This window comes from Saccopteryx leptura, chromosome 8, assembly GCF_036850995.1.
Source record: "Saccopteryx leptura isolate mSacLep1 chromosome 8, mSacLep1_pri_phased_curated, whole genome shotgun sequence".
Lineage (NCBI taxonomy): Eukaryota > Metazoa > Chordata > Mammalia > Chiroptera > Emballonuridae > Saccopteryx > Saccopteryx leptura.
The window spans coordinates 8,638,990-8,782,017 of NC_089510.1; the positions used below are offsets into that span (position 1 = coordinate 8,638,990).

Consider the following 143,028-nt stretch of genomic DNA (forward strand, 5'->3'; position numbering starts at 1 on the left):
ATGTGCCTTGACTGGGGGGCTCCACTGAGTCAGTGACCCCTTGCTCAAGCTAGGGACCTTGGGCTCAAGCCGGCGACCTTGGGCTTCAAGCCAGCGACCTTTGGGCTCAAGCCAGTGACCACAGAGTCATGTCTATGATCTCATGTGTAAGCCAGTGACCCCACACTCAAGCTGGTGAGCCTGCGCTCAAGCCAGCGAGTGACCTTGGGGTTTCGAACCTGGGTCCTCAGCATCCCACACCAATACTCAATCCACTGCGCCATCCTCTGGTCAGGCCTTGAGGTGGTACATTTAAAACTCCACAGCTGCTACTATATAACAGGCACTTAAATTTGGATTCCCTTTCTAAATGAAAAGAAAATCTGAAATTTGTGGCAGAAGCACAAATTACATAGTTCCAACCACTTCTAGCTAAGAGGTTTTATGAAGACGCCCAACAATAATTTTTTTTAAAATTTCGAACTCACCAAGCATTTCCCTCCCTGCTTCTAAAACTGGAAACCCAGGAGGTAACGCGCATCCATCTGCGTGTCGCACCTTTCTGAACGTGAATTTACATAGACTCCACACCGGTCGGTCTGTGCAAGCGAGCCTGGCTCTGAGGCAGACAGACCCGCCTCCATGACAAGTGACTCCTGCTGACCTCACACTCACAAAGCTCTCACGAGAACCAGTGAGAAAGAAAAACAGTAGTCCGTTTAATTAAATTGTGCGAAAGTCTGAATTCGATCCATCCATGAATTAAGAACTAAGATCTTGAATATTGATTACTGTTCCCTGTATAAAAACTCCACAACCTGCTCCCAACGCTCTTTCTAATAGAGAATGATGTCCCCTACCCAGGCAGTTTTTATTTTATTTTTGTTTTTAAAGAGTTTACTTATTGATTTGAGAGAGAGAGAGAGAGCGAGAAAGGCAGGGGGAGGGAAGCAGGAAGCAGAGCTGCTTCTCCTACGTGCGTAGACTTGGTAAGTGGGGGCCTCGAACCAGCAACCTCACCGCTCCAGGTTGGCCCTTTCTCCCCCGCACCACCGCAGATCAGGCAGTTATTTTATTTCAAAACAAATGAAATAAGTCCAGGTCTAAACAACAACGACAACAGAATATATTGCTTTCCCACCTCCCTTCTTGCAACTCTGCTTCTGGCTTCTGGTACCTTTCTGGCTGTCTCTATCCCAACCACCCTGTCCTAGGTGGTCGCTCTCCTGCTGCTCACTGTGACTTTCCTGCTTTGGGCAGCACCCTGGGCTTCCAGTACCTTTCCGCTCTGCCTGGTCCTCTTCCTCCTGTGAGCTAACCCTACCCACAGGCGCTGCTCTGCCTGGGACCTCACTCTGAGCCGAGCGAACCCGGGCATCTGTTTTCGCCTGCCTAGAAGTTACACAAAGCATTCTGTATGGAGACCTGAGTTAACTAATATCCTGATTCTAATCTGTTGGGATGATTCGGTGGCCCGTATAGAGTTTGCACCCCAACCCAGCTCTGAATGAAGGGCTCAATAAACTTCTGACTCCACGCTGCTCTGCGTGGAAAGGTAAGGAGGTTACTGCAGTAACCAGCTAAGGAGGAAGACCTGGGTAGCCAGATGAGATTCGGGATTGAGGATTAGAGCAGTTACCTGCTAGCCTGATTGTACCATAAGATAATTTGGGGAGCATTTAAATAATATTGAAGTCCTTGCCCTGTTCCACCTGATTTAATTGATCTGGTATGGGCCTTCAGAAGGGTGGGGGGTTTGGGGTTTTTTTTTGTTTGTTTGTTTAATTGAAAACACAGAATTTCCACAACCATTTTTAAGCATATAAGTGCAGTACTGTTGTGAAACAGATCTCCAGGACCTTTTATCTTGCACAGAATCTGAACCATATACTGGTTAAACAACTCCTCCTGCCCCTCTCCCCAGACCCCGGTGGCTACCTTACCACTTTCTGTCCCTACGAATCTACTTTAGGTATTTTGTTTAAATGGAGTCATACCGTATTTGTCTCCTGTGTCTGGCCTATTTCATTTAGCACACTGTCCTCAAAGTTCAGCCACGTTTTTGCATGTGCCAGTATTAGTTTGAGGCTAAGTAATATTTCGTTGTACGTATATACCACATTTTGTGTATCCATTCATCCTGTGATGAGCATTTGGGCTGCTTCCACTTCTTGGCTATTGTGAACAGTGCTGCTGTGAACATGGGTGTGCAAACATTCTTCACACCCTGCCTTGGATTGTTCTGGATGCGTACCCAGCAGTGGGATTGCTGCATCACATGATAGTTCTATTTTTACTATATTAAGGAACTGCCACACTGTTTCCACAGCAGCTGCACCATTGTGCATTCTCATCAACAAGAGGGTTTCCAAATTCTCCAAGAGGGCAAGTCAACACTTGCTATTTCCTGTTGTTTGTTTTATAATAACCATCCTAATGGGTGTGAGAAATGATGGTGGTCTCCCATTGTGACTTTGATTTGAATTTCCCTCATGGCTAGTGATATTTAGCATCTTTTCATATGTCTGTTGGCCATTGATGTATCATGTTTGAAGAAATATCTATTCAAGTCCTTTAGCCATTTTAAAATCATTTCTATTTGATTTTGTGGTTGTTGAGTTGTAGGAGTTCCTTATATATTCTGGATATTAACCCCTTGTCAGATATATGATTTGCAAATATTTTCTTCCATTCCATAGATTGCTTTTTCATCCTGATGATGGTGTCCTTTGATGCAGAAGTGTTATGTTTGAAGTATTCATATCTCCCTTTGTCTACTTTTGCTTTCCTTGTTTGTGCTTTTGATGTCATAGCCCAGAAGGCAACACCAAATCCATTGTCATTAAGGTTTCTTTTTCCTTATATTTCCTTCTAGGAATTTTATTGTTTCAGTTCTTACATTTAGGTCTTCAATTCATTTGGGGTTGATTTTTGTGTATGGTATAAGATAAGGGTCCAACTTGATTTATTCATTTTGCATATGGACGTCCAATTTTCCCAGCACTGTTTGTTGAAGAGACTTTCCTTTCTCCATTGAGTGGTCTTGGTGCCTTTGCCAAAGATAATATAATATAATATAATATAATATAATATAATATAATATAATATAATATAATATAATATAATCACTAATCTATGTCTGTCTGCCTGCTAATTTCACACTGGATCATTGCAGTTTCGTAATAGCTTTCAGATCAGGAAGTGTGAGTCTTCTAAATTTGGCTTATTTGGTTTGTGCAGAATTGTTTTGGCTATTTGGAATCCCTTGAGATTCCATATACATTTTAAGATGAATTTTTCTATTTCTGAAAAAAAAGTGCTATGGGGTTTTGATAAGAATTACATTAAATCTGTAAATCATTTTGAGTCATATGGACAGCTTCATGATAATAAGTCTTTTCCTTCATGTACACAGACAGGATGTTTGTCCATTTATCTGGGACCCGTCAGAGGTTGCATGTCCCCTGGCCACAGGAATTTCTTCAGTGCTAGTCACGTTGCCCTTTCAGAGCCAATGAGACGGAAGAAAACTTTTCCTCAGATTTCTGAAGGAAAAAGCAAGCGCTATTCCCATGTGATTTGAACCTGAAGGGATGTAGAGACTGAAGCTGTTGTCACCATCGAGACAGGAAACCTGGGAGGGATGTCAACACATTTACAGGCTGAGACAAGAGACGAGTGATCCTGAGCCTGGGTGGCTTCCTTCCAGCCTGACACCGGCACAACGTCTGAGCTATGCAGGGATGTGAACCCAAACAATCCCCTCTATGCCTAAACCATTTCTTAGTTGGCATTTCTGTCATTTGCACCCAAGAGCCTCATAGATTTAGAAAATAATACAACTTTTCAAAGAGTGGGTGACCAAGCAGCCAGACTCAGGCCAGCAGTCCGGGCACGAGCTCTTAGTAACCGCAGTGCTGCCCTTGGGCAGAGCCTCATTCCTGGGGGAGGCCAGTCTGCAACTCAAAAGGCTGGCCCTGCTCGCCGACCTTGCAAGAACTGCTGCAGCCTCCGAGCCCGTGGCTGAGAGATCCTTGGCAGGTTCCTCTCCGTTCCCTCCCCCTCTATCCCTTAGGCTTCCTGCACGAGTTCTCTTCTTCCCGTCAACACTGCTCTCAGGGAAAGATCTAATTAATTCGCTCACTCTGAGATTTGCGTGACTCACATGTTCCCACTTGTTAGAATATCTACATTTCAAAAGGGGACCAAGTTATCCAAATAATGAATACAATTTCTAGTGATGGAATTTTTTAGACACACGAGAGCAGTCATTTAAATAAAATGTTCAGTTGCCTTGGTTCACTGCACCGTCTTTGAAATCTAACTCACTGCAGACACGTGAATCTGTCTCCGCCCACCCAGCTCTGTATTGGTCATAGAACACAGTGACACAGTAGTGCTTTGTTAACAATTATAAAATGTAGCAACTCACAGTCTCTTTTCCTTCTACACAGAAAAGAGCCAACTGACTTCAGAAACATCGAACAAACAAAACCTCATCACCATTACCTGTATTTATCGCACACTTATTGTATGTTCCAGACGCTAGGCTTTGTTGTAAGAACTTGACATTACCCGATCTAATCCTCACCCACACTCTAGGAAGAAACCACACTATAAATGTCATTGCGGCTGAGGAAATGAAGGTGCAGAGAAGATAAGTGATCTGTTCAAAGTGGCACCGGCTACTAAGCTGAAGAAAACTTTAAAGAAGAAGAAAACATTGGAGGCTCCAGGGTGAGACTGGCCTCCAGGGCTCCTCCCAGGCCCCAGAAGTCACAGCTTGGTATCTAATGAAACCAGAAACTGAGAAATTACTATCTCATTTTTTTCTTTTTCCTAAGTTGTCCTCTCATGCCTGGAAGAGCCAGCCCTGTACTCAGGATGGTCCTCATAACCTGAGAGCGAGACTGCTGTGTGTCCCTCCCGACTCCTCAGTTAACTGAAATTACTATTATAAAATCACAGAAGGTGGGTGTGTCCAATGTGCCATTCAAATGAGAGAGGCCCTGGCCAGGTAGTTCAGATGGTTAGAGCGCCGTCCCCGTATGCCAACATTGCGGGTTTGATCCCCAGTCAGGGCACACACAAGAATCAACCAATGAGCGTGACCAGGAGGTGGTGCAGAGGACAGAGCGTCGGACTGGGATGCAGAGGACCCAGGTTCAAAACCCCGAGGTTGCCTGCTTGAGTGTGGGCTCATCCGGCTTGAGCCACTGCTTGAGTTACTGGATTGAGCGTGGGATCATAGACATGACCCCACGGTCACTGGCTTCAGCCCAAAGGTTGCTGGCTTGAAGCCCAAGGTCGCTGGCTTGAGCAAGGGGCCACTCACTCTGCTGTAGCTCCCTGGGCAAGGCACATATGAGAAAGCAATCAACGAACAACTAAGATGCTGCAATGAAGAATTGATGCTTCTCATCTGTCTCCCTTCCTGTCTGTCTGTCCCTATCTGTCCCTCTCTCTGTCTCTATCAAAAAAAAATCAATCAATGAATGCATAAATAAGTGGAACAATAAATCAATGCTTCTGTCTCTCTCTTTCCCTTCTTCTCTCTTTCTCCCTTCCTCTCTCTCTCTCTCTCTCTCTCTCTCTCTCTCTAAAAAATGTCTCCATGGGAGGGGGATAGGGAAAGTGCAGGACCTTTCCAAGGAAGGCCAAGCAGGGAGGAGCGATCGGCAGAGTCCGTGAGACCAGCTGTGCGCAGGCGTCTGGGAAGCTGTAGGGGCCTGTTGCCGGCGGTCAGGGCGGGGAGGTGGACAGACAGGGTCCTGGGGATTTCTTATGCCAGGTTGAGGAATAATTCTTTGGGTGGGTGGGTGCGGGAATGGTGATGGGTGTTGTTGCTCAGATTTGCAATTGGAAACAAATAAAAATCTGTCCAAGTCTTTCGGGAAGTGTTAGAGCTGGGTGGGTGATGCCCAGGGGCCTGCAAGCAGCGAACCGGTCTGGTCCGAAGTGGGGAGCCTCTCAGGAGCCAGGGCGCAGGCCCGGGGCTGCCGGGGCCGGGCTACGAGGCCATGGCCTTAATCAGACAGAGCTCACGAGGCGGCAGGGTGAGTGAGGCGTAAACTCACAGGCTGGGTCACAGATCATGTGCGGGGAGTGAACGAGAAACTCAGGCCGGTCTGCCTCCCCGGCGTCTGAGCTGGGAGGCCGAGTGGGCGGTAGGGTTCCCTGCTTCTCTTCCACCATGCCTGCGGGCTGCCAACGAGGGACAAACACGACTCCCCTATCCATGTCCGTCCCCTCCCCCCGTGCCATCCCCAAGGCACGGCCCCTGAGAATGTCTTCCTGTATTCCTTCAGATGTCTTCCTCAGTTAACTTTTCAAACACAAAGAAAGAGCACTTCTGCGCAAAGACGTATTGCCAAATCCCTGACGTTTCTGCAGAGAGCGTTTGCGGGCAACCGCGCGCAGCACAGTGTTGGGTGAGCCTTTGGGAGGGGAGGCACATCCCTGGGGGTTCATCCTGGGCTATGTCGCAGACTTCGCCCTTGCCACCGCAGTCACTGGCAGGACCCAGAAGTGGCAGTACCAGGTGCAGAAGGAACCCGGCAGTCATGAAATTAATCAACCTGGTCAACGGACAGTTCTCCTACGATAAGGGTAAGCTCACCTCCAAAGTTAAATATAAAATATACAGTGTGTCCGTAAAGTCATGGTGCACTTTTGACCGGTCACAGGAAAGCAACAAAAGACGATAGAAATGTGAAATCTGCACCAAATAAAAGGAAAACTCTCCCAGTTTCATACCTATTCAGTGCAGTTCGATGTGGGCTCATGCATAGATTTTTTAGGGCTCCTTAGGTAGCTATGCCGTATAGCCTCTACAGACTCATCATTGACTGATGGCCTACCAGAACGGGGTTTCTCCACCAAACTGCCAGTTTCCTTCAACTGCTTATCCCACCGAGTAACGTTATTCCTATGTGGTGGCGCTTCGTTATAAACACGCCGATATTCACATTACACTTTGGTCACGGATTCAAATTTAGCGAGCCACAGAACACACTGAACTTTCCTCTGTACTGTCCACATCTCGACGGGCATGGCCGTGGGCTGCTCCGCTGTATACATGGTGTTACGTCATCATCTGCGCATGTGCACATGCTGCCACATCATCCTACAGAAACTGGGAGGGTTTTCCTTTTATTTGGTGCAGATTTCACATTTCTATCATCTTTTGTTGCTTTCCTGTGACCAGTCAAAAGTGCACCATGACTTTATGGACACACTGTATATTCCCTTTGGCATTCAATGCTCTGGACATGCCAACAGGCTTGTTTGCGCGTACATTGGCTTTTAATTGGAAAATTAGCAATGGCAGCTTTTCTTTCTCCTGTGACCTGAGTGGCATTATTTCTACACATTAAAAATAAGGCCAGTGTCATGAGAAGGTGGAGAGATGACTTTGATGGCACATGAAACTCCTGTTGAATGGGGTTTTGTGCTCTTTCCCACACATAGTACATAAAAGTCACTCTCGTTTTCAGAGGAAAACCAAAGTCTACCACTTTTATGCAGCTAAAGGAAATCACTTTGCACGCACTACGTTGTACATGTTTCTATAGGGGACTCATGGGTTGGGAGCTGCCATCAAAGACTAAAATGGAATAAAATAGCCCCATTTAAGAACTCTAAATCATTCTAGAGTTATGTTTCAGAGAGCACCTGTATCCAAGATACATTAGAATAGCAACTACATGTACTAGGATACCAGGCAAGAAAAAATGTAAGTCTTAAATTTGTCAAAAATTTAAGTCTTGCCCTGTCAGTTGGCTCAGTGGTAGAACATCAGCCTGGAATGTGGAAGTCCCGGGTTCGATTACCAGTCAGGGCACACAGGAGAAGCACCCATCTGCTTCTCCACCCCCCCCCCTCCTTCCTCTCTGTCTCTCTCTTCCCCTCCAGCAGCTAAGGCTCCATTGGAGCAAAGTTGGCCCGGGCGCTGAGGACGGCTACATGGCCTCCACCTCAGGCGCTAGAATGGCTCCTGGCTGTGCCACTTCTTCCAAAACATATTAAATGTATATATATATATATATATATAGTGGAGCAGGTTTAGGAAGAAGTATTTCTTGAGTTATATAATAGTATCTATAACTCCGTTAGACCAAATATTGAATTGATTAAAATATCCTATGTTTCTATTCTAAGAAGTTAATCCACGTTTAACTTCTTGCATGAGAAAATATCTGGAGATCTATATGCTGAGTGGTGGCATTTCAATACAGTTCAGTTGTTCTTTTCTTTCTTTTAGGTATAATTTACATGTAGCAGAATTCTCCCTTCTTAGGTATGCAGTTCTAACAATTTCGATAAGGGTAACCCCACCACGATCATCACCCCACCGGGCTCCCTCCTGCCCTTTCATAATCAATACTTCTCTCACAATCATTGGCATAATTTGTGTCCCAACAGTTTGCCTTTGCCACATGTCACGGAAATGAAATGACGCAGCAGGTTTGGGCTTTTCTCACCTGACAAACATTTGCGATTCGCCCGTTCTGGCGCTCACGGCCGTGGTCTGTTCCTCCATGGTCCTGAGAAGCCTCTCCTGGTGGAGATGGCCCACAGCCAGCTGGCCCATTCACAGCTGGTGGACATTTGGGTTGTTTCCACTTTAAGGCAATTATTACTAAAACCACGACACACACGTGTGTGCACAGGGGTTTATGTGGCCGGAAGCTTTCCTTTCCTTTCTCTTTGGTAAATGTCTGGAGTGGTATCACAGGGTCATCCTGAAAGTGTGTCTTTAATTTTTGAGGGAACTGCTGATCTGTGTCCCAAAGTGGCTGTGGCATCTCCAGTCCCCGTAAGACACGTGAGCACTCCAGCTGCTCCAATCCTCACCAGCACTGCGCATTACAGGTTTTTTAAAAACTGTCGTCATTTTAATAGTGGGTTGTGGTATTTCATTGTGACGTTATTTTAACTAATGATATTGAGCATCTTTTCAGGGGCTTATTCACCACCCATCTCTCTTCTTTGATGAAGTGTTTGTTAAAATATTTTGCCCATCTTTTTTTCTTGAGACATATGCTTTCTTGTTGATTTATATGTCATATATATATAGTATATATATACTATATATATTTTTATATATACTATATATTATATACTATTATATATTTATATATTTACTATATATATATTATATATATTTTCTCCCAGTCTGTGGTTCGCTTTTTCATTTTTTATAGTGCCTTTTAAAGAGTAGAAAATTTTTAATTTATCTGTTTTTTGTTTGTTTGTTTGCTTGTTTTTTTGTGACAGAGAGTCAGAGAGAGGGACAGATAGGGACAGAGAGACAGGAAGGGAGAGAGATGAGAAGCATCAATTCTTTGTTGTAGCACCTTAGTTATTCATTGATTGCTTTCTCATGTGTGTCTTGACCAGGGGCTACAGCTGAGCCAGTGACCCCTTGCTTAAGCCGGTGACCTTTGGGCTCAAGCCCTGGTGAGCTTTGCTCAAACCAGATGAGCCTGCGCTCAAGCCCCTGTGACCTGGGGGTTTCGAACCTGGGTCCTCCACGTCCCAGTCCGAGGCTCTATCCACCGCACCTCCGCCTGGTCAGGCCCATTTGTTTTTAATGTTACAATTTATACTCTTTTTCTCTAAGCGATCTTTACCTAATCCAAGGCCACAAAAACTTTTCTCCTAGAAGTTTGACATAATATACATTTCATTAATTTTTGAATCAGGCATGCTTTTTCTTTTTAAATACCTTTGTTAAAATCGTCTTTTTCATAAAAGGTAGTATGTTTCCTGTGTCGGGTACTATGAATAAGCCATCGGCTCGTGCACCCTTCATTCTGAGGGATGTGGAGGCGCGAAGGAAAGCTCAGTTCTCTCGCGGATCCCCGGTTCATTAAATCACACCCGTTCTCGGCAGTGCGTCTGGCTCAGCGCCCAGGCGTTGACACCATCGAAAGACCCAGCGTGCAATGTCTGATCTGGCCTGCTGGTGATTTTCAACACATGGCAAGTCGAAGAGTTGTGTCTCCCAAGTAGGGTGATTCCATCGGCTGCTCCCAGTTCAGCTTGGGTCCCCAGCACTCACAACCTCTTTACCCATCTGTGGCAGTTCATCCTGGGAAGAGCCTTTCAAGCTAAGGCATGTACGGCCCTCTATGTTGCTTGGTCTACAATTTACCTTTATTATTTTTTCAGATAAGTACTATGCACAGAGAATACGCTCAGAGAAATCGGAAAGTTAATAAAGATCTTAACATTCATTTCCATCTGAGTTTCCCGGCAAGGGACTCTTAACCTAGAAATTGTGCCTGGCATTACCCATGTGTAATGACACTGTCTTGGCAACAGGCTTTAAATGTCTGGCTGTACCACCGCACTGCTCCAGGGACTGGCCTATGTTTCACCATCCCAGGAATTGTTTTTCTCAGGTGCCCGAATAGGCACTTCAGTCAGGATCTCATGGATGGACAAAATGTTTATTTTTGCTAATAAACTGGAGGAGGGGGAGAAGGAGGTTTGGTAGAAGGAACACTGTTTGAGAGACTAATGTATGTGTGACCTACCCTAAGTTTGGCCAGAAAGAATCAAATCTGAGTAGGGGCCCACACTGCTAATCGCAATTACAGTCAGAGACATCATGTCTGCGGCAGCGAAGAGGAGGAAGGGAGCCCGGGTTCGGGAGAGGGTGTACAGAGAGCCTGAGCTGCGGAGAGGGCCCAGAGGCGAAGCCGAGACCCTGAGCATCCCACCGACCAGACCTGTCATCAGGTCCTGCTCACCGCCAGAGGCCCATCCCCGGGCGGTGGCCAGCACGTGGCCCACAGTCCACCCGTGACAGGGTCGCCTGTCCGTGCTCCCAAACTCAGCTCGGCCCTCCTCACCCCCCCCCCCCCCCAGTCCCTCTCCAGGAATTCAACCGCAGGAAGTCCAGCCGCCCAAGACGCTGCGGCACCTCTGGGATCAGAGACGGGGGCCCTGGCCGCCGACCGGGGTAGTGACAGCGTGGAAAGGAAGGGCCCGTCCCCGATCCGGGAGGGACCAGGCAAGGCCAGCCTGAGCGCAAGCTCTGCGCAAGGGCAGCAGCGTTCCACACAGACGCCCCGAGCACACCCGTGCTCACGTGGGGCCCACGGCGGCCGCCACCCGTCCCGCACTCCAGTGACATCGCGGTCAGTTTCACCTGGTGCGCTGCGCCCAGAGCAGTGCCGTGGAAAGAGCTGGAACTTGCGCTTCCCAGGAGTTTCCGTTAGAAACAAACAAATCGGTAAAAGGCTAAGAAAACTTTGAAAGCGTAGACCAACACGTGACTTCCAGGGAGGAAGTAAAAAAAAAAAAAAAAAAAAAGGAGCTATCAGCGTGGCAGCCGCGGGGACAAGTCAGGCCGTCTCTGTGGGAGAAGACCGCTTCCAGTCGCGCCTCCTGCAGGCCTGCGGCCAGGGCTTTGCCACGTGTCCTGGCGCCACGGCTATACACTCGGGACAAATACGGATTGATCTATTCTTAATCAAAGCCGGCTAGAAAGGAGGGCGCACACGGTACAAATGTGGCTGCCACCGAGTTTGTGTCCGTGGATATGAAAGAAATTTCTCAGAGGAAGAGTTGAGGGCTGGATCCACACACCAAACGTGTATGTTACATTGTCAAAGTGCTGGTTACAGTCATGACACAAGGTTGGCCGCTGTAGGCTCATGGCTCAGCTCCTTGTGGTGTCACAGGAGCGCCCACCAACCCCCACACTCCCAGCAGTGGTGACATTTTTTTTTTTAGAGAGTCAGAGAGAGGGATAGACAGACAGGAACGGAGAGAGATGAGAAGCATCAATCATTAATTTTTCATTGTGTTACCTTAGTTCATTGATTGCTTTCTCATATGTGCCTTGACCCGTGGGCCTTCAGCAGGCGGAGTAAACCCTTGCTCAATCAAGCCAGCGACCTGGGGTCTCGAACCTGGGTCCTTTGCATCCCAGTTCAACGCTCTATCCACTGTGCCATCGCCTGGTCAGGCCCCAGTGACATTTTTAAACCCAAAGACATCTTGTTGCTTTGGTCCCATTCTTATGGACTCGTAAGATAACCTTGACGCCTTACTTGGTCTCCTACTATGTTTTAGCCGTCTCTGTCCAGAGTCAGCGCTCAAATGGAGGTTTGATGGGAAGCTAAAATGTTGGATGACACAGAGCCTATGTTTCTAAGCAAGTCGCTGATAAAAATTAAAAAAAAAAAAAGTGTATAGGGGAATTAATCTAGAGACCTCTTCAGCTGGCATTGCTCCATAAGTCAACACTTCTTGTTTCTGGAGGTTTGACAAGCTATAAATCCACATAACTGTTCTATAATCCAGCTCTTCACGACAAGCACGTTTTAGGAGATGTGGTGATAGGCCCGAGCGATCCTCCTACCCTTCACAGAGGGGCAGGAGATCTCCTACGCGCCCCGGGGTGTCTGAGAAGAAATACGTTGGTACACAGAGCGCGCTCAGAACAGAGCTGAGGCAGAGTACGTCCCCACGTGGGTTACATTTTTAATAATACCGCTACTGTTGTTCTGATGCACATCGTTGAGGAAACTGTCAGCATTTTAGGTGTCACACACCCACGCAAAGGAAAATGTGTACACAACAATAATAATTGGTAATGACAGCATCAAACCACTTGAATCAAAGTTGGCTGTCGCGACACATGCACCCCAGGTTATAGTGATGAGGAAAATTAGTATCAATTTCCCGAACTAGGAGAGGAATCTGGTCCTTCTGTCACTGTTAACGTAGCTGTCTCAAACAGTGCCTTCCCTCCTCCCATCTTTAGGTTAAAGATCCTCTTCCTCCTCCCTGTAATAGCTCAGACATTCTGCGGAGCTGAGCTTTACAGATCAACGTAGCCTCGGTAGAAGATGCCAACAAGAAACCCAGAAACATCAGAGGGTGTCACCCATCCTGTTTGACAGGCCACTAGTGGCTGTGTCCCTCCACTTCCGGCTCTCGCACTCTAGCTACCCTGATAAAGACGCCCAACGCTAGCATTTACTCTAAATATCCCCACAACTGTCGTCAACCCTGAAAATCCCTGCACTGAAATCGTTCGTCCTTCCTGGTCCAAAATCTGCTGTGGGTTCATCTGCATTCCAAGAGAACTTTGTTTTCTTTTCCTTCCCTTCCCTCCACCCTTTTAATCCTCTCCGCTCAAGCAATTAGCTCTACAAATAATAGCTGCAATCAAGATGGAGCACACGTGGTAATTTTCCCTCTAATAAATCAATCAGTTCTTCCTGTGGAGTGTGTTTTCCCCCCTTACAGTCATTAGAGAATTACAATGCTCCTTGAGGATCACAGCAACTTGAATTCGTCAAGAGATGTCAATCAAACATACCAGATTTTGCTTTAAAGATGAGAGAAAAAAAAGTGATAGATTCACAAAGGGCTCTTGTCTCAGAATAGGAAGCTTGATAAACCCTTGTTGAATCTCTCTTGGAGAGTTCTTAGAATGTCACGATCCCTTCGGAAGAGAATCAAAGTCAGGATTACCGAGGCCAAATCAGACAGAACCCAGATACTAAAAATGAATAATTGGAATAATCAACCACTAGTATCTCTAGCTAATGGGTTAATACAGCCAAGAAGAAAGGAGGAGAAATACTGCAGCAAAAGGGCCAATTTGAATTTCCCAACTGGCTAAGAAATTCTCTTAGGAGGGAAACACAAGGGTCACGTGGTCCATGCTGATCGCTGGGCCGCTCAGAGCGGACTTTGGGGCTGGAGATAACGGGTCCTCCAGAGCCGAGCTCCCTTCCAGGACAGAAGCTCAATTCTTACCTCTTACTCCACCCACGAGTCCAGCTGAGGAAACGGTTCCTCTGGTTAAAATGCTCTGAGAGTCACCTATGCAGCCAAGACCACCTTTTCATAAACGGAGCACAGTGACTGGAGTCAGAAAAGCTAAGGGACTCTTAATTTAGTGATGGACTTGGACGCAGAGCCCGGATCACCTTTTGTCCAAGTGTGCGCGCACCGTGCCAGGCTGTCTCCTCCACGGAGGGCGCACGTCAGGTTAGAGTTCCCGTGTCTTCAGATGGGGGCCTTTATTTGGTTTGTTTGTGTTTGCTTTTGTTTTTGCATTACTCTGAGGAAAAACCAGTGCAGCCCAGTTCGTGTGAGAAGAGGCATAAACTGGAAGCAAAGACGCATTGTACCCTTCCTCTGCAGTCTTTACAGCCGCCCTGGAGAATTCTATCATCCTCCAGAAGCCACCAGGGGCCCGGCGGAGGGGTGAGGGAGGAGGGAAAGGCCTCATTCTATGGCGTTATGTCACCAAATGCATTGCTATTAGGACGGAGGGAAGACTTCAGTAGCACACTTGGTGAAACTCGCTGACATTAATGACTCAAACTCCCAGAGAGACGGCAAGAAAGATGGTGTCATCACTGTCACTCAAGACATTTAAGATGGAATTTCAAAAGAAGGCTGTCAGGCGTGGTGACTGCCAGGTTCTGTTCTATCCCTCCCGGCGGGCGGATCACACACGCTTCTCTGCAGCCTGTGGGCGGTGAATAGGGAAGTTTGAGAAGAAGATGCTCAGAGAGGAGGGAGGTGGGCGTAGGACCCGAGGGGGGGCTGTCTCACCTCCGGGAGACATCACCGGTGACATTCACATGGTGACTGAGGATAAGTCTAGGATCCAGGGCCTGGTCTTTAATGTGGGGTATGCTGAAACCCAAGCCTTATGAGGACATTTCAGCAAGACCACGCTCTTGGTGCTGAACAACATTCAGGAGAGTGTGAGCTCTAAATGACAGAGCAAGTTCATGGGTTCGCCATGAGAATATGCTCTTCTGGTGACTAGACACGCGCTGTCCTTGCTCTCCAGCTCCAGGGCACCTCCGCAGGCTGGTCGGCGATGGCGAGGCCGCCGTGTGCGTGCGGGCAGGAGCCCGGGCTCCAGGCCTTGGCTGCAGGCCACCACCTCCCGGGGCACTCAACACGAATGCCGTAACTGAAACCAAGCGAATCTGGATCTCGGGAAAGAGGACCCGAACATCTCCTCGAGTGTGGTTCCAGTCAGCAGCCCGGTGAGACCCGCCCGGTCCAGGCACAGAGGGCACCCCGGACAGGGGACCCTGTAGGCCTCGTCCTGCCCACACTGGGCCCCACGCTCTTGGATGCGATAGACCCATGAGCTTCTTTGTTGTGTTTTGTGTTTTTTTTTTAAGTTGGGAACAGATATAACTTTGCCAATATTTTTTTTCTTAACTTGACAAGCAAGGATATTAAAAGTAAAATTACCATACTTTGATGAAAGAAATCTTAACACAGAAATCAGGAAGGACTCAATTGCAGGGTAAAAGCTCAACTCACTATGCTGTGTTTATTTCTCTCACGTGTCTACAGAGGAGCGAAAATGTCACTGTAAACGGGGCAGACTTGGGGACGGGTGGGATCTCACTGCTCTCTGCGCCAGTCCCGGCTTCTCTGCCCGGGCAGCTGGACACCCGTTCGGCTAGGTTTCGGTTCATTAAACCATTGACTGTCCTGCGCTAACGATCACCGCACCCCACCCCCACCCCGGCTCATCCCCCCCTTTCCGTGAAAGTGTTAATAATACTGATTCAATTGCTGCCAGGCTTGGAAATGTTCTGTCTCTTCCAAGAGCAGGATATGTTGATAGAATTAGAATTCTCCTTGGACAGTTTCAACTAAGGTTTCTAAAATGAGTGTGGCACAACCCCCCCCCCCAGATAACCGTGGTGCCCCCTTGTTGTTAGTGAACAATGATGACAATGACTCTAAGTCCAGTGGAGAATTCATTGGGAGGCCGCAAACCTGTGATGAGCTGTGCAGTCTGTGTCAGCTTCCGTGAAACGAAGACTTCCTTCAATCAGAAATCGAACCTGGGTCCTCTTCTGATTCTCGTGCACACCCCACGCTTCTGAGGTGGTGGCTGGTGTTTCCCGTCCTCCCCGGAAGGGACACTGGCATCCTTGAATCAGATGTATAGTAGTTGTCTATCTTTAACAAGACCGTCTCTGGCAAGAGAGGACAGCAGTGCCCCATAGTCTGAGTTCAGATCATAAAAGTGCCCCTCAAAGTGCACACCACCCAGAGACTCCTCCACATTGCCGATGGTGTGAAATCTTCATGTATTAATTTCTTCTAAGCTGTGATGCTTCAGGGTAGGTCAAGAGAACAGAAGCTAGCAGTCACATAACATGTGCTTTGGACCAACTGGGGTCATTCTATGTGAAGACGTTTCTGTTCTCTAAGCACCCAAGCTGTCTAGTTAATAGTGGGCTACTCTGTCCTTGTTACTCCCAGTTTAACCCAAGGTGGAGAGCTTGCCATCTCCTCCAGATCATGGGCTGCGTAGAACAGCACATCAGCTTCCGAATTAGGAGACCTGGATTTGAATTTAGCTTCACTACTCCTCTGGGCAAGTGGCTTGACCTCTCTGGGTCTCTGTTTCCTTATCTTCATCATCTTGGCCACCACCACCGTCATCATCTTTGTTATCACTTTATATGATATCAGTGAGAATTAAATAAGATAATTTAGATAAAACACCTAGCCAGTTTCCAGACAAATGAAGTTTTCACTAAAAGCTAAGAACCTTTGCTCTAATAGTCAGAGGCTGGCACAATAATGTGGCATACAATCGATATTCAATAAGTACACCTAACCCCCAGCCCCAAGTACCACATCTGTTTGCAAGAGGAAGAATCTCATTGGAAATGCAGAATTAAAAAGCTGTCACTGAATTCTGAACTCAGTTTTCAGATCTTGGAAATTTAACCAAACTCACTTTGCTATTTAATCTTGCTCATGACTTTTGTCTTTTGTCTCCCTCACGAATTACCTCTGCTGGGACCGTTGCTGTTCTGTGGCAAATTCTTAGAGACCTCTATCTGACTGTAGTCCCTTCTTCCCATGACAATGTCCTGGTCTTCCTTACAGATTCTGCTACTTTTCCGACCCAGAATCACACTCCCTTGCTATTGTCCTGAGCTTCTAAGGCAGTGGTTCTCAAAGTGTGCGCCAGGGCGCACTGGTGCGCCCTATGGTATTCCAGAGAAATATTTGCCTGTTGGGGACCAAAAAACCAACAGGGTTTTTGGAGTTTAGATTTTTGGGGGACAGAGGTGTGGGGAATTGGCTGTAAGCTGACAGTCTGCCCAATTAGGCTGTAAGCTGACAGTCCCCACCTCGCTTGCCTGATTAGGTTGCAAAAGGCTGTTAAGCTGTGGTGCTGGATTGTTTACACTACCCCCCATGTTCCCCGGAAAGACTGAGGCAAGTTTCTTCTATCCTTTGTTTGGTGTAAAGTTAAGATGATATGCATGGTAGGGTTTTCTGCACTCAACACAATTAGGAGTAAAAAGAGAGGAATTCTTCAATGTATTGAAAGGAAATGAGAGTTTGCCTTTCAAATATATGCCCAAACATTGAAGAAATCGCTAGGACACATCAGGCTCATGTTTCTCATAACCATAAGAATGACTGTCGAATTTACTAAATCTTATGAAGAATGTATCTATATATATTAAAAGATAACTTTTTTGTTGTTTTTTTATTTTTTAACCCCTCTTTTTTTACGAATTCTAAAAAGCATAACTCAAAAAATGTAATAACATAAAAGTGTTTTTTAATGTCAGAATAAATTTAATTTTGTTGTTTTTATTTTGTTTAATTACCATAAAAGCATGCTTGGACTTTATATTTTTTCTTTAATAATTTGACTTAATTATTATAACATATTTCTCAGAAATTTGTATACCATGTGCCTACATTTATTTGTAGGATTTTAAATGCACCCCAACTTCAAAAAGTTTGAGAACCGGCCCTGGCCGGTTGGCTCAGTGGTAGAGCGTTGGCCTGGCATGCAGGAGTCCTGGCTTTGATTCCTGGCCAGGACACACAGAGGAAGCACCCATCTGTTTCTCCACCCTTCCTCCTCTCTTTCCTCTCTGTCTCTCTCTTCCCCTCCCGCAGCCAAGGCACCATTGGAGCAAAGTTGGCCCAGGCGCTGAGGATGGCTCTATGGCCTCTGCCTCAGGTGCTAGAATGGCTCTGGTTACAACAGAGCGACGCCCCAGATGGGCAGAGCATCGCCCCCTGGTGGGCATGCTGGGTGGATCCTGGTCGGGCACATGCGGGAGTCTGTCTGACTGCCTCCCCGTTTCCAACTTCAGAAAAATACAAAAAATAAATAAAAATAAAAAATAAAATAAAATAAAGTTTGAGAACCACTGTTTTAAGAGAATCATTTAGAAACCAAAAGCTTTGCACCAGCTCTGCATATTTTTTGTCTGCTAGGAAAAACTTGGATCCAATTCTGCATTGGTTCTAAAGCAAACATCTGGGAGCAAAGGAGTCAGGAGGACAAGCCCAGCAGTTGGTGGAGGGCACTTCCTCTCCAAGCAGGATGCAATTCAGTCTGAGATTTTGTCCTGCTACAGTTAATGTTTTTCAAAGGCAGTTAATGCCAATAAATAGACACAGGTCCTTCCTACCCCTGCCAAGGTTCCTCTTCTACCCTCCTCCCCCCTAAAAGGAAACCCCACAAAAATAAACACATGTCAATATATAAACTTCTCAAATTGCTGAAAATTTACCACAGTAGCCAAGCCTGCTTCTGAAAGTTTGAACTCACCCAATCAGACAAAAGGCTGGGGACAGGGGCGGCATCTATCAAGTTACACCGAGGACTCCATCTGTCATCTTAGACCTTTGTTGCCCAGCGACGCACGAGGAGAGCCTCGAGGCAGTTTGAACGAGTTTTATTTCACAGATTCTTAGTCTAAAGATTTCAAATTAGAGAGAAGTAGAAACAAACAAATAAAAAACAAAGAGAGAGAGAGAGAGAGAGAGAGAGAGAGAGAGAGAAGACAAGCCAGTGTGCTGAGGAAACCACCGTCCTGGCATCCTTCTGACACTGAGCACGGCCGGAACCTCCCGCGGTGATGAGGTCGCCTTCCCAGCCGGTTCCCCCTGCGCCGCTTCTGCAATAAATGCAGTCCAGGGGGCCGTGGTCTCTCCTGAGGCACAAAGGTCTTGTTTCTGAAGCTCGCCCTCCCGAAAGCCACTTCTCATTATGCCAAGCCAGCAGAAGAAAGTCATTTTTTGCACGGCCGGGGTGTTAAGCTTCCTGTGTGCCCTTGGAGTTGTGACAGCCCTGGGGACACCATTGTGGATCAAAGCCACCTTCCTCTGCAAAACAGGGGCTCTGCTAGTCAACGCCTCGGGGCAGGAGCTGGACAAGTTCATGGGTGAGATCCAGTACGGGCTTTTCCACGGAGAGGGCGTGAGACAGTGCGGGCTAGGAACCAGGCCCTTCCGGTTCTCATGTAAGTAGCCACTGCGTTTTGTTGTTGTTGTTGTTTAATACCTCGTGGCAAGAAGTTATTTTTAAGATCCTTGCTCTGTCTATTACAGGACTTTTTAAAAAAATATTTGAACTACCTAGGACTCTTCTGAGAAATCTCTTCACCTTAGTTGGTATTATTTTGTGTTTCTTTTACTTATTAGTTCATCCTTGCTGTTTTTATTATGACACCATATAGTGACTGAGTTGTTCTGGAGTTAAACTTTTTGAAAAGATAAGAAACTAAAATTCTCCTTGAATATTCATACTGACCTAAGAAATTACGGGGCCTTTTCTTTTAAAGGGGGATGGGCTTAGAGAAACAGAAAAGCTGTAAGAGATGATTTTCGTTTTGTACTTGAAAAAAAGGGTCAGTCAGTGCGGTGGGCTCCTGAACCAACCCCCACTGCCTTTCTTACCTTGTTCGTGACTTTGTTTTCCTTGCTTGGGCCTCTACTGGTGATAAGTATTATTTTTTAATCCAATTTGGAATCCCTCGGCCATAGAAATTTGAAACAATTGGCTGTGCTACCGGGAAAGAAATAGTTGCCTATTTAGTATGGAAAGTCAGCGAGCGACGGACCTCCCAGTCAGACGGAGAATGTGAGACACGTCCCATCAGGAGTTTGAGTTTTGTGAAATGGAAGTGTTACCCCCTGTATTTATAACCTGTTTATCTCAAGAAGAGAACTTTTTTCAAAATTACCATGTGAATAGGCAACTCATTAAATGAAAATTAATAAGAAGTTATTTGTTATATCTCTCACAGCATGCATTCAGAAATTATTATTATTTCAAAAGGGCTGGTTTGGAACAATCTTATGAAGACACAGCCAGTAAATTAGTGCATAAATCACTCTTCAGGAAAGGAGGCGACCGGTTAAGGAATTTAAAATGAATTAGTATTTTGTCTGGGTATTTTTTTTTTCTCTCTAGCATAGGTAGATGGCCAAATTAATTGAATTTATTATTAACATGTGCAGTGTCTAATTAAATTTCAGTGCTGGCCTATTTATATTTCTGCAACAGTCCTTATATCTTCATAGCAGTCGTTGGACCCCAGCCTTCAGCTCACATGGCGTGTTCATAGGTGATAGGAATTTTCATAGAGCTCCAGAGATTCCCCAAGGATCCGTCTTCAGCATTTTAAGAAATTATCATACACATTTGACGAAGTGGATACCGACTCTTTTCACTGAATGGTTTTAGTTTATGACGGTAATGGGGCTGTTAGCATTGTTTAGATTTCTTGGGGGGGGTTGCATGGAGAACAAAACAGAATGTTGCATGATTTGCAACTATTACAAAATACAAAGAGGAAAAAAGACAAGTGAAATGATTGAACCGCGAGTCACTTGCTGGCATCTCAAAGCAGGAGAAAGGCGTCGCACAGACAAATTTAGACCAAAGCAGGGAGCATACAATGACTTTGCCGAAGTCTTTGCACTTTCAACAGTGAAGTGTTTCAAATCAGTACTGTTTTCTGAGCCCTGACTAGGCACGAGGCACTGTTTGTCTCATTTAGTCCTCACTCAGCCATGTTCCTCTGCGGTCCCACAGGTGGGTGTGGTGGTGGTGTCCCGTGTGCCCCCATCCCCTGTAAGGGAATCGATCTGCTCAGGCGTCTCTCCCTTTGCTGTCAGTGAGGGCACAGAGCAGGTGGGCTCTGACCAGTGGCCTCCCCAACCTCACAGGTGGGCATTGAATAGAGCCCTCCCTGACCTCACAGGTGGGCATTGAATAGGACCCTCCCTGACCTCACAGGTGGGCTATGACCAGTGGCCTCCCCGACCTCACAGGTGGGCATTGAATAGGACCCTCCCTGACCTCACAGGTGGGCTCTGACCAGTGCCCTCCCTGACCTCACAGGTGGGCTCTGACCAGTGCCCTCGCCGACCTTACAGAATTGCATTATTCTTCATGATACTTAACACCCCCCACTCCTGGCCTAGTGGGACAATTTCACACTTGCTCGTTTGTCCTGTGGTGACAACCCTCTTCATACACCGTCCTAGACATGTTAAAACCACATTTGCTTCCAATGCTGAGTGAAGTCAACTTACAGTATAACTTTTTCTACCTCAGCAGAAGAGTATCTTTTTCAAGGGGGCACAAGAGAAAGTCGGAAAAACAGTAAAATAAACAGATCCAGTGAACTCCCTAAAAAGCATAATGTGCATTTAAATGAAACAGCCCCCTCTGAGTATTCAAACGCTTCCTAATCTATGTGCCTTCAGACCCACTGGGGCTGTTTACATTCCCCCTGCAATATGGCTCCCAGTCCCCACACTCCCATGCACAAGGCCACCGCCACCACCCTGTCCCAGAGGTTCGGAGGTTCCGTTAACAGACCCGGGAGGGAAGGGAGCGCTCTGAAATTCTCTCTGGTAGAAAAGTGAAGCCTTGTCCACATGAAAGAGGAAGCCGCCTCACCCTGGCCTCCCAACAACGGCTTCCTTCCAGCAAAATTCGGAACCACCACAAAACTCCGAGTGGCTGACTCTTCTCTGTGTCTTCAAGTTCAACCGAAAATTTGAGTACACCTCACTTTCCAGAACTTTCCTCACCCTCTGTTCCCTTTAGAAAGTGAGTGAGCAGGCCCTGGCTGGTTGGTTCAGTGGTAGAGCATCAGTTTGGCGTGCAGGAGTCCCGGGTTCAATTCCCGGCCAGGGCACACAGGAGAAGCGCCCATCTGCTTCTCCACCCCTCCCCCTCTCCTTCTTCTCTGTCTCTCTCTTCCCCTCCTGCAGCCGAGGCTCCATTGGAGCAAAGTTGGCCTGGGCGCTGAGGATGGCTCTGTGGCCTCTGCCTCAAGCGCTAGAATGGCTGGTTGTGACAGAGCAGGGGTCCCCAAACTACGGCCCGCGGGCCACATGCGGCCCCCTGAGGCCATTTATCTGGCCCCCGCTGCACTTCCGGAAGCCCCACCTCTTTCATAGGTGGTCAGTGAGAGGAGCCTAGTTCCCATTGAAATACTGGTCAGTTTGTTGATTTAAATTTACTAGTTTGTTATTTTAAATATTGTATTTGTTCCCGTTTTGTTTTTTTACTTTAAAATAAGGTATGTGCAGTGTGCATAGGGATTTGTTCATAGTTTTTTTTTATAGTCCAGCCCTCCAACGGTCTGAGGGACGGTGAACTGGCCCCCTGTGTAAAAAGTTTGGGGACCCCTGCGACAGAGCAACACCCCAGATGGGCAGAGCATCGCCCCCTGGTGGGCGTGCCGGGTGGATCCCCGTCGGGCACATGCGGGAGTCTGTCTGACTGCCTCCATATCCAACTTTAGAAAAATAAAAAAAATAAAATAAAAAAAATAGAAAGTGAGTGAGCAAGCATTCGGGTTTGCAGATGCTTCCCGGTGGAGGAGGGACGGAAAAGCTGAAGCATCCAAGTTGTCAGTAGCTTTGTGGCCAGTCGTGCTCATGCTCTTGTGTCATCAGTTCCTATGAATCTATTTTTCCATTCTGTCGGATTGCCACCTGTGACCTTGTACGCCAGCTTTTCATTTAGCTGAGCACTGGCCAACAGCAGTATCAGGCAAGCGAGGAACACAAGCCACAGTAATTTCAAATGTTCTAGTAGCCATCTTGAGGGGGGAGGAAAAGGAAACAAGTGAATTTAACTTTAACGACGTATTTTTTCCTTAACCGAAGATGTCCAGAATACGGTCCGTTTAACAGGGTTAATATTAAAAGAAAGAATGTGGTATTTTACCTTCTTTTCTCGGCACTAAGTCTTGGAGGTCTGGTGTGCGTGTTGCTCTTAGCATACTCTCAGCTCAGGCCAGCTGCGGTCTGAGGGCTCACGAGCCATCTCTTTGTGGCTGGTTGCTATCCTGCTGGAGCGTGCCAGCTTGGATGGAGATTTGCTCTGAATAAGATGGGCAGTGATGCTGTCCGTATTCAAAAGGAATTTTTGCTTGTTCCTTTACATACAGGGGTAGTCAACCTTTTTATACCTACCGCCCACTTTTGTATCTCTGTTAGTAGTAAAATTTTCTAACCGTCCACCAGTTCAACAGTAATGGTGATTTATAAAGTAGGGAAGTAACTTTACTTTATAAAATTTATAAAGCAGAGTTACAGCAAGTTAAAGCATATAATAATAATTACCGAGTACTTTATGTCGGATTTTCGCTAAGTTTGGCAGAATAAATCTTTATAAAATAACTTACTATAGTTAAATCTATCTTTTTATTTATACTTTGGTTGCTCCGCTACCACCCACCATGAAAGCTGGAACGCCCACTAGTGGGCGGTAGGGACCAGGTTGACGACCACTGCTCTACAACGTTATAGGTGTTATGTTTATGCGCCACGTATGCGTAACTTTTTAAAACCCAGATACCTGGTGTAACAGGAGGGTTGAAGGACAGACCAGAAAAACAGCGAGGCAACATTGTCATTTCTGTTCCTATTCAGCGTTCCCATTGACTACTCCATCTCTTTTCATTATAACCAGAACCTTCCCGGCCTGCATGCACGGTTAGACTGGGGGAACTTCCGCCTCGCTGACTCTGGCTGGTTCCCATTCATTTATGGGTCGGTTGTTCATTTTCTAGAGGTCACCGGCATTCCTCCCTAGCACGCAATTTCATTCATTACAGTGAAGAGCTGTCTTCCGTTCAAGGCAACACAAGCGGTGGGCTTAATTTCTCCTGCTGTGTCACCCGAAACATTTTAATGATGATGTTTAAACTCTAAACACGCCATCAAGATCAAGTCTGCCAGGGCCGAGTCAGTGTGTGGGGGCAGGTTTCTGTTCTGGTGGCTGGAAACACTGCCGAGCGTCACCAAAACATGACACCCAGGAACCCTCTGGTACCAATCATCCCCGGGCAGGCTGACCGGCACTGCCGGGCAGCTCACTGCGCTGGCTGGTAGAAACATCAGGAATCTTTTCTTTTCTGGGGGGGAGGGGAATGGGAGACATACCATCACATCTATCACATATCCCAGCTCGCAACTTCGGTCGTACAGAGTATTTTAATTTGACGATGAAAAATCTGGGGAAAGCTGAGCAGAGGCTCCGCCCCTCACGCGGTCGATAAGCTGCGTTGCGTTACCACGTACGAAGCAGGCGATTCAGACTGCAGAGGGGGGGTTGAAACTATTGTGCTTCCACGGGGCGAGCGGGTGGCTCCCCAAATGTGTTTCAGGGTAGAGAGTCGGGATTCGGGATCTCTGTCACTTTTGGGGTCTCCTGCAAGTGCCCCTGCTGACGCCAACTGCCCGCCAGCCTTCCGCAGGGGACCTCCTGGTCGCCATCCTCACACCTGCCCCCGCCGGCGCCCGGGCGCACCACCCCGAGCGGCAGAGGCCTCCTGCAGTACCTTCATCTGGTCATAGTATCCCCCCCCCCGGCGCCCAGGTGTGCCACCCGGAGCGGCAGAGGCCTCCTGCAGTACCTTCATCTGGTCCTAGTATCCCCCCCCCCCCCCCCGCGCACCACCCGGAGCGGCAGAGGCCTCCTGCAGTACCTTCATCTGGTCATAGTATCCCCCCCCCCCGGCGCACCACCCGGAGCGGCAGAGGCCTCCTGCAGTACCTTCATCTGGTCCTAGTATCCCCCCCCCCCCCCCCCCGCGCACCACCCGGAGCGGCAGAGGCCTCCTGCAGTACCTTCATCTGGTCATAGTATCCCCCCCCCCCGGCGCCCAGGTGTGCCACCCGGAGCGGCAGAGGCCTCCTGCAGTACCTTCATCTGGTCCTAGTATCTCCCCCCCCCCCCCGGCGCACCACCCGGAGCGGCAGAGGCCTCCTGCAGTACCTTCATCTGGTCATAGTATCTCCCCCCCCCCCAGGCGCACCACCCGGAGTGGCAGAGGCCTCCTGCAGTACCTTCATCTGGTCCTAGTATCTCCCCCCCCCCCCCCCCCGGCGCCCAGGTGTGCCACCCGGAGCGGCAGAGGCCTCCTGCAGTACCTTCATCTGGTCATAGTATCCCCCCCCCCCCCCGGCACCCAGGTGTGCCAGCCGGAGCGGCAGAGGCCTCCTGCAGTACCTTCATCTGGTCCTAGTATCTCCCCCCCCCCCCCCGTGCACCGATCTCCCCCCCCCCCCCGTGCACCACCCGGAGCGGCAGAGGCCTCCTGCAGTACCTTCATCTGGTCATAGTATCCCCCCCCCCTCCCGGCGCACCACCCGGAGTGGCAGAGGCCTCCTGCAGTACCTTCATCTGGTCATAGTATCTCCCCCCCCCCCCAGCGGAAGCAGGTGTGGTGGGGGGTGAAGAGGAGTCTGTGGAGTTCACCTGCCCGGTGGGAGGGAGGGGGACAGAGGCGGCTAGCCTCACGCCATCCAGCACGCGTGGACCCTCCTGCCTCTTGGCTCAAGACAAGTCTTACTCACCCCTTAAAAACAGCCCAGCAAATGGCGATTTTGTTCTCCTCTCATTGAGGGGGAAAAAAAGCGGGAGGGGGCGGGATTATGCAAAGAAGGAGAAACCTTCCATTTCTCTCTGCCAAATCATTTTTTCCTCCCGGTCCTTTCCAGACCTTGCCACTCACTCTATTATTTCAAATCACCTTGTATTATAAGTATTTGAGAATGTGCATTTCTCTGCATGGGATCCTGAGTCCCGAGGAGGTGGGGGGGGGGGCAGGCAGGACAGAGCATGGTTATTGTCACAGAGAGGTACTTAGTAACTATCTGGTAAACAGACACCCTCGAGATTAAACAACCTGGGTTCGGGGTTGGTTTCTGCCACTCCCTGCAGATTAGACCTTGTGCCAGTCGTGTCGTGCCAGTTGCATCTATAAAATGGGAAGTAAGACGAGGTGATGTCTAACACTCCTCCAGCTCAAACTCTCTCTGATCTGTACAATGTGGGGCTGGCTTTTCTGGAAAAGGTCCTCCCATCTTTAAAACGGCATGGCCTTTCCCGTCTCAGCCTCATCAAGCCATCCCTCACTGAGAGATTTTTAGCCCATCAGCAGAGCGGGGAGTTCTGTCTCCTGCTAATGCCACCCGCCTGTCCCCAGGTGATCTCCTTTACTCTTTGGTCCTCAAAGCTCATGGTTCTTGAAGTATTCAGAAATAGCTCCAATTTGTCAGGACCTAAATGAATTCCGTTATCAAAGTAAATGCTTCTTTTGTCGCTTGTCATATGCTTTTACTTTTTGCATAGAAAATGGCTGGTTAAAACAGGAGAGAAGGAATGGGCTGCTTTGGAGATCTAGGGAGTGCATTAGTAGGTTCCAGAGAGTGGGAGCAGCCACGGGCCCTCAACGTAGGTGGTCCTGCTAAGAAAGCAAGAAAGGACAGTCCACGGACGGCGAGAGGCTGACTGCCTACGTCCCCCAACTTGTTCTTTCTTTATTTTTCCTAGAAACCCCTCATCTATCCTCACGGAGAAATTCCTCTTTCCTGAATCTGATTTCTTAAACTGATCATGGCAAGAAGTTAGGAGCGACCATTATGTTTAGTGCGGCAGGGTATTCTTTCCCCAAAGGAGGAACTAAGCCAGCAATTGGCCTCGAATTGGTGAGAAATAGGGAGAAAATGCTTCAGAGAAAAGAAACTCCTGGTTCTCCTAGCCTACTCCAGGAAGAGAACGTTTATTTCTCGCTCCTCCCTAACAACTACTTCTGGTGTCCTTACCAGAAAAAAAAGTCGACAGAATCAGCCTTGAGAATTATAATTTTGTATGTGTGTGTGCGTGTGCACATATATGCACACGCACACACACACACACACACACACACATACACACACCTCCCTTCCTTTTAAATTATCCTCCATTTCAGAACACTCAGAAGGCAAATGATAAGATGGTGGTAATATGTCCTTGTGTATCAATAATGACCCTAAAAGTAAATGGTTGGATTTACCAGTCAAAAGGCACTGAGTGGGCCTCGGGCGGTTTGCTCAGTGACTAGAGCATTGGCCCGGTGTGCAGACATCCTGGGTTTGATCCCCAGTCAGGGCACACATGAGAAGCGACCATCAGCTTCTCTTCCCCTCCCCCTTCCCCTTTCTCTTTCGCTCTCGCAGCCAGTGGCTCGGTTCATTCAAGCATCCCGGTCGAGGTGCATGCAGGAGTCTGTCTCTCTATCTCCCTCCTCTCACTTAAAGAAAGGGGGCACAGAATGGCTGGATGGTTAAATTATCCTTCACCCTAACAGCCAGTAACACCGTTGACCTGAGCTTACCTGAGAGAGACCATGGAGGCTGACCCGGCTGTTACTGAAACCGCATGGCAGAACCCACGTGGGATGTTGGAACTAGCGCTGGGGCGTGAACTTTACCTCTTAAAGGATGACTCCAAAATTGTTCTCAGGATGTGCTGCTCTGCTCTCTTCTAATCTCTGAGGGGGACTCCTCTCCCCCAAGGGCTCGCAGACAATCCGGAAGAAAAGCCGCTGATTTCAGCTGCCCATCTGCTGGGCGCCTCAGAGGTGCCAGGCATCTCACACGGATGATCTCCAACCCTCCCATGGAGGTGTTATGATACTGTTCCTCTTAAACCAACGCAAAACCTGTAAACTCAGATCGGAACATTTCTCAAGGTCACAGAGCGAGGGGAAGCAGGCCGGGGATTGAAATTCGGATGCAGATGCTGAACCTTGTTCACCCCTCTGCTGGACTTGGTCTCCTAACTGTATGCAGAAGGAACACAAAGAGATGAAGGAAAACGTAAGAATAGCCTTTGATTTCAACACTTGTTTTTAAAATGATGTTGGGACTTCACAAGAAATTCTCATATATCCGTGTGATGGCATTTGGCCTTAAGACTTGAGTCCATTCGTTGCCTCTTGTTCATGTTTCAGGAGCCCTGATTTCTAAGCCCCATCTTTGACCTTTCTTTGGAAGGTAAGACGGCCAGGCCAGGCCTGTTTAATACTCTGGGTTTCCCAGGTCACACACATTGCTCATCTTTGGGCTTTGTCACCACATTCCCATGCTGCTGACTGTTCGTGTTAAAGGCAGAGATCTCTGATTGCATGTGTGGTTAGCTGACTGCAGATCACTGTCAACGGAAATTGTCATGGCACAATCTTCAAAGTTACTTACTTTGACTATAACAATGATTTCACCACAGCAATTACCAAAATGGCAAGGTCTTTCCTGGGGTGACGTGAACAGCTTCAAAACACAAGCAAGAATGAAAAGCAGATATCTAGCATTTTATTCACTTTCAAAATTTCCAAAAATTTCATGAAGAGCCAGTGGAGAATCAGAGCATAAACTGAAATCTTTTTTTTTTTTTTAAAGAAGAAGCTCATTTTTATCTCTTAAATGTATCAAAAATTTCATAAAGTTAAAGGCATATTTTTAAAAACAAAACACATTCATATTTTTTTTAGGTGAGAAGAAGAGAGATAGTGAGGCAGACTTCCACATGCACACCAACCAGAATCTGTCTGGCAATCCCATCATGGACTGATGCTCAAGTGCTGAGCTATTTTTAGTGCCTGAGGCCGATATGCTCTAACGGAGCTATGCTCAGCACCCAGGGCCACGCTGGAACCAATCAAGCCACTGGCTGAGTGAGGGGAAGAGAGAGAGAAGGGGGAGAGGGGAAGGGGAAGAGAAGCAGATGGTCACTTCTCTTGTGTGCCCTGACCGATGATTGAACCTGAGATGTCCATACGGCGGGCCAACACTCTATGCACTCAGCCACTGGCCAGGGCCACGTTCACATTAAACAATGACAAACCTGCCTTTTATCTAGTCATGCAGCTAAATACCCAGACTGGTTGCAGTATGACACACTTTTTATTACTGGTTTGATAGAACAGACGAATAGTAAACTGCAGCTGGCAGACTAATTTATGCAGCATTCACATTCTCCTCCCTCCCAGCATGGTCTCGCTGTGGCGAAGTCACTCTCGGGATCCATTTCCCCAACATAATCATACCCTGTGGATGCGGAGCAGTTAAATAGGTTCCATTATCAGAGGCACATATATGCCAACGTAGCTGCCGTCCCAAAGCCGCCGCGGGTGAGTAAGACTGGCTGATGGGGCCGCCTCCGAGACCGGCGTGAGCCAGGTGGCTCCACATGAGTGGAGAGGCACACAGGCGGTGCTGAGAGAATTGTGCTTTTTAAATGGTTCTATCATGCCATCAAGTCTCCGCTTTGAAGTGCTGGGCTCCCTGACCACAGCCGCCAGCAGCCGGGCTCGGTACCGGTGTGAGACGGTGGTGATGTTAAAGGGGACAGGGGCATTGAGCACATGTCAGGGAATGTCCTTTGCTGGGTTCCCATAATGACTGGCTGTTGATGGGCTGAAGGCAAAGTCAGATCAAGAGCATTTCTGTAAGAAGAAAGACATTTTCCTTCTTATTCCCTTTCAAGAAAATGAAAAGCTGAGCACCAAGGGGCCAGATGCAACTTTTTCTTTTTATCACACCTTTTATGTGAAGAAGGAGAAGTTGAGAGGGGAAACAGGACCTCTGAGGCGACCCTCGTGGCTTTAATGGTAGACGCTGCGGTTCCTCTGTGAAGGACGCGGCTGCTGCTCCGTGGCTGACACCAGAGTCAGCGGCTGCCCCCCCTCTGGGAGCTTCACAGAGGGCGTATCGCACCGGTGACATCTGGCCAGGTGGAGGCGGAGAGGGTCGGTGAGACCCGAACCGTTGGCTCAGTGGTCCACAACCCCGACTACACTTGCGGTCTCCCAGAGAGCCTGTAAAACGAGAGACGCCAGGGCTGCAGCCCAGACCGACCGAGTCAGGGTCCCTGGGCCGGGGCCCAAGCAGGGCCGTGGTGTGGAGCTCCCAGGCGGCTCAGTGGGCCGCCCAAGGTGGGCACTACTGAGGTGGGTGGTGGTCAAGGTGGGGGGATAGCTGAGGCCCTGAGTCAGAAGCCCTCGCTGTTAGGGATGGGGGGGCACCAGGAGGAGGGCAGGGGGGCAGAAGCAGCATTCAGCACTATTTCCACACGGCTAGGAATGTTCTGGTCAAATTCAAGTTGGGATTCTCGACTTTGACTCTCTTTGCTGCTCACACACCTGGCCTCAGAGGGAATGAGTGATCGGGCTGGTGAGTCTGCAGTTAGAAACTGAGCGTGCTTGGTTCTCAGCCCCGGGCTCCCCTCTTTCCACATCTGCCCGCCAGTGACAGGAGCCTGCTGCCCAGCGGGTCAGGGCGAAGGGGCCCATGCCGCCCTGGGCAAGAGCCCTTGGGCTGTCTAGCCCTGCCTCAGACTGGGCGAGGCTGCCCACTTCAGCAGGACGTGGCAGATGGTGTCAGTCAGGTTCTCCAGCCATTTTATCGAAACCAATGCTAGCATTGTGACCTCCACCTGCCCGTTGCCGGTGGAAGGGGCCCTGCTCCATCCAAAGAGACTCTCAGGGCTCCTCTTGAGCGGTGCGCCAGCAGCCCAAGCGTCAGCTGAGACAGACCATTACAGGGCGGCCCAAGAAACTGCAGGAGGAAAACAGAAACGAGAACAATGTATCAGATGCCAGGGAAAGAGCTTACGGGTATCAAATGATTCATTAACGATAAAGCCAAAGCTCCCTGGTTATTGACAGCCATAGTCACCTGCCTGGTCAGGGAATAAGAAGGAAAAGTCTGAACTATAACGACAGAATGTTCTCCCGAATTCCATCTGATCTAAGGACTCCCATGGGAGGACCTGGGGTCCCAATGCACAGATATGTGCTCTGACCACCCTGTGGGCCACACAGCTCCCACGCACCCACAGTGACCGAGCCTAGGGTTTGAGGACGCCGACATGGCCCCTGCGCTGCGCGCCCATGCCTCCCACTCCTCTCGTGGGAACACAGCTCTCCCGCACCCAACTCTCCTCGTGTTAAAAACTACATACGTATTTAGGCAGTTACTCAACATTTACAAAGGGCTCCCACACCAGTGGTCTCGCCTGTACCTGGCTTGTGAGGCTGTGGTGACGTGGAAGGGGAGTCCGCACTGAGCGTGTGTCACGGGACGTCTTTACCGGATTTTCGTGATGACCGGCTGCCAGTGGGTTGAGGGCAAAGTCAGACCAAGAACTGCAAAGTTCTAGGGCTTATTTCTCTCCCCCTCCACATTTCCAGGTAAGGAGTCTGAGGCTGAGGCAGACAGAGGTCCAGATGAGTAGTGGGTCACAGACCCAGATAAATCTCAAGCTCTTCTAATTCCCAAAGTTACTATGCTTCCCCCCGCCCCATCTGCCATGTGGCTTTCATTCAGCGCCTCACTATGTGTCCGCCTTCCCAACAACCCCTCCAACTGTCTCACCGGCTGTGATGGGAGGTGGTCCCGCCGCCCGATACTCTCAGTCAGTTAATTACAGGTGTTGATGGCCCTTACTAATTCCTGACGTAAGAACCGTGAGATAAAAGACACGACTATGAGAGGGGAGTCAATAGTACGTAAAAGGGTAGACTCATGATAAAATATAACAGAAGAACTCAGCAGATATAAATAAAATAAATCAGGCAACAGAAATGGAAGTCATAAATTCAGAGCTATCAAATATAAATGGATTAATGGCAAGCAATAAAGGAACATGCTTAAAAATTAGTAAAACCAAATCTTATGCTTATTACCTTCCAATGACCTATTGAAAACATCATGACATGACATATAAGACCCAAATCTTTGTATGTTAAAGGGTATATGTGCTTTCACACACACCCCCACCACCAACAACAAAAGATCACTGGGTATCTATTATGTGCCTAAGCGTTTTTCTAGACTGAAGAAGAGATGAAGGGAATTAGAAAGAGTAGTTGCTCACAACTAAAACTCTAGCAGAAGTGTTTTTAAATAACCCACCATTTGTGAAAGCTATACAGGTGCATGTGTCAGAATGGGCTAGGTTATGTTTTAGACACATGCCCAAATGTCACAGAGTTAAATCAACAAAGATTTCTTTTTTGCTCATGGTCTATATCTTCAGTGATCGGCTGTAGGTCCAGTCCAGGACTGTTGAGTTATGGAGACTTCCACACTAGTAACTAAATTCTCTGATCCTGAATAGACACATGTCACTTCCACTCATATTTTGTTGGCCGAGTCATGTCACATGGCCAAACCTAACTTCAGAGGGGCCAGAGGTACAATCTTCCCCTGAGCCCAGGATGGGGAAGAGCTGGAACTACAGACGGTTGAATAGCACTAATTACGGTCACAGTTACTGTGTTTGTTCAGAAAGCCCCACGAGGGGTTCCTCTCTGTCAGGGCCAGGCACAGGGAAGTCAGAGGAAAGCTCTTGTTAGGCGTCACTAGATGGCATGGAAGAAACCGTTCTGAACAAAGGAATGGTGTGAGAAAGGTGCGAGGAGGCTACTGCGTCCAGAGCAGAGAGCGTGGCTGAGAGAAGGACGTGGAGGAATGAGGCCGGAGAGGACGGCAGTGACCAGAAGTGAGGGGCTTGGCTTGTGGTCCTGAGCGGGTCGTTTTATCCTGCAGGCAATGGGAAGCCATCTAGGGATGTTAGGCCAGGTGTCGGGAACCTTTCTGGCTGAGAGAGCCATGAACGCCACATATTTTAAAATGTAATTCTGTGAGAGCCATACAATGATCCGTGTATGTTACGCATTATCCAATAAAAATTTGGTGTTGTCCCGGAGGACAGCTGTGATTGGCTCCAGCCACCGGCAACCATGAACATGAGCACATGAGCGGTAGGAAATGAATAGATTGTAATACATGAGAATGTTTTATATTTTTAAGGTTATTATTTTTTTTTATTAAAGATTTGTCTGCAAGCCAGATGCAGCCATCAAAAGAGCCACATCGGGCTCATGAGCCATAGGTTCCCGACCCCTGTTAGGCAGTATGTGAGGACAGAAGACGACTGAAAGAAGACGGGCAGAGAAGCGAGGAGGCCAGTCAGCAGGCCCCTTCGATATTGGAGGTCCCAAACCCAAGCGTTGTCAGAGGGGTGAGAAGGAGGGGGCCTATTTCCAAAATAGAAGCAAAAATCAGCAGAACTTGGTGACAAGATGGATCCCAGATTTCTGCTAGACAGGTCGCTGTCATGATTCACAAAGATAAGAAATACAGAAGGAGGGAGATTCGAGGGAAGATGAAATTATTCTCGGTCACGTTGAAGGGGGTACCGGTTACGGGCCAGCAACAAGAGGTGTCCGTCGGTGACGCAGATCTGGAGAGCTGGTGAGGGTCTGGGTCGAGCCGGATCAGTGGCAATCAGCAGACTAGACGGGGCAGCGGGAGCCGGAACTGAAGACAGGGTTTCCCAGGAAAGGACACCACACGAGAAAATGGACAGATGTGTTCTAGGGAACGCCCACATGGATGGGGAGAGAAGGGGGGACTCGCAAAGGAGCCTGGGACGGGAGGGTTGGTGGGCCCGGGGAGCACAGCCAGGGGAGCACAGCGGGGGGGGGGGGGGAGCACAGCAGGGGGAGGGAGCACAGCAGGGGCGGGCAGCACAGCCAGGGGAGGACAGCCGGGGGAGCACAGCCGGGGAGGGCACAGCTGGGGAGCACAGCGGGGGGGAGGGAGCACAGCAGGGGGAGGGAGCACAGCAGGGGCGGGCAGCACAGCCAGGGGAGGACAGCCAGGGGAGCACAGCCGGGGGAGGACAGCCGGGGGGAGCACGGGGGGGAGCACAGCGGAGGGAGCACAGCCGGGGGGAACACAGCCGGGGGGAGCACAGCGGGGGGAGCACAGCCGGGGGGAGCACAGCCGGGGGAGCACAGGGGGAGAGCACAACAGGGGGGGCACAGCCGGGGGGAGCACAGCCGGGGGAGGACAGCCGGGGAGCACAGTGGGGGGAGCACAGCCGGGGGAGCACAGCCGGGGGAGCACAGCAGGGGGGGCACAGTCGGGGGGGGGCACAGCCGGGGGGAGCACAGCCGGGGAGCACAGGGGGGAGCACAGCGGGGGGGGGCACAGCCGGGGGGAGCACAGCCGGAGGAGGACAGCCGGGGGAGCACAGCGGGGGGAGGACAGCCGGGGGGAGCACAGCGGGGGGAGCACAGCCAGGGGAGCACGGCGGGGGGAGCACAGCCAGGGGAACCTTCAACAAGCGAGGACTAGCCGGCGGTTCTCGGCACCACAGAGACGTCAGATGAAAACAGTCCTTAGACATTAAGGCCACAGGGGACCCTTTCTAGAGCAGTCCTGATGGCGTGGTGGGGAAGGCAGGTCCTTGTAGCGACTAAGAGGGAATGGGAGGTGAGGACCCAGAGGAAGGCTGAGGTTGGGCGGTAGCTAGATGAACCAGGCTCAGGGTACGTGTGTGTGTGTGTGTGTGTGTGTGTGTGTCTCCAAGCGCGCTCCCACGCACCCCCATGCATGCACAATGGGAGGGTCCTGAGCCTCCAGCATGATTCTGTGTGGCGGGGACAGAGGAGTAGGGAGGGAAAGACTGAAGACCAATCGGAGAGGCAGGTAAGAGATCGAGAAGGCACCCCGTGAGGGTGGAACGGGGTGGGTCTGGGAGGACAGGGAGACGCCCAAGACTTGGACAAGAGAAAAACATGTTTTTCACTAAGAATGGAGAAAAGGTTGGCTATGGACCAAGGAAGAGAAGGCATGGGTGGATGGTGGTGGGGGGCTGAAACGTTGAGAGAATTCCCCTGGTAGGCTAGGGTTTCTCTGTGAAATGGAAGGGTTCAGTTCACTAAAGATGTTTCAGCCTTTTATAGCCGGGCACATAACCCTGAGGGCAAGGGAGGTGGGGCTGCGACAGGGGCTGAGGAGTGGGGGACGTTGGGGTCTCTAACAAGGGACAGACGGTGAAAAGACTGGAACGGGCTTTGCAGAATGAGGAGACCACAGAGCAGAGGCTTGAGGAATCGCACTCTGACCCGGAGAGTGGGGGTGCTGGGGCAGGGGACCCCGCCCAGCAAATGACTGCGGAAGGGTGAGTTCCTACAGAGAGCATCCTGGGAACTGCGTTTTCCTTCTGAGTCGTTGACTTACACCTTCGCCCAGTTTCATAATCACAGACCATGTTAACTTGAGCGTGACAGCCTTTCTCTGCATGTTGAGCGACTGTTGCCATGTCAGTCACCTCTCCCCTCTCCCTCCTGTGACGCGGGCACCTTCTGTCATTACGACAGCAAAGCCAGCGATTAGTTCCATCTAGTTCTCTGTCTCTGGCTGGATATCTTATCCGAAATCTCTGCTTCCCAGCCTTCTGGGAGGATGAATGGAGCTCTGACCCAGGGTTGAAACAGTGGAGTTTAATATGTGTGAAACAAAATATAACTGACGTTCTTGTACACAGATGTATCTACACCCAGAGAGGTTATTCCCGTTCATCATCCACCCCCAGAGTAAGAAAGAAAAAGGTATGCGCTTGAAGCTGCTCACGGAAACATTAGCTGTAATACCAGAATGACAGAGAACAGCAGTCTGTCTCATACCAGTCTGATGGCAAATCCATGCAGTTATCCAAATGGTAGTTGTGAAGACAATATTTATAACATGGAACATGCTTATATTCTGAGCAAAAAGGACAGAATGTGACCTCAAAACTGTGTTTTAGCCCTGGCCAGTTTGCTCAGTGGTAGTGCGTCCCATCCAGCGTGCGTACGTCCCGGTTGATTCCCAGTCAGGGCACACAGGAGAAGCGACCATCTGCTTCTCCACCCCTTCCCCTTCTCCTTCTCTCTCTCTCCCTCTCTTCCCCTCCTGCAGCCATGACTGGATTGGCTCAAGCAAGTTGGCCCCGGGTGCTGAGGATGGTTCCATGAAGCCTCTGCCCCAGGCACTAAAAATAGCTCAGTTGCGAGCGTGGCCCAGATGGGCAGAGCATGGACTCCAGACACAGTTTGCTGGGTGGATCCTGGTCAGGATGCATGCAGGAGTCTGTCTCTCTATCTCCCCTCCTCTCACTTGGAAAAGAAAAAAAAAAAACAAAAAAACACTGTATTTTGACTACAGGGATACAAGAAATAAATTTTAAGATGCATAAAGATTTGAAAAGAACAAAAAAAATTTTAAATCCTACTTTTTATGTTGGTAGAATTAGGGGTCAAGTTTTTATCTTAATTTCCATTTCACCATCATCATGATGTTTGTTAAAAAGGAAAGTGTCTCCATAAACAGTGTGAGCTTTGGACAAACGAGCAGGGATAGGTGAGGGCGCAGGCATCTACCACTGGTCCTCCCACCCTGCTCACAGAAGACTTCTGTCGTGTCCGGGTCTGGGGTGAATTCCCTTCCCCAACCCCAAACCTTGCACCTGTCCTTAAACGGCAACCAGTTTCCATGCAACGTGGTGACAGTCACCCAAGTATGCTGGATGAAAGTTCCAGTCCCGTTGCCAACAAGACCTTTCAACTGCCAAGAAAACCCAAAACAAAACAAGCAAACAAACACACACTCAGACCATCCTGGGTTCTATCACCCTTTCTGGTGACTACTTGATGTTATCTCCGTTATCCCAGATTCTCTCTGAACACGCTCTCAGCCCAGCGTCCATCACCACCAGCCCCCAGAAACATCGGACATCAAGGTCAGCACTGACCGCGTGACTCAAGGGACACACTATGTTCTTAACCAGAACTCCCTATCACACCTACCACTGCCGACCCCTTACTTCCCCTCTGCCCTCGGCTGCTCCCTGGACTGTCTGCTCCTCTCTTTTCCCTCCTCGCCAAGGTGACGCCAATTCCCTTCACTCTGGCCCACTGGCCTCCACCTAGAAACCCGAGACCCGCTAACCACCTCAGACTCCAGGACTGCGATCTACCCCAAGCAAGGCGTATCCACCCCACGTGGGTGTGTCCAGCAGCTCTGTCATGCTTTCTTTTTTTTTTTTTTTTTTTTTTTTTTTTCATTTTTCTGAAGCTGGAAACAGGGAGAGACAGTCAGACAGACTCCCGCATGCGCCCGACCGGGATCCACCCGGCACGCCCACCAGGGGCGACGCTCTGCCCACCAGGGGGCGATGCTCTGCCCATCCTGGGCGTCGCCATGTTGCGACCAGAGCCACTCCAGCGCCTGAGGCAGAGGCCACAGAGCCATCCCCAGCGCCCGGGCCATCTTTGCTCCAATGGAGCCTCGGCTGCGGGAGGGGAAGAGAGAGACAGGGAGGAAAGCGCGGCGGAGGGGTGGAGAAGCAAATGGGCGCTTCTCCTGTGTGCCCTGGCCGGGAATCGAACCCGGGTCCTCCGCACGCTAGGCCGACGCTCTACCGCTGAGCCAACCGGCCAGGGCTTGTCATGCGTTCTTAACAGCAGCAAGCATCCCCCTACGGGGGTGAAAATTGGTTCTTGGAGGAAAAATAAATAACACCTTACTCTTTAAAAAGTGTAGGTATATTTAAAACACAGATATGAAAAAGTGTATATGTATTTAAAACATAGATATAAATATGATATAGAAACTAATATACAATATATCTGTGGTGTTAATATTTTCAGTGGGGAAGAGTAATTAGGAGAAATGCCTACAGAGACTCCTGGAATGGGGAGCAACAATTTTAAAAAATGTTGAGAATTACCGATCTCACGGTGCCAGGTGTCCCCAGGAATACAGCCGTGAGTGAAACAGACCAACACACCTGCCCTCACACCATGGGGGAAACAAAAAATAAACAAGTAAATAAAAAACAGAATTTATCAATGGCAATTCTTGCTGTGTAGAAAAATAAAAGCGAAGAAAGGGGTTTGGGAGCGGGGAGATGACTGGGGAGGGGTTGCAACTTTAGATAAGGTGGTGAAAGAAGGTTCCCTGAGAAAGTGGCATCTAAGTAAGACAGGGAGGTGACCGCACAAGACAGGAGGATATTTAGGGGAATATCCAGGCAGAGGGAACAGTAAGTGCAAAGGCCCTGTGGTAGGAGTATTCTGGGCATGTCTTAAGCACAGTAAGGAGACAGTGGCTGGGGAACATTGAGCAATGAAATGTGTAGCAGAGGAAGGCAGAGGTCTGGCAAAGAGTCTAATCATGTATGGCCTTGCAGGCCATTGTAATGATTCGAGTTACCCTTTGGGTGAGATAGAGTCCACTGGAGGGGTTTGAGCAGGGGATTGGTATGTGGTCAGCAAACTCATTAGTCAATAGAGCCAAATATCAACAGTACAAAGATTGAAATTTCTTTTGAGAGCCAAATTTTTTTAACTTAAATTATATAGGTAGGTACACTCCTTATTGAGGTTGCGCCCACACGTGGTATTTTGTGGAAGAGCCTCACTCAAGGGGCCAAAGAGCCGCATGTGGCTCGCAAGCCGCAGTTTGCCAACCAGGGGCTATAAACCAATTCTTTTTTAAAAGATAGATCCCTCGCCCTGGCCGGTTGGCTCAGCGGTAGAGCGTCGGCCTAGCGTGCGGAGGACCCGGGTTCGATTCCCGGCCAGAGCACACAGGAGAAGCGCCCATTTGCTTCTCCACCCCTCTGCCGCGCTTTCCTCTCTGTCTCTCTCTTCCCCTCCCGCAGCCAAGGCTCCATTGGAGCAAAGATGGCCCGGGCGCTGGGGATGGCTCCTTGGCCTCTGCCTCAGGCGCTAGAGTGGCTCTGGTCGCAATATGGCGACGCCCAGGATGGGCAGAGCATCGCCCCCTGGTGGGCAGAGCGTCGCCCCTGGTGGGCGTGCCAGGTGGATCCCGGTCGGGCGCATGCGGGAGTCTGTCTGACTGTCTCTCCCCGTTTCCAGCTTCAGAAAAAGGAAAAAAAAAAAAAAAAAAGATAGATCCCTCTGGCTGCTGGGTTGACAGTAGGTTGTAGGACGGAGGGGTGGAATCAGGAGATCAGTTAGGGACCTCTTGGAGTCACCCAAGTGAGACATGATGGCGGCTGAGACCAGGGCGGGACGGGGGAGATGCTGAGAAGTGACCAGATTCTGAAGGGAGTGCCAGTCGGTTCTGCTGGGGGCTGCACAGGAACAGTGAGAGTAAGAGAAGAAACTTCCCTCGTGCCCTCTCGTGGTCAGTTTCTTTCCCCACCCAACTCTAGGCAACCGCTGACCTGTTGTCCTCATCACTGCGGTTCTTCCAGAATGTCATATACATAGAATCATACAACATGCAGCCTTTTGAGTTTCCTTCACGGAGCAGAACGCATTTCCACGTCACCCATGCCACTGTGTGCCCCGGTGGTCTGCTCCCTTTCATTACTGAGTGCTGCTTTGTACCATGGATGGGTCACAGCTTATCCAGCTTCTCACCAGCTGCTGAACGCTTAGGCTGTTTCCAGTTTTGGGTGAGTGTGAATAAAGCCCCTTGAAACATCTGCACACAGAGTTTTGCGTAGACATGTGTTTTTAACCCCTTTAGGCAAATATCTAGAAATGGTATTATTGGGTTTTATGTTAAGTTCACATATAGCCTTCTAAGTACTGAAACAACTGGATATCTATATGTGTAAAAAAAAAATTTAACCTTGGCCATATATAAAATATTACTCAAGTGGATCGTATACTTAAATGTAAACTTAAAACTAAAAATCTTCTAGAAAAAAACACACAAGAACAAATTTGTGCCTTTGCATTGGGCAAAGACTTCTTATATTTGATATCTGTATATCAAATTTATATGTCTATTATACATGATACATAAAAGAAAAAAACATTGTTGAATTGGAATTCATAAAAATAAGAACTGTTCTTAAAAAGACACTGATAAGGGAATTTAAAGATGAGCCACAGGCTTGGAGAAAATATTTGTGAGTTGCTTATCTGATCAAGGGCCGAGCACACATAAAGAATTCTCAAAACTCCGTAATAAGAGTAATACAATCCAATGAAAAACGCACAAAAGATAGGAACAGACTCTTCACCAAAAAAGCTACATGGAAGGCAAAGAAACTCACACACACACACACACACACACACACACACACACACAAAAGATGCTCAACAACATTAGCCATTTGGCAAATGCAAATAAAAACTACAATATAATCAATAACATGTCCACTAAGTGGCTACAAGTTTTAACAACCTGCCAAACACTGGCCAGAAAGAGGGGCAATTGGGACTCGTGTCCATTGCTCGTGGGAAGGGGATGGGGTTCAGCCACTTTGAAAGACACTGAGCCGTTTCTTACAAAGTCACGCACACAGGAGCTGAGGGTGGGGGACAGGTTGGCCACAGAGGGAAAACAGGAAGTTTTGGGAAACGTGCAATTGTTCTGTATCTTCCTTGTGGTGGTGGTCACACAGCTGGATAAATATTTTTCAAAACGCACGTAACTACACACCAGAAAAGGAGAATATTTTAGTGCGTTCATTTTACTTTAACCTTAAAAATGAAGAGAAGTAAAAGCCAGGGCCTCCATGATACGGTATGACTTCAGGCAAGATACTTAACTTCTCTGTGCCTTTGTTTTTAAAAATCGATAAATTGAAGACAAAAGAGCACCTTCTGTATATTGCTGTAAGAATTGAACGTCGACTTCTGTAATATATATAAAGTACCTGGAACATAGAAAATGCTAAATAATTATTGGCTGTTATTTTTTTTTCTTCTTACTACTACTTGTGTATTGCTCTTTGAAGAAGTTTGGAGATGAGATAATGGAGAGAAAAGAGGGCGTTGGGGACTTCGGGTGGTTTAAGCATGAAGAGGCTTAGCTACATCGACTCATAGACATGGTGGAAGAAACCAGTGATAAGAGAATGGGAAAGAGGAATTCTGAACACACAGCCCAGCCCTGTGCTACTGATGTGACATCAGCCACTTGTTTTAAGAAATAACTCCGTTTCACCTGTCAACAGCTAATCAAGTAATTTCTGGGGAATTTCTGGAAGCTGGCAGTGACTGGCTGAATTAACGACAGCGCCTTCACAGATCAAAATGCTCAAGTCCTTTTTCTGCGTTGTAATCCTAAACCTTCAAATCCACCTTACACACTATCCAATGTTACTAAAGTGGCCCGTTCCAATATTTATTCAAATGGGTTGCTCTCAGGTTCAACAGAGGAAATGTCATAGCATTGGTTGGAAAATGGAAGGCTGTCACCAGAGTTGTGGTTTGGTTGTTACAGACCCAGGGATTTTTCATTAAAAAAAAAAAAAAAAAGAAAAGAAACAAACAAAAGAAAAGAAAAAGAAATCTGAGCCCTGGCCGGGTGGCTCAGTTGATTTGAGTGTTGTCAAAGTTGTGGCTTCTATCCTGGTCAGGGTACACACATGAATCAACCAGTGAAAGCATAAGTAAGTGGAATAACAAATCAATGTTTCTCTCTCTCTCTCTCTCTCTCTCTCTCTCTCTCTCTCTCTCCCTTCTTCTCACTATAAGATCAATCAATTGGGGGGAAAAAAAACTAAAAAAAAAGAGACCTGATAAAATGTAAATGAATGACTTTAACCTGCTGGGTGACTTCCTCACCACCGTGGGAATTCTAAGAGATATCATAAGAATTAGAATTCTGCACATCACTTATTATAGATGCTGGCTTTCCTTTCCAGGAGGCATGCCAGTGCAACTTCTTTCTGCATTTGTTTCGATGTGGTAACAACCCCCAGTTTTCAGAAAAACGTCCCCTAGCTACCCTGCGGGAGATGGAAGGCCCGCCACTTCTTCTGCAGGGGCAGAGAGAAAAGGAGGCGGGCTTTTGGTCACTGCGAGTAAAAACCAAGTCGACAGTTGACTGGGTGAAGAATAGGCACTTGGATTGGTTGAGCTGTCCCAGCAGCTGGAAGCTCCAGAGCGCAGGCAGCTGCATGTAGCACCAGACTCACCGGTTCCCTCCGCCCCCCAGGACATGGCCCCGTGGACACTGCAGTCACCCACAGCCCGCGCCCAGCTCCTGGGAGCTGTGACACCCACGTTGCCACCACCACACCTTCCACACAGAGCTGAGGATGCTTTTTGTTCTCTCTTTCTCTCCTCTCTCTATTCATCCACATCGTTTTCCCCCCACCAAGGAGCATTTAGTGAGCATCTACTACATTCCAGCCATGTTTCCAATACAGTAGCCACTAGCCACATGTGGTACTGAGCACTAACATGTGGCTAGTGCAACTGAGAAATTAAGTCATTTTTAATTGATAAGGACTTTTATTTATTTTTTATTTTTTTATTTTTTTTATTTTCTGAAGCTGGAAACGGGGAGAGACAGTCAGACAGACTCCCGCATGCGCCCGACCGGGATCCACCCAGCACGCCCACCAGGGGCGAAGCTCTGCCCACCAGGGGGCGATGCTCTGCCCCTCCGGGGCATCGCTCTGCCGAGACCAGAGCCACTCTAGTGCCTGGGGCAGAGGCCAAGGAGCCATCCCCAGCGCCCGGGCCATCTTTGCTCCAATGGAGCCTTGGCTGTGGGAGGAGAAGAGAGAGACAGAGAGGAAGGAGGGGGGGTGGAGAAGCAAATGGGCGCTTCTCCTATGTGCCCTGGCCGGGAATCGAACCTGGGTCCCCTGCACGCCAGGCCAACGCTCTACCGCTGAGCCAACCGGCCAGGGCCTTGATAAGGACTTTTAAAAACACAACCACCATGCCGTTAAAATAAGCAAGAAAAATCAATAGTTCTGTAATATCAGCATCTCATTTCCCCTGGTTATCTCAAAAATGTCTTTTATAAATGGTTTGATCAAGTCACAAACAATATCCAAACATTGCATTTGGTGAATATGCCCTAAAATTCTTTTAATCTGGAACAGTCATAGGAATAATTTATGTCTTCATTGATTCTCTGAATTATTTTCAAAATGTATTTTTGTATTCATTAAGTACATAATGTTTGCAGGGTGGTAAAGAAAAGGAAAGTTTTTTCCCCAAGCCCTGGCTGGTGGCGCAGTGGCTAGAGGGCCCCCAGAGTGCCGTCCCAGCTTGACTCCCGAGGTCGCCAGTTCGAGCCTTTCGGTCAGCGCACGTATGAGAAGCAGTCAGTGGAACAACGAATTGAAGCTTTTCTCTCTCCCTCTTACTGCCTCTCTCTCAAAAGGAAAAATAATTTTTTCCCAAATAGTGCTAAAAGCTATATATTGAAATATCTCTCTGTTTCCCTGCCCAGAAGCAGGGTTACCAGGTTCACATATAACCTTCTAGAAAGAGTCTCTACTTACCCCAACCATCCCTGTCCCTGAGGCTGATGCAGCCTGGGGGTTAAAAGTGAGGACGTGGCCTGACCTGTGGTGGCGCAGTGGATAAAGCGTCGACCTGGAAGGGCTGAGGTCGCCGGTTCGAAACCCTGGGCTTGCCTGGTCAAGGCACATATGGGAGTTGATGCTTCCTGCTACCCCCCCCTTCTCTCTCTCTCTCTCCTTTCTAAAATGAATAAAAAATAAAAAATAAAAAAAAATAAAAGTGAGGACGTGTGTCCAAATCCCTAGCCCAACACTGGGTATATTCTCTGAAGAAGGATAAACCTTGGGCATGTTACATCACCTTTGAGTATCAGCTGATCCTCTGAGAAGTGGGACAAATAATAGTACCTATCTTATGGGGTTGTTGAGAGAATGAAATCAGATAAGTGAAGTAAGTGTTATCAAGTCATTGTCATTATATATATTCCCTTTGGCTTGTCCCTAAATGATAGAATGATGTACGGTTCTCTTGATCTCTTTGGTTTGTTTCTTCATCTAACATCACATGTTGATGAGAATCCCACACCTGTTCTTATAGGTTCACGTCATGGCGTGGACTCCCCGCCTTATATTCCGTTGTACAGATGCTATGCTGAACCCCAGTGAATAGCATCACCATTTATTTGGTTGCTCGGGCCAAACGTCTAGGCGTCACCCTTGATTCCAGCCTTTCAACAAGTCCTGTCCTCTCTCCAAAGTATGTTCCGAACACGACAGCCCCTCACCACTTCTACCCCCACTCCCGCAGGCCGGGCCGAGTCTCTGGCCGCCGGATGTGACCCTCCCCCCTCCCCACCGGAACTCCCTGTCCCGTGACGCCCCCCTTCCCACCGGAACTCCCTGTCCCGTGACGCCCCCCTCCCCACCGGAACTCCCTGTCCCGTGACGCCCCCCTCCCCACCGGAACTCCCTGTCCCGTGACCCCCCCTCCCCACCGGAACTCCCTGTCCCGTGACGCCCCCCTCCCCACCGGAACTCCCTGTCCCGTGACGCCCCCCTCCCCACCGGAACTCCCTGTCCCGTGACCCCCCCTCCCCACCGGAACTCCCTGTCCCGTGACCCCCCCACACACCGGAACTCCCTGTCCCGTGACCCCCCCCCTCCCCACCGGAACTCCCTGTCCCGTGACCCCCCCACACACCGGAACTCCCTGTCCCGTGACGCCCCCACACACCGGAACTCCCTGTCCCGTGACGCCCCCCCTCCCCACCGGAACTCCCTGTCCCGTGACGCCCCCCCTCCCCACCGGAACACCCTGTCCCGTGACGCCCCCCTCCCCACCGGAACTCCCTGTCCCGTGACGCCCCCCTCCCCACCGGAACTCCCTGTCCCGTGACGCCCCCCTCCCCACCGGAACTCCCTGTCCCGTGACCCCCCCTCCCCACCGGAACTCCCTGTCCCGTGACGCCCCCCTCCCCACCGGAACTCCCTGTCCCGTGACGCCCCCCTCCCCACCCGAACTCCCTGTCCCGTGACGCCCCCCTCCCCACCCGAACTCCCTGTCCCGTGACGCCCCCCTCCCCACCCGAACTCCCTGTCCCGTGACCCCCCCCTCCCCACCGGAACTCCGTCCCGTGACCCCCCCTCCCCACCGGAACTCCCTGTCCCGTGACCCCCCCCTCCCCACCGGAACTCCCTGTCCCGTGACCCCCCCCCCTCCCCACCGGAACTCCCTGTCCCGTGACCCCCCACCTCCCCACCGGAACTCCCTGTCCCGTGACCCCCCACCTCCCCACCGGAACTCCCTGTCCCGTGACCCCCCCTCCACCGGAACTCCCTGTCCCGTGACGCCCCCCTCCCCACCGGAACTCCCTGTCCCGTGACGCCCCCCTCCCCACCGGAACTCCCTGTCCCGTGACGCCCCCCTCCCCACCGGAACTCCCTGTCCCGTGACCCCCCCCTCCACCGGAACTCCCTGTCCCGTGACCCCCCCCTCCCCACCGGAACTCCCACCGGAACTCCCTGTCCCGTGACCCCCCCACACCGGAACTCCCTGTCCCGTGACCCCCCCCCACCGGAACTTTCTGTCCCGTGACCCCCCCTCCCCACCGGAACTCCCTGTCCCCCCCTCCCCACCGGAACTCCCTGTCCCGTGACCCCCCCTCCCCACCAGAACTCCCTGTCCCGTGACCCTCCCCTCCCCACCGGAACTCCCTGTCCCGTGACCCTCCCCTCCCCACCGGAACTCCCTGTCCCGTGACCCTCTCCTCCCCACCGGAACTCCCTGTCCCGTGACCCCCCCCCCACCGGAACTCCCTGTCCCCTTACACTACTCCGCAACCAGGGCAGTATTCTTACATCATTCAGGGGCTGTGTCAGTCTCCTTCACTTAAAACCCTCCAGCGGCTTTCTCAGGAATTTAGAACTAAAAGCCGCCTCCTTCCCACAGTCACCAGGCCAGGATCCAGGATCCAGTGGGGGCGGCAAGCTGAGCTCGGAACGGCCATCTCCCTGCCGCCGCCCCCCACCCCTGGGCTCACTGCCACTCAGCCCAGCTGTGACCTGGCCGGGGTGCTCCTCTCCCGATCTCTACACAGCCGCTACACGGCCGCTTCCCCTCGGCATTCAGGTGTGCCTCCCCCTTCACTCCCCCATCACTCCCCGTCCCGTGACCCCATCCTGGCTCTCCACACGTCACCACCCTTGTCAAGGGTCTTATTGTCACTACCGTGTGCCAGCCCCCGAGGCTCAGGGGCTTAAAACAAAAGTCTATTCGTCCGGCTGGACAGTTCCTGATTGAGCCTCTCCTACAGTTACAGTTAAATAGCAGCTGGGGTTGACGTCATCTGGAGACTCCGCTGGGCGGGATGTCCAGTTCTCTTCCCTCCCATGTCCTCCCATGTCCGGTGCTCCTCCAGGCGGCCCCTCCCCCCAGCAGAGGCCCCTGGACTTCCTGCAGGGCACCTCTAGCCTCCAAAAGTAAAGAAGTGGAAACTGCCCTGGGCCGAATAGCTCAGCAGGTTAGAGCATTGTCCCAAAGCACAGAGGTTGCCGGTTCAATTCCAGGTCAGGGCACATGCAGGAACAGACTGATGTTCCTGTCTCTCTCTCTCTCTCTTTCTCTCACCCTCCCTCTCTCTAATATCAATAAAATAAGGGGAAACTGCTGGTCCTCTCATAGGCTAGGCCTGCAACTGGCACGGTGTACCCTGCGGCCATATTCAGGTGGTCAGAGAGTCATAAACCAGCCCGGGCGCAAGGGGCTCGAGGAGTGAATTCTACCTCTTGAAGGGGAAGTTACGCACGTGTCAAAGCAGGAAAGGAATTAATAGTGGCTTTTAATGGTGGCCGTCTTTGGAAATAAGTTCTCACATTTGTTTGTTTACTTGTTAATTGTCTATTCCCATTAGGTTATAAGCTCCACAGACAGCAAAGACTTTGTCTGTCTCGTTCGATGGTTCTATTTCCATCCAGCACCTAGAAGAAAGCCTGGCGCATAGTAGGGGCTCAGTGAATCAATTCAACACTTGATAAATGTTTGGGAAACTGAAACAGACTGAAAGAAACCTCCGCAGATCGGCTCTGTCCGGTTTGCTGCTGTTAACCGTGCCAATGCCTCAGCAGATAAGAGAAGCGCGAAACGGACGGAGCATTGCATTTCCTCTGCAGACAAGAATGCCTTACCCTGAGCAGAAAGCCTAGAAATAGACTTGGCGTGTTTTCCAGATGGAAAATATTTCTTGTATCTCCAGAAATTATTTTCCCACAGCTTGTGCTACATTAAAATATTGGAGTCGGCTGCAAATGTCCTATTCTTTAGCGTGGGGTAGGGGTTAGAAACAATTATTTATTTATTTATTTATTTGTAGCAAAGGAAATATAAAATCCTCCTGCTCTTTGAACCCTCCCAGAATCCCCAAACTGAAAATGTCATTATAAATTAAGATAGATTTTAAAAAAGATGATGACAGAGAAATAGCATTAAAAGTTTCGGTCATCACCTGACCAGGCGGTGGCGCAGTCGATAGAGTGTCGAACTGGGATGCGGAAGACCCAGGTTTGAGACCCTGAGGTCTCCAGCTTGAGCCCAGCTTATCTGGTTTGAGCAAAAGCTCACCAGCTTGAGCCCAAGGTCGCTGGCTGAGGAAGGGGTTACTCGGTCTGCTGAAGGCCCGTGGTCAAGGCACATATGAGAAAGCAATCAATGAACAACTAAGGTGTTGTAATGCGCAACAAAAAACTAATGACTGATGCTTCTCATCTCTCCGTTCCTGTCTGTCTGTCCCTGTCTATCCCTCTCTCTGACTCTCTCTCTGTCTCTGTAAAAAAAAAAAAAGAAAAAAAAAGAGAGAGAAAGAAAAAAAATGTTTGGTCATCAAACTTATGTACAGTTTTTGGTAATAAAGCCAGCACTTGTTTATTTAAGTAATTACATACAACCAAAGCAGAAAATAAAATTCCCTCAAATCTCTCCTTTGCTTGTTTTGACTGGTGAGTTCTATAAAATAACCCCGCGTTTAAATCTTTTTATAAGCCCCTTGCAAATTAGTGAGCATGTGTTCATCTGAAGGATTTGAGTGACTTTTGAAGTTAACAATACAGGGATTTAACGTTTTAAATTACACTTCCAGACAAGGGCTAATTAAATTTCTTCTAATCTTCGTTTCCTCTCCAGTCTTCCCGGATTTGCTCAAAGCCATCCCGGTGAGCATCCACGTCAACGTCATTCTCTTCTCCATGATCCTCATCGTCTTGACCATGGTGGGGACAGCCTTCTTCATGTACAACGCTTTCGGCAAGCCCTTTGAGACTCTGCACGGTCCACTCGGGCTGTATCTCCTGAGCTTCATCTCAGGTAGGAACAAGATTCTGCCCCCAAGGACAAATGCGTTTTTCAGTGCCAGGAGACGGGTCTTCTCAGGCAGAGAGTTGCTGCAGATATCCATACCGTATTCCTCCATACAGAAAACGCTGCCATGGATAAGACGCACCTTAATTTGGGGGCCCAAAATTTTCAAAAAAAAAAAAAAATGAATTACATAAAGTGATTGAACTCAAGTTTTATTCGTCATAAAATTCGTACAATTCCTCATCCCTGTCAAAACTCCCATCCATGAGCTTGTCCTCATTTGTGTCTGATGACGAATCACTGTCTTCGACAACGAGCACAAAAACAAGTGCAAAAAAGCGAGAAATGCAAGTAAAACAATCTACAACCGCTGTATAAGACTCACCCAGTGTTTAGACCCCAAATTTTTCGAAAAGTGGTGCGTCTTATCCATGGGGAAATACGGTCAACATTCACCGTAGCATTATATAGGATAGAAAACATAGAGAAAATAGAATTATCCCACCGTAGGGATTTCAATAAGTATATTTATAACAGCAGTCTAGGTGCATAAATTATGAGGCTGACATTAAATTATGTTTGTGAATGAGACGGCGTCCAGAGGATAAATGCCCGTGTGGAGCTCGCCGGAAGGTCCCGGTGAGGCGTGGGTGTCGCCTCTACCTCCCCCCACCCCCACACCAGACCGAAGGGGCGGCGTGCTGTCTTGGTGAAGGTCCCGGTGAGGCGTGGGTGTCGCCTCTACCTCCCCCCACCCCCACACCACACCGAAGGGGCGGCGTGCTGTCTTGGTGAAGGGCATTGACTCAGCCGGGCCAGCGGGGACACAGAGTCCATGCTGTGTGAACAGAGGGAATGCGTGTTCAGCAGGGGTCTTGAAGTGGGGTCCCTAGCCCTGCAGCACGGGCATCGCTGGGAACTTGGCAGAAAAGCAAGTTCTTAGCTGCCCCCCCCCCCACCGTCCTCCCAGACCGACTGAATCAGACACCTGGGTGGGGCTGGCCACGGGGGCTCTGACCCGCTCCAGGTGACTTGGACCAGGCTCCTGTTGCAGAGACAGGGTACCAGGGACTGGGTTCAATGGGTGCTGGAGAATGGGAGAGACAGAAAGGAACCCCTGAGCGGACTCAGAAATTGTTGGTTCAGAAAACAGCTACCATCCCCCGGGGCCAGTGGTGGGATTCAAATAATTTAACGACTGGTTTTTTGCCCTAATGACTGTTTTAGGTATATAAAAAAACAATACACTGAAAGGTAGTTTATCATTTCATGTATTTAATACTTAAATAAGAACAATAAAAGGGGTATAGAAAACCAGATTATGTTATAAGAGTTTTAAAATATTAATAAAAAATATTAAATAATATCTGACAAAAAAAACAATACCAGTTGTCACCCCCTGGTTGTTTGGCACTTTTTCTTTTTATGTCATATGTTTGTTTACTGAAGCAACAAACATGAGGGAATTAAAATGCAGTATTCCATCAAAGGTATAATGCGTTTTATGAAATGAATAAGTAAATATTACAAGCATAGTTCCGTTAAATTTTTTTCACCTATGGACGGAATGAACATGACTATAGGTGCTTAGAATACACTATTGCACAGATGAATGTTTAAAAAGAATAGGGAGCCTGACCAGGCGGTGGCACAGTGGATAGAGCTTTGGACTGGTAGGCGGAGGAACCAGGTTCGAAACCCTGAGGTTACCAGCTTGAGTGTGGGCTCATCTGGTTTGAGCAAGGCTCACCAGCTTGAGCCCAAGGTCGCTGGCTTGAGCAAGGGTCACTCGGTCTGCTGTAGACCCCCAGTCAAGACACATATGAGAGAGCAATCAATGAACAACTAAGGTGCCACAATGAAGAATTGATTCTTCTCATCTCTCTCCCTTCCTGTCTGTCCTTCTCTCTGTCACTGACACACACACACACACACACACACACACACACACACACACAAAAGTAAGGAATGTCAATTTGTGATTTGCACATTGGGCAGCTGCCCAGGCACCCACCTTAGAGAGAACCCTGATGACAAGTGCCATTTTAACAACCGGTTCACCAAACTCAACAAAATATTAGGTATTGGTTCTGCCGAACCAGTGCTCATTGGCTAAATCCCATCACTGCCTGGGGCTCAGAGGACCAAGGGGAGAGTCTGGAGTTACCAGAACCTAGAGGCTTACGGGAAAGCCCAGGGCACTAAGTCTTGGACCACGAAGGAGATGGCACTGTCACGGGACACCATGAGGTGGCCCTGGGTGTACAAAGGTCTGGGGAACTCCCAACTGCACAGCCAGGACAAGCGCCATTCCTGCAGCCATTCCTGCAGCCACTCCTGCAGCCAGCAGGAGGCGCTGACTCTCCTCTCCTGCCCTGCCCCCCACCCCCACGCAGAGCCTGGCTGCAAGCAGGTGACAAGGCCACACTAGGGTGGCGGGGGGCAGGGCAGCCTGTGAGTCCCAACCCCGCATCACAAAGCAGAGAGAAGAGCTGGTTTGAAGCCAAGACACAACAGCTTATTAACTGGCGCAGACACGCCGCACTAGCTTCTGAATAAAATTCAGAACCACCGCTCATTTGAAAGACAAATTACTTGACAGTTCTAATGGACGGACGACCAAATGAACAGTATTTGCAAAACAAGATGACTCCGGGAAGGTGAGCGTTTAATCCACGTCCCAGATCTTAGCTTGGCCTTTGGCCAAGTCTACTGCAAAGGAAACGTGAGCGCAGGACGTATGTGGGAGCACGCAGACCCTGTTGCTGACACTCTTAACCTTGAACGTGCTGCAGAAGCAGGTGCTCAGTAAAGGCCTGTGGGTGAGGGAGGGGAGAGAGCGGGAGAGAGGAAGGAGCCATCAGCAGACCTGCCTTGCAGAGGGCAAGGACCTAGTGTTTCCAGGTCATTGGGTTTTTATTTTTCTTTAAGCCCCAAATCCTTATTTGTAAATACCACAATTTTCAATAGCTTTTTAGAAACAAGAATAAGGGTCAGATGGACTCACAGTTCGTAATCTTTGGGAATAAACCGTCACTCCTGAGTCACAGAGTCCCTCATTCTCCTTCAATCTCCCGACCACCCCCCAAAGCCCCTGGAGGTCTGGAAAGGTTCACCGAGAGCCGCAGTATTCCTGGAGTCCCCCAGCTCTAAACCCCAAGTGTGCAAGGGTGGGGGTTTACAGCCCTTACCCCAGACACTCCGACCGCGAGCCAGTCCGTTCCACACGCGGAGGCCAGAGCCCACGTGAGGGGTCCTTCAGGTCCAGGGCGAGTCACATTTCACTAGAGAACCCCCTTCCAGGGGGTGGGCAGCTCTGTTCCACCTCCTGCCCACCTGGCCGCCCTTCCAGGCAGCAAAGACGCTTCCTCCTTGATCTCCTTCCCCTTCTTCTCCTGCTTCCCTTCTAGATGTCCCCCTTCCTTGTGCTGCGGTCATCGCAGGGCCATTTCTTCAGCTGTCGCGTCCTGAGCCATGAAGACAGGGAGAAGGGAAGGGAGGAGAGGGCCTGCCGCATTCCAGCGGGACCTTCTGTACCGCCCGCCCCGGGTAGCAGTGCTACGAGCACCTCCTTCTCTCTCCTGCTGTGCTGCAGCCGGACCCTGCACACGGAGGAGGGACAGGAAAGGGGACCCGCCTGGGTCAGGCCACCCGGTTCCAGGCCCTGCTCTCCAGTGTGCTCTCCTACGGCCCTCCTGGACCAGATGCCCCCTCCATGGCTCCCAGCCTTCGGCGTGGCTCAGCGGCTGCCTCCGCGTTCTCCGTGGAGCATCTCTGACCGCTCTCCCTGCTCCGCGAAGCCCGTGCAAGTCAGAGTGCTCCCTCTCGTCCTGTCAGTCAGGAACTGGGTCTGAGAAACCGTGCCCCTGGTGAGGAGTGTAGTAGTGTCCGAACTGTCTCCTGCAGTTCCTCAGTTCATTCGGGGCGGCGGTCTCTCCCTGGGCTCTACTTTAGAAGCACCTGCAGAGCTCTTCAAAAATACCGATGCCAGGCCCCGTGACATCCTGATTTAGTTGGTGTCTCTGAGGTGGAGCCTAAGTGTTGTATTTTCTTTTCTTTTCTTTTCTTTTTTTGTATTTTTCTGAGTGAGAAGTGGGGAGGCAGAGAGACAGACTCCTGCATGTGCCTGACTAGGATCCACCCGGCATGCCCACCAGGGGGCGATGCTCTGCCCATCTGGGGCATCGCTCTGTTGCAACCAGAGCCATTCTAGCGCCTGAGGCAGAGGCCACAGAGCCATCCTCAGTGCCAGGGCCAACTTTGCTCCAATGGAGCCTTGGTTGCGGGAGGGGAAGAGAGAGACAGAGAGGAAGGAGAGGGAGAGGGGTGGAGAAGCAGATGGGCGCTTCTCCTGTGTGCCCTGGGCGGGAATTAAATCCAGGACTTCTACACACTGGGCTGATGCTCTACCGCTGAGCCAGCCAGCCAGGGCCGCGTTGCTATTTTCTTACCCCCTCTTCGGTCCTGCTAACATGTGACGAGCGTTAGGGACCACTGAAACAGGTGCACACACTCCAATTACCCAGCAAACCCTGAGTGAGTGCTAAGTGCCCACCCTTGTAACAGGCACGGTGAGCCCACGGTGAGTCAGGCACACGCTCTGCCTCCACGGAGCCCGCGTTATAGCGGGAGGGTCAGGCAAAAGCGTGCACAGATAAAGATCCAATACTCACGCTCTGCCTCCACGGAGCCCGCGTTATAGCGGGAGGGCCAGGCAAAAGCGTGCACAGATAAAGATCCAATAATCACGATTCGGGAGATAGACAGGCTGCTGTGACAGGACCTGGGGGTGGGGATAGGGGCTTTGATACAGTGGTCAGCACAGCCCCCTCCAATAGCTGTTCTACAGACACAAAGGGGCTGAGGACCCTCAGAGAACTTCTCAAGTTCAGGAGCAAGTGCCCAGGAGGTTGCCTTGCTGTGGGGCCGGAAGGGAGGCCCGAGTGGCCAGGGGGTGGGCAGGGACCAGAAAATGGGAGCGAAATTAGTGCAGAGAGATCAGTGGAGGCCAGTTAATGTCGGACCCCCAAAGCCTCGGTAAGTCTTTTAGAACTGATTCTAATTGCAATGAGAAGCTTGTGGAAGACTATGGAAGATGTCAGATGGCTGATTCGCCTTCTAGGAAATGTCTGGTGAAAGACCAGGCTGCTCCCTCGCAGACGGAGAGGGATGAATGGACTCTAAGAACATTTGAGAGTAGAGCCACATCGTTCTGCAGGTCAGTTATGCAATGAGTAGACAGTGGTGGCATTAACCAAGATAAATAATACAGGAGAGGAGCAGCTGAGAGCCTAGGGCACTAAAGAAATGGGGAGCGGAGCTCAGCGCTGGAAACCAGGCGTTTTGTCTGGGGCGTGTCCCGTGTGAGATCCCATGAGGTGTGCAAGGGTGCTCTCGTCCCGTGTGAGATCCCGTGAGGTGTGCAAGGGGGCTCTCGTCCCGTGTGAGATCCCGTGAGGTGTGCAAGGGGCTGTCGTCCCGTGTGAGATCCCGTGAGGTGTGCAAGGGGCTCTCGTCCCGTGTGAGATCCCGTGAGGTGTGCAAGGGGCTCTCGTCCCGTGTGAGATCCCGTGAGGTGTGCAAGGGGGCTGTCGTCCCGTGTGAGATCCCGTGAGGTGTGCAAGGGGGCTGTCGTCCCGTGTGAGATCCCGTGAGGTGTGCAAGGGGGCTGTCGTCCCGTGTGAGATCCCGTGAGGTGTGCAAGGGGGCTGTCGTCCCGTGTGAGATCCCGTGAGGTGTGCAAGGGGGCTGTCGTCCCATGTGAGATCCCGTGAGGTGTGCAAGGGGGCTGTCGTCCCGAGTGAGATCCCGTGAGGTGTGCAAGGGGGCTGTCGTCCCGTGGAGATCCCGTGAGGTGTGCAAGGGGGCTGTCGTCCCGTGTGAGATCCCGTGAGGTGTGCAAGGGGGCTGTCGTCCCGTGGAGATCCCGTGAGGTGTGCAAGGGGGCTGTCGTCCCGTGTGAGATCCCGTGAGGTGTGCAAGGGGCTGTCCTGTGTGAGATCCCGTGAGGTGTGCAAGGGGACTGTCGTCCCGTGTGAGATCCCGTGAGGTGTGCAAGGGGGCTGTCGTCCCGTGTGAGATCCCGTGAGGTGTGCAAGGGGCTGTCCTGTGTGAGATCCCGTGAGGTGTGCAAGGGGGCTGTCGTCCCGAGTGAGATCCCGTGAGGTGTGCAAGTGGAGCAGTCAAGTAGACGGTCGGAAATAGCATCTGGAGCTCTGAGAAGGGGTCTAGATGAAAAATATAGTTAGGAGCTGTCAGGCGATTGATATTATTTAAAGCAATGACAATGAATGAGATCATCTACAGAGAAAATGTAGTTAGAAAAAAACTGGCCGAGGACCAGTCCCTAAGGAACAGCATCAGTTCCTGTTGGGTTGAGGAGAAGGGGCCCCCGGGGGACACTGACTGGGTGTGTGTGTGTGTGTGTCCCGAGAAGGAGGTAGGGAACCGGGAGACCGCGGGGTCCCAGGGGCTGCAGGAGGGGATGTTCTCGCAGTCCTGGTCCACGGGGAGCCTGTGAAAGAGTGAAAAGAGAGTGAACGGGAGAGGAGGGAAGGTGGCAGGGAGAGGGAACAGGGGGAGAGGGTGAAACACTTCCCGTGAGGCTCAGAGTACAGGAGGGGAAAGAGAGAGACCATACAAACCAAGGAGGTGAAGAAAGGGAGGGAGCCGGAAAAAGAGAAAGAGAGAGAGAGAGAGAGCTGAGTATAGACGTAACTGGACCCAAAGTTTCCCCCTGGAGCACTGATGGGTGAGTGCACGCCTTTACAATGTGCCAGCCTGAGCTTCCCGACAGGTGGCCGAGTCCCAGATCCCAGATCGGCATAGAAGAGAGAGCAGGCTCGGCGGAAGTCTCGCCACAAATCAAGGGCAGCCCATCCTAGAGAGCTCAGGGAATAGTCTCCGAGGACAACGTGACATGTATCGACTCCAGCGAGCCTTTTGGAGGTGGATGCAAAACTCTAAGCTATGGACCCCGTGCAGACTGCGTTCACACGCCCTCTCCCTTACAAGAGCATCACGCTACGAGTTATGACAAGCAAGGCAAACAAACAGACCAACTGCCTTTCTTTAAAACGGGGGGGGGGGGGGGGTGCTGCCAATATGGGTCTAATTAATTATGATAGTTACAATTCGATCGGGCACGTAAGTAAGTCACAGTCACACAGGAAACGTGAAGGCCGAGAAAGAGAGGGCGGACACAAACAGAAGAATGCTAACGTTGTGCGTCGGTGTTGGTATTGGTAACGTCCCGGCCTCTGCCCTGTGTCCAGGACACGCCCTTCTGCAACTGCCTGCATCTCGTCTCATGTCAGTTCTCGTGGAGGAGCTGTTGTTTACAGTCTGGGAAAAAGAAACCGACAGCCCAGCGTCAGCACCAGGGAGCCTGAGAAAGGAGAAGACCAGGGTAGGAAAAGCCACCGATAAAAACATCCTGCCAGTTCCTCAGCATAGACTTCAGAAAGGAGGAGGCAGAAGGAAAACAAAGCAGACAGCCCGTGATGGCCAAGGGCAAGGAACTGTTGCTTAGCTAGGCAGGCAGCACTGAAGAGCGGAGCGACGTCACAGGGTTTCGCTCCACGTCACTCACATCGCGGGTGCGAGACAAGGGCCGTTTCGCTCACTTTGCAGAGGGCTCAGCCAGGACCTGGTACAAGGAGATGCCGGACTTTGTTCTATCACAACTGCAGAGACTCCTTCCCTACTCCGAATGTGTGCGTCTATCTTCCTTTCTGGTTTACTTAGAGTCAAAGCCCAAGTCCTTGCTGTGACCTTCAGAGCACCACTTGATGTGCCCACCCCAGAAATGTATGTGCGCGGACACACACACACACACACACACACACACATACACACACAACGGCTCACCTCCTACGCCTCTCTGCCCGGCTCTCTTCCTCTCTCCAGTCTCACCCCCTGGTTCCTTCACACTCGCTGTTCCCTCGGCCTGAAATGCTCTTCTCCTCAAGTGTTTACCATATTGCCCCATGTAGAAGACACACCCCTTTCCAAAAACTTTGGGGTCTAAAAACTGGATGCATCTTACACAGTGGTTGTGGCATTTCCAATGCCATAGATGGAACTGAGGACGAGGCAGTCTGTGAAGACAGGGATTCGTCATCAGACAGATGAGGACAAGCTCATGGATGGGAGTTTTGACAGTGGCGAGGAGTTGTATGAATTTTACGATGAATAAAACTTGAGTTCAATGACTGTATGTAATACATTTTTTCCCCAATTTTGATTCCCAAAATGAAGGTGCATCTTATACAAGGGAGCGTCTTACACATGGGGAAATACGGTACCTCCTCACTGCCTGACTTCCTTCAGGAGGCATTAAAATGTCATCTTCTCTCTGGGGCTTCCCAGTCCCGCCTCCTCCCCTGCGTAGCACGTGCCGACAGAGGAAAGAACGTAGGCACCCATCTTGCTGTTGCGTCTTCTCCTCTGACCCCACCAAGAGCTCCGCGAGACAGGGATTCCCGTCTGCCTTGTTCAGTGCCCAGAACAGTGCAGGCACCCGATAAACACTTGTTGAGTAAATGGATACAATAGGAGAACAGCCCTGCATATCTCCTGATAACAAATGACATTCTCCTTTTCTGAAAAATCAATTCCCGTGAGAAAACAACTGTGTTTGTTAGACCATTTCCTCTTCGCACAAATCACCCTTCTCGCCAACAGCTCGTCTGCGAGGCTCGAGTGCGCTGGGGGCCCTCAGCTCTCCGTGACAGAAGAGGAAGAGGCCAGGCGGAGCCCAGCTGGCGCTAAGCCTGCACCCACACCTGTCAGCGGAAACGCACGACCATCTTGCTCTCCACGATGACCGCTGGACCTGCTCTTAGGTCTTAGTTTGCTTAACTTGACCTTCTGCCCACTTTCTAGATGGTCGGCATTGGTCTCTAAATGCTGTGGAAGCCGGGATCACGTCCATTCGGGGGAGAGATCCTTGCTGGGATCTCACCTTCAGCACCTGCTTTCTACTGAGATTGTGTCATTTCACAGAATACTAGCACCAACACCTGCAAAGTCGTGGCTTTCCCAAACCCCGCCGACCATCTCTCAAGCCTCCTTAAAGAAGGAAACTTTCAATTTATCATCCTGGAGAGGAAACGGAATGCCTCTGGCGTGTGTCATCTGCAAGAGCGATTAAAGATGACGTGTTAGCTTTCTGGAAATGCCGGCCATTACTTAAAATGGAATTGAAATTCTAATTTATTATTTCTCCAAATACAGTCTCAGCGATCATGGGAGAATGTGTCATAGATTTTCACCTTTGAGAACACTTCTCTACCAAAACTCATGGTGCCCTGGACGCCCTCAGATCCTGCAGGATGTGCCCACCCAAACACAGCAGTCACCCTCGGGGCCGGCCAGCAATGAGGAAGCAGCTTTCCTCCGGACTGCGACCTTTGTTCCCTGTCCTGTAAGGGCCGGAGGAGAGAGGAGCCCAATCCTAGACAGCCGCCAGAGGGAGGCGTGCACGTGCCCTGTTAGCACATCACAAAAGTTTGGTAATTGACTAATAATTCATGATGTGACAGCCTTATAACTCAGCAATCCTATTCCGTCATAAATTAACTCAGTCCTCAAAGTCATTAAAAGGGGGGGAATAACCCACTGCAGCATGAGCCAGATGGTGGGGAAATCAAACGAATGAAGGAAAAATGGCCGCTCTCTGAGTAAACCACTAGGCAGCACAACTTGGGTCCCGTGCCTGGTTATATTCCAGATTCCAGCTGGAGCACGGCTTGGCAGGCTTTCCAAAGTCCAGTACACTCTAACCTTTTTCTTTTTTCTTTCTTTTTTTTTTAGCGAGAGAGAGACAGGGACAAACAGACAGGAGTTTAAGAGAGATGAGCAGTATCGACTCTCAGTTGCAGCTCCTTAGTTGTTCCTTGACTGCTTTCTCATATGTGCCTTGACCCAGAGACTCTAGCCAAGTCAGTGGCCGCTTGCTCAGGCTAGTGACCTTGGGCTTCAAGCCAGCGACCATGGGGTCGTGTCTGTGATCCCACCCTCAAGGTGGTGACCTTGGGATTTCGAACCTGGATCCACAGCATCTCAGGCCAGTGCTTTATCCGCTGCGCCACCATCTGGTCAGACACTCTAACCTTTCTTGTCAACCTGAGCAGTGCTGGTCAGATGGACAGACACGTAAGGAATCTGTCCAGACGCCCCAGCTGAGTGTGAGCTTTCAGCATACGTGGAAAACTGGGAGAAGGAAGAGGCAAGCACGCACACTTGACCCCAACATTTGTAAGGCCTTGGGCAAGAGTCTGAATGGAAGCTCACACACCCCGTGTCTAAACATGTTAAAACCACAAGCTAATAAACTATTCACTGACACGTGGTCTAGCCTCCTGCCTTCACAAGCATCTCTCCGAAAGCCAGATTCAAATGCAAAAATTCTTGAGCCCTGGAAATTCTACCCGGGGATGTGGTGATGGGAGGCGAGCTGGACCCTGTCTGTCCTCTTTCCTTCCCATCCTGGTTCCGCCCACTTCGTAAAGGGCCTTCAGCATAAAGTGTGTGAATACTCCGCTGCATAGCCGAGCTCTGACCAGGCTCCCAAACAACTGTGCCTGGCACGACTTCAGGCCTCGGGGTAACAGCGCCACAGGGACTGGCCCAGGGAACATACTCACGCACCCATGGAGCCCTAGGAAGTGCTCAGGCCGTTTGGGGAAGGAATTCTTGGGTCCCAGGAGTGTATCTAGAATGTGAGTTGGGCTCCAGTCCCGTTGACTTCAGGGATTCCTTACATGGGGGAGGGCTCTCCAGGAGAAAGGGGGGGCAGGACCCTCTACATGGGGGGCCCAGAGCAGGACCGCCCGCTGGAGTCCCAGAGCCATACTGGACACGGGCTAAGCCCCGTTCTCACCACCGTTCACACCCCTTACTCGCCTCTCCCGTGTCCCTAGCAGTCGGGCCACCAAAAGAAACACTCCATGTGCACCTGTCGGTCCACGAATCACACGGAGGCATCCCCGGTCTGGCCGCTCTTTTGGAGCCGTCGACAGAGAACAGCCAACGTGTTCTAAGTTCTCTGCTCTCCCGTCTCCCTTCACATCAGAGGCTTGGGCTGGGTTTCTCTGCTCAGACTCGGAAATGACAGAGTGGACCACAAGGCCAAGCCCAGAACCCGGAGCGGAACCTCGGACCATCCTCTCCCCTCCTGGACCACTGAACGTCTGAGCCGTGGCACAAGGCTGTGAGTCTAAGACGCCCCGAGAAACTTTTACTTGAGGAATTTGAAATGCAGCCTCCCCAGGCCGCTGTCTCCTCAGCAAAGCAGCACCTTTAAATATTTAACCACTTGAAAAGGAAACCGAGCTTGAATTTTTCCTCTCAAGCAAGAAAGGAAATACAGTGTTTCTCTTGTCTGAAATTCACCATTCTTCTCAGACAAAGAAAAGTAGCATGGTAAACGCCAGGGTATTTTTTCCTCCTACCATTTTCAAATAAAAGATAAAGAGAAAACAGCGTGGCAGCCTTTTTGTTGGATCTCACCATAAAGGAAGAATGCAGGGTTGCCGGGGGGAGGCTCTGGGGCGAAGCTCAGAATGCAGAAATAAGCAGACCGATTTTACAAAGGAATGTTCTAAACAACCCGCCGCTCTGAGGCTAGCGGGGAGCGAAGGTTCAAGAAAATGATATCATTATTACCGGGGGGCTGGGTGTATGAAGGTGGTGATTAAGTTCATGGGGGCAGTCCTAGGCAGAATTCTAATAAAGAAACGGGGATTTCCCCTCTTCTGCTCACCTCCAGCCTTACCCTGCACGACCCAGTCTGTCCTGGTACCCCAACCCAGACCCCCAACCCAGACCCCCAACCCAAACCCCCAACCCAAGCGGGGCCTCTGGAGAGGGGATGGGGGCCGTCGTTTGCACTGTCGCTGCCCGCGTCTGGCGTGCTCTCTCCGCACAGCCCAGCTGCCCTGCGCTTGGCTAGCTTCCCACAGCTGCTCCTCAGGAAACTTCCTTCCATGTCGGGTCCTCCCCTCTCGGGTGTGGCCCTCGTCTGTGTCTCCTCACCGTTCCACGCACTCCACTTGGTTTCCTCCTGGTTTTCTCCGTGTTCCCTGCCTGACTATCTACACTGTTCGAGCAGAAACCGGATGCACTGCCTTTTGTGGTTAAATCGCCACCACGATCCTCCTGCTTGGCATGTAATAAGCCTGGTTGCATACATGAATGAGTGAATTCATGAATGGGAACTTAAGCCACCATGTTGCTGCTCCCAGGGTATTTGAATGAACTATTGATACTTAAGTGTAACTGAAGAACCGAAAGCACTGACCCCTCCCAAAGGAGTCACAGACCTAACGCGAGAGTATTTGGAGGAGCAAGGTGCTGGAATGCCTTCTTTTCGGTTGCCAACCAGATGTGGTCAGGGTGTGTGCGTGCATGTGCGCGCGTGTGTGTGTGTGTGTGTGCGCGCGCGCGGTGGGGTAAGGAATTGCGGGAAAACTTGTGAGAAGACAGTAAGATGTAAAAACCACAGGGACAACTGCCAAATTAGTAAGCATTTATGCATGTCAACTCTAATATCCAACACTGATCATCTATCATCTCTATGATCCATGTTTTATAGATGAGGAAATTGAGATCTGGTGATTAAAACTGCTTAATTTCACAGGTGATGAAGCCAGATTGGTTTGACCTGCAGCAGAGCACCATCTCAGCAGGGCTCCTATGAACTGGCACCCTTCTGTGGTGGCCTGGCGGGCCACGGACACGGGCTGCAGAAACCCCGGGAGTCCCAGCCACCCACTGGGCTCCCCACCCTGCTCCCCTCCCCCCTGCTGCTGTCCCTGGGCCATCCGCCCACCTGGGGTCCCCCTTCTCCACCCTAAGCAGGGGAGCTCGGCGGCACCAGTCAGCAGGGATGCCCCGTCAAGCAGGGGTCTCGCCCAGATGGCAGCAGCACCGGGGAAGGTTAGATTAGGCTGCCAACAAGTGGACAATGAGAGAGAAATAATAACAGTGGATTACACAAAGCAGACGTTTCATTTTCTCTCACAGACAAACCCAGAGGCAGAACAAGCCCAGGGTGAGCTGGTGGCTCCGGGGTCCCGGGATCCAGACCTCTCCTTTCTTGTTTGTCCACAGGAGGTGGCTTCCATTTCTGAGCCCACCTGGAGCCCCAGCCTCTGCTGCCCCAGTCCAGCGACAGGAGGGAAGGGCCCCGATACACGGACTCAGCGGCCCCTCCAGCCCAGGCACCCGCAGCCAGAACACGGGGTCTTTATCCCAGGCAGCCACGGCCCCCAGGGGAAATCCCGAGCGCAGTCACAAACAAGGAGAACAGATAGTCTCCGCCCTAACGCCTCCCCCAGGGCCCCCTCTGCTCAGGGGCTCCTCTGCGCAGCTGTGGCCAGGTGGGAGCTGGGGGCGGAGTCAGCATCCCTCCGGAGGCAGTCCCAGGGCCTGCACAGGGGGCATCCGACCACCGACCACCTGCATTTATCCCGCGCAGCCTGGGAAGTCTTTTGAGGAATTTGTTTCCTTGAAGCCTCACCGTAGCCGTGGTGGCTTCGTAGCCTGATTTCTCCATTGCAGTTTTATTTTTTAAGCCGCAAATGGATGACTTTATTTATTTATTTTTATTTAGAAATTAAATGTAACGGGGAGACGTTGATCAATAAGAAGAGTACATATGTTTCAGGTGAACATCTCCTGATTGCGTTGTGTGCCCATCACCCAAGTCAACTCATTTCCCGTCCCAGTGTATTCATCTCCCCCCCCCCCCCATGTGCTTTAAGGCTCCGGCAACTCTGCCTTCTCGGCACACACAGAGCCATCTCCCCATCTCTGTGAGATCAGCTTGACCCGCTGGCCCGCCAGTCTTGTCACTCAAAGCCACCAGCAGACACTGCCACCGCTTGGGTGGGGCACCAGGCTCAGGGTTACTAATTTGAAATGATATACTTTTGCAGCAAAATGCAAGTGAGGATAAACCCCGGGAGAGGCTTTTTTCGGGAACTATGGAGCCCAACGCATTCTCTGTTCCTTCTGTTGCAGGCTCCTGTGGGTGTCTTGTCATGATTCTGTTCGCCTCGGAAGTGAAAATTCACCACCTCTCAGAAAAGATTGCGAATTACAAAGAAGGGACCTATGCCTACAAAACGCAAAGTGAGAGGTACAACACCTCGTTCTGGGTCGTTTTCCTTTGCTTTTTCGTTCACTTTCTGAACGGGCTCCTTATACGACTTGCTGGGTTCCAGTTTCCCTTCGCAAAATCGAAAGACACAGAGACGACGAACGTGGCTGCGGATCTCATGTACTGACAGGCCAGCGCTGCTGGCGTCCTGGCACCCCAGGCAGTGAGTGGGCTCGCTGTGCTCACTTGGATGCAGTGTAATCTGGTCCATCCTTTCAGATGCTCCAGCGAAAGCACCCAAACCCGCGGTGGTAACGTTTACAAGCCGTGCACAAAGGGCGCAGGCTGGGAAGGAAGGGGTGCAGAAGGACGGCTCTGGAAGGTTGCGTGGGCTGCTTGGCCGGAAGCTGCTTCACCCGGGTTGTCAAGGCGGTGGACCGGAACGGATAAATTGTTACTCCATACACATATCAACCTGCAAAAGGCATGCCCCATGGAAGAATCAGAAGGCAGGGGGGAATATATTTTAATAGAAACAAATACTATTTCTGACATAGCCACACATTTGTTTCAATAGACACCAGAAAACAGAGTTGGAATTGCTTTCTTAAAATGGTAGTGCATTAACTGAGCTTTTTCTTTAAAGCTCAATGAAAGTACAGTCTTACGATCCACGCCTGCGGATTAAGATGTGCAAACCTCTAAAAGTAAACAAGAACAAGGAAACAAAGCTAAGGGTATCGTCCCTCCTGTGGCTATGACCCCACGACAGTCACACGGTCCTTACCAGGGAGACAACTGCTAGGACCAATGAGGAATTGTGAAAAAATATTTTTTCCTAGTAAACTTGATACAAAATGACTCATTGGGGCTGTTGTTTCTAACTTTAGGGTCTCGAGCACTAATCTCCAATTATGAAAATTGTATCACTAGCTGGGATTATGGTGGTAGCACTGCGTCACCTTGGCTTTTGGCCTGGCTGTCACGAAGCATGACCCAGGTGGTTCTTTTGCCCCTGGACTGCCCATGACGTTGACCTGCAGCTGACTGAAGACCACAGCGAGCCAGGGGCTAACCCTTCCTCTCTCCTCATCCGGCTGTCCTCAAGATAACACCCAGGAAGAGGCAGAGAATGGCCCAGAACACGTCACCAGGCCGCACGCCAGGGTACGCCAGGGCTGCTCAGGACTTAGCTCCCACTCAAGGGTCTGGAAAGTGTTTGTTGAATAAAAACAACAACAACAAAAACAAACAAACAAACAAATGCCACTTATACCCTTTTGGAAAAAACTGACAAGAAACGAACAGCCGGGATATAACTTGCTCCGGTGGTTACAGCCCACAGGCTGACCTGAGACCACACCCTCAGGTCCCAGGTGCTCGGCCCCCTTCTGTCCTTGCGGAAATACACCCGGAGGATTTCCAGAAGCTGGGAAAGCGCAGGAAAGCACAGGGACAGCTACCCTGTGGGTCACGGGCCTGCGACCCCAAAGGCCAGTGACCCACACTCTCATTTGATCTCCCTCCCTCCCTCCTCAGAGGTCTGAAAAACTTCTAACACCAAGCTGTCTTTTAGGGAAGCAAGCCTCTGGTTGCACTCTGTTTCGTACAAAGAGAAATCTTCCAGCAGCAGCTGAAAAGCCAACGAGAACCTAACAGTCTTCTCCCCCAGGGAAGTGGAGGCGGGTCCTGGGCGCACACAATAATAAGGGGAGAGACGATCGGCAGGCCCTCAGAGGAGTCCACTAAGTGGTCTTCCCTCTTCTCTCAGGGCGGAATGTGTGGTCTAAAAGCAGCCCCTGCTAGAGGGGTCTAGCTGGGAAGCCCCTCCGTGGCTCTCTCCGTGGGGATCAGAGGCTGTGTCGGACCCCCCCTTCCAGTACTCCCACGTTCCCACGGGGACACGGGTCCCCCCTTGCTGGCTCTGGGGCCGCAAACACAAGGCCACGGTCAGGCAGGGGCTCTGGTCCAGGTGGTGGGCAGGCACCATTCGTGCTCAGAACCTCAGCACTTTTTAGGCGACAGGGAAGAGTGGCGGAAGCATGAAGGCCCCCTGCGCAGGCCCGGCCGTGACCTTGGCAGGACCCATTCCCGGGACGGGACTGGGACTGGGACCGGGACCGGGACCAGGAGCAGTGGAAGCCCCGGGACCAGTGCACCAACCAGGACAGGCTGCAATGACAAGGAGGGCACTTCGCAGATTCCAAAGGTCTTTCACTTGGGACATTTTAGCGACTCTCACACGGTGCATGAGATTGGTCCCAGGCTCACGCATTACACGCCCTGGGGCGCCTCCTGGCCTCCCCGTCTGCGCATGCTCAGGGGGAGAGGCAGCAGGGGAGGAGAGGGGTCACACTGGCCGCATGCGGGTGCAGCGGCTTCCAGCCTGCCCCTAGAAAGGGTGTTGGCCCAACCATCTACCTGTTAAAAACCCTGAACAAGAACCAAGGGAGAGACTGCAGGTGGGGTGCGGAGCAGCAGGGAGATTTACCCTCTCACTCAGTTTCTCTCAGCCTCTCCCCTTCCAGTGAGACCCAGTGTAGGTTAAAAATACGGTGGTTGTTATAGCAGCGCTGCTTGGAGACCAGTACCAGGCCGGCCGCCCTGGTCCTCTAACTGCCTCGCTGTCCCTGATCGCTTCTCTTTCGATATTCGGAGCCTGTGCTATTTGGGAGCTCAGCGTTGGATCTGGTGTGCCGTCCCTTCTCAACCCCCTTCACTGCGGTGGCTGCTCAAGGCTCAGGCAGATAAGCCCCCTCCTCCGAGTGACAAGGGACAGAGGGGACCTAACAGGCAGAAAGCAAGACCGGCCAGGTCTGGGGCCCTAGATTCTGGGTTAAAACTCCCCTCTCAGAGAAGAGCCCTCTTGCTCAGCAAAATGCCAATGCAAACTCAATAAACCTGGACTTTGATGTATAGACTTTGCAACACCCCCCTCCCACCCATGCCCATGCGCATTTATGTAACTAGACACACTTACACTGTCACAACCCAGAGGCCGCTGGGCTACGTGACAAGTCCAGAGAAGCCGGAAGCTGACTGGACAACCCAAGGCAGAAGTCTCCAGAGAAGGTCCCCTGCAGGGCCTGGAGGACAGTATCCACAGTATCAGACCCGGGCTGGGGGTGCCCCGGGGGCAAACAGGCGTGGTGTTGTGCGAGCCACCTCACAGTTAAAGGCAAGCGTCTTAAAGGAGTCTTTCTCTGCTCAAATCTGGGTCTGGATTTTGACCCACTCCAAAGTGAACAGAGCACGCAGCGAGGCAGCCGTGTCAGTCACTAGGCAAGAGCCCACTCCTGTCCCTGCTGGCCGTGACTCTGAATCTGGTGGGGAGTGTGCCCTGTCTCCTCCAGTCTGCTTGGTAAGGGGCACACGGAGGGGGTGGGCTGGGCCCCTCACGCAACGCAAGCCCATGCCCTCCCAGAGCCAGGGGTCTCAGTGCACCCAGCTGCTCCCCTGTCCCGGCAGGGCCCGCGGGGTCCTATCTGCCATGCCCTTATTTAGGCAAAAAAGTACTCTCCCTACCTTAGAGGTGTGGGTTCCCGGATGCCACAGCTCACCAGTTGGCAGTGATATTACTCTCCTTCCATTTAACCCAGTAGAATAAAGAGTGTGTCGTAACTCAGGGAAGGACAGTGTCTGGTGCCCATCCCAGGCCAGAGACCCCTTCTCTTTTACTTGTTGCCATTTAAGTGTTCCCTTCATCCCCCTTGGCTGTCACCCTTTCCCCACTGGCTCTCTGTGGCCGACAGTCCTGTGTGCTCCCTATCACATTCTTCTTAGGCACACGGCTAAACTACATTTCCCAGCCTCCTTTGCAGCTGGGTCTGTGAGTGAGTCAGGACTGCTGAAATGGAGACTTGAAGGGACCCATGCCACTTCCAGGCCTGGCCCTGAGGAATCCCAAGCAACCCTTCCATCCTCTTATCCCCTGGCCCTGCAGCCCGGGAGACTGTGTGGTTCAGATGGCGAGGCTACAAAACAGAGGCAGGCATTGTGACCCGTACTGGAGTGTGACAAGAGCAATAAATGAACTTACTGTGAAGCCACCATGTTTGGGGGCCAGTTGCTACCGCAGCTTAGCCTCCCATAGCCCACCCCAAGGTCCTTTTCTCGGGGATAGCTCTTCTGCTTCGTCCCAGCCAGTGCCACATACAACACTTGACCTCTCAAGGTGTCACCTGAGGCCAGGTGTGCCCTCCCCCACTGACACTGAGCTGCTGTCCTTGAAGCTGTGGCCCTCTGGCCACATTGCCTGTTGTCACCTGCTGAAATGAAGACCAGAGACTGAACTTCCTGCATAAATCTCTAGAGTAAATAAACCGCTTCCCGGTGCTGGTATCCTTCAGGATTCTTTTCAAATGGCAGTCAATAAACCCCTTTTCATTCATTCAGAAAGGTTTCCTCCTGTATCTGACCTGCAGTGGACTAGCTGAGTGTAAGGCGCTGACGGTTTCAGGGAGGAAAGGAAAAGAGTGAAGGATTTTTTTTTTACTTGATCTTTGCTTAAGAGTAGAGAAGATTAGCCTTTAAGAATCCCCTTTCTTATATTTTTTATAGTTCAGTTTATTATTAAAGCCAGCATTTTTACAGTTTGCCAGTAAAAAAATAATAATAATCAGATGAGATTCCTTAATGACATAAATTGCCCCTCAAAAATCAACAATTATTTTAGAGTCTCAGTGTCCACAAAATGCTGTTAAGAACTCTGTACTTGGCCCTGGCCGGTTGGCTCAGCGGTAGAGTGTCGGCCTGGCGTGCGGGGGACCCGGGTTCGATTCCCGGCCAGGGCACATAGGAGAAGCACCCATTTGCTTCTCCACCCCCCCTCCTTCCTCTCTGTCTCTCTCTTCCCCTCCCGCAGCCGAGGCTCCATTGGAGCGGAGATGGCCCTGGCGCTGGGGATGGCTCCTTGGCCTCTGCCCCAGGCGCCAGAGTGGCTCTGGTCGCAGCAGAGCGACGCCCCGGAGGGGCAGAGCATCGCCCCCTGGTGGGCAGAGCGTCGCCCCTGGTGGGCATGCCGGGTGGATCCTGGTCGGGCGCATGCGGGAGTCTGTCTGACTGTCTCTCCCCGTTTCTAGCTTCAGAAAAATACAAAAAAAAAAAAAAAAAGAACTCTGTACTTAATTAAATGCTGCCAAGGAAAGTTCTGGAATGCATCTAAAAGAGCCAGGAGGGAGGCTTCCATCATTACCCGGGTTTGGGGGTGTCGCCCAGGGGGGATGCTTAATCAAGCAGCTCTTTTCCCTTCCACACCACCACTTTTCTTCACTTCCTGCCTCCTGAGAGGATTTTCCACAGTCCTGGGTCGGATTAGGCTTGAGCAAGGGTCCTGGGGCAGCACAGGGAATATAGTTAATACTATTGTAATAACTGTATGGTGACAGACGGTTACTAGACTCACCATATGGATCACGTTGTGAGGTATATAAATGTCGAATCACTGCATTGTACCCCTGAAACTAATGCAGTATTATATATATGTCCACTATACATTAAAAGGGGAGGGGCCTGGACCAGGTAGCTCAGCTGCTTAGAGCGTTTGCCAGATACGCCAAGGCTGTGGCCAAGCTGCGGGCTGGATAAGTCCTGGAGCCCAAAGTAGTGCCCTCCCGCAGGTTAATGGACAAAACCTACTCCCTGCTGTCAGCTTGGGCTTCACCCGGATGACAACGAGGACAGCTGGCCACCGACTCCAGCAGAGACCCTAGGTTTAACCCGGGAGTGCCTCTTCTGTCCCTCCTAGCCACCCCCACTCCTAGGATGTTCTTGCTAGCTTAGAGCCGAAAGCAAGTTTATTCTCCAAAAGTGCATCTGACTCTAATTTACACCCAAACTAATGACTATTGAATTTAACATCCCTTTTTAAATTCACCTTTGTCACCGCTGTTCCCCTGAGCTTATGTGTAGCTAGCTGCCTGGCCTGGGCAAAGACCCCTGGAGTGCCCGGGAAGAGGTGGGCGGAGCCCCTGGGAAGAGGTAGGCGGAGCCCCAGGGCAGGACAGCACGTGCAGACGCGGACTACCGTCTCATAACATCTCATCACACACATTACCACTAGCCTGGAAAACCCCTGCTTCAGAGTGTCTTTTTACTCTGCCACAAACTTCCCGGGTGCTCCCCTACACAAAATATGCTTGTTATGCCCTTTTAAAAAATACACAAATACATAAAAATGTAAAATACATTCGTCACATCAATTAGCCCTCTAAAGAAAAGAAAAGCTTCCTGTTTTACTTAATAACTTGGCCCCGAGAGCATTTCCTATAAGGAACAAAAACTCCCTTGAGACGTCTTAAGCAAGGAGCAAGAGCAGGGGGTTGGGGGAGAGAGGGAAGAGAAATTAGGAGAGAGGAGAGGGGAGTCAGCGTGTCAAAGCGCAGTCTCTGTCCAGATGGGCTCTCCTTGGCCAAGTGCCACCCGACTCCTCCCAGCTGCAGTGGGGAGGGGGGCAGAGTCATGGCTGCAGGGAGGGGCTGGGTACCAGGATGAATGTGTGCTTGGCAGGGGCGGGCGGGGGGAGTTCTTACAGAAGATGTGAGTTTGGTAGGTACCCCCCCAAAACTGCCCATTATGGGAGGGTTTAAAAGTTGTTCTGTGCCCTCTATATTAATCTGTACTTCTTAGGAGTCTTTTGGTCTGATTTCTAGCCTTATAACGACTGACCAAATTTCTGTCACAATTTCTAACCCATTTTATTGTTTTCTAAAATTAGAGAACAGAATACACTGAGACACATTGAGAGAAAGACATGGAACCCGAGGTTTACTTTTTCTGGGGTGTGTTTCATTCCCGGGCAGCCCAGTTGACTGAATAGTACTTCCCTTCTCTTTTTTTTTTCAAGTCCCCCTAGATGATTTCTACTAAAGACGAAAGGCAGTTTTATTTCTATCCTTATTCACCCTGTTCTAACACGACGGAATGTTCCCCTCCTTCCCTGGTCTCCCCTCAGCCAGGTCGCAGCATACTGACGGCCAGACCCCAAGGGACGGAAGACGCTGGTGGAGTCAAACGCCCTGAGCTGAAACGGTTCTGATCGTACTTTCCAAACACACATTTCTATGCAAGACGCTGACATCCAGCCTTCTTATCTCCCTCCCGCCTTGCTTCCAGCTGTTCTGTGCATCACCTGAAGTTCTTTATCTCAGGAGACACATGCCAGATCAATAGCCACACCTGTGCCGCGTTTCATGCCTTTGCTGAATGCAGCGTCAGGGACTGACTCACCGTGGGCATCCTTGCCCCTAGTTACTTCCTGGCAACAGGATGTGAACTCCCGCAGTCTCGGGCCATGGGATTCAAGGCAACAGATCTCTGGGACTCATCTGGGGGTGTCTGGCTTGTGATGTAGTCCTAACAGCACACCCACAGCGTGTTTTATTTTTGGAAGATTCTTAGAGAAATGTGTTTCTGGTCTTAGTGTGAGAATGTGTTGTTCTTCCAAAGAACTGTTGTTGTTTCTGTTTGTTTCAATGGGTGGGACCGTCACTCTGGGTACTTCAGTCGCTGGAAAGCCTGGCGCCACATCTGCGGCTCACTTGCTCAAAGGTCTAGGGTTGTCACGGCACAGGTGATATCCTAGTCACTAGCCCTATTCCCGGCTTGGCTTTGGGTTCCGCTGCTCTCCAGAATCCTAAACACCTATTTACTATCTCTTCTACTCCTATTTTAGAATCCTTCTTATGAATGTACACTACTTTAATAAGTTGCTTTAGGTTTTCTAGAACAAGGTGGAATATAAATTTTACAAATCCAAGACTTTCTGTACCCTAGGACTGTAAGGGTATTGATGTAAGAAATGGGTTTTATAAGAGTTTACTTGAGCCAAACTGATCTCAAATGCTCCAGAGAATAACAGGTTTTCAGCTTCTTTTAGGTATTTGAAGGAGGGGAGGGAGGTGAGGGAGATTGGAGAGAGCAAGGCAAATACTGGGTTACAGGATAGTTAGCAAGATTATGTGCTCTCGTGAGGGTGCATATCCCCTTCAGGGGATACTACTTCTGATAGCTCAGAGGTGTGTTATAACCTACACGCACAAAAGCAATGGACAGGGCTTGCTTAAAAACTTTCGTTAAGAAGTTATAGGCCTGGGCCTGGCCAGGTGGTGTCGCAGTGGGTAGAGCGTCGGACTGGGATGCAGAGGACCCAGGTTCAAAACCCCAAGGTCACTGGCTTGAGCGTGGGCTCATCTGGTTTGAGCAAAGCTCACCAGCTTTGGTCGCTGGCTTGAGCAAGGGGTCACTCACTCTGCTGGAGCTCCCTGATCAAAGCACATGTGAGAAAGCAAATAATGAACAACTAAAGTGCCATAATGAAGAATCGATGCTCTCTCTCTCCCTTCCTGCCTGTCTGTCCCTATCTGTCTGTCCCTCTGTCTCTGTCACAAAAAAAAAAGAAAAAAAAAGAAGTTACAGGCCTGGACATGACTACCCACCACGACCTGTCCAGTTAGGAATTTATTTATTTATAAGAAATCTATTTTTTTTTAGATTTTATTTATTCATTTTTAGAAAGAAAGGAGAGAGAGAGAGAGAAGGGGGAGGAGCAGGAAGCATCAACTCCCATATGTGTCTTGACCAGGCAAGCCCAGGGTTTTGAACCGGTGACCTCAGCATTCCAGGTTGATGCTTCATCCACTGCACCACCACAGGTCAGCAGTTAGGAATTTATGATCAGATCATCCTGTGAGGGTACTTTTCCTTACAAACTCTTTTTTCTTTTTATTCACAAGCTCATAAGGAGAGATGTAAAAATATAGCCTGATTCTCAAAATGCTTTTCCTTTAAATCAGTTTTGTTTTGTCCGCTGAGGTATCCCCAGTCCCTAGAACAATGCCTGACACAGGCTAAGCATTCAGTAAATATTTGCTTAGCTCAGTGGTGAGCATGGCCCCAGATGGACAGAACACTGACCCCGGATGGGGGTTGCCAGATGGATCCCGGTCAGGGCGCATGCAGGAGTCTGTCTCTCTGATCTCCCCTCCTCTCACTTGGAAAAGAAGAAAAAAAGAAAATAAATAAATGTTTGCTGAATGTTTATGGCCAATTCTCAACCCTTCTTTCTGTCCCAGAGACCTGACTGCTTCTAATCTTTGCTGAAGTCCCTAAACTCTTCCTACCATCCTGCGCATAGCCTGCTCCTTGATTTCCCACCTGACCATGCCCTAACGGGGCTTTCTCTCCCCCCTTGGACGGGGTGGCTGTTCTGAGACCCGAGGTCTGCGTGCAGCCAGACCCAGCTCCCCAGTGCTCTGCCAGGAACCGCCCCCCGCGCTCAGGGGCTGGTGCTGACGCTGGTCTAATGAGGGAAGCACATGACTTACCAGGTATGAAAGTGCCACCGTGCCCCTCGGGGAAGACACGTGCAGGGCGTGGCCCCTGCGCTCAGAACTCCCGTCAGGTTCCCAACGTCCCAGCAACGACACCGCCACTGAGACGCAGGTGTTTTTCCAGCAAGTGAGTCCAGCCTGAATCAGCTTGCGGACGTGGGAAAGAGACTGAGTTCTTCCTCTCACCAGTTTTATGATGTTGGGATATCACCGAACTTTTCATGATTTGGTTTACTTTATCTGGAACTAATCTACATGTCCCCAGACTTCCCCAGAAGATGAACATAAATCACGATCATTTTCTTTCATTTCCCAATTTGGATAGCTCTAAGCAGAAGGCCCTCCGCTGGCCCTGAGGCTGCTGTGAGGGAAGCAAGGACGGCTCTCCCACGGCAACGGGCTCTCCCACGGCAACGGGATCGCTCCCCAGGGCGCCCTGCAGCCCTAAGCTTCCGAATGCACCGAGGTCTGTGACAGAGGGCGGGCAGGATGGAGAAGAGCCCCTCCCCAACTCCACTGCACACCCGCTCGTCTGTGACCCCGACTAGCCTTCTTTGTGTCTGGCTTATCACAGATCTCCTAAGAAAGCTCAAAAACAGACCAGCAGGCTGAGCGTGACACAAAAGCCACGTGCTTGCATGCTCTTCTGTCACAAGTCCCTCTCCCCTCCCCTCCCCTTCTCCCTCTTCCCCTCCTCTCGTCTCCTTCCCATTTTTCTTCTCCTCCTCTCCTCTCCTCTCCCCTCCCTGTCCTCTCTTCCCCCTTCCCCTCTCCTCCCCTCTTCTCTTCCTTCTCCTCTTCCCTCTCCTCCCCTCCCTCTCCTCTCCCCTCCCTGTCCTCTCTTCCCCCTCCCCCTCTCCTCCTCTCTTCTCTTCCCTCTCCTCCCCTCTTCTCTTCCTTCTCCTCTTCCCTCTCCTCCCCTCTTCTCTTCCTTCTCCTCTTCCTTCCCCTCCCCTCCCTCTCCTCTCCCCTCCCTGTCCTCTCTTCCCCCTTCCCCTCTCCTCCCCTCTTCTCTTCCTTCTCCTCCCCTCCCCTCCCTCTCCCCTCCCCTCCCCTCCCTCTCCCCTCCCCTCCCTCTCCCCTCCCCTCCCCTTCCTCTCCTCTCCTCTCCTCTCTAGCTACCCAGCCACAGAATTTCGTTCTCCAACCCAAAAGGTGAAGCCTCATGCTTATCCGCTCCTGTCAGTGTCCTGCGGATGCACCCAGAAAGGTCTCAGCCCACACTCTGTAGATCCGAGATCTAATCCACAGCTGGGCTATCCACTGTGTGAAAAAGGTTCATCCAGAAGAACTCTACAACCTGCCATGGCTAAAACGGCCTCTGATAAAGAAATGCAGCACTTCCTCAGGGGCACGGCTCCCCCAGGCAGCAGAGCACCCCTGGGGGCCCCTCCACAGGGCATGCAGGGTGCGCAGAGGCCAGTGGGCCCACCAGCACCTGGCCGCCCCATGCCACGCACATCTGGGTCTGCACATCTGGGTCTGCTCCGTGCAGGACCTGCCAGGCAGACCAAGGAGACAAGAAGGTGGACAGTCAGTATTTTAAGCTCTTGTTATTCTTTACTCGTGTAATAGTTGAGCTTTCCTCTTTCCTTTTATTCATCCTCCTTTATATTAGTACTACTTTCCATTATTATTATTATTATTATTATTATTATTTTTGGGGGGGAGAGGCAGGGACAATCAGATAGGAAGGGAGAGAGATGAGAAGCATCAACTTGTAGTTGTGGCACCTTAGTTGTTCATTGATTGCTTTCTCGTATGTTCCTTGACTGGGGGGGTCCAGCTGAGCCAGTGACCCCTTGCTCAAGCCATCAACCATGGGGTCATGTCTGTGATCCCACGCTCAAGCTGGCGACCTCAGGGTTTCGAACCTGGGTCTTCAGCATCTAGGGTAGACATCCTATCAGCTGCACCACCACCTGTTGAGGCCCATTATTTTTTTAAGCAGTGAAAGGTTTACATTTTCTTAAATGGCTCACTTTGGAAATGGAAAGTTTTTGTATAAGAAACCTTGGGGGCTTTCCAAATACACTCCATGCTCAGAAAATTCAAAACTCGATCTTCAGCATCTTGTGAGTTGCAAATACTCCAGACCCAAGTGCAATCAATCACCGCCTTCAGCTGTGGACTCACCCGGCACCCGTCAGAGGTAGGGAGGGCACTGTTGGCTCCGCCAGCCAACAGAGCCAGAGGAAGGCCTGTGCCAGGTGGCCAGGGAGAGGTGCTCAGTGTCCCGGGGAAGCCAATCCTGGAGGCTGCATGGAGGAAGCAATCACTGATCCTGGGGAGGGCCTGTGTCCTGGGAGTTTCTCCAGCAGATCAGACATGGGAAATGGCCAAGCTAGATTCACAGGACAGCAAAACACCGTGCCAGGGCCTGTGGAGGCGGGAGAGGTACAGAGATTGGTCCCCCAACAGGGACATTTTACAGAAACTCCCCCAGGGGATGCCGGGTCCCACTCGGGTTGCAGACAGATGCAGAAATGGTCACGAGACAAAAGGGTCAGGAGCTGGTCGTGGAGCAATAGCGGCTTTGCCGTGCTCCGAGTGGAGTCGGTTCTGCACTGAGCTCTCCCCCTGCTGCAATAGTTTGAATAAAATCTCTCTTGCCGTTTTTAACAAGTATCTGGGGAGATGTTTCTTCTCTCTTACACCACAGACAAGCCACCTACCCCCATGTATAAGACGCTCCCATGGATAAGATGCACCTTTAATTTGGGGGCCCGAAATTTGAAAAAAAAAATGTATTACATAAAGTTATTGAACTCAGTGTTATTCACCGTAAAATTCATACAACTCCTTATCTGCGCGAAAAAGCAGGAAATGCAAGTAAAAAAAAAATCTACAACCACTGTATAAGACGCACCCAGTTTTTCGAAAAGGGTGCATCTTCTACATGGGGAACTACAGTAAATGCCGTGAAGTGAGTGAGAAGAGAGACGGCCTGTAGGACTAGAGCCTCAGGTGGGACTCATAGCAGGAGGTCTGGGTGGCTGGGAGGTGCCTCAAGGGGCAAGGGGAAACCAGCCAGCTCAACGGGGGGGAGTCAGGTCTCCGGTCTCAAAACCCCGAGGGCTAAGCCTGCCGTGACTGCACGGTGTGCCGTGGGTCTGCACAAACGAGGTTGCCACCTTCACAGTCCGTGTGAGGAAGAGTCAGAGAGAGCGAAGAGCTCTTCCCTTTGTCCAGAAAGTTCACCTCCTCGTTTCTTTTTCTGACACATAAAATCATTTTATTAGAAAAAGTGTTTTGTTATGTAATTAAGAATTAAGGAGCCCTGGCCGGTTGGCTCAGCGGTAGAGCGTCGGCCTGGCGTGCGGGGGACCCAGGTTCGATTCCCGTCCAGGGCACATAGGAGAAGCACCCATTTGCTTCTCCACCCCCTCCCCCTCCTTCCTCTCTGTCTCTCTCTTCCCCTCCCGCAGCCAAGGCTCCATTGGAGCAAAGATGGCCCGGGCACTGGGGATGGCTCCTTGGCCTCTGCCCCAGGTGCTAGAGTGGCTCTGGTCGTGGCAGAGCGATGCCCCGGAGGGGCAGAGCATCGCCCCCTGGTGGGCAGAGTGTCACCCCTGGTGGGCGTGCCGGGTGGATCCCGGTCGGGCGCATGCGGGAGTCTGTCTGACTGTCTCTCCCCGTTTCCAGCTTCAAAAAAATACAAAAAAAAAGAATTAAGGATGGTCCTGGCCAGGTGGCTCAGCGAATAGAGCATCAACCTGGAGTGCCAGAGGTCACACGTTTGACCCCTGGTCAGGGCACCTATGAGAAGCAATCAATGAGTGCACAACTAAATGGAACAACTAAGTGAAACAACAAGTTGATGTTTCTCTCTTTCTCTCCCTTTCCCTCCTCTCTTCCTCTCTCTCTCTCTGTCTCTGTCTCTCTCTCAAGTCAATGGGAAAAAATAAAGACTTGAGATGTACATGGTTGCCCTGGGAAGAGTGTACATCTATAAATCATATTTTTTACAGTGTCAATGATTGCTGTTGGAAACTTTTCTGATGGCCGATTTTAATTGGAAAAGAACACAGAAAGAGGAGGAAACCACCATTTACCTTCTTCTCGGAGGAGGTGAAAGGGCAGAGGTTTATAACACAAGGGCACCAAATGTTTAACCTTGCCAAATTTACCTGTAATACAATTACTTAGTGGAGATTCTTATAAGGAAGAGAAACTAAAAAATTGGAGCAAAGAAAAGGAATTTACTGAAGGACGAAGGTATCGCGCAGAATACAAGGGCTGACTGGTCTCCAGGACTCAGGAAAGACTCCAGGTCCCAGCGGTGCAGATGGTTTCTATAGAGGTCAGCCCATAAAAGGGTTCTATATATTATCATCATGGACCTTCGAGTCCAAACTCATATTCCCAGGATAAACAATCAAGCCTGCTGGAGACTAGATTCTGTGCCTGAATCAACCAGCTGTGACTGGGATGAGGTCGTGCGCAGACAAGTGTGCCCTCTGAGAGAGGGCGAGGGAAGTGCAATACACAGGGCTCCCTTCACACGCGTCTTCCCAGCAGGAAGCTTTACCCTTGATAAAGCCCAAGCACATTCCTAAGGCTCTTCACATCCTCTGTTACCAGGAAAGTAAGCTGAGTAGGGACTCTTTCCTATGATGCAATGATGCCTTCTTCCAGCTGAGGAAGACAAGGCTGACAAAGCTAAGCTGACTTACCCAAGATCACAGAGAGACAAAGTACAGGAGGAGGTGCTTAAGCCCGTGTCTCCTGAGCTACAAAATCAAATATGCGAGCGTAGAAGTAGGAGAGATGAGTGACTACATGTGTTGGCATTTATAAATAATAGATCAGAACCATCAGAACTGAAGAAATGTGGCCACTTTTGCTTTTCAATTAATCTACTTACAAGAAGGCAGGGGAAAGGGGAGGAGGGGCCAGAATACAGATGGAGAAGAAAGAAAAGCAAGAAATAAACTCAGATCAAGAGGGAGACTCCCGGAATCAGCACAGAAACATACCTTTAAGGCGTTCCTGACAGAAGCTATTCGCTGTCCCTCAATAGCTCTTCTCCCCTTACAATGTAGTAAAAGCATTCTTAGCAAAATGAACGGCTGCTCTGGTAAGGGCTACATTTCCAACTATCCTTCCAACTTGTGGCCACATGATTCTGGCCTATGGGATGTGACCAGAAGAGACATGTGCAAAATCTGTGTCACACTCTTTTTTGTGTGTGTGTGTGACAGAGACAGAGAGAGGGACAGATAGGGACAGACAGACAGGAAGGGAGAGAGATGAAAAGCATCAATTCTTCGTTGTGGCACCTTAGTTGTTCATTGGTTGTTTTTCTCATATGTGCCCTAACCGGGGGCTACAGCAGACTGAGTGACCCCTCGCTCAAGCCAGCAACCTTGGGCTCAAGCTGGTGAGCCTTGCTCAAACTAGATGAGTTCTCACTCAAGTTAGCAACCTCAGGTTTCGAACATGGGTCCTCCGCGTCCCAGTTCAACGCTCTATCCACTACACCACCACCTGGTCAGGCTGTGTCATACTCTTAAATGGCATGTCATTTACCCTTTTCCTCTTCCAACACTCTGGAATGCAGAGTTAATCATAGGAGGTAAAGCAACCATGTTGGACCACGAGAAGCAAACCAAGTATGAGGAAGGAAGAGCCAAAGAATGGAAGAATCCTGGGTTCCTGATAATCGAGAAGCTACCAATCAATCACTGCCAACCCAGACGTATTTTCAAGTTCAAGAACTATCTTATAACAGTTATATTGAGGAAATAATAAGATGTTCTGCATCATGCACAGTATCCCAGGAGGCACTTGGTAAATGCTAATGTTTCCACGATTGATATACAAGCTAAAAATCCAAAAGAAAAATTTGGTGTATTTGGCAAGGGAATCAGTAGTAATGCCTATGTCTTCCCTATTTGTTTACTTTAAAATTTTAAATGATTCTATATCAATAGTAAAATGAGTACTAAAGTGTATGTCATCGGGGAACTGAGACAGCAGCAGAGTAGGTAGAAATTACACTCAACTCCTCCCAGGACCAAACTGTAACTATAGCTAAAGCAGAGAGCTATCAACCTGAATAACCAGCTGAGGACGAGCTGGAGAGAAGAATTACAACCAAGGTTTCACGGAAGAAGGAGCATGGAGACTGGTAGGAACAGCTGAGACTCAGAAAGGGCTGGGTTTTGCTCCCCCAGGCGGCGGCAGCAGCTGAGACCCTGGAGGGATCTCAGCTGCAGAGCTTCCCCCTGAGAAGTGTAGGGTGTGGATCCCCAGTCGGGCTCCCCAGCTCAGAGCACCAGAGCCAGGAAGAGGTTTTATAACATCTGGCTGCGAATATCAGCAGGGATTCTGTACAGCAGAGAGTCTGCTAAAGACACAGGCATTCACTTAAAGAGCCAATACACAAAACCTCATTCACAGCCAATCTCCCTGGGCTGCAGAGAAGGGAGGGCACAGCAGACTAGATTCAGGAGAGACTGAGGTGGGCGGGTCTGGGGAGAGAGCTGAAGGGACAGGGGCCAGGATCCCTGCGCTGAGCTTCTCTCCCACACCACAGACACTGTCTTTCCTGGGTGAAGCACTGCTCTCCTTGTGGCATCAGCCTGTGGAATGCAGCAGTGCCCCCCTCTGCCCTCCCTCCTGTCCCACCTTGTGGAGTTTCTGCTCTGCTGAGAATCAGCTGGGTAGGCTGGGGTTTAGAGATAAGGGCAGACTCAGGGGGTGTCAGAGACTGAGTTTTGTGGCTTTGGGGCAGGAGCTATTCCCCCCACCTTCCTGCAAACCTAACTGGTGCCTCCCACTCACAAGGGGAAACCCGCTAGCTCTACTCTTCAGGCCCCCATGGCCCCGCCCTCCTGACTTCTAGTGGCTCTGCCCTGCCCAGGTCGGGGAAGAATTGGGGACAGACCGAGTTGTGTGGCTTTGAGGGAAAAGCCACTCCCCCCACATTCTCCCAGACCAAACCAGCAACTCCTCCTCATTGAAAATTCACTAACCCACCCTCCCAAATCCCCATAGCCCCACACTGCTGAGATCAGGCTAAAGGCAACAGCTATGACAGACTGAGTTGAGTGGCTCTAGGATGGGGGCCATTTTCCCCTCGCACCCCTAGCCAGAGCAGAGCCTTCCCTTCACACGGCCAAATCTTACATTGTTTGGGCCTGATAAACTCTGCTGGCCTTACCCGGATGGCTCCCTGAGACCCGACCCCACAACAGATGTGTGCAAGCACCCAGTAGGTAGCTGCTAGACTTGGTATATATGCCAGGACATTTGCTGACCAGCTTCAGACCCAACACTGACACTGCATTTGAACTTGTATCAATCTAGTGAACACCACCTGCTCCGACCTGGTGACTCACTGAAAACCTACCTCATGAAACATGAGTACCACCAGAGGCTCTTTCAGTGCCTCAATCTAATGAGCAGCTGGCAGGTACAAGGCTATCATTTAAAATTGAAGGACAAATAAAGAGTTTTTCAGGCAAGAAATATTTAAAGGAGTTCCTTACCACCAAACCAGTATTACAAGAAATGTTAAAGGGTCTTCTTGAAGAAGAAGGAGGAGGAGAAGGAGAAAGAGGTAGAGAAAGAGAAAGAGGAAGAGGAGGAGAATAGAGGAACATAGTTAAAAGAATAAAATGGCAGTAAATACCTATCAGTAATCACTTTAAATTTAAATGGCTGAAATGCTCCAATCAAAAGACATAGGGTAGTGGAATGGATAAGAAAACGAGACCCATATATATGCTGACTACCAAAGACCCACCTCAAAATAAAAGTTACACACAAATTAAAAATAAAAGAATGAGAGAAGATACTCTATGCAAACAAAAATTTTTAAATGTTGGGGTAGTAATACTTAGACAAATAGACTTTAAAATAAAGGCTTTAAAGGACAAAGAAGGATACTCCATAATGTTAATGGGAGCAAACCAACCATGAGATATAACCCTTGTAAACATTTCGGCACCCAAAATAAGAGCATCTAAATATATAAAGTAAATATTAATGGACATAAATGGAGAGATAAAAAGTAATACAGTCACAGTAGGGGATTCTAACACCACATTAATGACAATGGAAAGATCTTCAAGACAGAAAATCAACAAGGAAACAGTGGCCTTTAAAGACACACTGGATCAGATGGATTTTGTTGATATCTTCAGAGCATTTCAAATCAAAGCAGCAGCACATACATTTTTTTTTCTAAGTGCACATGGTACATTTTTTAGAATAGGCCATGTATTAGGACAAAAAAAAAAGTCTCAATAAATTTAAGAAGACTGAAATTATATCAAGTATCTTCTCTGACCTTAATGGTATGAAACTAAAAGTTAATCATAATAGAAAAACTGAACACGTTCAAACTCATGAAGGCTATATAACATGTTACTAAACAATGGGTGAGTTAACAATGAGATCAAAGAAGAAATCAAGAAATACCTTGAAACAAACAAAAATGAGAACACAACAACCCCAAATCTACAGGACACAGCAAAAACAGTCCTAAGAGGGAAACTGATAGCATTGCAGGCCTACCTCAAGAAACAAGAAAAATCTCAAACATTGATCTTTATACCTAAGGGAACTAGAAAAAGAACAAAGCCCAAAGTGAGTAGAAGAAATAATAGAGATCATAGCAGAAATAAATAAAATAGAGTAAAAAATACAAAAATTAATAAAAACAAGAGCTGGTTCTTTGAAAAAATAAACATTGATAAACCATTAACCAGACTCAGCAAGAAAAGAGAGAAAAAATCTGAATAAATAAAATCAGAAATGAAAGAGAAGTTAGAACTGACACCACAGAAATACAAAAAATTGTAAGAAAATTTTATGAACAACTATATGCCAATAAATCGGACAATCTGGAAGAAATGGATAAATTCGTAGAAACATATAATATTCCAAAAATGAATCAGGAAGAATCAGAAAATCTAAATACAGCAATTACAACTAATGAAGTTAAAGCAGTAATATAAAAAATCACAACAAAACAAAGTCCTAGACTAGATTGGCTTTACAAGTAAATTTTATCAAACATTCAAAGAAGTAACACCTATTCTTTTCAAACTACTCTAAAAACTTCAAGAGGAGGGAAGACTTCCAAGCTCATTTGATGAGATCAGCAATCATTATCATAATTCCAAAACCAGATAAAGACACTACAAAGAAAGAAAATTATAAGCCAATATCTCAGATGAATATAGATAGATGCTAAAATACTCAATAAGATATTAGCAAACCAGATCCATGATTTGCTTCTACCACTTTTATTCAACATAGTACTAGAAGTACTAGCCACAGCAATCAGACAAGAAGAAGAAATAAAAGGCATCCAAATTGGAAAGGAAGTAAAATGTGATATTATTTGTAGATGACATGATACTATATAGAGAAAACCCTAAAAAATCTACCAAAAAAAAAAAAACCCCTACTAGAACTGATAAATGAATTCAGTATAGTCATAAGATACAAAATAAATATCCAGAAATCAGTTCCATTTTAATACACCAATAATGAACTATCAAAAAACAAACCTAAAAAAATCCCATTTATACTTATATCAAAAATTAAAATAAAATACCTAGGAATAAATTTGACCAATGATGTAAAAGATTCATACTCAAAAAATTAAGAAAGACTTGAAAATTAAATAAGACACTGAAGAAAGAAACTGAAGAAGATACCAGATACCTATGTTCACGGATGGGAAGAAGTAACACCATTAAAATGTCCCTATTCTGCCTCAGAGAAAGGTTTTTCATTACAGTACAAATAATACCTGTTTTGTTGTTCTGTCTGAATTTCCACATGTCTGAAGACAAATTTTTTTATATCTACTTATGGCCATTTTGTACAATTTTGAAATAAAATTAAACCAATCCAAAAAGATGTCCATACTGCCAAACCAACTTATATGATATATCCAATACAGTTCCGCCTGTCACCAAAAAAAGCTGGGGCCTGGAACAATTCTGCCTCTCCCTGGCTGGTAGTTTGTGGGGTTTTGACTTCATGCAGGAAAGGTTTCACAACATCTGAGTCCAGGTGACTTTGAGAGTACATGTATTAAAGCTGGGGACAGTGGAACAAAGCAAGGGCTTCGGGTAGAAGCAGCCACAGGAGTGAGCCTGAGCACTGTAGCATCCACTGGGTACGAGAACAAACGGAGACTTTCAGGAGTTAAGATGTTACTTTATTGGCCAGTTTAACCTGCGCAGGGGCAATCTCCCGAGATGTCCGGAGACACCGTGCCCACATGGAGCTGCAAATGGGAGTCGCACCTGGAGCTTACAGCCAGGCCCTTTTATATCCTAAGTGAGCAAGCATAGTACAGAAGCAGATGTGGCAGTTTAGCTATTGGCTAGGGAGGTCACACGCAGCATAGCAACAGGGGCCAGCATAGCAACAGGGGCCGGCATAGCAACAGGGGCCGGTTTTAGCTTAGTGGCGAATTTCAAACCTAAACTTCTGATAAGGGTCTCTGACCTTTTTTGTTCCCAGCCTCACAGGAGCCATATCAGCACTTACTGTTCCTTCAATAGTTACACTCTTTGGCAGCCCCAGTACTCCCTGAATCTAACAAGCAGTGCTCTGCTGTGGCTCCCTAGAAACATTACAGGAAAGAAGTGAGCCAAGGTGGGGCTGCTTTTAGTTCACTGGCCAGTCAGAGAAAAAAGCGGCCTTGAAGACAGGTACAGGGGGCAAGCCCCACTGCTGCCTGCTGCCTGCTGCTCCCCTGGTTGCAAGTCTCCAAGGAAAGCTCAGAGCTCAGGAGAGAAAAATAAAGATGCAGCCCTGAGAGGGAAGGAAGGCGGCAGCACGCTCCAGAGAGCCCACGCCACGGCCTTTGTCTTACGGGTTTCACCTCTCCTCTGCCTCGGGAACCTTAGGGGAGGTCTTAGGGAAGAGCTGCAGCAGAGGATCATCAGCTTTCCAGGTGTGATCTGTAATATGTGGATGCACTACAATGAGCGTCTAGAGGAGTCTGGGATCATTTCTCTGGTCAGCTTCCCTGCTTTACTTTTATCTTGGGTCTATCTGGCTCTAACTGGGTTTATGCTATTTGTCCCCCTGACTTCATCCGCCCTTCGGTCTATCTGGCACAAATGGAACTAATTGGGTCTGTTACTTTTCTCCCTGACCAGGGTGGTTTAAGCTACTTATTCCCTGGTCATGGAGGAGAGATGTAAACTGCTTGCTCTCAAGTGTCCTTGGTTAGGGAAGATTAGGTCCTGCAATCCACTGACTGGCTGTACACTGGTTACATTGTTTGGCCTTGTTTAATTACTTTGTCTCAGTTTCCCCATTCCATCTGCCAAGGAATTTTCCGGGCTTCTTACTGTCCTACCTCACTATCAAGACACCAATGGCTTAATTCCCAGAACTAGAACAAATAGTCCAAAAACGTATGTGGAACCACAAAAGACTCCAGCTAGCCACAACAATCTTGAGAAATAAGAACAAAGTTGGAAGAATCATGCTACTTGATATCAAATTACACTACCGGGCCATAGTAAGCTAAAAAGCATAAAAACAGATACATAGATCAATGGACCAGAATAGAGACCCCCAGAAATAAACCCATGCCTATATGGTCAATTACTATTTGATAAAGCAGGCAAGAGCATACAATAGAGTAAAACAGTCTATTCAATAAATGGTGTTGAGAAAATTGTAAGATACACATGCAAAAAAAAGAAAGAAATTAGGTCACCTTCTTATTCCACGCACAAGAATCAGTTCAAAATGGATTAAAGCAGGGGTAGTCAACCTTTTTATACCTACCGCCCACTTTTGTATCTCTGTTAGTAGTAAAATTTTCTAACCCCCCACTGGTTCCACAGTAATGGTGATTTATAAAGTAGGGAAGTAACTTTACTTTATAAAATTTATAAAGCAGAGTTACAGCAAGTTAAAGCATATAATAATAATTACTTACCAAGTACTTTATGTCATATTTTCGCTAAGTTTGGCTGAATAAATGTTTATAAAACAACTTACTATAGTTAAATCTATCTTTTTATTTATACTTTGGTTGCTCCGCTACCGCCCACCATGAAAGCTGGAACGTCCACTAGTTGGCAGTAGGGACCAGGTTGACTACCACTGGATTAAAGAGTTAAATGTTTCACTCGAAACCATAAATATCTTAGAAGAAATATAGGCAGTAAAATCTCAGACATTTCTCATAGCAATATATTTTTTCTGATATATCTTCTCGAGCAAGGGAAACAAAATAAAAAAATAAACTAATGGGACATCAAATTTAACAAGGTTGCACAGCAAAGGAAACAATCAATAAAATGAAAAGACAATCCACTGAATGGGAGAATGAAATACATTCCCCAATAATACATCTGATAATGGGTTAATACCCAAAATTTATAAAGAACTTATGTAGCTCAACACAAAAACAAAAACAATCTAATTAAAAAATGGGCAAAGGACCTGAATAGATACTTCTCCAAAGAGGACATACAGATGGCCAATGAACATAAGAAAAGATCTAATCATCAGAGAAATGCAAATTAAAATCACAATGAGATAATACCTCACACCTGTCAGAATGGCTATCATCAGTAAATTCACAAACAACAACTACTGGTGGGGATGTGGAGAAAAGGGAACCCTCGTGCACTGTTGGTGGGAATGCAGACTGGTGCAGCCACTGTGGAAAACAGTATGGAGTTTCCTCAAAAAATTAAAAATGAAACTGTCTTATGACCCAGCGATTTCACTAGTGGGAATATATCTGAAGAAACTCAGAACAGCAATTTGAAAGAATACATGTACCCTACGTTGTTTACAGATATAGAAGCAGCCTAAGTGTCCATCAGTAGATGAGTGAATACAAAAGCTGTGGTCCAGCCCTGGCCGGTTGGCTCAGCGGTAGAGCGTCGGCCTGGCGTACGGGGGACCCGGGTTCAATTCCCAGCCAGGGCACATAGGAGAAGCGCCCATTTGCTTCTCCACCTCCCCCTTCCTCTCTGTCTCTCTCTTCCCCTCCCGCAGCCAAGGCTCCATGGGAGCAAAGATGACCCGGGCGCTGAGGATGGCTCCTTGGCCTCTGCCCCAGGTGCTAGAGTGGCTCTGGTCGCGGCAGAGCGACGCCCCGGAGGGGCAGAGCATCGCCCCCCGGTGGGCAGAGCGTCGCCCCTGGTGGGCGTGCCTGGTGGATCCCGGTCGGGCACATGCGGGAGTCTGTCTGACTGTCTCTCCCCGTTTCCAGCTTCAGAAAAAAAAATACAAAAAAAAACAAAAAAACAACAACAAAAGCTGTGGTCCATTTACACAGTGGAATATCACACAGTCATAAAAAAGAAGGAAATCTTACTTTTTGTGACAGCATGAGTGGACCCGCAGAGTATAGTGCTAAGTGAAATAAGCCAGTCAGAGAAAGACAAGTACCATATAATCTCATTTATATATGGAATCTAATGAACAAAATAAACTGACAAACAAAATAGAAACAGACTCACAGAGACAGAGAACAGCCTGACAGCCGTCGGATCGGAGCGGGGTAGAGGGCTGGGTGAAAAGGTGAAGGGATTAAGCAAAAAACCAAAAAACAAAAAACTCAAAAATGTATAAACATAGACAACAGTATGGTGATGAGCAGAAGAAAGGGAGTGGGGGAGGCAGAGGAGAGAGAGGAGGAACAACGGTGAGAAAAGGAGACCTGAGGTGTCCACTTGGGGTGGTGAACACACAATACAGTGTATGGATGGCAGCTATAGAATTGTACCCCAAAAACCTATGTAATTTTATTAACCAATGTCACCCCAATAAACGCACTTAAAAAATAATACATTTGTAAAGCTATCCAAGAAAGAAACAGTATAATAAAATTGCAGGTATTTTCTAAAAATTAAAAACAATAATACTAAAACAACAAAACAACAATAATAATAACTTATATGTCATCAACTGAAATTGTTAAATGCTTAGAATTTTAACACAAGTATTCCTCTTCAAGGAATTTATTTTCTTCTCATAGGGAAACTTTTTTCCAGATAGTTCTGTTATAAATCCAGCTACAACGACTGTAATTATATACTTCTGGCTCTTGTGTGAGGTGTTTTTCATAGACCAAACATTTTTTAAAATACAAAATTTTAATTACTGCTTGTGAACATTCAATATTTTAAGCTCTTTATTATTAAAAAAGAATTCAAACACACACACAATGAGAGAACATAATATAACGGGCCCCCGCGCACCGCACCTCTGGCAGATCTGTGGGCGACGCTGCCTTCTCGGCACGGCCGCGAGCGCTTCCAACCCTCCCGCATAGGGGGTTTCCAGGCATATCCCCCACATTACATCACTTCATCTGGAAATAGTGTGTATACATCTCAGGATAAGGACTCTTTTAAAAACAATCTCCTCATAGCCTTATAACACCCAATAAAGTCAATAATTATTTATTACCAGACATACAGTGTTTAATTTCCCTTCGTTATCTCATAATTTTTCTTCTTTTTTTAAATTTATTCATTTTAAAGAGGAGAGAGAGGGAGGGAGAGAGAGAGAGAGAGAGGAGGGGGGGGAGAAAGACAGGGGGGAGGAGCTGGAAGCATCAAGTCCCATATGTGCCTTGACCAGGCAAGCCCAGGGTTTCGAACCGGTGACCTCAGCATTTCCAGGTCGACGCTTTATCCACTGCGCCACCACAGGTCAGCCCATCTCATAATTTTTATTTTTATTTTTGCAGGATCCAAATAAATTGCATGCCTTGCAATCAGGTGATGTGTCTCTTTTAATGTACATATGACTAGACTTTGATGGGAAAGACCAAGGAACTTCCGGCTTGTGGGAGCCCTGCTGCTTGGAGTCTCGGTGACATCCTCACACTGCATCTCTCAGCTAGACCTGCAAGGGCTTCAGCCCAGGACCGCTGCTGGCCCCTGTGTTCAGGGCAAGTTCATCACCTTGGTCCTCAGGCCTGGGCCAACCCAGAGTAAGGGCTGGCCCAGAGTCCGGCATCCAATCCCATCTTGGGCCAAAGCATTTCTAGTCCTTTTCGGGACAGCCTTCAGCTAGGATAGCAACAGGACTCCCGGGGAGGGCCGGGTTTCCCCGAGAAGGAGCCCAGCCTGGTTCACGAAAGCCTGGAAGTTCTTCCCCAGGTTGAGAAGGCCGTGCTGAGAACGCGTGAGCTTGTAAAATGGTGTTTCAGAGACCTAAGAGAACACCTAGGACCATGGTCAGCAAACTTTCTCTGCAAAGGGCCCGAGAGCAACCATTGCAGGCTCGGCAGGCTGCGTGGCCTCTGTCGTATTTCTTCAATTCTGCGGTTGTGTGAGAGCAGCCACAGGCAGGACCTACAAGAGTGCGACTGTGTTTGAGGAAAACTTGACTTGAGGGTTCAAACCTGAACTTCACATAATTTTCATGAAATATATGTATTACTATATATCTTATAATTATACATTGTTATATTATACTATGAAAGAGTGTAATCATTTGTGTCATGAAATATTCTTCTTCTTCTAATTTGTTTTCCACCATTTAAAAAAAGTGAAAACTGTGAATGGCTTGCTGGCCAGATGTAAACAGACGGCAGATCAGATTCGTTGGCCTGTGGGCCAAAATGTTCCCAATCCCTGGTCTAGCCCAACCTTCTCAATACCTTTTACGGAGAATTAAACTGAGGACCAGAGAGGTGATTTAATTCACCCACAGCCACACAGCAAGCTGATGACAGTGGCCAAGTTAGAGCCCAAGTCTTTGTCCCTTGAAATGCATGAAAGAGTGGACTATGCAAGAAGCAGTATACTCAAGGATCACGCGAACGGCCAAGGACAGAAAACCAGAGTTTCTACTCAATGCCATACGGATACATAGTGACAACAGAGAACCTGACTGCAGTGCCCGTTTCCTAGTAACCATAGCCTCTCTGATGAAAGATGGCTCCAACTTTGTTATTTATATCTTATTTCCCCATAGGGAGGGTGAGGGATTTGTTTATATCTGGTTACAAGAGCCAGGGAAACCCAGATCTACCATCTTAGGATAGACACAAACCGTATAGCCACAGCTGCCGGGAGACAAGAGAAGGCAAGGATTGCTGCCGTGCACAGTGCTGTCCCTGTCACCAACAACAAGGGTCACACACAGCCATCGCTGACTGTGTGACATCAATAAATAACAGACGGCGTGAGGGGAGCCAGGCGGGAAGGGAAGCATTCCTATTTATACTTTCCGGGGGCAGTCATCACGAAAACCTCTCTGCACCTTGTTCGTTCCTGGGAGCATCTGTTGATGCTGCCTGCCTTTGGGCTTGGTTAGCACTGCTTTGCCTCGGGTTCCTAGAATTAGGTCCCTGGGTCTGATGGGCGCCCTTGGTTCCACAGAAAATGGGTGATCCGAAGTCCAGGGAGAGAGCACAAAGCAATGCACAAAACCACAAGCAGCCCACCAGTGGACGGGGGTTCGTGGGCCCGAGTCAGAGATTCCATGGGGAATTGTGTAGAATTGACAAATTCGGCCAAAATCAGAGAACGTGAACCCTGAAGGGGCTATCTGAGGTTTATCTACTGTTATCCAACATCTCCCCCCTCCTTTTTTTTTGTATTTCCAGATGCTCAGAGAGGGTAAATGACTTCCATAAGATCACACGGCAGATTTGCTGAGCCCACGGCTCATTACTCACTGCCCCGTGACCTTCCTGTTGTCTGAACAGCCTGGGAAACAAGGCAGAGGCTTCCTCCAGGTGGGCAGAGGCGGAGCACCAGCCTGACGATGGGGGCGGGGCCTCACCTCCGGGCAGAGGCGGAGCACCAGCCTGACGACAGGGGCGGGGCCTCACCTCCGGGCAGAGGCGGAGCACCAGCCTGACGACAGGGGCGGGGCCTCACCTCCAGGCAGAGGCGGAGCACCAGCCTGACGATGGGGGCGGGGCCTCACCTCCGGGCAGAGGCGGAGCACCAGCCTGATGACAGGGGCGGGGCCTCACCTCCTTCCGTCCACAAATGCAAGCGGACAACTCTGTGTCACCGCACAGTCACCCGACATAGTTGGAAAGTGACATCTGTGAAAAGAATGAGGGAGATAAGCTCCAAAACCACCACCACTCCATCTGTGTGCTGCTTTTCCATCACTAAGGACCTCACAGCATCCCCGAGTTTTGTAATGACTGTGAGAGTTGGTAACCAAGCAGGAGTTGTTGTCCCTGCTTTGAAGAGAAACGGCAAAAAAGTCATCAACCCCTGCCATGTGCCACTGTCCTAAATGCTTCTGAAGTAATGAATCCTCATAGTGACCCAACAAGCTGGTTCAAATGGTTTCCTTATTTAACAAGAGTAGAAACTGAGGCACAGAGCGGTTAAATGATTGGCCCACGATCACTGACAATGTGCAGATATGGTGGACACACCCTAGGATGACCCCCCAGCAGGTCACGCTTCTGTGGAATACACTTCCCTGACATGGTGGTGGGACCTGTACTTATCAGCAGGATATGGGAGAAAGAAGGGCAGTTCATAATGATAAAGAGGTCAATTCTCCAAGAAGACATAACAATTCTTAGTGTGTATGCACCTAGCAACAGAGTATCAAATTTTGTGAGGCAAAAATTGATAGAATTGCAAGGAAAAAGAGATGAATCCACTATCATAGCTGGAGACTTTAATACCCTTGTATCAGAAATGGGCAGATCTAGCAGGTAGAAAATCAGTAAGGACATCATTGAACTCAACAACATTGTCAACGAATGGAATATAATTGACATCTATAGATTGCTTTATCCAACAACAGCAGAATACACATTGTTCTCAAGCTCACATGGAATGTGTACCAAGATAGAGCACATTTGGGCCATAAAACACATCTAACATAGTATAAAATGTCAGGTTGGGGCCCACATTTTTGGCCATACAACACACCTACCTGGTTGACTGGTTGACCTCTGAGAGTTGTTATGAAACTTAACAAATTTAAAAGAATAGAAATCATACAACATCTGCTTTTAGATTATAATGAAATTAAACTGGAAATCAATAACAGAAAGATAACTGGAAAATCTCAAAGCCTGTGGAGATTAAACAACATGCCTCTAAATTACATTACACATGGATCAAGCCCTGGCCGGTTGGCTCAGTGGAGAGTGTCGGCCTGGCATGCAGAAGTCCCGGGTTCGATTCCCGGCCAGGGCACACAGGAGAAGCACCCATCTGCTTCTCTACCCCTCCCCCTCTCCTTCCTCTCTGTCTCTCTCTTCCCCTCCTGCAGCGAGGCTCCATTGGAGCAAAGATGGCCCGGGCGCTGGGGATGGCTCCTTGGCCTCTGCCCCAGGCACTAGAGTGGCTCTGGTCGCAACAGAGCGACGCCCCGGAGGGGCAGAGCATCGCCCCCTGGTGGGCAGAGCATCGCCCCCTGGTGGGCGTGCCAGGTGGATCCCAGTCGGGTGCGTGCGGGAGTCTGTCTGACTGTCTCTCCCCGTTTCCAGCTTCAGAAAAATACAAAAAAAAAAAAAAAAAATTACATTACACACGGATCAAGAAGAAATCTCAGGATAAATTTTAAAATACTTTGAACTAAATAAAAATGAAACACCACTTATCAAAATTTGTGAAATACAACAAAAATAGTGCTCAGAGGGGAAATTTATAAGCATTAAATGTATAGATTAGTAAAGAAAGATCTAAAATTAATAAATCAAGTTTCTACCTTAGGAAACTAAAGAAAAATAAAAGAGAAAACTAAACCCAAAATAAGGTGAAGAAAATAAATAATAAAAATCAGAGCAGAAATTAATGAAACTAAAAACAGAAAATCAATAAAAACAAAAGGTGGTTTTTGAAAAGATCCATAAAATCAATGAGCCTTTAGCCAGGCTAAGAAGAGAGAGAGAGAGAGAGAGAAAGAGAATGCAAATGACTAATATTAGAAATGAAAGCCTGACCAGGCAGTGGCCTAGTGGATAGAGCATCGGCCTGGGATGCAGAGGACCCAGGTTTGAAACCTCGAGATGGCCAACTTGAGTGCAGGGTAGCTATCTTGAGTGTGGAATCATAAACATGACCTCATGCTCACTGGCTTGAACCCAAAGGTCACTGGCTTGAAGCCCAAGGTCACTGGCTTGAGCAAGGGGTCACTGGCTCAGCTGTAGCCCCCAGGTCAAGGTATATATGAGAAAGTAATCAATGAACAACTAAGGTGTCACAATGAAGAATTGATGCTTCTCATCCCTCTCCCTTCCTGTTTGTTCCTGGCTGTCCCTTTCTGTCTCTCTCACTTAAAAAAAAAAACAAAATGGAAGAGGGGACATCATTACAGATCTCATGGACATTAACAGGATCATAAAGGACTACTCTGAATAACTCTCTGCTCACAAATTTGATAACCTGAATGAAACTGACCAAGGCCTTGAAAGGCACAATCTGCCAAAAAAACACAGAGAGGCCATCTTAACACAGCCAACAACACAGTGAGGCCAAGGTGGTATCCCATCACCTCGAGTACGGTACATTATATGGCAAAGGTGGTATCCCATCACCTTGAGGATGGTACATTATATGGCAAAGGTGAAGGAATTTTGCAGATGTAATTAAGACCCCTGATCAGTTTGACTTTTAGCTAATCAAAAGGGAGATGACCCCAGTTGGACCTGACCTAATTAAGTGAGTTCTTTGTAAGAGATTATAGGCTTCCCCCAAGATCAGAGACCTGAAGCATCAGAGACTCCCTTTTTTCCGCTGTTCTTCAAGAAACAAGTTCTAAAGTCACAAGGAAAGAAATTCTGCCAACAACTCTGTGAGCTTAGCAGAGGACCCTGAGCCTAGATAAGAACTCAAGGCCTGATCAACGCTTGGATTGCAGGCTTGAGAGACCCTGAGCAGACGACCAGCTAAACCATGCCTAGACTCCTGACTCATGGAACCTGTGAAGTAATAAATAAGTTTTGTGTCAAGCGGCTCATCTGCAGTAATTTGTTAGGCAGCAGTAGATAACTTATATAGTAGAGGAGCAAAGATTCCCAGCCAAACAATCCGACCCCAGGACATGTGTTTTAAATGCTGGTTCTTGGGTTCTTTCTGATCCCAAATGAGAGGTCCCCCACAAAACACCCGCCAAACAATTTTTTAATTCTCCCATCAACTAGGTGTCTTACAATCAAATACATTTCTTGACTGCCTAGAGTTAGACTCCCCAGGTTTAAGAGCTCAGCTCATTTTAATAGCAAGTATCAAGTCACCTGTACTTCTGACCAACCAGCTATAAATTGGGGGTTCCTACACCCCCTTCCTCAGATTCAGTAATTTACTAGAATGGCTCAGGAAGTCACCTCGCTTATGCATGCCAGTTTGTGACAAAGGATAAAAATAAACAGCCCAATGAGGAGGGATAGAGGGAGCGTGAGGCCCAGAGGGGTCCCAAGTACATGAGCCTATGTCCTCAACGGAGCTGGGGTGTGCCATCCTCCTGGTACACGGATGCATTCAGCAACTGGGAAGCTTCCCAAGTCCCATGGTTCGGAGGTTTTACGTAGGTTGCATAACATAGACATGATTGATTAAATCCCTGGCCATTGATGACTGGCTCAACCTCCAGTCCATTTCCCCTCCTCAGAGACTGGGGTCTGGGACCGAAATTTTCAGGGTTATCATCAGGGCTTGGTGTTCCTGGTGGCCAGCCCTGTCTGAAGCCATTGAGGGGCCCAGTCAAGCCTCATTAGAACCAAAGACAGTCTCATCACCCTTGTCACTCAGGAAATTCTAAGGGTTTTAGGAGTTCTATGACAGGTACTGTGGACAGTGACCAAATATGTATTTTTCCATCATACTATTCAGATGAGGACTGGGACTCACACCAGCGACTAAGTGACCAGCCAAAGGCTACCTGGCCGGGACTGGGGGGCTGGCTCGGGACCAGTGGCCCGGTCTGCTCCCTTTAGGACTTTTGACTTCTAGCTCTATCCCGGCCCTGAGCTGCTACCCCTAAGGTACATAAAGGCAGGAAAAAAATAAAACTTGTAAGAGAGAATATTTAACATGTAAGAGACAAGAAAACATTGGTTAATGGTTAGGCATTTTCACATAAGGCATATTCATTATGATTCTATGAGCTAAGTCAAAGGAGATAAGAAAAGTCAAGCTCAGAGAGATGAACATCTCCAAGGTCACAGTCATGACAAGGCTATTGGATTTGACCCTGGGCCTGACACCCTCTCTCTCCACACCAAAGAACAGAAGGAGAATACAGCAAAACCATCTTCAAGTTTCCAGTGGACTGGTAGAATTCTTTTAACAAGGACTATAATCAAGAAATTTCCATCTCCACAGGTCTTAAAACTAAAGAAAATGAATGATAATTAAAGCATAAAGGATTTGATTTAATCCTAAGGAAGAGTTTTGCAGGGGTAAGGTTAATTAAACACCAACAAGATTTTTTTTTTTTTAATCAAAGTCTCCAAAATTTCGCTTCCAGATTTCTGTTTATGAAGCATCATATGAAAACAGCAAGAAAAAAGGTTGGGGATGATTTTGCAAACTGGTTAAAATGCTTGTAAGCACTAGGTTTTCAAATTTCAGTGTAAGACTAAATTGAGTCAATGTCTATAAAGACCAGTCATAGCTTTCTGGAAAACTATAGCAAATGTTAACAACATTAAGTTTTTGCATACTAATTTCCAAGTTTGAAATAAATCCTGGCTTTCCTCATGAAATCAGTGGTATTATTTTTCCAAATCATCAACAAAGAAAGCAAACAGATCCAGGCGCAGAGCCCTGCATGTACACAGCACATTTCCTTTCCAGGGGAATGATCTCCACACCACCACCCCCAGCCCCACAGCTCAGCTGCAAAACTCTCTTCCTCCGCTGGCCGGCTGAGTACTTGCTCTTTCTGCTGCTGCGTCAGGCCCATTGCTACCTGAGACCCCATATTCAGCCCCAGTCCGTTGATGCACCTGGCGTAGTCTTGGGACAGAAGTTTTAGGTGATTTCATATGCCATGGAGTGGAGGCAAGGGCATTACAGGTATTGAAGAGGGCAGCTCCAGGTCCTAGATATTTCTGTACCCCTCCCCTGCCCTATTCCTCAAGACCTGGCCCAGGATCCACATCCTCTCTCCTCTCCCCCACCCCCCTTCTTACAGCCAAAATGCCCAACAAAGCGGTGGTTTCCCCTGATGTGGAAGAGTTACCTGCTTAACCCTTGGTGTATTCCAGAGGTCAGCCTTTCCATCTGTAGAACCTGATCAACATCTAACTGAAAAGAGAGAGAAAGCAGGGAAGTGAAGACAGCATTTTTCTTTTTTTTTAGGAAGATTGAGACAGACAGACAGGAATGGAGAGATGAGAAGTATCAACTCATAGTTACGGCGCTTTAGTTGTTCATTGATTGCTTTCTCATATGTGCCCTGACTAGGGGACTCCAGCTACCCCAGTGACCCCTTGCTCAAGCCAGTGGCCGTGGGCTCAAGCCAGTGACCATGGAGTCATGTTCATGATCCCATTCTCAAGCCAGCGACCCTGCACTCAAGTTAGTGAACCCGCACTCAAGGTGGCAAGCTCAGGGTTTGGAACCTGGGTCCTCAGCATGCCAGGTTGACGGTCTATCCACTGCAGCACCACCAGTCAGGCAGCATTTTTCTTTTAAATTAAAAAAAGCGGGACCATGAATTCTAACTAAGGAATAAAAGGAATAAGAGGGGTTGGGAGAGGGATGTTCAAAAGCAATGATGAAATTTGACCATATGTAGCAAAAGTCTTTATTTTTATTTATTTATTTTTATTTATTCATTTTTTAGAGAAGAGAAACAGAGAGAGAGATGGGGGGGGGGGAGCAGGAAGCATCAACTCCCATATGTGTTTTGACCGAGCAAGCCTAGGGTTTCGAACCAGCGACCTCAGCGTTCCAGGTCAACGCTTGATCCACTGCGCCACCACAGGTCAGACCTCAAAAGTCTTTAAAATGACCATAGTCTTTGATTCAGGCATTCCATTTCTGGGGATTAAACAATGGGAAGATAAATAAGGAATAAGTGAACTACCATTCTCATGGATTAGAAGTCTTGACATGGTAAAGGTCTGAAATTATCCCCATTTCACAGATGAATACACTGAGGCATAAAGAGGTTAAATAACATGTCCAAGGCCATAAAGCTAGTACGAGGTGAAACCATGCTTCAGAACTAAGCAATCTGGACCCAGAAGCCACGCTGTTTACCTCCCTGCTCCCCGCCTGTCCTCTGTGACCCCAGAGCGTTGACCCCTCTGTGCGCGTCTCTGTCCTTCTCAGGAAGAGCAGGAACCGCATCTTATACACCGTGGCATCTCCAAGTGTCCGGTACACGGGAAATACTCAAAATATGTTTCTTAACCAAAACTATTTTTTAAACCAATAGGATGGTTTATCAGTAAGTTGCCTAATCACTGGAATTTATAATTCCACCTCCACAGAAATCTCTGTAAATCAGGACACAGACATAGCCCCAAATATACATATTTAATAATGATTCTTAAGAAAAATAGATTTCTTAGCTACTCCCCTTTCTTGGTTTTGTTTTGGCTCATTAAATAATTTAAATGGGAGGTCCAGAATTTTATTTTTTTATTTTTATTCATTGACTTTAGAAAGAGGAAGAGAGAGAGAAAGGGAGAGACAGAGAACACTGATCTCTTTATCCGGGCACTCACCAGTTGACTCCCATACGCCCCCTGACCCACAACCTTAATGCATCAGGACAATACTCCAACCAGCTGAGCTACCCAAACAGGGCCAGAATTCATTTATTTATTTTTAATGTTTATTTTATTGATTTGAGAGAGAGAGGAAGGGAGAGAGAGAAAGAGAGCGAGAGATAGGTAGATCCGTTACTGTATGTGCCCTGAACGGGAATCGAACTGGCAACTTCTGCGTTTTGGGAGGGCAATCTACCCACCTGGATGCCAGGGCTCAGAATTTGTTTTTTAATATAGTTCTAAATAAGAAATTCAAAGACATTTCTAACCATTATATTATTTCAGAGAAAGAATCAAGTAATTTCTTTTTTTTCCACACTGGGGGGGTCCAATAAATATTAAATACTGATACTACCATTAAAACTATAAAATTATAAAGATGAAAACAATAAATGTTGTTTTTTACAAAAAAAAGAGGGGATAGATGGTTAAAGGAGGGAGATTAGAAGGGGTTTTTTTGTTTGTTTTTTATGTTGACAATAATAATATTAAATCTGGTATAAGTTTATGGAACCTGTGAAATGCTTAAACAACCACCAAAAATTAATTTTAAAAAACTGGAGATTTTCCCTGGCTGGTTGGCTCAGCAGTAGAGTGTCAGCCCAACATGTAGATGTCCCAGGTTCAATTCCTGGTCAGGGCACACAGGAGAGGTGCCTATCTCCTTATCCACCCCTCTTCCTTCTCTCTCTCTTTCTCTCTCTCTTCCCCTCCTGCAGCCAAGACTTAATTGGAGCCAGTTGGTCCCGGGCACTAAGAAGAGCTTGGTTGCTGAGCAATGGAGCAATGACCTAGATGGGCAAAGGATCGCCCCCTAGGGGGCTTGCTGGATGCATGTGGGAGTCTGTCTCTGCCTCCCTTCCTCTCACTGAAAAACAAAACAAAACAAAAAACCTAGAGGTTTAAGAAACTGGAAACCCAAGCAAAATTGTTGACACCCAAATTCACCTTTGGTTTGTGTAGTGACTTGTGTTTCAAGGTCTGACCACTCCAGTCATCATAAATCCAAAGAGCGTCTTTGCTGTGACATCTTAACATTTCCAGGAACTTACAAAACTTGTGATCAGTAACGTTTATAGAGAAAATGACCTCCTGTTGAAGAGGTGCAATTTTAGTATTCAACCAAGACACTGACCGGTAACCAGTGTGTTTTTGATGGACACCATTGTGTTACTCAGGGTCCTCATAGAAACAGACTCCATAAGATAAGAGAGAGAGAAAGGTTTTTAAGAAGCCGGCCCCATGACTGTGTGGCCAGCAATTCTGAAATACACAGGCAGGCTGGCCATCTAGAGACCCAGGAAAAAGAAGGTGCTGCAGCCCAAGTCTGAAAGCTGTCTGGAGGCCTACTTCCTTCTGCCTCCCGGGACCTCAGTCTTCCCTTACGGCCTTCAGCTGACTGGCTGAGGCTCGGGGTCAGCCGCACAATACAGAATAACCCTCTTTATTCAAAACCAACTATTTAAAGATTAATAACATGCAAAAAATACCTCCACAGCAACACCTAGACTGGTGCTTGACCAAAACCTGGGAACTACAGCCTAGCAAGTTGACACAGAAAATTAACTATCACAACACTCAATATTCCTTTTTTTAATTAATTAATTAATTAATTTGTTTGTGTGTGTGTGTGTGTGTGAGAGAGAGAGAGAGAGAGAGAGAGAGAGAGAGAGAAACATTGATTTGTTGTCCCAATAATTTATGTATTCATTGGTTGAATCTTATATGGGCCCCGACCGGGGATCGAACCTGCAACCTTGGCGTATCAGGGCAATGCTTTAACCAACTGAGCTACCTGGCCAAGCCCCATCAATATCCTTTATCATCCTAGTTATTACAGCTAACCTTCATTCAGCCAATTTGCTTCTCCCTGAAACAAATCAAGCAGTCCCCCTTCACACCGTGTGTGAGGTTTCTGTGTACTAAAATCCACATCAAATATCTGTCGGCCTGTGTTTTCCTCGGCCTGCATATGACTCGGTTGTAGTTGGTAGAGCTTTTCGACATCAATAGAATGGCTTTTACCCGCTTTGGCCGAGCACTTCCTGTTCACAAACAAAAAGCCTTGGGCACTATCATGTTCCATCAGCATGCATCTCTCAGCAGTGAAAGTATCCCAGTTGCTTTGATGCAGGGAAGTCATTGCGATCCTTTTGTTTACAAATCTGTGTCTTGGATTAAACATTCATGGCAACTATACAGTGAACAAAAACACACAGAAGTATTCGACCTCTAATGAAAGTTTAATCGTGATCTGATAGCAGAGGCTTCCAGAGTGCCCGGGACAGCAAGCGTGTGGCGTGAGCTTCTTCCTGGTCAAAAGTCGGGGCGGCACTGTTCCACCTGTCCGCCTGGCTGCCTGTTCCCAGGTCCCCGCACAGCTCCACGGACGGACCTCTCTCCCATCTTCACCACCTCCTGCTTCCAGCTCCTCAGAGTGGCCATGGAGGTCTCAGACCAAGCACAAAGCTCCCAAGGGCTGGATTTGGAGGAGATAACTGGGAAAATTTCATTTCTTGACAGATGGAGGAAAATCTTTAGTTATGTCAGGTAAGATGTGGTCGTTTTCTCACTTTTCTAGAACCAGAGAGACTTTAGGTATTTCAGTGATCAGTGTTTATGCTTGCTATATGAGAAGTCTCCGTGATAGATCTACATTTGAAAGGCATAACTATTTGCAGAAAAAGACATCCTTAGCAAGGTTGGGGTTGAGGAGCTTTACGGATGGGAGGGTTGGATCGAGTCCTTTTCTTGATGTTTTTCTCTTTCGTTTTTAGGTTGGGGGCCAATAATACAACTCCTCAGGTAATTATTTTTTCTCAAAGCCTATGTGTTTTCCTCTAGTTGCTTCTTCAAACAACCGTGTGATCAGCAAAATATTCTATGCACATAATGTCACTAAGGCACCCGGCACTTACTGTGTGAAGACCTAAAAGTAGAGAGCCTGGTGAAGATCTTTTCTTGTGCTTTCTTTTTTCATAAACATCTCTTCCTATGTTTATGGGCGACTTTTCATCATTATAAGCACCATATGGTTATTATTTTAGAAAAAAAGAAAAGTAATATTAGAACCTGGAGTTCCTGCACTTGTGAAATAACGCTCTCTTCTGACAGCAAAGTGCTTCAGTGTCCCTGAAGAGAAGTAGTTTGGAAAATACTTATCTTTATTCAGCTTCTGAGAAATTGTTTTCCTTCACCCTTTTCAAAGGAGAGAGAGATGACTGAGTTCTGGGTGTTAAAAGGCATTTTCAAAATCTGTTTTACAATAGAAGATGAAAAATGTCTGTACCTCGTGTCCCCCGGAAAGGTTAGAAGATAACAGACTTTGTATCTCAGACACTCATCCAATCATTGAACTAACACGGCACAGAAATATTAAGGTGATTTTCAGCAGCGTATGATTTGATCAAACAGTTGAATTATTAATGCTTTCACCATAACATGAAAGCACCGGGCCCCGAGTAACCTGTGATCAAAAGCCTTCTTTGTGCTATTCTCTTAACTGTCGTCTAAATTAGAATCGGGGAGCTAGTGATTCTACTTCAGTCCTGGAGATATTCAATCAATAAATAAACAAATACCGAGTTATGCCTTACCCAGGTAGAGGAGACCCACCTGCGTAAAGGTAAAAGACCTTTTTCCATTTGATTTACAAAACGCGTCTGATCCGATCAGCGGCCTGCGACTTGGAACCTGTGTTTCCGAGATAAGAAAGCGTGTCGGCCTCTAGGATCCCAGAAACACTAACAAGGCCGTTGCCTTCACGCGGCAGCTCCCCACAGGGCAGACGGGTTTCACGGCGTGAGTGGGGAGGCGACGTAACTGGCAGGAGAGGTGACGCTAACTAATATCTCAACGCCACATCGTCAGTCAAGAAACAGAGGAACAGGCTTATTTTTCTTTACAGATGCGGGGGTGGGAGGTGAATTTTTTAAAGAAGGAAATCTCACTCACTCACGGGGGACTAGGAACCAGAGAGAGTGAAAAGGAAGGCACCTGACTTCATGCGATGGCCGGTTAACAACATCGAGAAAAATCCCTCTCCTGGACTGCGAAGGTTTAGTCATTGTTTATAAAATGCTGTCCTCTCAAAACAAGACTCAGTGACATTTACATTCTTCTCTAAACATGATTTCCCGTCAAGGTCTTGATAGCATTAATTATGTTTCCATAGTTACTTCGTGTCACATGAAACTTAGGAGAGAAACCCCTTACACAGATGCTGGGGTTCTTCTGTCTCTTTTCTTGCCATGTCTCACAATTTTCAGACATCTGGGAAAAGGGAGACAGTAGTTTCTGGGGGGAAAAAATGTCCGAGAGGGAGAAAGAAAAATGGGGGAAGGTCATCACAGCTCTGTTTGCTTTGTTTTTTGGTGGTGGCATTTTACACAGACTCGCCAAGACCGCCACGTGTCTGCTGGTGAACATGAAGATGGACCAGGGATACCTCAGCCCAGAGGACAAGGACACTGGCCACCCAGTAGCCTTTGTTCCGTTCCCAGCCCCTCCACCATCCCTTCAAAATCGGGAGGCGTCCCCATCTCCCCGGCAGTGGCCACGGTGAGTACGGCTTGTCAATTAAACATGAGACGAAATGTAATCTTCCTCAAACAACAGGGCTGGAGAATCCTATCTGCTGCCATGTGAGAGGATTATCGAAGGTAAGACTACACACGGAGGTTCTTGGTAAAAGGAGAATATAATTAAAATGACTTATTTATAGTATTTTTTCAAGGACACGGGTGATGTTATGGTCTTCGCCTCCTCCCCAACTCTGAATTTCTCTTGATTCGCTTCCTCGATTTGACGGTTAAATTGGCAGGAGAAAGGGACTTAAAGCCAAATAATTCACTATCGAAGGGAGGGTAGGTCAGCGGTCAAGTGCTGCGAACGTGTAAGACCATGTGGATGGTGAGACGGACCCGTCCCAGTATGGTCAGGAGGGAGGGGGGGAGGGGCCTCTGCCAGGCCCGGCCCCGGGCCAGGAGCTGGTCTCAGGAAGTAGGGTTTTCTGGGGCCGCCAACTACTATGCAGATTTGAAAAGAACCCGATATTTGGGGATCCAGGTGAATCTGGAAGCTTCTGGCCCTGAGGACCATTTGCTCAATTCAAAACTTGGCCAGGGCAGGAGTGAGGGACTGGGACGGACTCTCAGCGAGGAGGCAGAACGACAGCATCTCACTGGATGGCACAGTCCCGGGTGGCAGGCAAGGCCTCGGCTGACGTCCAAAGGACCAGCTGTCATGGTCGAAGCCACGTGCTGGGAACCTGGGGAGCCTAGTCAGGGGAGGAGCCAGGGGAATAGGACCCACCAGGGTCAGAGGTGCCTCCCACTCACAGCAGCCCTCCACATTCTAAAGCCACAGGCAGAGACCGCTCTGCGGCCCTGAGAGCAGGGAGCAGAGGGCACCTCTTCCAGAGCTCCAGCGGTCCTGCCCCTGGGCCCGGGTGCAGGGACCTAGGATGAGCCTGGCGATCCTGCCCCTGAGCCCGATGCCAGGACCCGGGGTGAGCACTGGCTGCCCTGCCCCTGAGCCTAGGTGCAGAGACCCGGGGTGAGCACTGACTGCCCTGCCCCTGAGCCTAGGTGCAGAGACCCGGGGTGAGCACTGACTGCCCTGCCCCTGGGCCCAGGTGCCAGGACCCGGGGTGAGCACTGGCTGCCCTGCCCCTGAGCCCAGGTGCCAGGACCCGGGGTGAGCACTGACTGCCCTGCCCCTGAGCCCAGGTGCTAGGACCCGGGGTGAGCACTGGCTGCCCTGCCCCTGAGCCCAGGTGCCAGGACCCGGGGTGAGCACTGGCTGCCCTGCCCCTGGGCCCAGGTGCAGAGACCCGGGGTGAGCACTGGCTGCCCTGCCCCTGAGCCCAGGTGCAGAGACCCGGGGTGAGCACTGGCTGCCCTGCCCCTGGGCCCAGGTGCAGAGACCCGGGGTGAGCACTGGCTGCCCTGCCCCTGGGCCCAGGTGCCAGGACCCGGGGTGAGCACTGGCTGCCCTGCCCCTGAGCCCAGGTGCAGAGACCCGGGGTGAGCACTGGCTGCCCTGCCCCTGGGCCCAGGCTCAGGGACTCGAGATGAGCCCAGTGGCCCTGTCCCTGAGCCCGGGTGCAGAGATCTGGGTGAGCCCAGTGGACCTGCCCCTGAGCCCAGGTGCAGAGATCCGGGTGAGCCTGGCCGTCCCTTAAGTGCCTCCGAGGAAACATCAGATCTAAGGACCCCGTCTCCCCACATCATCAGAGACAGGGGCCCCAGCCCCCACTGCTTTTAATCACACATTGTCCCCTGGGCTTCACAGAGCCCCTCTCCACTGTCACCCCAGCAGTACCAGGGCACTGGGAGGCCCACTTGCTCCTTCTCGTCAAACATCTTTGTGCCCCAATCCACCATCCCTCTTGTGCTCAAACGCCCGATGTCACGAGAGGACCGGTCAGCGCAGCTCTCGCGAGACGGTCCGCTCTGCTCAGGGGCCTCGTGGTCCCTGGATGGCGCCTGAACTTGCTGTGTGTTAGACACCTAGTGAAGCCCCCCCTTTGGGTGAGGAAGACAGGTCACATGTCATCCTGCTAGTGTCCAGCCTCGGCGGTCACGCTGCCACACTGCGAGGGAGGAACAATCTGTGTTTTACCGGACAAGCTAATGTTTGTCATGAACAACCTCTAATACAAACGTAGGGAGCTTCAGCCTCCGAAATAAACTTCTATGGAAAATGTCCCTTTAAAATTTATATCTATATATCTGTATGTAGATACGTATACATCTGGAATAGGCTGCTTTGTGTGTGAAAAAGGGAGAAAACTATGATTGTCTAACCGGTATTTGCCTGTATGCACACACAGAAATTGCAGAAGACTTTGTCACGGATAACGGTGGGGGAAGGGTGGGGACAGGAGGGGGGGTGGGAGGGAGTCTTTCTCAGCTACCGTTTTGTGCTCCAGATTTTGAACCCTTCGGATGTATGACCCATTATTAAAAACAAAAAACAAAAACACATACAAATCTTTAAAATGGGGGAGGGGGAGAGGAGAAGCATTCACAGATGTTTCCAAAGTCTTCCAGTCTCTCCCCGTGTCGTTAGAGAGGCTGGGGCGTCTGGGCCTGAATTCCTCACTTCTCTACCAACACAAACGGGATACAGTGGAGACCTCCTTCCCCACCCCACCCCCAGCCCCCCACCCCGCCACCCTTGTGACTTTTCCCGGGTCATCCTCTCCCTTTGGGAAGGGCTGGAAGACCAAAGAATTGGACCACTGTAGCCTGAAACGGAGCTGATGGGAATACTCAGAAAGTCCCAGAAGTAGAGAAAAATTGATTTTCCTGAAAATAAATAAATAAATAAATCTGGACATGCTCCTGTCATGTGGGCCAGAGGCCAGTGCATCCTTTAAATAGCGGTCGCCTTGATTAAACACAGCTCGGGACTCTGGGACCTGAAGATGATGAGCCTTGGGCTTCTGAACGTGTGTGTCGCAGAAGGCGGTTTGGAAGCGTGGCCGAGTCTAATCGACATTTGGGCAGTGCAGTTGCCCGGTAAATACCCACTGAAATATTCTTACTTATCTATTGACTTGAGAGAGAGGTAGAAAGAGGTAGAGAGAGAGAAGCAGCAGTTTGTTCTTGCACTTATTGATGCATTCATTGGTTGACTCTAGTATGTGCCCTGGGGATCGAACCCGCAACCTTGGCGTAGCAGGGCGATGCTCTAACCCACTGAGCTACCCAGCCTGGGTTTCTGACACCACCTAAGAATGCACTTTGTTGTCATCCTGCCATTTTCTCCCCGCTCTGTCTGAAGTAGAGATGCGTGGCATTTCCTGGCACCGCACGCCCTCTCCGCTGAGAATCGGCTGCGAGAGCAGGGGTGGGTGCAGCGCCCTCCGCACCCTTGCTTCCCGGGCTCTCCTGCTCCTCGCCTGTTTGTGGCCCTATTTCCAATAGCACAGCCTCCTTCCTCCCCCGCAGCGTGACATGCTGTGGTGTGTGTGCCGGCCCAGGGGAGACCGTGGACCAGGGGAACACCTGCCTCAGGGCCCCTCCACCAGCCTCGTCGCTGCCCGCCCTCCCGTGGGCATCTCCCACCCCCCCTCCACGCCGGGCCCTTCCCCAGGACCCAGCCTGGAACGGGCTCCTGTCGCCTCCCTTCTCAGCAGCCAGCAGACGAAGCCCTGGTGTCTTTGCCACGCCACCCAGCAGGATCACACTGAAAATGCAACACTGAGAGGTCATACATTTTGAGGGAGACCCATATAAAAATGTAATAGAGGATAACAGGCAAAGAGGTGGCTTTCTGGGAGCAGGGAGCACATCCTGGCGCCCCAGCCGAAGGTCTGGCCGGTAGATGGGCCTCGGGAGATGTCTACTGAATTTATTAATTTGCTGCTCTGGACAATCCCCTGGCGAGGCATCTCAGTCCAGGGTGGTGACTGTCCTTCGTGCGCCCCTTTATGTACTGGCTCACCTTCTCCATCCTGCTTTCCGCGCAGGACGGGCTGTAGTGCCTCCATCAGCAGCGGTCCCCACCCCCCACCCCGCCGCCCCACCCTGTCTGACTTCCTGTCGGGCTGGGCCAATGGGGCATGGAGGGAGACAGAAGGGGCACAGCGGGATGGACCCCTCCCCCAGCTGCAGTCCTCCCCCCAGCGGCAGTCCTCCCCCCAGCGGCAGTCCTCCCCCCAGCTGCGGTCCTCCCCCAGCTGCGGTCCTCCCCCAGCTGCGGTCCTCCCCCCAGCTGCAGTCCTCCCCCCTCCTCCCAGCTGCGGCCCTCCCCCAGCTGCGGCCCTCCCCCCAGCTGCGGTCCTCCCCCCAGCTGCGGCCCTCCCCCAGCTGCGGTCCTCCCCCAGCTGCGGTCCTCCCCCAGCTGCGGCCCTCCCCCCAGCTGCGGCCCTCCCCCCAGCTGCGGCCCTCCCCCAGCTGCGGCCCTCCCCCAGCTGCGGTCCTCCCCCCAGCTGCGGCCCTCCCCCAGCTGCGGCCCTCCCCCAGCTGCGGCCCTCCCCCAGCTGCGGCCCTCCCCCCAGCTGCGGTCCTCCCCCAGCTGCGGTCCTCCCCCACCTGCGGTCCTCCCCCCAGCTGCGGTCCTCCCCCCAGCTGCGGTCCTCCCCCAGCTGCGGCCCTCCCCCAGCTGCAGTCCTCCCCCAGCTGCAGTCCTCCCCCAGCTGCGGTCCTCCCCCCAGCTGCGGTCCTCCCCCCAGCTGCGGCCCTCCCCCAGCTGCGGTCCTCCCCCCAGCTGCGGTCCTCCCCCAGCGGCGGTCCTCCCCCAGCTGCGGTCCTCCCCCCAGCTGCGGTCCTCCCCCAGCTGCAGTCCTCCCCCCTATTCCCAGCTGCAGTCCTCCCCCAGCTGCAGTCCTCCCCCAGCTGCAGTCCTCCCCCAGGGCTCCCTCTCCTGGTTCAAGTAACCAGTCCTCTGCCCTGTCAGGCCCAGGAGATAATACGACTCCTTACGGTCGCCAGCCCTGGGACTGCATCAGCCTTTGTGGTTTCCCCACCGGTGGCCCACATCTTTACAAATAGTTTCTGTATTAAACTCTCCTCAAGTTAACTGTCCTGACTGGACAGCGTGGCCACCGGCTGGGACCCTGCCTGGTGCGTGCGGGAAGCCCCGCCTTTGGGTCCTGGCGCTGCCATTTACTATGTGACCTTGGGCGTCCCACTGAACTGCTCGGGGCCTCAAGTCCTTTACTGTCACCGAAAAGGGTTGAATTAGATTTTTTAAAAATTATTCAACAAACGCTTCTTGTGAGCTCCTGTGTACTAGGCACTACCCCAGACGCTGACGGATCTCAGGTGAACACAGTCCAGCCAAGAGCCCCGCACTGCATTCGAAGGGCGAGGACAGCGTTGTCTTCTTAGCACTCGTGTCTCTAAGAATTTCTGATTCTATGATGGTCCAGTAATTTTTAAGGCAAGAAAAGATTTGTCTGACCTGTGGTGGCGCAGTGGATAGAGCGCCGACCTGGAATGCTGAGGTCACCGATTCGAAGCCCTGGGTTTGCTGGGTCAAGACACATATGGGAGTTGAGGTTTCTTGCTCCCTCCCCCTTATTTCTCTCTCTCTCTTTCTCTCTCTCTCTCTCTCTCCCCCCCCTCTCTAAAATGAATAAATAAAGTTTTTTTTTTAAAAAAGCAAGAAAAGATTTAGGAAAGGAGTTTCAAGGAGAATTATTCTAGGTCACGGTGGGTGGTGGGTGTGAGGTCGAAGAGGACTGAACCGGGCCAGCTTGTCACAGGGAAACTCTAAGCCTAGGGACAAGGGACAAAGCAGTCCAGGTAAGGAAATTAAACCCGTTGAGAGGAATGATTCAGGAAGTGTGTGTGTGTGAATCATCACCATCATCATCATCACCACAGCAACCAGGAAAAAGATTTTCATTACGATTCCTAGAAAACAAAGAGAAAAACTAAACTGGGCTTGATTGCATTACATAATAATGACCGTTACAGTCATTTATTAGGACCATTTACCGTGGGTGGGTGGTTTCCAGGCAGCACAACAACTTATGCAGATCACTGACTATGTGTCAGGTTAACTGGGTCATCCAGTTATACTTGACAGGAAAGTAGGCGGGTAAGATGAGTCCCCTCTGCTGTCACTCTAACCAGTGGGGTCTGGCCTGAGAGGCCTGCAGCCCCTCTGTCCTACGCCTCCCCAAGGTGCATCTGGGCAGTGACACTCCCTAAGTCGGAGGTGGCAGCTGGCACCAGAAATAGGAGATGGGATGATGGTTTGGCTTGCAGAATTTTTCTAATTGAATTTGCATCCTAAGCCTTCTTCGTCTCAACAGTCTTAACCTCTCAGCTCATGCACGGCTTCCCCTCCCTCAGTCCTGCCAGTCTCTGGTCTCTTCCCATCTGCGTTAGGACTTCCTTCCTGCAGGCACCAGACGGCCCAGGGCAGACAGGCTGTGTTTCACCAGGTGACAACACTCTGCGCTGACTCAGCACTTACCTGTCCAAAGCCCCTCCCTACCTCTTCTTTCAAGGACAGCCGTGATGTGGGCCGAGCAGGGGTTCTCCTCGTTTCGGGACAAGCAGATAAAGTCTTACAGAGGTCAGCAACCTGTGCAAGCTCATGGTTGGGAAGGGGCATCCCTGGGGCTCCTCTATGCTGGCCGGTCTTTCTTCTGTGCTATGGAGCTTTGACGTCAGGGAAACGCTCTCTGTCATTTTCGACCCTCTGCTGGGGATGGGCTGGGTTGGTGACGCAGCAGGGGTCTCTTTGGCCACGGTACGTACTGCGTCTGTGTCTAAGAGTAGCCTCTGATCTGCTGTGACCCCGAGACACAGGACAGATCATTCTTCCTTAGGTGCAGTTCTGGGCCCTGGCTCCCACTGGAACACGCCTGCCTCTACTTCTCTGCGGAGACAACCCCTCTCTTTGGAGGGTGGGAGCAGAGAGGCCCGGGAGTAATGGGTGGTTCCCGCCAGGAAACCAGAGCGTGGTCTGACAGAGGTGGAGCAGTCCGGGTGCTTGCTTCTCCTGCCTCTGTCCTTCTTAGGGACCCCGGGGCCAGCTCCATCCCAGCTGGGGAGAGGTCCCAGGCCCTGGGCCAGTTGGGCTCCATGTTCCTTGTCCAATGCCCTGACTGCCAGGGTCAGCTAGCTCCAAAGCACATTCCTGTCTTACTTTTCACTTACTTCCTGCCCTGTGGCCGCAGAACCCCCCCCCACACACACACACACACACGCGTGCGCATGCACACACATGCACGCACACACGGAGTTCTGGGCCCCGGCCCTGGACACCCTGACTGCCGTGTGCATGTCTGCCGCGCTCTGGATGGCCGCCGTCCCCTCCTCGCAGGCAGCAGGGTCTCGGCCGGAGCGCCGGGCCGTCCTTAAGGACCATCCCGAACACCCCGAGTTATCTCCCGGGACAGTCAGCCCCCTCTCCCTCCCGAATACCCCGAGTTATCTCCCGGGACAGTCAGCCCCCTCTCCCTCCCGAATACCCCGAGTTATCTCCCGGGACAGTCAGCCCCCTCTCCCTCCCGAATACCCCGAGTTATCTCCCGGGACAGTCAGCCCCCTCTCCCTCCCCAATACCCCGAGTTATCTCCCGGGACAGTCAGCCCCCTCTCCCTCCCAATACCCCGAGTTATCTCCCGGGACAGTCAGCCCCCTCTCCCTCCCGAATACCCCGAGTTATCTCCCGGGACAGTCAGCCCCCTCTCCCTCCCGAACACCCTGAGTTATCTCCCGGGACAGTCAGCCCCCTCTCCCTCCCGAATACCCCGAGTTATCTCCCGGGACAGTCAGCCCCCTCTCCCTCCCGAATACCCCGAGTTATCTCCCGGGACAGTCAGCCCCCTCTCCCTCCCGAATACCCCGAGTTATCTCCCGGGACAGTCAGCCCCCTCTCCCTCCCAATACCCCGAGTTATCTCCCGGGACAGTCAGCCCCCTCTCCCTCCCAATACCCCGAGTTATCTCCCGGGACAGTCAGCCCCCTCTCCCTCCCGAATACCCCGAGTTATCTCCCGGGACAGTCAGCCCCCTCTCCCTCCCGAATACCCCGAGTTATCTCCCGGGACAGTCAGCCCCCTCTCCCTCCCAATACCCCGAGTTATCTCCCGGGACAGTCAGCCCCCTCTCCCTCCCAATACCCCGAGTTATCTCCCGGGACAGTCAGCCCCCTCTCCCTCCGGCAGGCAGGCAGGCGAGGACAGCGTGCGTTCACACCCCTCGAACGCTTTTTACCTCCTTTTCTAATCAGAGGGAGTGCGAGCCCCGAGAGAGATTTCACAGGCAACGGTTTCTAGCCGTAATGCAACAACATCGTTTTATTTCCTTCGTATCCTTTCTATTGTGCATGGCTAGTCATTTTGATTCTCGTCTAAGGAGGTGATATCAAGTATCCCCTTTAAATAAGTGTTTTCTAAGTTATAAAGAATGGCCCAAACTGATGAAAAATATTAATTAAATAATGACCGGCGCACTGAAATGACAGCGGTCACAGGACGGCACCTGCAGGAGCACAGCTGGGGCGGGGGGGGGGGGGGGCAGGGCAGCGGCGTTAGAACGAGCACACATCCCAGCTGTGCTTCCAGCAGCTGGGCGACGTCTGGCAAATGTTTCTCTGTAAAAGGGGGACACTAATGTACCTCCCTCAAAGGGTTAAATTAACATAATGAGTGTAGAGCACTTAGCCCAGTGCCTGATGCATAGGAAATGCTCAATAAATGCTGGATGCCATTTGCCAGCCAAGCTTACATGCCACCTCTTCCATGAAGCCTTCCTGAGGAAGTTCTCTCTCCTTCCTTTGTTCTTTCATGGTAATTTGTACTTGACTTATGGAACTTCACACCTCCTGTCTTGTACACTGTTATGGGGTGTTAGACCTTCCCCACCTCTCTCCCCCACACAGGACCCGGCACTTGCTAAAGCAGGGGTCGGGAACCTTTTTGGCTGAGAGAGCCATGAACACCACATAGTTTAAAACGTAATTCCGTGAGAGCCATACAACGACCCGTGTACGTTACACATTATCCAATAAAAATTTGGTGTTGTCCCGGAGGACAGCTGTGATTGGCTCCAGCCACCCACAACCATGAACATGAGTGGTAGGAAATGAATGGATTGTAATACATGAGAATGTTTTCTATTTTTAATGTTATTTTTTTTTTTTATTAAAGATTTGTCTGCGAGCCAGATGCAGCCATCAAAAGAGCCACATCTGGCTCATGAGCCATAGGTTCCCAACCCCTGTGCTAAATGGTTAGTGGATCTCTGATTATAAGTGATTCCCTCTTTTTTTTATTTTTTTATTTCATGTGTTTGGTTTATAAAGGTTTGTTTCCATTTTTCTGGGAAGCTCTAAAAGACAGTTTCCAATCTCAATATACCATAGAGTATTCTGGAAAACTTGAAAGGTTCTGGGGCAAGAGAACAGAGAATGCTTGTTTAATATCATCTAAACCACAATGGCACTCCGGTTACCAACACCGAGTCCCACCTATTCCCTTTTACTCTGGCGTGAGACACAAATACAGGGACAGAGGCCTCAGGACAGAGCAGCGGCCTGTCACGCGTTACACGGCGGTAAAGGAGGGCTGTCCAGCAACGGAGGGTGAGACAGACCCAAGGGACACAAATCAGACAGGGACACAGAGGTACTGGGGTGACACACTGAGCCTTCAGGGTAGAATAGCCTAAGCGAACTTGATGGAGTCTCTTGCACAGGACTTTACAATTAGTGAAATGAAGCAATACGTCACCCTGACTGGAGGAAGGGGAGCCCCCCCCCCCAGGATTCCACCACCTTACTGAAGACAGACGGATGAGGCATGTGTCTCGTAAGAACTACCTTCGTTTAAACAAACCCTCCCCCCCCCCACCAGAAGCTGCGGCAGAGCCTCTTTGGAAACACGGCCCGCGCCTTCAGCGACGACTGGGAAAAGGCCTGTTTCAGGTTCCATGCTCCGCATTCTGACCTGGCCTTTGCTTTGGAAGTGGGAAAGGTAAATAGCAGGTGACAATTTTCTTTTTAAATCCCAACTCCCTATTCCTCATTTGGGTTTCCTTTTTCCTTCCCGCCTCATCCAGGCGAATGCACGGTTTTATTACAGTCCCTTGTGGAAACACGCTGACACTTTAAAACTGAACCGGAAATGGTAACAGACTGTCTAACAGTATGCTCTCCGGGTTGTAACCAAGACTCCCACTCCTTTCTCTCCTCTCTCCCACTTCCTCAATTCCTAGTTTCCCCGGCTCTTTCCCAAGTCCTGAGTGTCCCCGAGGATTCAGAGGCAGGAGGCAATCTAGCAGCTTCTTTCTGGCTTGTTTAAAACCTCAATAATTCATGTCATTGATCACCAGTCACACAGAATGTCAAGAGTCAGCTGTCTATTTCCTTACCTCCGACTCATGGAAAAGTTCGACATGACATGTAGCAGGGGGCCTCGTGCAGGAGGGCATATGTCCCCAGGTGCCAGTGCACGGGGCTGGCTCCACACAGAGAGGCTGGTCACTGCGGAGTCGAGCCTGGAGGGACGGCGGGCCGGTGGTACATACACCGTCTCTTGCTAAGCCTAGGGGATCTATATCCCAGCAGGGAAAAGGCTGCAGAGAACAGACCACGACATCGTGTACAAGAGCTGTCCAGTCGTAAAGCCCTGCAGCCGGCCTCCCTGATTCATCTTCCCCCCTCCAGGGCGGCGTCCGGAGCATCCAGATGGCGGTCCAAGGGTCCATCCTCAAACACCTGCTGTTCACGAGGGAGGACAGGGACTGCAGCTCCCGCAGGTGAGGGGCCGAGGGAGGGCAGGGACCGCAGGTGAGGGGCCGAGGGAGGATAGGGACCACAGGTGAGGGGCTGAGGGAGGGCAGGGGCCGCAGGTGAGGGGCCGAGGGAGGGCAGGGGCCGCAGGTGAGGGGCCGAGGGAGGATAGGGACCGCAGGTGAGAGACCGAGGGAGGGCAGGGGCCGCAGGTGAGGGGCCGAGGGAGGGCAGGGGCCGCAGGTGAGGGGCCGAGGGAGGGCAGGGACCGCAGGTGAGGGGCCGAGGGAGGGCAGGGACCGCAGGTGAGGGGCCGAGGGAGGGCAGGGACCGCAGGTGAGGGGCCGAGGGAGGGCAGGGGCCGCAGGTGAGGGGCCGAGGGAGGGCAGGGGCCGCAGCTCCCACAGGTGAGGGGCCGAGGGAGGGCAGGGGCCGCAGGTGAGGGGCCGAGGGAGGGCAGGGACCGCAGGTGAGGGGCCGAGGGAGGGCAGGGGCCGCAGCTCCCACAGGTGAGGGGCCGAGGGAGGGCAGGGGCCGCAGCTCCCACAGGTGAGGGGCCGAGGGAGGGCAGGGGCCGCAGGTGAGGGGCCGAGGGAGGGCAGGGACCGCAGGTGAGGGGCCGAGGGAGGGCAGGGGCCGCAGGTGAGGGGCCGAGGGAGGGCAGGGGCCGCAGGTGAGAGGCCGAGGGAGGGCAGGGACCGCAGCTCCCGCAGGTGAGGGGCCGAGGGAGGGCAGGGGCCGCAGGTGAGGGGCCGAGGGAGGGCAGGGGCCGCAGGTGAGGGGCCGAGGGAGGGCAGGGACCGCAGGTGAGAGGCCGAGGGAGGGCAGGGGCCGCAGGTGAGGGGCCGAGGGAGGGCAGGGGCCGCAGGTGAGGGGCCGAGGGAGGGCAGGGGCCGCAGCTCCCGCAGGTGAGGGGCCGAGGGAGGGCAGGGGCCGCAGGTGAGGGGCCGAGGGAGGGCAGGGGCCGCAGGTGAGGGGCCGAGGGAGGGCAGGGACCGCAGCTCCCGCAGGTGAGGGGCCGAGGGAGGGCAGGGACCGCAGGTGAGGGGCCGAGGGAGGGCAGGGACCGCAGGTGAGGGGCCGAGGGAGGGCAGGGGCCGCAGGTGAGGGGCCGAGGGAGGGCAGGGGCCGCAGCTCCCACAGGTGAGGGGCCGAGGGAGGGCAGGGGCCGCAGGTGAGGGGCCGAGGGAGGGCAGGGACCGCAGCTCCCGCAGGTGAGGGGCCGAGGGAGGGCAGGGACCGCAGCTCCCGCAGGTGAGGGGCCGAGGGAGGGCAGGGACCGCAGGTGAGGGGCCGAGGGAGGGCAGGGACCGCAGGTGAGAGGCTGAGGGAGGGCAGGGGCCGCAGGTGAGGGGCCGAGGGAGGGCAGGGGCCGCAGGTGAGGGGCCGAGGGAGGGCAGGTGAGGGGCCGAGGGAGGGCAGGGGCCGCAGGTGAGGGGCCGAGGGAGGGCAGGTGAGGGGCCGAGGGAGGGCAGGGGCCGCAGGTGAGGGGCCGAGGGAGGGCAGGTGAGGGGCCGAGGGAGGGCAGGGGCCGCAGGTGAGGGGCCGAGGGAGGGCAGGTGAGAGGCCGAGGGAGGGCAGGTGAGGGGCCGAGGGAGGGCAGGGGCCGCAGGTGAGGGGCCGAGGGAGGGCAGGGGCCGCAGGTGAGGGGCCGAGGGAGGGCAGGTGAGAGGCCGAGGGAGGGCAGGTGAGAGGCCGAGGGAGGGCAGGTGAGGGGCCGAGGGAGGGCAGGGACCGCAGGTGAGGGGCCGAGGGAGGGCAGGGGCCGCAGCTCCCGCAGGTGAGGGGCCGAGGGAGGGCAGGGGCCGCAGCTTCCGCAGGTGAGGGGCGGCTGCAGCAGCGCTCGGAAGGGTTCCTCATTCCACAACAAGCTCTATGTGCTCAGTCATCACAGCAGGAAACCCCCCGGGGCCCCCCTAGAAAGACAGAAACGGGGCTGGTTGTCCCCGAAGGGCTGCATTTCGTGACTGGGGACAGCTCTCCCAGAGCCACTCTCGAAGCCCAGCTGCAGAGGCACGGTGACGGTTTCTGTGCTCTACAGCAGCGGTCCCCAACCCCCCGGGTGCAGACCGGTAGGTACCGGTCCATGGGCCATTTGGTACTGGTCCGCAGAGAAAGAATAAATAACTTACATTATTTCCATTTTATTTATATTTAAGTCTGAACGATGTTTTTTGTTTTTTTTTAAATGACCAGATTCCCTCTGTTACATCCGTCTAAGACTCACTCTTGATGCTTGTCTCGGTCACGTGATACATTTATCCGTCCCACCCTAAAGGCCGGCCCGTGAAAATATTTTCTGACATTAAACCGGTCCATGGCCCAAAAAAGGTTGGGGACCACTGCTCTACGGCAAACCACCCTGTCAGGTGCAGCAAAGCCCCGGGTCTCAGGTGGGCGCACTGGACAATCTTCGATGGGAAGCCTCCACCTGGCCGTGCCAGGGGGAAGCACTGGGTCGACGAACACCCTGATAAGTGGAGAATCAATCTTTCTATTTAACCAGGCTACCAAAGCACCGAGTTTGGTAGTTGCCTCTTTCAAAAAATCAGTTCAGATTGCTTTACTCTTAGAATGTAACAAACCCCTATCATTTGCAAAAACTCTATGCTTGATATTAGAGAAAACAAAGAAGTCAAAAGACATCCTCAGCCCTGGGTGTCACTGTCCCAGCTCGGCGAAGGGGGCAGGGACTTTGTACCTCCCACCCCCCTCAGGCATGGGCCGGGGCCATCCTTCAGGAGGGGGCGTAAGTCCCAGGCGCTGCTGGACCAGGTGGCTCCAGCTCTTCAGAGATCACTGGAAAGCAGGAGCCAGTCACAGCAGTACCGGAAAGAACCGGGGGACGTGCCCATCAGCTAAGGAAAAGGGGTCCCCGGGAATCCAGGCGGAATGCACAATACCAGCTGCACGGCTGCCAAGCAATGAACCCGGTCCCGGCAAGTGGCAAACATGAACTGCATGGTAGCCAGCAACTGCCCCCATAGCCCAGCTCCATGAAGCCTTCCGGAACCTTCCTCGTCACCGCTCTCTCCCTTCTCTCCTCTCATCACGCCTCCTTCTATTCTCACCTGCTTCCTACTCGGGTTTGGGCGGACTAGGCTCCTTGTTACTCTGTTCTATATCGCCACAGGACTAAGTGGGCTCTGACTACAGCCGAGATCCTCAACCAAACTCTGTCTTCTGTTTCTTCATCAGGACAACAGTCACCCATGTAAAACTCGGAGGAAACAGGCCGAGTACAGGTCTACCACCTAAAGATGGGCTCCCATTTCCTGGGAGGTTTGACAGCCTCAGGGTCATTGCTCACTGGAGTGTAATGGCTAAGAGTAGGGGCCAGGAGCCAGACCGCCTGCATTCAGATTGCTGCTCTACACCTTTAAAGACGATTGAGCAGGCCTGACCAGGCGGTGGCGCAGTGGATAGAGCACTGACCTGGGACACTGAGAACCCAGGTTCAAAACCCCGAGGTCTCTGGCTTGAGAGAGGGCTCATCTCACTTGAGTGTGGGGTCGCTGCTTGAGCATGGGATCATAGATGTGACCCCACAGTCACTGGCTTGAACCCAAGGTCACTGGCTTGAACAAGGGGCACTGGCTCAGCTGGAGCCCTGGTCATGGCACGTATGAGAAGCAATCAATGAACAACTAAAGTAACACAACTACGAGCTGATGCTTCTCATCTCTCTCCCTTTCTGTCTGTCTGTCTGTCTCTCTCTTTCTCAGAAAAGAAGAAAAGAAAAAAAAGATGAATGACAAGGGGCAAATGATTCGACCCCTTTGTCTGCCTTTCCTCCTATAAAACGGGAGTAGGGATAGAACGCACCTCACAGGTTGCTGTGAGGATTACATGAAGCCGTGTGTGGAGTGTGGGAACCATGCCGGGCACTTGAGTGCCGGCAGGGGGGGGTGTAAGCTCTGGGTCAGTGAGGGCAGTCTGCAGGTGGCCCCGGGACGTACAGGACGTGATCAGGCTGAGAGGACAGGCGTGGCAGGCCCAGGGTGCCTGAGCAAAGGCGCGGAGGTAGAATGTGGGAAGTATGTTCAGGGGGCTGATCCAGCTGCTGGGGCGGAGGTTTGCACACTGGGAATCAGGGAGATGAAACTGGAAGAGCTGCTCTTGGAAAGGGCAGTGTTGCTGGTTAAAGAGCTGAGATCAGTCCTGGCTGGCGTTCCGGAAAGAGGACAGGTGTGGGACTCGACGGGGTGATAGCACCCAGGGTGGGACCGGCCGAGATCACCAAGGGAAACAGCCCGCCACTGTGGGTGCCAGTCCAGTGACAGCAGGGAGGACAGGACTTCTGGAGCGTTCTCACAATGTAGGCTGGTGAAGGAGCCAAATGGACCGAGCCTGTAGTCAGAAGGGATCGCAGAAGCAGAGGCCCCGGCCCTCGGCTGGGGGACTGGCCATCCCAAGGTCTCCCCCCCGCCACACCCCTGCGTTGCAGTTTATGTGCGATCAGCAAGCAGGAGCAGGAGCGAGCCCTGGCTGACGCGCTCGCTGGTCTCCTGTGGGCAGCAGGAGAGGCTCACAAGGCCACCATCTGTCTTGTCACTGAGGACACTTCCATCGCCTCGAGTCCTGACTACGCTGGGGACAACTTCACTGAACGGGTGAGTGCAACCCCCACCGTCTGGCCAGGGAAAGGGCCGACGGAGCCTGACTGAGAACCAGACCCTCCCTGGAGGTGCAGCTGGAGCCTACAACGCCCGGTAAGGGTCCGATGTGGCCAGGGTCACCGTCCCAAGAGGCAAGGGCCAATGGTTGCAAGTGATGCCAGCAGCAAAAGTAAAGAATCCTGCTATGGATTCCTCCTTCCAGAATTCACCACAATCAAGAATAGCCCATACCAGCCTGACCAGGCGGTGGCGCAGTGGATAGAGCATCGGACTGGGATGTGGAGGACCCAGGTTCGAGACCTCGAGGTTGCCAGCTTGAGCGTGGGCTCATCTGGTTTGAGCAAGGCTCACCAGCTTGAGCTCAAGGTCGCTGGCTCGAGCAAGGGGTTACTCAGTCTGCTGTAGCCACCCCCCATGTCAAGGCACATATAAGAAATCAATCAACAAACAACTAATGAAGAATTGATGTTTCTCATCTCTCTCCCTTCCTGTCTGTCTGTCCCTATCTGTCCCTCTCTCTGACTCTCTCTGTCTCTGCCACACAAAAAAATAAACAAAAAGAGAACTGAGGGGTGTAGAAGTCAGACCAGTGGCCATCCAGTGTTACCAGGTATGTTTTACATGACCTTGTGTAAGACGATACGCCAGTTTCCAGCAATGTGATTTCTCAATGAAACAAAAAAAAATCTCCCTCGAGGTATTAACAGTGAGTCGACATCTCAGAGCTGTAACGTTCATCTCCCTTTTCATTTCTATCTTTTATGCCCGATTTATAGCTCCGGCTATTTGAAGTGTTAGAGAGAGAAGCCACTGAGAAATTCATCTATGATCATTTACAATGTGTAAGTGTTTAAGTATGGAGGTAATTCTTTTATGTTGAACTGATCTTACAGGAGTCATTTTTCTTCTTTTACAAAGGGTATTTTTAATGATGCTTGTTAAGAGAACCAGGTCATCTTGAGGGCGAAGGAAGGCCGGAAGGAGAGAAAGGAAGCCGTCTGCCCCGCCCAGTAACCTAGAAAGAGGCAGATTGCGCACAGGCCCCTCAAAAATGCTTCTTTCTCCTTGGCTAATCAAACCCAGAAAATAGCACTATAGAGGGCATATACCAAGATTTCTTTATTTTAAATTTTTATTGATTGATTGATTTGAGGGGGGGGGGGGGAGAAGAGGGAGAGAGAGAAGGAACGGGAGAGAGAAACATTGCTTTGCTCTCTTACTTATTTATGCCTTCAGTGGTTGATTCCTGCATTGTCCTGACCTGGGGGATCAAACCTGCAACCTTGTTGTATCAGGTTGACGCTCTAACCAACTGAGCTACCCAGCCAGGGCAGTCAAGATTTCTTTTGGGGGAAGAATGAATGTTAAAGCAGGCTTGCCTCATCCAACGAATGAAACACCAAAATGGTAGATAACTAAGGCTCCCGTCTAAATTGTCGAAATGAGCACTCACATCGACTCTTAAGGAAATCACTTCCGGTCTAAAAAAGGCGGACCAGTGTCCCCTCTTCTGTCAGCACCTTCCCCACAGTGCCCTCCCCTGGGTGATTCTGCCCCACCCCCTGGGTGGCAAGGGGACAAAGTGAAAGACAACCATGGTTGAAAATGGAAGGTTTTTGTTTTTGTTTTTTCAAAGATTCCTCCACAGAGAAAGAAATGAAAGTTGATTTTTTTTGAAGACCAGGGGCCCCACAGTGTGAAAGCAGAGGTCCGTGGGCAGGGTCGCCATGAAGCCACACAGCTTCAGATTGGACCGAAAGGGCAGCCGGAACCCATGAAACTCACTGCGCCGTTCCTTCCGGAGGCCGCAGAAGCAGAAAGCTTGGGCGTGGATCCTCAGCCCCACTCACCGTCTAAGACCTTGATTCCACTGGTCCCCTGGGGCCGACCCCTCCCACTGTCTGTGTGCCAGGCAGAAGAATGGTCCACCCAACGAGGTCCACACCCCAGCCCCTGGAACCCGTGAGTGTTAAATGACACGGCCAAGGGGGGCCAAGGTGGCTGATCAGCTGACCTGAACATAGGGAGGGTGTCCTGGATGACCCCGCTGGGCCCAGGGTCATCACAGGGTCCTTACACATGGAGGAGAAAGAAAGGCCAAAGAGAGGGGAGGAGAGGTGTAATGTGAGAGGGGTGCTGCCACTGTTGCCAGCGGCCGCCGTGAGGACAGAAGATCACGGACCGGGAATGTGGGCGGGGCCTCTGACCGCTGGAAAGGGGAGAAGTGGTGTAATGTGAGAGGGGTGCTGCCACTGTTGCCAGCGGCCCGCGGTGAGGACAGAAGATCACGGACCGGGAATGTGGGCGGGGCCACTGACCGCTGGAAAGGGGAGGAAACAGTCTCCCCTCACGCCTACAGAAGGACCACCAGCCCCGCTAACATCAGATCCTAGCCCCGTAAGCCCCATTTCAGACTTCTGACCACCAGACCTGTAGATAATAAGGCTGTATTGTTTACGCCGCTAAATTTCTGCTCCTTTGTGATAGCAACGAGATACAAAATGCATCGAACTCCCATGATAGATTTTAAATAGCTGACATGAAATGTTAAGCTGGCAGCCTGCTTAGAGGCTTTTCCTTGTGGGCAGGAGAGGTCTAATGGGGTTACACAGAGAGAAAGAGGGGAGCCATGTCAGAAATAAATGGCCCTTCCAGCTGCAAGAGGCAAGCCCTTTCTTCCCTGTCTTCCATCTCTGCAACTCAGACCTAGGAGAGTCTGAGCCAATCGGAAGGACCCCCCACCTCTGCAAGGGGTTCCCTGGAGCTGAGAAGCAGAGGGTCAGAGCTGAAGCTACACATAGGCTATCCCCTCCAAGGCTAAGAGTGGAGTTGCAATAAGTCGTGAAGGCCCTAAGCGGGAGCAGACGGCACAGCACAGCACCGGTGGGCGTGGCACCGGGCTGCCCACGGCCAGAGCCACGCAGGGGCGCGGTCAGCACCGTTTCCCTAGCTAGCCAGGCGGAGCTTGATGCAGACGTATGCTGAAGATCACTCCCTGACCAGGGGCTGCTCCTGTGATCCACCCCATTCAGACCTTTACCAAACCCCGGGCACTATCAAAATGCACCCGTTCTACGTCCCACCTTAAAGCACAGAGCTGAAGCTAGCGGTCGGAGGGCTACCTGTGAGCAGCAGACCGACTGTTATAGGTTGAATTGCATCCCCCACCACCACCACCAAAAAATAGAAGATATGTTTAAGTCCTAAGTCCCAGTACCCGTGAGTGTGCTCTGATTTGGAAATAGGGTCTTTGCCGATGCTAGCCAGTTAGGATAAGATCATGCTGGATTTGGGTGGGCTCTAATCCAATGACTGGTGTTTTTATAAGAAGAAGGAAATCTGGGCACAGACCCGGACATGCAGGGAGAACTCTGTGATAATGGGCGTAGAGAATGGAGTGACGCATCTCCCCAACAAGGGGCTCCAGGGATGGTCAGCAGCCACCAGAACGTCAGGGAAGGGGGCGTGGCCCCGCTCTCACACCTTGATTTAGGGCATCTGGCCTCCAGAACCATGACAGAATAAATCTGTCTATAAATAAATATTGTCATAAGTCACTCAAATGTCTGGAGATTGGTTATCATAGTCGTCAGAAAGGAATACACCTGTATCTGCTGACATTAACCCCATAGGGTTATATTTTTAAAAATATGAGTCAGTAATAGTCAAAAACAATTAGGAAATTCCACAACAAAACCTAGAGCCTGACCTGTGGGGGCACAGCAGGTAAAGCGTTGACCTGGAACGCTGAGGTCGCCAGTTCGAAACCCTGGGCTTGCCTGGTCAAGGCACATATGGGAGTTGATGCTCCTCCTCCCCCCTCTAAAATGAATAATAAAAAAATAAAATTTAAAAACCTAAATTTTAATTCTCCCTCCCCCCAAAAAAAAGTAATTTCAGAAAGTCTGGCTGCACTGGACGTATAACTTGGCCCATCCTCAATTAGCCAACAAGTCCATTCGACAAATTGGGATAGACGTTACCAGACAGGTGGAAAGGACTTTGCAGACGTGATTAAGTTTCAGATTTTGAGATGCGGGATGGCCCTGCTTATCCTGGTGGGCTCGATTAATCATAGGGTTTTATAAGGAAAACGAGATGGCAGGAGAGTCAGAGAAAGAGGCGTGACCCGGCGCAGAGACAGAAGAGGCCATGGCATGTGGGGTCACAAGCCACGGAACAGGACGGCTCCCAGAAACTGGAAAAGGGAACGGAAATCGAGTCTCCCAGAAAGCCTGCAGATGGGACACAGGCTTGCTGGGCATTTGAACTGAGTCCAGTGATGATCCGTGATGGTTTAAGGCCCCAAGTGCGTGCTCATCTGCTGCGGCTGCGATTGGGAGCTCCCATGCCAACGCTGTCCATGGCCCCAGCCCCGCCAGCCCCCTGCCAGCTGGCAGCACACCCGTGCGGGTCCTCTATGGCTCCCAGGCACCGGAACTTGTCGGGCACTGGTTCCTATGGCACAGAAGTGCGTTCTCCTGTTGGGTCACAGAGAGCAAAGGGGACAAATGCCTCTCTATAGGGAAAAGCACGGGCCTTAGCCAATGCCTGAGAGCCCTGAATGCCGGCCGGTCAATACAGACTTGACCCAGGAGGCTGAGGGCCCCTGTGCAGAAGGCTCTGTGGGGACACGCAGCCTGACCAGGAAAGAGACAGAGAGCTGCCTCGCGGAAGAAGTGGGACCGTGGACCTAGCGCGTGCTGAGCGCCAAGGTAGGTCACTTCGCTTTCGCCACAAACCCTGGGGAAGAGGCATTTTTATCTGCAGTTGCAGGTGAGGAGGTTGAAACTCAAAGACTTGGGTAACTAGGAGTTCGTTCATAGGGAAACTGGTTCTGAACCGAGGTCTGCATAAACCCGAGCTAGTTCTACAAAGCCCGTCCGCTCCCCCCTGAGGTTAATGGGGCAACCAGGAGGGGTGCCCTCCGGAGAATGGAAAGACACGCTGAATCTCGCCCCGCTGTGCAGAGAACACAGAAGTGCTGGGAAGAAAGAGAGGTTGAAAACCAAGAGAGTGAGGGAGCCCTTGGCGGGCAGGACGCCAGGGGAAGGCACCTGAGAGTGCAGACGGACCCGGGACGCAGGGACAGCTCCGGCGGTCCTTCGAGCAGCTCAGAAAGAACACTCTCTGGCTGCCAGCCCTTGAACTCGTGGCTGCAGGTACACGTCGCTGCCCTGCTTGTTGGAAACGTGCTTTTCTTTTGTTTTCCCAACAGTTCAGTGGAGAAGGAAGCCGTGGTGTCATCCTGTTTCTCTACAGCCTGATCTTCTCTAGAACATTTGAAAGGTAAGTTCTACACATACTTTCTGACCAGGTGGTGCTGCAGTGGATAGAGCATCAGCTTGGGACAGTGAGGTCCCAGGTTGAAACCCCAAGGTCGCGGGCACGAGCGCGGGCTCATCTGGCTTGAGTGCAGGGTCACTGCCTTGAGTGTGGGATCATAGACATGAACCCCAAGGTCGCTGGCTTGAGCAAGGGGTCACTAGCTTGGCTGGAGCCCCCTGGTCAAGGCACATATGAGAAAGCAGTCAACAAACAACTCAAGTGCTGCAAATATGAGTTGATGCTTCTCATCTCTCTCCCTTCCTGTCTTTCTCTGTCTCACTAAAAGTAAACATTTTACAAATGTTTGCACTGTTTCTTCCTATAGCTCTGGGGGTCACATAAACCATGTAGTCTGTCGTTGGAAAATATTTTCATGCCCTATTGGAAACATGAGTGCAATATTTTTCTAGTGGTCACTCTTCTGTTGGTATGTCGTTTTCTGTTGTCAGTTGGCCACAAGGATGGGTAAGTAGACATCGTCAGGAGAGTCTGAATCTGCTGTTCTGGTTCAGCAGTTGTAAATGTTGGCAGATGACAGAGCTTATTTGTATATTTTCATATAAAACATTTTATTATTCCTATGCACAATAAAATAGATTCAGAAGTACTTATTTTGCCTGTATGATATGCAAAGCTCTGTTCTTGACACTGTGGAAAATAGCTACAAATAAACGAAGCTAGGCCCCTGACCTGGGGCAGGTTCTAGTCTCAGAAAGACAAGAGGGACACAGAGCGACTGGGCAAGTCCCCGCCGGTGCCTGATGTGCCGGACGAGGTGTAAAGACAGTGAATCTAGTGGGCTCCCCAGGAGGAAGGGCCCCTGGGAGAGGGGCAGGGAGCCCCCAGAAGGGAAGAACTCCCGGCCCTGGAGCAGCGTTCCCGGAACTTGTCCTCTGTAGTTTTGTCATCGCCGCCATATTGTTGTGGTCCGTGTTATCATTTCCTTAAATTTTCTTTACATCAACACAACATTTAAATATCAACTTCTTCAGAAATGTCAATAGCCTTTAAATCATGTATTTGTGTCCCTGACTGGGTGGCTCAGTGGATGAAGCATTTTCCTGGTGCACCAAGGTCGTGGGTCCCATCCCTGGTCAGGGCACATATGAGAAGCAATCAATGAGTGCACGAGTTGATGCTATTCTCTCTCACTTCCTTCTTTTCTCTCTCTCTCTCTTAATCAAAGGGGAAGATTGTTTAATCATATATTTGCTGTGCTAAAGAAAATATATATTGAACACATCACTATAAAAAAAAGTTTAAATGCTCACATCTATCCTATCCAAAATCATGCCATACTTTGAGAAGCTCTGCCTTGAATTATCCCTGATCTAGCCAAGGCAGCCGCCATACCTGACCCAAGTCTTCAGGCCTTATTCGCAGAAGAACTTGACCTCTAGTCAAGAAGTTGTGAATGGATTTTTTCACGAACACATACAGCTCTCAGACCTGCACTTAGCACCTCCCTCTGGATGACAGCAGGTGTCACCTTCCCCCTTGACTTGAACACTGTCCCGGGTAGAAACCCAACCCCTGGTCCCTGATGAAACAGTAGAGGCTGCCCTCTATAGCCGAGAAATGGACTTAAACCCCAAGCTGGCGTTGTCCATTGGAACTGTCTGTTCCGTTCTGCCAGCACTGTCTGGAGTGGTCATGTGTCACCACCCTAAGCCAAGTGTCCCTTGTCTCAGAGCGGCACCAGAGCACACACACAGGGACCCAAACATGTGAGGTCTGTGGCTCCTCCCTTCCCCTTCACCACTGTCACTGGCTGCTCCCACCTGCACCCACAGCTTCTCCTGTGCGGCCCCAGGCCCAGCAGCTCTTCCTGTGGGAGGTGGGACCAGGCGAGGTACACAGGAGGGACAGTGAACAGCTGAGCCCAAGTGACTGCTGCTTTGTGTCAGCCTCCCTGACCAAATGCTGATGGCCTTTCCCGTTCTGCAGGCTTCAGAAGGACCTCGATGTCTCCACCATCCACCTGTTACAGCCACATGCTGGAGGCTTCCTATGCAGCCAGGTAGGTTGGAAGACTTGGGCTTCCTGTGGTAGAATCTGAATTAGGCTTTTTTTTTTTCCCCACTGAAAGTGCATAGCGATCAAGTTATCGTTGAAAAACTATATATGATGCTACCCTGAGTTTATCATCAGATTCTATCTTCCAACTTCCATTACAGTCCTTTCTCATTTATCTCTGAGAGCCCTACATCCCTGAGGTTCTAGGAACATTAGAAGATATCTTGCCAAGACCCACCAGGAATCCCTGGTAACTGAAGGAAAAGTACAATAAAAACATCACAGTGTCATGCTTCTTAAATCTTAACTATGGAAACCAAAGTTTAAGAGAAAAGTAAAAGGGAGGGTGAGCAGTAGGATCCAACTGGGCACATGGGAAGATAAGGGGTATGGCTCAAGAAAAAAGTCAACAAACTTGTTTCAACCCCACCAAATGTTCATGGCATATATTTTTCCAGGTTTACATACCGGGATTTCATTATTTTCAGTGAAAATGGTCATTTAAAAATTATTATTTAAAGAAAAAAAAGGCCCTGGCTGGTTGGCTCAGTGGTAGAGAGTTCATCCTGGCGTGTGAATGTCCTGGGTTCAATTCACGGTCAGGGAACACAGGAGAAGTGACCATCTGTTTCTCCACCCAGATCCCCCCTCTTTTTCTCTTCTCCTCCCACAGCCATGGCTCCATTAGTTCTAGCAAGTTGGCCCTGGGTGCTGAGGATGGCCTCAGGCACTAAAAATAGCTAGGTTGTGGAGCAACCAGCAGTGGCCACTAGGTGGGCAGAGCATTGAAAGATAGGGAGCTTGCTGGGTGGATTCAGGTGGGGGTGCATGTGGAAGTTTGTATGTCTCTCCTCTTCTCACTTAAAAAAAAAAAAAAAATTGAGTCTTTATATCATCACTACCTAAAATATTTGTAAAATATGTCATCTAGGCAGTTGTGAACATGATTTTAACTGGAAGAGCAAGTCCAAATGTTTTCAATGACTATCAAAATGGAAAGTCTCAAGAAATACTACACAGCGTCCTGACCCGCAGTGACATCGGCTATTTGCAGTGGGGTAAGCGCGCCTCCGAGGGTGAGAGTCTTTCACAGGTGAGTGTGTCCCGGTTCTCAACTGCACAGGCGTGTGAATATGGTGACATCTGTTAAGTCTCTATACTAACGCAGTTACTCCTTTCCTGCATACCTTCCACCTACCACACATGCGTCTGAAACTTTCAGGTCTAAACAGAAGTATCCAACTTGCTTCATATTATTCTATTTTATGTATATAGAGGTATACAAATAATACAAGTAAAATGAAAGGCATTTTTTAAAAAACAAACCGGAAATACACAGATAAAAGGAAAGTCCCCTCGCGAACACACGCAGCTGCCCGCCCCCTCTCAGAAATCAGTGCGCGGTGGGTAGCGGATGGATACCCTACCCATACTTTATTTATGCAAACAAATGCACACGTTCTATCTACCGCTCAGAGCCTGAAAAACACCACGGGGGGAGGGGGGGAGGAGAGGGGTCCACCTGTTCTTTTTGTTTTTGTTTTTGTTTTTTCGATTACAGTTGCCATTCACTATCATTTCATAGTCGTGTGGGGCGCACAGCACAGGGGGAGGCACCCGCTTGTGAAAGTCCTGTCTCAGCTTCCCAGCTCGGGGACCATGGCCTCCCACACCCAGTCCGCAGACGGTGCCGCTGGAGAGCACAGGGGATAATGAAGTGAGATGAGACACCACAAAAGCAAAGAGGAGAGAGAGCAAATAGACCCACCCCCAAACCACAAGTCAAAGATGCTTTTGTGCTATTTTCGCAAAAAAACAAAAACAAAAACGTTTCATCCTGAAACCCAGGGAAGACAAGGTGGAGTCTGTGAAAAGCAACTAAGTCTCTGGAGTGTTCCTGAAAGGAGCTGGGATGTAATCCGATGTGACAAGGACAAACACCCCCGGGGCCTCGCCATGCCCAGCCTCTCCTAACCATCAGCACAGCGAGGCCCCTGCGCCCAGCCTGCCCTCCGCTCTCCCTGTGCGTCTCACAATCCCCTTCCTGTGGGCGGGCTTCACACGACACTGCCCTTGTACACCTACAGCGGCATCCATCTGTCCTCCTCCTGGTCGCTCCAGCTACGCGTCACGTCGTATGAAATCAGCCTCTCACAAGACACCCACACCACCATGCGTCCGGCGACATCACGCCAGTGGTGTGCAGCTACCGCACAATTAGTAGTATACTCTGTGTACGGACGTGTTTGGAAAGTTTGCTTGTTATTCCTCAAGTTTGAAATCTAGGTCCATCATAGAAAAACATGAGAATGACAGCTAAGATAAAAGTAAAAAAAGATGAACCCAATCTCATTACTCGGGTCAGGTAAAATGCTTCCTTCTCTTTTTCTAATATAATGTTCTCCAGTCTTTGCTTCTAAAACCCGCTTTTCTCATTTAACACAAATATCTTTGTATGTCACTGAATACACGTCCTTCACCACAGTGAAAGGGTGCAGAGCTCCATCCACTGTATGCATGGGAAGGTCTGTATTTGAACATGCCCCGCACAGGGAATGTGCCCTTGTTGTTATGATAAAGTTCCTAATCACTTGCTCCAGATATTTCGGAATTCATCTTACAACCTGTTATACATATAATGACTAGGAAAACCAAGCCAGAGTAGGGGAGTTTTAGACTTCACTTTACATCCTTTCCTTCTCTTGCAACTACACAAGGTCCCTTGATGTCCACGGTCATGCACTCGGTGTCTATCAGAGCCCAGCGGCATGCCGAGACGCAGTTTGGAGAAAAATGGCAGGATGCGCAGAGCAGGCAAGCTTCAAGGCGTGGCAGCACAAAACCCACAGTAGGAATTTTAGTGCTCTAATATTACCACGTTCTTATACTGTACTATTGCGCTATATTCTCACTATAAACTGCAAACATTTAAAACAGTGTTGCTCACAGTTCAGTCATTTGGGTAGGTAACTCGTAAGCTTTGCCACAGCGCCACCCCACCTCTGCAATTATCTGCTTATTAGTTTTCTTTAAATCAACTCGCTTTAAAAACGCAAATCTAACCTTTTCTGCAGCAGTAATACAAGCCACGGACTTGAAATGCTATTGTTTCCCCCCAATACATATTTCAATAAATAAACATGTTTTATTTTAAAAGCTCCCCCGTGTGCCACTGGCTTCAGGCCGCAGGCCCCCGGTGGTCACCTGCACCAACCACCCTCTGGAAACCTGGTGTGGAAGCAAGGACATTCCTGCAGCACGCTGACACAGCCCTGGCCCAGACACCCGGAGACTTGGCTGGAGGCCCCGCCCTGCCGTTCACGGGGCTGTGATGTGGGCCAGTCACTGACTCTCACTGAGCCTGCTTCCTCACCTATAGACTCGTGTCCTAACGCCTGTCCTGCAGCCACAGGTCTGACTTGAGGAACAAACAGAGTCATGAGTGCTGAAGCTTGTTGGAAAGCCAAGAGGACTGATAGACATGCAAGACTTCAGTGGCCGACGAGGAAGAAGAAGAGTACACAGCTTTACCCAGTCGTGTTCATTCCGCCTCTGCGAACTGTCAGGCTCGATGTCCAGTACAACAGTGAGTCATGCACGGGCCCACACACACACACACACACACACGCCAAGTGTGATTGGAAGGCTGCAGGCAAGAAATGGTACAGCCACTGGGGAAGGCCACTGGGCAGCCTCTCACAAAACTAAACGCTTTCTTAACACACAAGCCAGCAGTTCCCCTCCTTGGTATTTACCCAGAGGAAGTGAAAATGTTATAGCCACACAAAAACCTGCACACGGATGTTTATAGCAGCTTTATTCCAATTTGCCAAAACTTGGAAGCAATCAAGTTGTCCTTGTAGGTGATGGGATAAATAAACTGTAGAGTATCAGTGGAATGTTATTTCTTCACTGGATTATAACTGACAGTATTTCAATGGAGGATTATTCAGTGCTATCAAGAAGTGAGCCTTCAAGCTGTGAAAACACGTGACGGAAACGTAAATGCATGTTAGTGAGTGGAAGAAGCCCATCCGGAAAGGCCCGGGACTCCCAGAGGGGCTGCGCCATTCCGCATTCCCACCGGCCACGGGTGAGAGTTCCCGCTGCTCCACATCCTCCCCGGCATTTGTATTGTTGGTGTTCTGACCGCTGGGCATTCTGGTAGGTGCGCGTTAGTATCTCACTGTTGTCTGAATTGGCATTTCCCCCATGATCTAGGATGTGGACCATGTTTGTATATGCTTATGTGCATCGATGTGTCTCCTTGAATCAGGTGTCTTTTAAAGTCTGGTCGCCTTGGAGAGCTTTTCCAGCTATCAATGTCCACATCGTACCCAGAACAGCGTCCGCTTCCTGTGTGGTCACCCAGGGCCCCGGACGAGAAGGCCCGGGCACTTGGTTTAGTGCTTTGCTCTCACTATCTTTAAATTCTTAATACATTTTGAGCAAGCCCCCCCCCCCAACATTTTTATTTTGGACTGGGCCCCACACATTGTTTGGCCAGGCCTACCCGATAACTGTTTTACTTGGTCTGGGGAAAACCCTGACATCAGAATTTTTTAAAGCCTACGGGAGATTCTAACACGCCGTCCAGGTCAGAAAGGGCTGGTCTTGAGTTGGGCTGCCCCGTCTCAGCGCAGCTGACAATGTAGACCGGATCATTCTTGGTGAGGAGGGGGCTTTCTGTGCACTGGGGGGTGTTTGGCGGCATGCCTGGCCACTGCCCACTGGACACCAGCAGCACCCCCGACACCACAGTGTGACAACCAAAAATGTCTCCAGACACTGCCAAATGTCCCCTGGGAGACACAACCACTGCTCTAAAGGAAGGGAGGAGAGGGAGTCTCGTTACGTTTAGATCATTAAATCTATGGTGAGGAAAACTGGAAATCTAGCTATTTCAACTGACAGTACAAGAATGAGTATCTTCTTTTAATCAGCATCAGAAAGGTTGACAGCTTTCTGTTTCCTTTGCACATTTACAAGGCTCTGGGGACAAGTTTCAGACCGTATCTTAGATTACAATTAAACAGGTGTTTGCTAAACAGCTAGTAAGTTGCTCTGAGAGAAGGGACTGTGTTGAAGAATACGCCACTGGGGGGGGGGGAGGGGGCGAGGGATGGAGGGAGGAAGGAAGGGAGAGAGAGAAAGATAGGAAGGGAGGGAGGGAGAGAAAGAGGGAAGGAGGGAAGGAGGGAAAGGAGGAGGGAGGGAGAGGAAGAAAGAGAGAAAGAAGGAAGGAGAGAAAGAGGGAAGGAGGGAAGGAAGGAGGGAGGGAGAGAAGGAGGGAAGGAGGGAGGGAAGGAGGGAGGAAGGGAGAGGAAGAAAGAGAGAAAGAAGGAAGGAGAGAAAGAGGGAAGGAGGGAAGGAAGGAGGGAGGGAGAGGAAGAAAGAGAGAAAGGGAGGGAGGGAGGGAGGGAGAGAAAGAGGGAAGGAGGGAAAGGAAGAGGGAGGGAGAGAAGGAGGGAAAGAGGTAAGGAGGGAGGGAGGGAGGAAGGGAGAGGGAGAAACAGGGAGGGAGGGAAAGAAGGAGGGAGGTAAAGAAGGGAGGGAGAGAAGGAGGGAAGGAGGGAGGTAAAGAAGGGAGGGAGAGAAGGAGGGAAGGAGGGAGGGAGAGAAGGAGGGAGGGAAGGAGGGAAGGAGGGAAGGAGGGAAAGGAAGGAAAGGAGGGAAAGGAGGAGGGAGGGAGAGAAGGAGGGAAGGAGGGAGGGAAGGAGGGAGGAAGGGAGAGGAAGAAAGAGAAAGAGAGAAAGAGGGAGGGAGGGAGGGAGAGAAAGAGGGAGGGAAAGGAAGAGGGAGGGAGAGAAGGAGGGAAAGAGGTAAGGAGGGAGGGAGGGAGGGAGGGAGGGAGAGGAAGAAACAGGGAGGGAGGGAAAGAAGGAGGAAGGTAAAGGAGGGAGGGAATGAAGGAGGGAGGGAGGAGGGAGAGGGGAGACTCAAGAGTCAAGAATCTATCGGCATCCAGTACAACCGTTTCCTCTGGATCACACTTCCCTCTACCCAAGTCGGCTCAGACCAATAGGACCATTAAATCATGCTCTAACAAAAATTACCTGCCAGTCTTCAAATAGTCTCCAAAAACAAAGTAGATGTTCGCCAGTGCCTTAACATCAGTGAAGAGGCTGAGTGGAAGGGGAAACTGAGCGCTTCCTGCAGGACGAGGGCGCGTGGGCTAGGCCGCACGCCGCGTCACCACGCGTGCCCACTCCTGTCAGGGAGGGTCCAGGACACGGAAACGCTCGCGGTCAGCTCCGCAATTCGCACCGAAATCAAATCTACACCGCTCCCATCTTACTGACGTGACTTGTCATCCTTCCTTTGTGGCCTCAGCGCTCTGTCCCCAGGGAGACTCCTGGGAATCCTGGCCTCGGTGAAAGTCGCCTGAAATGGAACACTGACGGTTTGAACCCCCAGGATGTTTATGAAGTTGTCTCTGTTACGCTCTTGAAGTCTGGTGTCAGAACAAACGTATTAAAGAGCAAATACAGGCTGGCAGCTGGTTCTCTTACTTGAACTGCTGAGATCTGTGAATATGTTAGACACGTACATTATACATATAAAGTTTATTTTATCCGAAAGCGCTTTTTTATTCTTTCTCTATCAGCTCATTATTTTAGGATAAAAGTCATACATCACTCATCCACGTTATCAATATAATTATCTATGCACTAATTTTATATGTATGATAATTTTATATTTTTTCACCACCCTTGAAAGTGGTAATTACAGAAAATAGTACAGCAGGTCCTCGAATAACGTTGTTTCATTCAATGGTGTTCAGTCACAGCATTGATGAGACGTCACCGAAATGTAACTCCTGTTTATATCCACTAGTCTGTGCTAAAGTTGGTTTCAGTATCTGCTGTCGTGCTTCAAGCCTCAGAACCTCTCAACAGCACTGAGTGAGGACTTCCCGTGTGTACAAAGCCTTTTTATTCACTGTTATGCTCACACCCCCTGAATGTGCAGGTCCTGTATGCTGGCCTCTCTCTGAGCCCCTTACAATGATACTTTATTTCATTTAATCCTCCCTTCTTCTCAAAGTTATAACCAGTGTTCATTATGTCTACTGTCTGTGGTCTGGTCATTCATTTAGGGATGAGAAACTCAAAACTAAGAAAGGTATAGGAACCTGCCCAAGGCCACCAGCTAGGTAAGTGTCAGAGCCAGGGCGGTGACCCCAGATCTAAGATACAAAGTCCACACACATTCCACTCACTGTGCCATGCTGCCCATCATGGTCACCTTTATTTGTTTTCTGATGAAGTGGTCAATACAAAATGCCCACTTTTGGAAGTACAGTCTAAATAAGTGCTTTTATAATCTATCATATCTACCTTTTATAATCTATCATATCTACCTATAGCTCTACCTATGGATGTAGACTTGTGTTACACAATCGACAACGTTACAGGTGCATCGAGGCTGTACTGTAACCTCGTGGCAGTGGTGGCTTCATGGGGAGGCTTTAGGACAGATGTGGGCATGCTCAACGAGCTAGAACTTCATCCGTTGACTTCCGGGCTAAAGCACTCGTCAGTGTGCGCTGGTTGTGAACGGCAGGAGCTTGGGCCGCACACTGTCTGCAGTGCCTAGCCCCTGCACCTGCTGGTCTGGCAGACCGCGCCTATCAGCCGTGTGCGAGGGGGACGCACGGACCCGAAGACCCCTCTGACTGCAGCATACCGGGAGTCTAATGTTTCACAATGTGGTGTCGCAGACAGAAACACCTGGCAGAGCGGAACGCAGCTCAGGAAAGAACCAGACGTGGGTTCTGAACAGTGCCCCCAGCACGCCTGGACCGACGCCCCCTTTCTGCTCTGAGGCAGGGTGACCCCATACGAGGCACCGTGACCGTGCCCACGGGGTGTGTGAGCGCAGGACGGGCGCCCAGGGGCTCCCGCTCAGGATGGGTGCCGGAAACGGAGAGGTGAAATGTAGGCACCGATAACGAAAACCTCGCAGAAGAAAGGTTTCCGAGTTCACCGGACAACCCGCGTGCCGCCTGACCGATTCCGCGGGGGTGAAACCCACCCGCGACGCTGCGTCTGTCTCCCCGGAGCGAGCCTCTCCTTTCTCTGTGACAAAACTGCCGAGGCTGCAGAAACACACGTGTTTCGGTCCCCCTGTCACTGCCCAGCGGGTGAGATTTAAAAAAATAACAGGAGGCGGGAGTTCGCGTTCAATGACATGGCAAGCCGCCCAGAGCCCGCCAGACTGGCCGGGCCCGCGGAACACAGCCGGCCCCCCACCAGAGGAAGCGCCCTGCCGAGGCCTCCCGGCCCGTTTCTGCTGGAAAGACCCCGTTTCCGCGCGAGGCTGCAACACCTCAGCGAGAACAGAACGCAGATTGAGTCTCACACCATCTGGAGCGCCTGGGGAGGCTCGCATTGTCTCTGCACCTGCCGCCGAGAGGAGAACCCAGCTCTGACTGTCAGAAGGGACGAAAGCCATCTTAGGTCTGCTGGAACGGCTCCCCCAGCAGCCCTGGCACAGCACACACCGTCCCCGGGGGTCCCCCTGTCCCTGGTCACAGTGTCCCTCAGAAGAGCCTGATGGGGAGATCCAACCATAGAAGTCCCAAGGGGAGCTGCCCCCGTGCCCTCGGCCCGCCTCGCTGGGGAACATCCCGCAAACAGGGCGACACGCCTACGACGTGCTCACAGGAGCGACATCAGTGCCATGTCCCGGTTGGCAGAGAGGAGAGAGCCCGGCCGCTATCAGTTACACACGTGAACAAACAGTCCCCGGGAATCAGCAAAGAAAGCACGAGGTTGTTAACCCGTTCTGTTCAGACCACCAGTCTTGGGCCTTGGGACTAACAGTATCAAGTCCTTATGCAAAGGCACATTCTAAGTGCCACTGTTCTAGAAGGCATGGGGGGGGGGGGTAACATGCACTCAGTTCTTGCCCCCTAGGGTTAGCATTGGTCCACCCTTTTTCCTGTCCTTATAATTTGACATGGGCTTAAACGATCCACGTTATGAAAGGCTCGGTTGCTACGTGCAATGCTGAGCCTACCAGGCTTATTACACACAATGAGCGAACTTAAGAAGAGAGGTATTTTATTTATAGTACCACTGGATCACAATTTAATTTCCTTTTTACCATGGCAACATGAGGCAGCACGCACAAATCCTGCATCGGCGGAATCTCACCAGTAAAACATATTTAGAATCCTGCTTGGTGGGGGGTTGGGGGTGGCCAGGGGGGAGCTGGTAAACTATCTAAAAGCAATACAAATTCTTGACTGGAAATCCCAGACAGATTAGGTACTCTGCCGAGAAAAGAAGGGGCTGGGCCGTGGGCCCGGACTCCGCCGGAGGTGGAGGGTGCGGTGGACGGTGCTTGGCTGTGTTTTTTAGGACTCGCTCTACGCCAGCTGTGTTCTCGGCTCTAATCATGACGCTCGCCTCTTAGAGTTAACGCCCGAAGTACCATCACAGTCACGCATAATATTTCCCTCCCCCCAGAATCTCCCAAGGCGAGCGAGGCTCTCCCCTGCTCAGTGGGGCGTCCCTGTGTGGTCACTCCAGGGGGCGGAGATTGTTGTGTTTATGACTATACACTTGACCCTTGAACGACATGCGTTTGAACTCCACGGTCCACTTACGCGTGGATTATTTTTCAATGAATACTTGTACTGTTTTCGCTCCGCAGCTGGGAGTCTGTGGGTACTGAGAGCCAACTGTATGCCTTGACCTGCACTGTTTTACGAAAGTGACTTCTTAGCATTAGCAAATTCTGGTGTCCATGGGGCTCCTGGAACGAATCCCCTGCTGATACTAAGAGGGACAGCTTAAGTTCTGGGTGACTCAAAAGTTGTGCGCAGATTTTCAACTGCCCACGGGGTCAGCTCTACCAACCCCCCCTCCCGCATTGTTCAAGAGTCAACTGTCCTTCATTTCCCTCCTACTCTAATAAAATCTTGAATAGTGTTGAGTCCGGGAGAGAAAACAGTGGCCTTGTTACATAAAGGCACCCTAGTGTGGCGGGAGCACCTTGCGGAGTATGTTATCTGAGTGCCAGTTGGACTTTGCCTACGTTACAAAGATCCTGTGAAGCAGTATCACGTGTCTGTATTCTGTTACATCAACCAGTCATACTTTACAGCAGTGGTCCCCAACCCCCCGAGCCGTGGACCAGTACCAGTCCGTGGGCCACTGGGTACCGGTCCGCAGAGAAAGAATAAATAACTTACATTATTTCCATTTTATTTATATTTAAGTCTGAACGATGTTTTATTTTTTAAAAATGACCAGATTCCCTCTGTTACATCCGTCTAAGACTCACTCTTGACGCTTGACTCGGTCACGTGATATATTTATCCGTCCCACCCTAAAGGCCAGTCCGTGAAAATATTTTCTGACATTAAACCGGTCCGTGGCCCAAACAAGGTTGGGGACCACTGCTTTACAGGAACACGTGCTGGTTTCAAATCAGCCAGACTACCCACCGGAAGTTCAAAAGAGGAGCGGCATCGTAGTATGAACAGCCCTAAGTCATTCCTCCAAGTTTTCCAACCCTTAAAAATTCCACGTCCTGCAGATCATGTTTTGATTGCACGTACCGTTCATATAGAAGGTGCCATGCAAGAAGGCCTAAGAAGAAAATGCTTGTGTTATGACTAATGAATGCTATGATGTTGTTTGGAACGTGGGGGGTGGATTCTGGGAGGTAAACATGTGCGGCAGCTTTCGTGACGCATCCTCAGGGTGTCGTTTCCAAAGCAGCCAGGGGGCGGCTTGCCTCCGTGTGAGATGGGAGGTGCCCACGTTCCATGCCCCCCAGAGGGGCCACCTGGAGTTTGAGTAGATGAGTAAACCCTGCACCCGCTCTGAGCAGGTCCAGATTGCGGTACTGGGCTTGCACCCCTTTCAAACCGTAAACCAAAACTGAGGTCGTTCCTTTCAAATACAGTAACAGAGTTTTGCAGTGGTAGTGACAAGTGAACAGCGTAAAGACAAAAAGGCATTTCTGACTCAGTGCCTCGCCCACAGTGAAGAGTGGAAAGAAAAATGAGGAGATTTGAAAAGAGCTATTGAGAAATCAAGCCATCCAAGTTATTAGCCTTTAATGCTTGGGTTTACGAAACACGCAACACTGTTTCAAAGTTGGATGCTGCCTAAGACAGAATTTGTTCCTGAGCGCACAGTACAACCCTGAGGACTGAGAAGAAGAGACAGAATTCTCCCGTTCTGGGAAGACGTGCCAGGGCTCAGGGTCCCGTTGCTCTCCCTGGTGTCAGGGGATGTTACGGCTTTTCCACGGAGCTCCTGTTTGTCTAAGTAGGGGGAAAAACTGTGTTGAATGTTAATGAGTATTAATGGCAATCTTTAAAAAAAAAACCCAACTATGTGCTTTCCTGACTCTTTAAACAAAATGGCCGCTATTATTAATAGAAGTGTGCTACCATATCATGATACCCCGGGGGCTACTGAAGTGTGCAGGACATCTTCACCTCGGGGACCCCAGAATGGCGCTTCTGGGAATCTGATCCGCTAGGTAGGAGAATTCAAGGCCCAAGCCACAGTTGCCTGGGAAACAAACTAAGAAACAGATAACAACCTGGGTTTAGCAGTAAGCTCTACTATATTAGAGCTATTAATATTAAACTAGTACATTCAGCTCTAAATAAACTTTCACAATTGATCTGCATGTTCACATACAGATGTGTGTGTGTATTGTGAGTGTGAGTGTGTGTGTGTTCACTTCATATCCCAGCAGCTTCTTTCTACTGTGTGTTTAAAACCGTCTCTATTTCTGTCCTAAATAATCTTTCCCCCATAGTCTCAATGGCTAGTGTCGCTAGAAGTCCGGCCACGTGCTGGATGTACTCTGTCCTCTCCCCGGGAGAGAAGTCATGACTCCAGTCAGTAACAAAGACCAACCGAAGTTCTCCTACCCCGTCCCTCCATCCACACTGCAGTTCCGCTATCATGCGCTCTACTTCACTTCAAAACCATACAAAGGTGTCTCCCACCTCCTCCAGGACGCCACCTTCGGTTTAAATAAAACCGGCTCTGAGTAACACTGCAGCGCCACCACCCGGACACCCCATTCATCAGTGCAACCGTGCTCACCAGGCGGCGCGTGGGGTCTCCCTGCCCAGCCACGAGGGCACGTTTGGTCACAAGGGCGCGTTTGGTCACGAGGACATATGTAGCAAACACTGCCCCTAAGCCGGCCAGGTCTGCGCCCACTCACCCGCGTTTGCTCCTCCCCCTCCAGGTGGGCAGCAGGCTGAAGACGCCGAAGTTCCCGATTTGGCTGTGCGACATCCGTGGGCGGCACAGCGTCCTTTTCAGCACCAACAGGCAGCTGCTGTCCGACTGGAGAGCGGAGCGGCTGTTCGAGCTGCACCTGTACGCGGGGCAGCACTCGCGGGGCGGGCCGGCCCGGCTCACCGTGGGTGAGCAAGCAACACGGTCCACTCCACGCCTTCACAGCGGGGAGCCCTGCGGGCGGAGGCGGGGTTTCAGAGACGCAGCCACGGGTGGGCGGGTGGGCCCGTGGGCCCAGGCACTAAGAGCAGGGGGTTCGAGGAGCACGGAAGAGCAAATAACTAATAGGTTAGACAAAAACAAACAAAAGGTGGCAGGAAATTCCTTCCCGAGGAGCCTTCTCCAGGCTCTTTTATCTCTGAGCACGTGGCCTTTCATGCAGGAGGAACAGGAAAACTTAATGCATCGGGAGGAGGGGTTTCCAATTGGCCACCTCCAAAGGTCACATGACCATCCAGTGACACAAGTAACCCAACTGATGGTGCATTTCTGTTTAGATCAGGTCACAATGCCTTTATGAGGGCCTACTAGGTGCCAGGCATCGTGCTAAACACTAGGGAAGCAACTGAGGAAAGGCCAGTCAGCAAACATTAGGAGATTCTAGTCCAGGGGAGAAGCAGACAACCACACAGGTCATTTCATTCACTTCCAACTCTCTCTCTCTCTCTCTCTCTCTATATATATATATATATACACACACACACACACACACACACACATATATATATATACTGGAAAGTTCTGTCCGTTTTTGGAATAAAACAAAATACAAATTTTTCTTACCATCAATAAACTTTATTAAATAATATAATTGCCATTATTATTAATGTTTTCTTGCCAGCATGAGGGCAATTTGTATATCCCATTTTTGAAAAATGTTTTATCTTTTGATGCGAAAAATTGAACCAGTGCTTGTTTGATATCTTCTTCATTTTTGAATTTTTTGCCCTCAAAAAATTTTGTAAGGACAAAAACAAGTGATAGTTGGAGGGTGCTAAGTCCGGGGAATATGGTGGATGTGACAGACATGCTTCTGTAGCATTTCTCCCTTGTTGAAATTCGTAAAAATTACAGTGGCGTAAATGAACTTCATCAGTAGCCATGGGTACACTATGGCTTCACACATAAGACTAAAGTGAATCAACTTTGTTTTAATTTGCTACGTCAGTATGTATATATTAAGTGATAAAAATAGAGAGGCACACATGCACCAAATAAACATGTGCTTACGTGTCAAAACTTGTTGTGATAGAAACGGACAGAACTTTCTGGTAGACCATATATATATATATATATATTTTTTTTTTTTTTTGAGAGCAAGATGGTGGAGGAGCGGGAAGGGAGATAGATGAGAAGCATCAACTCATAGTTGCAGCACTTGTGTTGTTCACTGATGGCTTCTCATACGTGCCTTGACCAGGGGACTCAAGCAGAGCCAGTGATCCCTTGCTCAAGCCAGCCACCTTGGGCTCAATGGATGATCCCACACTCAAAGTGGCAACCCTGTGCTTCAGCTGGATGAGGCTGACTCCAGCAGGCAACCTCTGGGTTTCAAACCTGGGGCCTCAGCATGCCAGGTCGACACTCTATCCACTGCGTCACCATTGGTCAGGCTCAACCATATATTTTTTTAAAGCCATGAGGTAGAGAGACTAACGGTGAGATGGCATTAAACACTGACCCTGTGGACAAGGGAACACAGGCGATGAGCACGGGGAAGTCTGTGTCAGGTCACTGGGCCACCGAGGGAGTCTTGTGGATTTGATCTGACTCCCAATTAACATCATAGGCCTGTTCATTATTATGACTGACTCTGGAACAGGATCTTAGTGACTGATTTATGTGTGCAGCTCCTAATTCTTTTTCTTTAATATGAAAAATATACATTAGCCCATTTAATTTAAGAGGACATCGACAATGTGTCCCTTAAAAGGCGCTATCAGGGAAGCATCATTTTTTTATTAGTTCACGTGTGTCACAAGCATTTGGTCGTGGGCACTGTTGAAAGCTTGGTATTAAACATCCCATTAAATTCTCCCAAGGGTCATACCAGGGAGATACTGTATCTATTTTTACATAAAGAAAATGGAGGTGGCTAATAGTTACTAATTGAAGAAATGGGGCTCAGAGATATTCTGTAGCCTCTCAAACATTGTATGAAATAAATCTGGGCCTTGAACCCAGTACTAGACCACCTTCCCGGAATACCTGGCTCTTTACCCCAAAATGCAGATGTATCCATGGAAGCATCGAAATGTGAGAGCGCTCCCGTTTTCCTGTTTTTCCCAACCACATCCGGTGACCCACACCTGGCTCTGTGTGTTAGATCACGGCATTGCCACGTGCGTCACATTCACATGGCTCACCAATAGGCATGTTCCGAAACACACAGCCACCTGGCTTCTCTATGAAGCACACACACACACACACACACACACACACGAAGCATCCCCCCCCCACACACACACACACACACTGGCCAAGCCCAGCTCCCGCACGCACGCACGCACGCACGCACGCACGCACGCACGCACGCACGCACGCACGCACGCTGGCCGAGCCCAGCTCCCGCCTGCCCCGCCTGTTGGCCTCCCTGCCCAGCTTCCTCTGGGACGGCGCACGCTCGCTGGGGACTCAGTGCCGCCTCTTCCTCCGCAGACACTCACTCCCATCAGTGGGAGAGGGACCCGTGCGAGGATGGACACGGAGCACAAAGGCGGTTTTCCCCGGTGGAGATGGCGATCAGAACCAAGTGGAGAGAGGCCACCGTCAACTGGAATGGGACCGTTCCCTTTTCCTAAAGAGAGGGCCAGGATGCTCAACGAAGTGTCAGCACTGCAGGGACACAAAGATTAATGGTGGGGGGATCGTTTCACAGCCACATTGCCCCAGAAAAACTCCATTAGCATATATTTTCTTTCTGGTCTCCATGCAGCCTTCAGCAGCTGTTCTCAGCATTGCAATAGAAACATAGTTCCTCACAGGGGGGTCTGCAAAATGTGCCCTCTATACCCAGGTAGACTAGCTCTTTCATCTCTTTGAGAAGAGCACGTGAAGTCTCTTTCCAGCATGTTCTTTCCAAACCGGTCCTTTCTTGGTGCGGGGTCACGGAAGCGTGCTGCTAGCTTTCGCTCGGGGATGAAGTCATTGGGGATGTGTCAGCAGATTCTTAGTTACGGCAAGAACTCAAGCCTTCTCCGGACTGCCTGGTAAGTGCAGCATTCCTTCCCAAGCTCACGTTTCATGCGCCCACATTAGCAAGTTCTAGTCATTAAAATAGTATACGGGCTGGGCCGGGCTTGATGTGGGCACTATTCCTGGTGGGCTGGCGCCTGTAGCCGTTGTCTTGTGGGTCCGAGTAGTCAGGCAGCACGCCGGAGACATTCCTTCTATCCGAGCTGGGTTTGTTTCTTTTCTTTCTAAGCTGGATTTAAATACGTAGACAGACAAGCAGTCTGAGAAAGAAGTCTGATTCCTAGACAAAATTAAATTATATATAAAAATAAAATCTCTTCTTATGTTCTTATGTCATGTTCTTTTTTCTTTAGTTTTTTTTTTGTTTTATTTAGTCTCTGTTCAGCCCTCAGCAGTTGCTTTTAGTGTTGTAGGAGAAATAGTTCTTTTTAGAATATGATTTTCCCTGTCCTGTGGAATGCCTACACTTTTTGTCTGAAGAAATGCACAGAGTAAGACATGTCTTCTTTCTAAAGGAGCACATAGGAACCATCTAGACCTTTTTTCTACCCAGCCCACCGGTCCACCAACTCACACACTTAGGGCTCTGTATTCACAAGCCAGAGGTTGCTTTGTGAAGAACAACTTTTCTGCACTTACTTTTCAAGTTAATTGATTAATGCATTTTCATTTGGCTCGAAGAAAAATGTTTTAACTCAAGGAGCATGCAGAAAATGAAAATTCAAGGTGAACATAAGTTATGTCAAAAGAGAAAGCAATTTGGCCTGACTTGCTGAGTACGGTATCTGCGTCTCAGTGTTTTCATTCAGGATTTTAAATGTATCGACAAATAAGCAAATCTCCAGAGACTTACCTCATTTGGTCTTAGATTAGCAACATTGTGTTTGTCCTGAGGTGCAGCTGGGTTATTGTTTGAGGGACACTGAGCCATTTCTAACTAAATGTGCCTTTTGGAGTGGACTGCTGGAGAGCTTGTTGCCAAAGGAGAAACTGTAGCAAGCGCATCCTGAGAAAGCTCCCGGACACAGACAAGAGATCTCACAACAAGGGTCTCACACAAGGACGGGCCTTTCTAACAAGAACGGTCCAGTGGGGACTCCATGACTTTCCTGGATCAGTCCCGGTTCATCCTCTAGGACAAACACAGGACATCTGCTTCCTGTAGAAAGAGGGCAAGAGGACAGCTGTGGAGACAGCTGGCAGCGCCACCCAGCAAGGTGTTAGTTCTTACAAAAGGCTTTTTTTTTTTTTAAGTGAGAGGAGGAGAGATGGAGAGACAGACTCCTGCATATGCCCCGACTGGGATCCACCCAGTCGTACCCATCTGGGGCCGATGCTCAAATCAACCAAGCTATCCTCAGCACCTTAGGCCAACGCTAGGACCAACCAAGCTATCCTCAGCACACAGGGCTAATGCTCGAACCAATCGAGTCACTGGCTGTGGGAGGGGAAGAGGGAGAGAAAGAGAAGCAGATGGTCACTTTTCCTGTGTGCCCTGATTGGGTATCGAACCCAGGATGTCCATATGCTGGGCTGACACTCTATCCACTGGGCCAACTGGCCAGGGCCACAAAAGGCATTTTTTAATTGACCTCATTTCTGAATCTACTTTCTTTTGCTATTCTATTTTTCCTTTGAATTTGTAATTTATTTACAATATATGTTATTTTGCCATATTTTATAGGTTGCTGTAATCTGTCTTAAATTAATTCCCAGAACAAATCTATAAACAAGTAAAATAATAAAAGAAAGATTAAGCATCTATATTTTATACATAAAAGGATAATAATTTTGCTATGCAAAGGTATTAATAACTTTGTATGTCAAGGTTCAGTGAAAATAAGTTTTCATTTTATCTTATAAACAAGGTACCCAGTAATACTTGTTTGGTTTTTTAAGGTAAAAACATGTTATTTAAAAGTAGCTAGAAATTTCCTGGGACCCTCAATTCCCCTTTGAACTATCTGTATTTTGAGAAAAATGACTTTAATTGCCTTCCAGCTTCTCAAACATAGAGTGGGCAAAGCCACCAGCTTGAAGATGGAGATAATGGTTTTCCTGAGTAGTTACCTAAACTGACTGTGTCTTCCGTGGCCTGGAAGGAGCTGTCCAATACTTCTCTTTTCCTCCCATGTCGACTTGGATGGGAATGTCCCTCAATATCACTGTCTGTTCTTAAAGATGTGTGCCACGTCTGTCCAAGCGCATCCCCACCAATGTCCAAACACCAGATGGGCCCAGGCCAGGGGGCAGGCCGACCTGCAGCTCCCCTGACCGGACACCAGTTGGGTCATCCGGGTCACGTGTAACCTTGAGTCACACCTGGGCCTGATTTCTGTGTAGAAGGGAGTACCACAAACGAGGGACATTGTGGACTATAGTAATTGCTTTGTCAGGGCCCTGGAAAGAACCATTTGTTCCCTCATCTGGGGACCTTTTCAAACCTGTGTGCCAGGCTGGAGGCAGGGGAGACCGGCGAGCAAGACCAGCCGGCCCCTCTCCTCCCACGGAGCTCAGGCAGGAACACAAAAGCAGGCTTGAATGACTACAAACTCAGAAACTGAGAGAAGGGATTTCTGGTGAGTAATACCTTACAATAAAGGCCGGTAAGTTCAGGAAATGGCATCTCTGAGGCCTGGATGGTGAAGCTGAGGTCAGGAAGACTGAGTGGAGAATGTTAGGAGAGGAGCAGGGGGCAGAGAGGTACAAAGGCCCTGTGGTGACTGAGCTACAGAGAGAGAGCTGATGGGGGAGCCATGCAGTGCAGAGGAGAGGCAGCTGGAGGGGCGGGGGTAAGGACCGCCACGAGGCAGCGGACATGAGGAGGCATGGCCAACCTCAGAAGGTTTTAAGTGGCCTGGTAAGATCTGCATTTTGGGGAAATGACTCACTGTGGAGCGTGGGTTGGAGAAAGCCCAGAGTTGACGCAGAGACTAGTTAGAAAGCTATCGCAGTGGTCTTACACAAGACGGGGCCAGAACAGAGCTGCAGCCAGAAACGCAGAGCAGAGTGGGCCACTCAGGAAACACCACGTGGGGGGTCAGAGCAAAGTGGGCCACTCAGGAAACACCACGTGCGTGCGTGTGTGTGGGGGGTCAATTGGACAAGGGCAGGAGATGGATTGTAGAAGGAGAGAGATGAAGGAGAAAGAGAACTCAGCAATGACTTTCCAGTTTCTGTAGCATCCACCGGGTACAAGAACAAACGTCGGAGACTTTCAGGAGTATATAGATGTAACTTTATTGGCCAGTTTTACCTGCGCAGGGGCAAATTCCCAAGGTGTCCAGAGACACCGTGCTCACAAGGAGCTACAGATGGGAATCACACCTAGCGCTCACAGCTAAAGCTTTTTATAAGCTAAGCAAGCAAGCCTAATACAGAAGCAGATGTGGTGGTAACCTATTTGCTAAGGGGGCTGCACATAGCATAGCAACAGGGGCTGGGGTCTAGCTCATTGGCAAATTCCAAACCTAAACTTCTGATAAGGGTCTTTTAACCAACAGAATGCAAACGTTTGTCTCTTTTTCCTTTTTTTTTTTTTTCTTCTCTCTCAGCTTCCCAGAGTCCCTATCTGTCTCTGCTTCTTGAACGACCTTGGGCATGTTACTCCTAACAGAACAGGAGCAGGACCTGCCTGTAACCCTTAAGTTCCCTGTTCCATTAGTGCCCTGCTTATTTTCTGATCTTCTCTTGGTCCTTACATTTCCAGTTTGAAAACTGGTAGAAGGTTGTACCTCCCTTGGATTTGAAAACACGAAAGAACAACAGACCTGGAGAGCGGAACGTCACAAGGTCAGTCTTGGCCATGTACGTTCACGCGGAGAGGGAGAAGAGGGGCTTAGAATGAAGGATCTGAGACTCACGGGAGGTCTGGACCGCAGAAGTCCGTGCGGGAGTCCCTGATGCTAACTAACAGGACGGTCTTGTTACTTAGAATGAAACCGCGGAAGGAGAGTATGAAATGAGAAGAGAGCAGGGCCTAACATTGAACCCTGAGGGATTCCAGTGTCAGTCAGGTAAGGGGGCCGAGGAGACGCAGCAGGTATCAGAGGTGGCCCTCAGGTGATATCCAAGTAAAAGGCATTTTCAAGCTTCTGGTTATGTGATGCCCAGAATTTCTGCAACTTGTAGGATTCTCTTTATAGTAAGTGAATGAATGAATGAAGTCTTTTCAGTCAATGACTCCTTTTGTTAAAATTAACCAGAGAGGACTATTTATTTATTTATTCAATCCAACCAGTTATGTCTAGGATATCCACTTTAACTTGAATTCAATTGAATGTATTCATATCCCATCTCCTTCCAAGAAGGACTCAGTGTGGCTGATGACTGGTAAACCTTTCAGAAGAATTTTGTACTTCTTCCCAGATTTTTGTTCGTTTGTATTTTTCCTGGAACCCAATTAAAAAAAAAACAAAAACACTACTGTCCACAAGATGGCGCTATTAGAGTGACTTTATCCACTTTCTTCTCCAACAAAATTATCAAGGTAAATATGAGCAATTTAGTCATAATACACACACACAAAGTAAATAATTATAAAATTGATATAATAAATACATTTAATCTTGGTGATTCGTCGAACTGGTGTCACTAAGCTTGGAGAGTAGGATGAGTCTCACCTAGGTAGGAGTCTTCCTCTCTCCTCCACTCCCATGTGGACAGCAAGAAAGACAGTATTAGCCAGAATCCTTCCATGGGCACCACCCCCTTCCTGACCCAGGCACCACTGTCTCCCCCTGGACCTTTACAATAGCCACCCAAGTGCTCTCCTCATCTCTCCTCTCCTTTTTCAACCGAGCAATCTGTTGTTCTCTTCTAAAATTTGAATCTGATCATAGGTTGGTAACTCATATCACAGTCATTTCTATGTACTTCAGACAAAATGCAAAAATCTTGGCATGACTTACAAGGGCTTAGAAGACGTAGCTGCCGACCCACCTCACGCCGTTCTCCTTCTCCTCTTGGTGCTGCACCCAAGCCCAACTCATCCGCCATCCGGGGGCCGTGCTCACGCCGTTTCCTCCGCCCACCATCATCCTCACCCCGTCTTGTTCTTCCGATCTCTGCATAAGAACACTTCTCCGGAAGGGCCCTCTCTGACAGCATTCCTGCTCTAACAGGTCTCCCTACTTCTCTCCTAGCACCTCCTCCTTCTCCTCTACATCCCTCACCACGCTGTCAACTATGTGCTCACACGTATGCTCGTGGCTCAGGTGCCGCTGCCCCACTAGACAATGATTCCCAAGCTGTTTGGTC

At 50.0% G+C, this 143,028-nt stretch overlaps 2 protein-coding genes and 1 non-coding gene across 3 annotated transcripts; 2 read left to right on the plus strand and 1 right to left on the minus strand.

The window, feature by feature from the left end:
• Nucleotides 1–4,822: 4,822 nt before the first annotated feature.
• LOC136380262 (small Cajal body-specific RNA 11) lies at nucleotides 4,823–4,963 on the minus strand. The gene has a single exon (XR_010746930.1). It is a non-coding gene; the product is annotated as a small Cajal body-specific RNA 11 (non-coding RNA).
• A 13,846-nt stretch (nucleotides 4,964–18,809) lies between these two features.
• On the plus strand, nucleotides 18,810–63,061 carry CLRN1 (clarin 1). The gene is made up of 3 exons (XM_066347244.1): nucleotides 18,810–19,289; nucleotides 47,829–48,008; nucleotides 62,031–63,061. The coding sequence occupies exons 1-3, from the start codon at nucleotides 19,037–19,039 to the stop codon at nucleotides 62,294–62,296; spliced, it is 699 nt and encodes a 232-aa protein (XP_066203341.1). The 5' UTR covers nucleotides 18,810–19,036; the 3' UTR covers nucleotides 62,297–63,061.
• A 34,071-nt stretch (nucleotides 63,062–97,132) lies between these two features.
• Nucleotides 97,133–137,375, plus strand: MINDY4B (MINDY family member 4B). The gene is made up of 13 exons (XM_066346902.1): nucleotides 97,133–97,229; nucleotides 97,488–97,668; nucleotides 97,896–97,923; nucleotides 99,511–99,678; nucleotides 109,447–109,566; nucleotides 110,259–110,350; nucleotides 114,772–114,937; nucleotides 115,720–115,785; nucleotides 120,162–120,232; nucleotides 122,219–122,291; nucleotides 123,219–123,380; nucleotides 134,522–134,702; nucleotides 137,233–137,375. The coding sequence occupies exons 1-13, from the start codon at nucleotides 97,133–97,135 to the stop codon at nucleotides 137,373–137,375; spliced, it is 1,548 nt and encodes a 515-aa protein (XP_066202999.1).
• Nucleotides 137,376–143,028: the final 5,653 nt, after the last annotated feature.

What these genes read in the sequence shown, in the direction of transcription:
- CLRN1 (XM_066347244.1), top strand. Translation starts at nt 19,037, where the DNA reads ATGCCAAGCCAGCAGAAGAAAGTCATTTTTTGCACGGCCGGGGTGTTA. An exon ending in CAGGCCCTTCCGGTTCTCAT is followed by an intron (nt 19,290 to 47,828) that starts GTAAGTAGCCAC and finishes TTTCCTCTCCAG; the next exon opens with TCTTCCCGGATTTGCTCAAA. An exon ending in TCTCCTGAGCTTCATCTCAG is followed by an intron (nt 48,009 to 62,030) that starts GTAGGAACAAGA and finishes CTTCTGTTGCAG; the next exon opens with GCTCCTGTGGGTGTCTTGTC.
- MINDY4B (XM_066346902.1), top strand. Translation starts at nt 97,133, where the DNA reads ATGGCTTTTACCCGCTTTGGCCGAGCACTTCCTGTTCACAAACAAAAA. An exon ending in TGCATCTCTCAGCAGTGAAA is followed by an intron (nt 97,230 to 97,487) that starts GTATCCCAGTTG and finishes GCCTGTTCCCAG; the next exon opens with GTCCCCGCACAGCTCCACGG. An exon ending in AGGGTGAGAGTCTTTCACAG is followed by an intron (nt 123,381 to 134,521) that starts GTGAGTGTGTCC and finishes CTCCCCCTCCAG; the next exon opens with GTGGGCAGCAGGCTGAAGAC.